Source organism: Helicoverpa armigera, chromosome 21 (genome assembly GCF_030705265.1).
Source record: "Helicoverpa armigera isolate CAAS_96S chromosome 21, ASM3070526v1, whole genome shotgun sequence".
In the NCBI taxonomy this organism is placed as follows: Eukaryota; Metazoa; Arthropoda; class Insecta; order Lepidoptera; family Noctuidae; genus Helicoverpa; species Helicoverpa armigera.
The window spans coordinates 605,918-750,096 of record NC_087140.1 but is presented as its reverse complement, the minus strand read 5'-3'; the positions used below and the strand labels follow the sequence as shown (position 1 = coordinate 750,096).

General features: G+C 35.0%; 1 protein-coding gene across 1 annotated transcript; it reads right to left on the bottom strand.

The window, feature by feature from the left end:
• Positions 1 to 39,276: 39,276 nt before the first annotated feature.
• Positions 39,277 to 127,169, bottom strand: LOC126056442 (uncharacterized). Its single transcript, XM_064040149.1, has 6 exons — positions 126,983 to 127,169; positions 74,697 to 75,208; positions 59,909 to 60,089; positions 47,268 to 48,300; positions 46,865 to 46,866; positions 39,277 to 41,546 (listed from the first exon to the last, which is right to left on the bottom strand). Exons 2-6 carry the CDS (start codon positions 75,145 to 75,147, stop codon positions 40,517 to 40,519), a joined length of 2,697 nt encoding a protein of 898 aa, XP_063896219.1. The 5' UTR covers positions 75,148 to 75,208; positions 126,983 to 127,169; the 3' UTR covers positions 39,277 to 40,516.
• Between the last annotated feature and the right edge of the window lie 17,010 nt (positions 127,170 to 144,179).

Sequence of the window (144,179 nt, the reverse complement as noted above, 5' to 3'; positions counted from 1 at the left end):
GCTTTTTAACACGCTTTTATAAGGCAACTAACTTATTTAACCATCTTCCAACGATCGTAGCGTCATGAAAATTGGCAGCTGCACATAGTTCTGATGACAATACAGTTGTTAAAATATAGTCGAACATAAGATGACGATGGGGCTGGAAGATAACAACTAGAACTTCATGATGGAACCTCGTATCATAATTGTGTTTGGGCTTATTAGAACAGTCTTTTAACAAAAAAAGCATTTTACTTGCATTATAAGCGTCTACAAAGCGTTGTCGAAAATTCTTGTCGAAAAACTACAATTTCCCAGCGTTTTATGCAGCATTGTAGTATGTATGAGTTTGACAAGCTTACCAACTCAAACAGCGAGCCAATAATCTGTTGGTAGCATTAATCTGTTTAATATGGCGGATAGTGACAAAGCCTCGTCGATTATGCGTGCCTACCAGCTTTCGAACTACAACCAGCGAGCAGGCTGTAGTTATGTAGCGATAGCAATGTGAATTTCACAATATTGTGGTAAATCCCTTGTAACTCATACCTATTATCTCAATTTGCATTCCTTTCATTTAAATCGCACCAGTAGTTTTGGTGTGAAAGCGCGGCAGACAAGAGTTACTTTGAGTCCTTCGTGAGGCTTGAATCCAAACGCGTCTATATTTGAATTCGCTTTGGATTGCGTTCGTCAACCCTTGCGTTTGCATTTTTCGTTTTTTCCAGGCAAACCAACTAACAGGCCTCCTCTCACAGAGAAGGATTGAGAGTCAATCATCACGCTTGCTCAATGCTGTTTGTGATGCCAGATTCTAAAGCCCAGATTTCGTCGTGATGTTTTATTTCACTTTTAATCAGTTATTGGTATCCAAGATATATATTTTATGAAGTACATACAAACTTAGAAAAGTTTTGGTACCTTGCTTGACCTGGTATCGATGCGCCACACTCATATTTTAAAGGTTGGTTAACACATACCTATACCTACCTATAGGACGAAATAAAACGCATAGCGGGTCCAAAGTGGATGCAAATAGCGCAATCCAGAGAAAACTGGCTATTTTTGGAGGAGGCCTTTACCTGCAGAGGGGTTCCTACAGAATAATAAAACATAATATTACGTATTAAAAGCGTGCATATAAAACATGGAACTATTAACTTATTTAAATTTTTATTTGTGTTATTAAAACTTTTTGATACTACAACAAACAACTAATTTTGTAAGTGTGTATTTTCTGAAGGAAATAAAGGCTTTTTTATTTTTTTTATTTTATTTTAACACATACCTACGTACACACTTTTTCCTTTCAAAATCGTTTCCAAAGTTCCTCTGGCAATTCTCTCCAATATTCCTCTACAGCTAAATTGTCTGGTTGTCCGTACATATGTACGGCGTACTCGAAGCGTCCAGTAAGCACCTGTGACCCACTACACGTCTCGTTACTGCGAACAAGGATAATCTGAGGGCTGGCCGTATGTGCTAGATTTTGTCTATAATGGATTCTTTGGGACTATTGGGAAGAGTGTTTATTGGTTTTTAGGGAGTTTACATCAGTTTCTTTTTGTGGTTCTAGTTTTTGACGTTTTATTATTTGTTTCACTGCTTTGCCCTGAGGCATCCCTACCTGTCATCATTAGCCTTTTTTATCGTCCCACTGTTAGGCACAGGCTTCCTCTCATATAGAGAAGGATTGAGCGTTATTCACCTAGCTTTACAGTAAATTTTCCTACTTGTACCTGTCTAGGTATATTTTGCCTTGTCAATCATGTTTAAATTTCGAGTCGAGATTTAGCGTACGTTTTGGGCACAAATCCAAAACTAGCTCGTCAGTTAGATAATCGTTATCTGTGAGGCCTTTTCCGAACTAAGTTGGAGTCGACTTCCAGTTTAACCGGACGGATGGACTGTCTATCTGACCTCCTCAACCGAGGAAGCCGATAGTAGGAGAATTGAGAAAAGTCAAATATGATATACTGACTATTCCCCACGGTTTTACCTGCGTCCCAAGCAAATGACTCTCGTCACCCGGACAAAAAAGTATCCTTTGTCTTTGCTCAGGCTTATACCATTTATTACCAGTTTCGGTGTGAAAAAGCACAGATAGAAAATTGCATGCAAACCTGTATCATTCTGCATAAATATAATACTCGTAATAATTTCACCGATATCCAATATAAGATCGCTATATAAGTTTGTATTTCTTTCATTTAATACTCGATTCCGATAGAGAATGTAACGTTAGTTTCAGTATAGCGGTTCATTTCGCCGCCATTTTTCTTTTACAAGCCGCTTACTTATTGACCTCTGTGGCTCAACAAAGGAACTTTCGAATATACGGGAACAAAATGTGCACTTTTTCAATGCATGGATGTTTTTGTCTGTGTACATATTTGGAGCCTGTAATGAGGGTTGGATTGTTCCGAGATTTGTAAGTTTTTTCATCATTTTTACAGAAAGTTAATAAGAGATGTTCTAATTGTTAGCTTTTATGTACCTACAGGAACGACTTGTTTTCACATTTGCGTTCCACTTCAAGCAAAATAATACACAAAAGTGGCAATTTCGCGAACTTTTCAGAAATTTTATAAGAGAATTTAAAAAATTAGGCCTTAAAATAGTTTAAAAAAAACTAAAAAACACGCTTTTTATAGAAAACCGAACTAAAAATTAGAAAATAAATTTAAGTTAAGAAAATAGTGTTAAAAATTTCAATGAATATAAATTAATAATAGAGTGAATAAAAAAAATATTTAAAAAAAAGCGTGGGGTGCTTTTTAAGATATTATCGAAATGAAAATCACTACTCATATCTGTCAATAAAATATTTATAACTATTGACACCACGCACCCCACGCTTTTTTTTTAAATATTTTTTTTTATTTACTCTATTATTAATTTATATTCATTGAAATTTTTAACACTATTTTCTTAATTTAAATTTATTTTCTAATTTTTAGTTCGGTTTTCTATAAAAAGCGTGTTTTTTAGTTTTTTTTAAACTATTATTTATTTTCTACTTTTTAGTTTTTTTATAAAAGCGTGATTTTTTAATTTAATTTAAATGATATAAATTAACAAAAATAATATTTTGCAAATTGAAAAAAGTTTTTTATTTACAGCTTTTCAGTGATACGAATAGTTATCACTATCCATGTAAGTCGAAAGTTCTCAATACAAAGAATATAAGCCCAAATACGAGGTATTTTACATATTCAGTTGTCGAGTTCCCTCGACCTTCTCTGGTCTCCATCATCAGATCAGCTCCAAACCTTCGCTGTTGCAAAGGTCTCGTCAATACAAATAATATAAGCCCAAACACGAGTTAGTTTACATATTCAGTTGTCGAGTTCCCTCGACCTTCTCTGGTCTCCATCATCAGGTCAGCTCCAAACCTTCGCTGTTGCAAAGGTCTCGTCAATACAAATAATATAAGCCCAAACACGAGTTAGTTTACATTTTCAGTTGTCGAGTTCCCTCGACTTTCTCTGGTCTCCATCATCAGGTCAGCTCCAAACCTTCACTGTTGCATAGGTCTTGTCAATATAAATAATTTAAGCCCAAACACGAGGTAGTTTACATATTCAGTTGTCGAGTTCCCTCGACTTTCTCTGGTCTCCATCATCAGGTCAGCTCCAAACCTTCACTGTTGCAAGGTCTTGTCAATACAAATAATTTAAGCCCAAACACGAGGTAGTTTACATATTCAGTTGTCGAGTTCCCTGGACCCTCTCTGGTCTCCATCATCAGGTCAGCTCCAAATCTTCACAGTTGAATATTGCTTTTAGGCGTACACCTGAGTGTCAAGTTTTTACCCTATGTATGCCTACAACTTTCGAAGGTTGCCCTCGATTTCTCAAGGTTTCCATCATCAGATCCTGACCTGATGACTATGGGACCAACTGGCAGCTATTCCGAGTCGAACAAAAAAAGAATCACGTAAATCGGTCTATAAACCTCGGAGTAATCGATGTGTATGTGTAACCTCCTCCTTTTTGGGAAGTCGGTTAAAAATGGAATAATTTTATCAAATTAGTGTATTGTCATCGGTCCTCAATAAATCTACAAAGTTTGAACGAAATCTGGCCGTTTAAAGTGGGTCAAAATCGCGCCCAAAGAAGTCGGTTACAAACCTACAAACATACAAACATACAGGTGAAGCTAATAAAAAGCGTGTAAAAAGGCCCATGTTAATGTGAATGTCAGCATCGCTGAACAGAGATCAATTTTTGTGACTCAACTCTGTTCAACATATTCTTTCAGATCTGACATTGAAATAAAAGTTTCAACAGCTCGTTCAATTCTTCAGCTTCCTTTTTTTTCGTCAAGTATATTTCCCAAAGCCCAAACTCGATTTTTATTTCAACAAGCTTTTATATGGTCGTCTTGTATGTAACAAAAAGAGTTGTAATGAACTTTTACCATGACTGGTTTTTACGTGCATTTATAAAAGTGCGTTTTCACGTGTAAAACCTATTACTTATTTGTTTTATTTATTTACTTAAATCAGACATCTAAGGCCCATAGAGAATACAGTACGTATATTTATTATAACATTAAATTATATTATTAATTCAAGCTTTCTCGTTCAGGTTTTCGTGCCGTATATTTTCTCTAATAACACAATGAACTGTTTTCATAGCGAAATAAGCAGCATTGGCGCGAACGTTATCCAACTGTCGTATTGAAGTATTGAACTTCTATTCTTCTGTGACCTCACATCTATGATTGTTGCAGGAGTCACGAGGAATCAACGACAGTTTGGAAAATACTAGCTATTTTTGAGGGAATTACCGCACCTATAGGATAACTATTAACATTATTGATGTAGGTATGTATTTACATAGGTGTGTATGTATTAATGTTTGTTTTTTCATGTTAAAACTACAAGCTTTTTAAGAAACCTGGCATTCAAATCAATATAATTTGATAGATAGGCTGCTTTTTATCAATTTGTTCCCTCAGTCTTACTACAAAATAAGGTACTAATAGGTACACATAAGAATTAGAAGTAGACCTAAATCTAGCAACAGTAGAAACTACCTGAAACTATTTTAAACAGGCAAGGCTAGAGCATACCTTTTAGCAAAATCTGGCAATCAGACCCAGTATAACAAATGATACCTGAAAACCTTCACAATTAGTTAGATCGGGACTTAAGAGAGTAATTAATGAGTAGGCTTCGACCTAACTTGACCATTAACCCTTTGGAAATGATGTCCGCATAATTAACGGCTAAATTCTTGATTTATAGCCACTTGCATTAAACGGGCAACCCGATACCCCTTGCTAGAGTGGTTGTCAGACTTTCTGGCTTCTGATTACCCGTAACGACTGCCAAAGATGTTCAAATGAAATACATTGTAAGAATCATATATTCTAAGACTAATGTTTATTCATCGGCACGGATATAGAGCCCTGACCTTCACCTGCGCAGAAGCGATTTATTGGTTTATTGCCTTATGTGTACAGTGCGCAAAGCGATCCCCATTCTTCCGCCGAGAGCTCATTATCCGTGCCGATAACTATAATAATTCCATGTGAGAGGAGGCCTGTGCCCAGCAGTGGGACGTTAAAAAGGCTGTAACAGTAACTATAATAATTAGTTATCATTTATTTGTTTGTCCTTTGTTTTGTTGTTTTTTTGCCCCAAAGGTCTGCGAAACTACTGAACCGATTTGAAAAAATCATTCACTGTTAGGTACTTAACTAAGACTATTGCCAAGCAACATACCCTATATGTGGCCGGGTACCTACGAAACGAAGTTCTCCCGGAAAAGTTAGTGAATAATATAAGCAATGTCCTATTGAAGTTTAAAGGGTTAATAGTACCTACGACTAGAAATACATAAAAATAAAATCATTATCCATTCATAAGAACTTTATATCGTCCATGTTGGTTTATTCGTAAATACCTCAATTAGTCAGAATGTCCTGTTGTGACCCAAACGCTTTATTGTTTCCGAATGTGGGGTTATTACTAGGGAGGAGAAGAATTTTTGGCATTTGGCGATTCTGGTAAAGTATGACGAAATACCTTACACTAGCTTCTGAAAGTAGCTCCGCCCGCTTCCCATGGAAACAATTCCGCGCATCGATATAAAGAGTAGGCTAGTTATGCCTTTCTCGATAAATGGGCTTTCTGAAAATGAAAGTTATTTTTAATTGTAGTATTTTTTATAAGCCAATTGAAACTAACCAACTCTTCAGCGTTACAACACCTTGTCCGGGCTGCGGGATTGTTCGAAAGAGTTACCGCGGCCCTGGTACATAAAAGGCCTACGACGGAACACGGCGGTTTTTAGTCGAGTCTGACACTCCCTCACCGCTGCTAACCCACAGCGGGAGGGGTCATTTCATGAAGAAAAAAACGTTAACAGCTATAGGTATGTAGGTAAAAGTACAAATAAAAATTCTCTCTTAGAATCGAACCCAAGTCTCCAAGCTAATTTCCCACCAGCCACAATTTTCGATGCCAAAAGTCGATATCAGGACATCTCTAGCTAATCGAAGGTCACCACACTTGACCTTTCAATACAAAGGAACATTATCGTTTGACCTTCAGACTCGTATTATTTCAGTTTTAGCTTGATATTGTGAAATAGGTTATGAGAAACCAATATTAAGGATTTTCGCCCTTTTTAAATACAATTTCAGTGACAAATCTGTTGAAAGTTTGTGTCCTAGAATCTGAGAAATTGGATTAGGTAACTTTGAAATTCGTGACAAGGGTTCTCTTTGCCAATAATAGTATCTATTGAAATCTGGGCAATTTTTTTTTAAGATTAGGATATGTACCTAAACCCAACCTTTATTTTTATTTACAGAGCTACAAATTTTTACAATAAAAAAAAAAACCTATTTAAGTAAAAACCGAAAATTAAAAAGCGTAAAAAAATTCATCCTCATCTCTGTCGATTGGGAGCGTGCCCAAGAGGCTGGCAGCATTACCTCGTTGGATCGCCATGCTGATCCTTTGTCCGAGGTAATAGCCAGCCTTTTGGTCAGGAGAAGCGTCAACCAGCTGCTTAGATAGCTTGTCAATCTTAATTCAATTGTTCAAATTAAACAATAAGCAATTCAGAATATTAAAGAGAAATGGAATAGATTAAAAGGCCCAACCCAAAACCTTGACTATTAATATTCTAGACTACAAAATTAAGTTTTATACGAATTTTTATTAAATCAATTAGTTGTCAAAACAGACAATTGCTTTTCTTTACCATAAAATTTACTAAACAAATAGATTTAGGGTAGCTCAAAGCGTTTACAGACCTTTCCAAACATTTGGGTCAGTATTTAGACTAAGTAGATGTTATCAAAAGATTTGCTTTCTAAGCAGTATTTAAGAGGACGAATTGGAATTTTTGGCGCCAAGGATGTCAATTTTTCTCAGTAAATACAAAACGGATCAAAATACAACTTGGTTACCTGAAAGTTCATGATATAAACCTTATTTTGTTAGTTGTAGAAACATGATTAGGTAACTTTTATAACAGAGAAAAATATATCAAACATACCTCTTTTTAAAAAGAGATTCACATATTATGGGCAAACGGGACCGATTAAAGCCTCTTAACTTTTTTAGTAGTTGAGTATATACATACTCTTTAAAATGGTAGTAGGATTTTTTATCAAATTATCATTTCTAAATAATAAAATTACAAAACCATTTTGTCGCTTACGACTTTTAGTTATAAGCTAGCGCGCGTATTGTTATCCTCGCCCCGCTCAGACGCTCCGACCCCTTTTGGCGCCTTAGATGCGCGTGCCGGTTATGGAATTATTGTTGACCACTTCCTCGCCTTAAACAGTTTATGTTACTTACAAATATCTCTTATTGCATAATTATCATCTGCCTAGCCTTTTCCCAGCTATGTTTGGGTCTGCTTCCAGTCTGACCGTATGCACCCTAGTACAAAATGTTTTTCATGGAGCGACTGCCTATCTGAACTCCTCAAGTTCTCCATCTATTTACTTGGGCAACCCTTGTTAAGGCTGGTTGTCTGAATTTCTAACTTTTGACTACCCGTGACGGTGGCAAAAGATATTCAATAGACAACCGACAGTCAACTACTTAACGTGCTTTAGAAAACACGAACGAATTCGTAATGACATAGATTTTGTTGCTTTACATCATGATCTATCAAAAAGGCTGGCTGTTATTAAGGTATCCATAAGCTACGTAGGTAAATAATTAGTATTCAAAACTGTTACCCACATAGGAAACCTGTCTTAAATACCTAAATCCCTAAAACCTGTGTCTCGTCCATAATTTCGCCAAGACCTATCGTCAAAAACAGCAATTTCAGACCCCTCTTAAAGAAAAGTACATAAAACGTTATACGGCACGACATTACAAGGAGATCGTCATTGTTGGACAAAAGGATTTGTCATATATTCCCTGAGTGATATGGGTATAAAGAAACATGCCGAAAAAAGGGTTAAGAAAACATATTCTAGGATATCTGTAAATATTTTAGACACACAATGTTGAAATTCATAGAACTTGTTGAAACTTTCGTCGAGAAAAATTCTAACCTTAACATATTTGTGCGGTTCAGAATTCAAAGAAATGTTTTGCTCTTGTAGTCATTCGAAACTGATAGGCAGTCGCTTCATGTAATAAATGGGTACCTACTCATAAGTAGTCATTCTATGTAATTAATAGACTTAAGTGCATACTTAAGTGCACTTGGTTAGACTCGAAGCCTAATCCATTATAGTTGGGAAAAGTCTAGGCAGATGATGAGATTCATTTTGAAACCAAATGACTGTACGAAGGGTATATAAACGTAGCTGAATTTTAATTTTTAATTGCTTACTTACTGCTCTTTCCGCTTGTATAAGTTTGAAGTATTTTCTTAAGAAAATCTCCCGAATAACTTTTCGTCTCTAAGAATTAGGTCCTTAGCCAATTTCAAAGTCTCAGGCCTACATACTCCAAGTAGATTACCTTACCTTTTACCATCGAGCTTATGTCAATGCCTTTTACACTCACTCAACATTTTGTAGCTCATAAAGCTGTTCGCAGTCAATTCAGAAGGACCTCCAACAAAACTAGAATTTCACGTATCGCTGTCCTATAATGTAAACCCCTTGAATTGACCATAAACCTTGCCCTTACTAACACATTGGAAAATCAACTCTGTATCTACGAACTTAAGGTTTAAATTCCTTTATGGTGTTACTCATAGGAAAGTACTGAAACCCCTATAAAGAGAAGATAAGTCTGCATATTTATGATGAGTTTTTTTTGTATATAATCTTTGGGAAAGGATTTATCGTGGACGCTGGAAGTGTGTCGTGAAGTCGCAGATGGTTCTCGTAACGGTAAAGTTTTAATAGTGTCCCGATTTTTACGGGTCATTTTGATATGCGTTGACTGTTTTAATGTAGGTTTCAATACGCTATCAATAAGATGGTGTACTTATGGGTTATTAAACTTGCTGCTTTATTAATAGCTAAGTAGTTAAAAATGTTGTTTTGTTAAGTCTTATCTTGTTTTCAAGGTAATTAGCTGTACTGTATTCTAAGATATTGGATATTAAGGCTATATCTTGTGGACATGGTTCCCATACTTAGTTTTTAGTACCTAAGGATGTACCTCACTGAAACTCTGAGAAATACAGTAGCGCGAAAGGTACATGAAAGTATGAAAAAGTATTTTAAATGCCTACTGAAGATCCGATGTCGTAATTAATAAAATGTAGACGTAACCAAAACAAATAAATGGCGTGAATTTTAACGAATGTTTTGTTTATTTACATACGTTACTTGTGCCTTATTTATAGTCCAATAGTGACAGCTGAGAGTGTAAACAACGGGAATATTCATAGTAGCGACAAAAATACATTTCTCACACAAATATTTACATGTCCGCATCATTCATTATGAGGGTTGCGGTGCAAGTTGAAATTTTAAAATTAAGTTTAAAAAAGTTTTTTTACAAGTATTATTTGACGCTGTTTTTTATGAATAAAACACACATTGAATAAAATAGAACCCATAAAGCAATTCTTAGGAACAAAATATCCCAAAATATGAAATGTAGAAAACATTTCATATTTTTTCTTTTTTTTTATTTGGATTTGACATTTAATTTCTGTATTTCTTTTGCTAAACACAACAAGAACTTGAATTAATTACAATATCAATCCTACTAATATTATAAACGCGAAAGTTTGTATGTATGGATGTATGGATGTTTGTTACTCTTTCACGCAAAAACTACTGAATGGATTTTAATGAAACTTTACAATAATATAGCTTATACGTCAGAATAACACATAGGCTACAATTTGTAAACATATTGTTAATGAATAAGTTATTAATTCTAAACCTAGTTTTTTTTTGTATAAATTAATATTCTGATCAATATCTGATATTCATAAATGTTTAAAAATTCTACCCGCTACCGCTCATCGCTCACACGCATACTTCACAACGTTTATAAATATGACGTCTGTTAGTTTCGTCTCGGACATATCTCAAATTGTCCGCACTCTGTCGTTCAGTCGAGTGCACGTTTACATATTTTAACTGCAACATAAACTTTGTTGTATTTGTGCCGATTTTAAACAGGTTCTTGTGTGTTTTCTTTGTTTATATTATTGTACAAAAAATAAGAAAAAAATAAGCCTGTTTTAAATTGTTGTTTTTCCGGATTGGTGTTTTATCATGACATGTAAACAAAGATGTGTTAAAAGTGAAAAGAAAAATACCCGTAAAGATTACGCAGTATGTGGAAGTTCTCAAAGCGACTCCTTTTTTGGGATGTCGGTTAAAATCAGAGTATATACTGTTGAGATCTTGTACTAATAAATCGTCAGGGGTCTACCTACGTATAATTCCTGAATGATTATGGTGACTTATGATTGAATTCAAATTACTTATGAGTCTATTACAAACAAACTTACGGCCATGAAAAATGCAGTCAACATCCCATTCGCCTACAGTATCATACTACAAATATTATGATAAATTCCTGCAGAAAAATTGGGATAAAATGTGCTACAAACTCTTTGACGTTGGTATCTTTTTTATGAATTTCATATGAACAAAGTTATTCATGAAACTAGTTGGAGCTTCGGCATGTTTATCATTTTATCTGTGGTTGGGGGGAAAAATTTATGCTCTTATCTCTGTGAGTGATGCAGTAGAGATTTTGTATTGAAGTTGTTGTATTAAGTTTTGAGTAGGCTAGAATGTTTGAAAAATTATCAAATTGAGAGTGAGCCTAAAAGTTGGACATATCTGTTTATTCCTTTAGGAAAATAGACCTGATTTTGTATCTGGATATTTTATAAAACGAAAGAAAGAACAAAGAAAATTCATTTATTTTTGCGCAGACGCACACGTATCACACACAATCAGAAAATAAAAAGAAAATTACAAAAACAAGATTTAAAAAAAAACATGTAAAACATAAAATATATGACATGTAATTCTCGATAATTTTGGTGGCAGAATAATCTTGATGGCTATGAAGCATACCTTAAAAGATTTCAAGTCTAATCAACATTAGCTGTAGGTAAGTAAAATGCCTCTGATTGCTAACTGATAAAATAAGATGGAACCACTTACCAAATCACGAGAACCAAAGAATATAAAGTCGCATATTAACAAACAAAGCTTTCAATCTAACCCATTGATAGCAATTTGGTAAAGTGCAATTTAGCAATACGCCTCTTTCAGCTCAAAACGTTAGGTGCATGGAGAACAAAATGACTAGCGGAGGTGCCATAACAGTCTGCGGGATTGTTCGAAAGAGTTACCGCGCCCTGACACATAAAAGGCCTATGACGGAACACGACAGTTTTCAGTCAGTAAGAGTCTGACACTCCCTCACCGCTGCTAACCCACAGCGGGAGGGGTCTTTTGATGATTTTTGACGTCATTAAAAAAAGGTGCCATGATCGCCTAAGAAAGTAGCAGGTGAGCGTGGGACGAGAAACGTTACTGTTTTCGCCATTTTACGCCTTCTTTGGACCCGATCATTTTTGTAATACCAAAATCGTTGACAAATATCGCAAAGAACCCGAACGCCTCGTTAGTTCACTCGTAACTGTTTGTTTTGGTCATGACCACCGTACGAATTTGACCTAGAAGAAGGCGCCTGATCTACCTGCATTATGGCATATCCGCTTATCTTTCCTTATTCCGTGGTTAGGTGCTAATCAAGCATTATACCAGGTGGGGTTGCCAACCTTTTTAAGTTAAAAGGATATTGAATAAAACATCTTTTAAATTAAATTGAGAATACCTATCACTTGGGAGATGGATTGTTTTTTTAAGTTTTCGTTTTAAGATTGATGAAATTGGGTTCTTGTCTGTTTCAAAAAAAGATCACATGGTATACAAGAATTTACATTAGCCTTTGTTTCAGCAACAAGGGATTGTGTGTCTGTGATTCATCTATTCATTTAATTAATTTTTCTTCAACAGCTTTAAATCTAGATGTATTCGAATTCTCATTTACAGCCCATGGGTCAATTCTACAGTTCATGAAACTAATTAGTTAAAAACAAGATATTATGATTGACAAAATGTTGAGCATCTCTGAAACTTAAGCCCCATTTTCTCTTATTACATACTAGGTATTCTTATTAGAACGATTCCCTAAAACGCACACAAAGAAAAGGGTTACATATAGGCTTTATGCAAATCCGAAGGATTATTAGTACACTAGACTTTGGCCCGTGTACCTAAACAGCTTTTCTTTTTATTTAGGCGGTATCAGGCCGACTGTAAACTTTGATTGGAATTGAAATTCTATTAAAAACATGAAACAATAATAGAGTCAACTGTCGGCCGATTGTTCAGTCTTATGGAAGACAGATGAAGATGTAACTTAGGTATGTAACAAAAATATATAGATTTGCATTTGTGCCATATTTCAGGAGGAGGACATAAAATACGTAAATAATCGATTGGAATTACAGTAGAGGGGAAATAGCTAATATGCACTGCTTTTTTGTCATTTTAGGGTCGTAGTATTTCAGAAGTAATCCAATTTTATGAATGAAATTTATGAATGATCGTTGCGTATACTTTGTGTTTGCGTTTGTGTGAGGGCGCAGCACGTTTTTAAGGCCAGTAACACACGCTCCAAGTTTAAATAAGGCTAGATGACATTGACGGAATTCGGAAAAATAAAAATACCGTGTACCAATTTTTTTGTTGATTTGGGTCGAGAATCAAAGCATAATTACGTCCTTGAATATGGCACGGATGCAAATCAACAGCTTGTATTAGTGTGATGCGATAACCACTGACTCACAACTATTAACATTTCAGAATTTCAGAAACATAGCCTGACGTCATAACAAATTGTGTTGGCAAAACTAAAGTTTTTTATTGAACAAGTTTCGGGTACTTATTCTAAGCACGTTTACTCTATCGAAGGGTCCCTTGTCCGAGGTCTAACTTTAACTAGTTATAGTATAAATTTCAATTTTGAAAATAATAAAAATGAAATTGTTGTAGTTTGTTTTTTTTGTGGTCGTAAAATAATACTTAGTTTAGGCTGTTTTGTTTAATTATGATTTTTCGGTTGCTATATTTGTACAATTATATTTGTATAAGATATTTATGATGATGGAACAAGAATTTATGGTTCAGTTTTTCTCAAGATGTTTTCCTTCACCCTTAATTAATCATTGGTGTCCAAGATGTTTTTAAAACATCAAATTACAATATAAGTATGCATCTGTAATAAATATGTGTTTATGTAATATATGGGTATGTACATAAATAACTTTCCGGGATTTCAGATTTAACGCGAAACTGCAATTCCCGCGGGAACTGTAAAACCAGTAAAAGTCAGATTAATACAATTTATGTAGTTCGTAAACGGATAAAATACATGTTGCTTAGTTCAAACCTATATCGTTGATTCATTTTTTTTCTTCAAATATATCCTATGTAGAGAATGACGTTAGAATAATCATTGAATCAAGAGTCATAATATTTACTCAAGTTACAATGAAGTTTGACATGATAAGTCCCTCCATCATCCTCCGAGCCTTTTCTCAACTATGTTGGGGTCGGTTTTCAGTTTAACCGGATGCAGCTGAGTACCAGTGCTTTACAAGAAGCGACTCTATCTGACCTCCGCAACCCAGTTACCCGGGCAACCCAATACCCCTTGGTTTGGCTGGTGTCAGACTTACTGGCTTCTGACTATCGATAAGAACCTAATTACTCGCTTTTATTGTTTCGCTTGGTATAACCATCTCATTGGTCATTCTTCTTCTTCCTTTGTAAGGAAGCTTAGATCTGTACTTCACCTGTAGCTGTAGCTCATGTAAACCAAAACTTTTGTCCCATACATTGTATAACTACAGGTAAATGATTGTCGCTTCCTATATAGGCAATGATATGCTACAGTGAACAACAAAGCTTGAGGCATTTTTTGAGTCAAAGTTGCAATGGATATTTTGTAAGGTAATTGGATTTTCTTATCTACAAAGGAAATGCTTGTGACTGAGTAAAACATCAATTTATTAAGTAATTCCTTTTTTGCCTCTTCTTACCGCGATTACCTAATATGGGTTGAATTTTCTATTAACAGTGTCTTTTAATAGTGAGAAGTCTTCATGTCAATTTCTGACACTTCGGTTATTCGGTTATCCTTAGCTCACTCCACCAGATGGGCAGGACTTACTGTAAGATTTTAACCGACTCTAAAAGGGGAGATTCTGAGCTAGATACCAGCTTCAATTTCAATGAAGGTATAATGTCGATATTAACTGTGCCATCTGGTAAGTTTTCTTCATAGTTTTGGCATGAAAAGATTTTTCCACTGACTCAGGATCACTACTGGTAAGTACCTACCTACAAGTAGAAGTTACGAGTGCGACATTCCTCCAGATATGAGAATTCTTCAATAATTAGCACATGCTGCGGTCCCCGCTTCTATTAAAACTTGCGTGCTTCAAACTTACTTCGATTTACTGGCGTTGGGCTATGAAATGAGCGAGTTCATAACTTCACACAAAGGTCAAACGATATATAAAAGCAAAATATGTGTTTTTGGAAACAGAGTACTGCTTAGATTTTTATTATTACCTATGGAAAAAAAATAATCCGATTTTTTACTAACTTTAACCTACATCCTTTTGTACTTTCTGAAGACCTTTGCGACAGAACCATTTCTTTGTCCATCGATATGCTAACAGGTCATCAAACACAAATGCGAATGCAAAGGTCAATATTTTACTTTATTTTTTGATAATTACAAACAATTGCCAACAGTGTACTGTAAAAACACTTCTATTAACCTAAACTGTCGCTTAAATCAACTACCTCCGAGATTTTATTTTCATAAACATTCTACTCGCAACTTCCCTAGCCCCACATCAGTAGCTGAAGTATTTGCGGGTAGTTGCAATTTGCTTGTTTGCGCAACTTACTCCGCTGCACCAGTTCAATACAACTCTTTGTAATTAACGGCATCGGTCACGATAATATGCGTAACTTAATTAATTAGTTGCTTAAGTTGGTGTTAAGTTAGTGAAGGACCATTTTGTTGTGTGGTGTGTAGTTTATGTAAAGTTATGACCGGCTAATGAATAAGTTGGTGTTAAGTTAGATTGTGCAGGACCTTTTTGTGGTGTTATGCTTTATGCTGCTGGCCGTCCGCGGTTTCACCCGACTTCTGTGCGATTTACTTCTCGCACCCGGATAGGAAATTTCTGTTACATGAAATTTGAATTGATGAATTGAATTTGATGAGACACATGTTCATACTATAGTTAATACACTGTTTTTACTGCCAGTAGTAGTTAGTTCTTAAGTTTAGCGGTACAGGTAAACAATGATACAGGTAAAGCAACGATTCTGTACGTAGTATTCGTCTGAGACGATCCAAAAGTGCAACAGCGTTTTCACACTGGCGTTCCTGCTCGGTTTTTTGTTCTTTTTTCACGTATGAAACTAAAGGAATTACTAAGTAGGGAAAGGTGGGCGATTTGGGAGCTTTTTGATTTTGACAGTCTTGTTTTTATATTTGAACTTGAATGAAAGACTAAAAGGTAATAAGATTTATAAACCGATCGAACTATCTTAACGTAAGACGGCCTGTCTTACGTTAAGATACGTTTTACACATTACTCCCTCTAAAAACAATAACCAAACATCTTTCACACAACAAAGTTGCGTTACAAAAGTGCAGACAAGTGGCAAATTGCGTCGGCGAACATTTAATGACATAATTTATTTGTGGACACTCACAGCCACAATAAGAGATCAAAATTGTGTTCACGTACACAACAGCAAATTGGGTTAACTAACTGTGATGTTCTTGGTAATGTCGGTGCTTTAGATCCAATCCTGATTAATATTTTGAATGTGAAAGTAGCTCTGTTTCACACTGCTGAACTCTGAACTGATTGAGATGCAATTTGGCACATAGATAGATGGTATTCTAGAGATGGATATAACTTATTAAACTTTGTCCGATGACGAACTGAATCCCCTAAAAATAATGTTGAAGGATTTTTATTACACACTTATTTGTGCTACTATTTACTATTTGGATATATTAATTATATAGAATGTAGCCATTTTCCAATACTATTTAGTTTGATGACGAAATTACAGCCATTACTAATTTTTACGGCGAGAATTGCATAGTAACACAGGTGATGTGATGATCCATCTTTAGATTTATGTAGTGTTGAAAGATAGCTTCTTTTTGTTGAGTAGTTAATCATAACACTGAGTGAGTAATTCCTAGTAACATCGAAATATTCGACGTACTTACACTAAAAAATATTGTTATGCAATTTCGTTACATATATTTTTAATATTTTTTCAGTTTTATAGTTATAAAGTGTGTAAATATGAGAAAAAAAAACACTACACTTACATAAAATATTATCATGTAAAAAAAACAATCGTCGTCACAAACAACAAACAACGAAGATAATATTTTCACTAACGATTTTAAATGGAATTATATACAACGTTATAAAAAAAGTAGCAGAATATACCTACTTTTTATTTACAAGAACTTGACTAAACCTAGACTATAATGTAATTACCAATTGACACCCAACAGCATCAAACACACCAACATTACCGCGACATCCACAAAACATCACATTGCTCTTATTTCTCCACAAATACCTTGAAGGCAATGAATCACAGCGGTACGAATGCAAAGCGTTACACATCGCGTTAAATATATCACGCTATATTGCCAGGTGTGAACAGGAGTCGATGATACGGTAGTGAAGAAGCTGAAAATACATACCTATACATATTTGTCCCAACCGATGGTCGGCCACGGCAGCTGTTCGAATGTAAGGAGATCAGCCAGGTGCGTAGGACATACTATTAGTGCATTTGCGCGGGCACAGGTGCACTCTCCATTCCTTCACAGCCATATCGGACGGCAATTTGACATGCCCGAAGAGAGATAAGAAACTCACAGTGTGATAGTTACTTAGTGGCCAAGATAGGCACGTACAGTACCTAACTATTTAATAAATCTGCAACGAAAAGCGCTGTTTCCAGTGTACTTAATAAATGTAAGACCCTTTGCAATTACTCATAAGCTATAACGAATCAAATTGGACATTTTCACTAAAATGTCGTTTAAAAGTACAGTCTACAGTTGACCAATCCAAAATTTGACCGCGATACCCTCAATAACCCTCAAACCAGTCCATCAACGCAGCTATTATCTTTTACAGCCACAGCCTAATAATCTTTAAAACGCGATCATTGACACACCGCTGAAATTCAGCAAATGATTGAAAATAATTTATGATCCCTTTTTATGAACAATAAAAAAATAAAAGAGAATCATAATCTTAGGCGATTTGATAAAGGGCTTATAACAGCAAAATTAAATTGACTGCACTTAAAAATACTTTTAAGACAATTTACAAGTATTTTTACCGACTTCAAAAAAGAATGGTCTTGTTAGATAGGCCAGAAGCGTAAACGTATATGTGCATGAAACAGCAACTTAGAAATGACTTAAAATTACATTATAACTTGTTTTGATTACTTTTCTGACACTACAATATTTCAGGTTTGATTGTATACCAAAACGATCAAAACATTCAGTTTGTTTTCGTTAAAACACTCAAGGTTCTATCAGCCCGTTGTTACTCACTATTTATTTTAAAATCTAATACCTTATAAACACAGTACTGAAACTGAAAGGTAACATTTATATTGGCGCAACAAACTCCCCAGCAACACATCCAAACACCGAACAATTTCTATGACCCATAATGTCATCACAAAAAAAGCTCCCAATATACCCAAATTCCTGTAGACCTCACTTCTCAGTTACGTAGAACATCAACTCGATATCTTTTACCCTCCCGCCACAAAGGAGGCCATTGTCGGCCATATCAGCGCTGATTTTTCCCCCTGGTAACTCCCATCTTGATTGAAAATCTATGAATACTAATGAGAATTGCTATTGTTTGTAAAAGAAAGGGAGAATTGTAGTTCGTGGCTATTGGATGATAGGGTTAGAACAGGTTTTCCTTGCATATCGTTCGCGTTATTAGTTTAGCCTTTAGAGTTTTACAAGTTTTACAAGCAAAACGATGTTCCTCTTCCTTATATTGATATAAACACAAAGCAGAGAAGGTATAGATATACTAAAATGCAAGGGTGATATTGATTTAACATAATTTCATACCAGCTAAAGTTTATGATCACAGTTCTGAAGACCATAATTTTTCCTTTCTTAATTTTCCTATTTCAATAAAAAAATCTTATGGAACAGTAACTAAGTCGTTAAGCTCTTGGCTTTGCGGCATAACTGATAATTGCGTATAAGTGATATACTTGTTAAATATTTGGTATTAGAGTATTTTCGGACCCATAGCAATTATGATGTTTAATTTTCATCTTCAGTCCAGCGCATTCAAACACGCTCTCAATATCATAAGATCTACTTCAGTATACTAGGCCACAGTAGTAATGGCTAGGGTTTAAAGCAAAAAATTGAAAATATTTCTCAAATACAGTAACTTTAAAAATACCTCTCAAAAGCGTACCTTCAATTCTCCCAAAATTCTTCCCTATCTTCGATAAGACACAAACCGGGCGTCATCATCCACAAGAGCCGGACAAAAGCCGGTCATTCTTACTTATGGCACTCGAAGTGTCCGGGTATCCGGAACACGGGTGTCTTGATTGAAAATCATTTGCGATAGATCTAAAGCCTTAGGAAGGATTTTATGTCGGTCAAATGTTCCGTATGTATGTGGGAAGTGGTATATTTTGTGGCCGTTTTGGGGTGAATGAGTGTGGAGATATTTTGGGGTTGATAAAGTGTTAATGACATAGAACTACAGAATCGCTGTACCTTGCAGTTTGTTTGTTTTGTTGCACTTTGAAGCTAAGATTGAACTGAGATTTTTTTACGGACATAGGTAGTTCCCCGGAACCTGAGGTAAGCGACTTTTTGTTCGGGTGATGGACATGATTTCCTCAGGATACTGAAAACGCATATGTTATCTACTGAGTACGTGAAATAAACCGTTTTTTTTCTCCAAAGTAATGGTTTTCTTAACCACTTCACTGTCCACGAAGCAGACACAATATAATAAACAATCGGTGTATGTCATCACTTATGGGACTGGGAAGTTATTATAAACTCTTTCGGTCAACATTTTTAATTAGTTAAGTAAATGGTATTAAAGTTTTTGTAACTATCCCGTATTTTCAGTATCTCCCTGTACTTAACTCAGTTCCTCAATGTAACTACAATTATAGTTATCATTGGGAGCCGTTAAACTTCATCTTACTTAACTGTGGCGGAACTAAGTTCGTGTTAAACTGTTTAACTTAAGCTTTAAGTTTTTGAGTGCAATAATTATGTAAAGCTGTTGTTTTACAACATGGTATTTCAAATACTTACTTGGCTCCGCAGTTCCACCCGCTTGTAACTTGGAAAATATTGAAATTGTTAACTCGTATATTATGATTTTTGAGACCCATTTACACCGACTACATAAATGTCCGTTTTGGTTCTGTCTGTTAACTTTTCGTAAACAGTTGTTTTGAGTAGATTTCTTCTTTCGCTAATAGGCCTAACGAGCGAGGTTTATTTAGACTTTCATAATTACTCAACATTTTTTTCTTTTTGTTGGCCCCTACATCATCATCATCATCTCAGCAATAGGACGTCCACTGCTGAACATAGGCCTCCCCCTTAGATCTGCACAGATACCTGTTGGAGGCGACCTGCATCCAGCGTCGTCCGGCGACCTTTATAAGGTCGTCTGTCCACCTTGTTGGTAGACGTCGGCCCTTACATAGGCCATAGATGTTGTTACTCAAAGTATTTTCAATTTGATAAGTAAACTATAAGAAATCCTATCATAGTCATGTTCTGTGTCATGAATGATGTAAATAAAGATCCAGATTTTCCTATTTTAGTCTCGATCTAACCTTTACTCATACGTGGGCGATATTACCTTTTCTTCTTAATACCAAACACCAGACAAATATGTAAGTACTTCCTTGGAGAAAAATAATCTTGACCTAAAAATGTGATACCAAAAACTTCCTATTTCCATTCACAGAATGTTTTTTTTATAACTACACCAAAAACATTATAATACGTTTATACTTTATTCTCATTGTACAATAATCTTTTTCTACTATTCTAAGGTGTTGTATAAAGCTCAAAATACCTCTTTGTAACTAAAGTAAGCTATATTTCGCACTAACGGGACATTTAGATTTCGAGAAAAAATAAGTGCTCATACAAAATTTTCGGAGTTTTTGGAGCTCACACAGGTCTGATTATATTTGTATTTTGATATACTTACTATATTTTACTGCGAGCTCTACATTTTCTTTCCCTAAAACCACAAAATAAATTGTCAGGTCCGGGAATCGAATCTGAAACCTCACTGAGTACTTACCGTCCCATACCATGCTCAAAGTCATTTTTCCACGAAGATGAAGTCGCGGACAAAAGCTAGTTATTAATAACCCGTATTTGATCTCTTCAAAGGTGTTCATAAACGTCAGCGTTGTTATGACGATAAAGCTTAAAAAAAGAATTCAAACAAAAGAAGGTTTATGAGAAAAGGCACACCGTTTGTAGTTCAAACTATAAATAGGTGCATTTTAATAACATACTGTATGCGAGTTTAGGAAAAAACCCTGTAACAGCTAACTCCTTTAAAAAAAAAATGCTTTCATACTGGTTTATTTTCAGCTCAGTTTTCTCGTGTGTAATTAAACCGAGTTTACACGCTTGACGCATTCGAAAAATCTGTCGCGCTGCGTTTTTAACAAATATTTGCTAATGCATTTATGATGTTGCTCGCAAGAACTGATTGGAAAATTTGCTACAGTGCAAGCTGTAATGTCCGAGAAGACGGTTACATTACATTCACATTTATTAAATCCAGGTACCTGAGGGTGTACATAAGGGAGTTCATATGAGGAATACTCAAGGGAGTACATAGGGATAGTGTTAAAGAGAACAAACAGTGGTGGTATATAAGAGAGTTGGTACATAAGGAAGTATATAAGGGTAAAGGGAAATTGCCATGTTTAATGATACAATAGAATACAGTTCTTCTATCCATTCATATACTTACCTATTTATCGTTTCCACAGATCAAATCGAATTCCCTCGGCTAAGAATTGAGATAATACATCTCGTATGAATATCGGGTGACACGTTACTCGTACGTAGTTTATTCAGAGGTAAAGTTCATTGAACCCTGGTGAATCAAATTTATTTACACTACTTGTGAATACTGATGTAAAAGGGGAACAACCTTGTTTTTATGTAAGACTTCTGATGTACACTTGAGTGCAGGGAATGAGAATCAGTTGTATATAGGCTTTAAAATATCACAAAATTTTTATTTAGCAACAACCAAGCAACGCTTAAACGAAAAAAAAGATTAGATTAATAGAAATTAATCGAATTAAAGTAAAGAAATGAATTTTATTACATAACAATTCTGTAGCATTTTATATTAATATTTATTTATTTCCCATAAAAAAACAACTACCTCAAAAAAGAAAGAAACATGTTGAAAAACCACAATAAACTTAAAAATCAATTGCTGCGCCTATTACGCATTAAAAACCTAACCTAACCTAACCTAACTGAAAAGTTGTAGAAAAGTTACATTGATCGTCCTGAGCATCAAACCCACACCCTCGTACTTAAGAGGCTGAAACTTAAACCAATAAGCCACAACAATTTCTTTAAAAAAAAATTCATTATTTAAACACAAATAATTCTCAAACTTACCACCATACATACCACTTACCCTGCCTACCCCTAAACTGAGAGTAAGATTGTGGAATGCATTACTGTACCCAATAAGTCCCTAATAGGGGAGGTTTTAGCTATTACTGTTCCCCAAAAAGCTTCTGATTCAGAGAAATGACCTCTCACATTGACCTTCGAGTTAGAGCTGGGATGTGGTTTATCGATAAATTGGAAAATTTTCTTTAATGTTTTGTTTTTATGCTGCGAAATAGTTTTACTATTTGTTTTTAAATAAAACTTAGTGGCTTAATGGTTGGCATGGAAATCGAGAGGTTATGAGTTCAATTACACTATTGACGTTAGACGCGTATGTCAAGCATTATGGCTTTTTTGAAGGAATACTCAAAATCTTTTTAATATTTTCCCTAGTCTTGTATTTTTTACTAACTTAGTTATATCTTTGTCAACAACAATTTTTTACTGTAATAATTGTTAGCATCATTCACGCCATTTTAACAAAAATTTCATGGGTCTTTCAATGTTGCTTTTCTTTGCCTCATTCATCATTTTAAGTACTATTTCCTGTTTCATGTTACAAGGCACTCAAGCGATCAAAGAGTTATCGATCATACACTATATTTATATGCTGATTTCCCAAGTAATTTTCTTTACGGGAATTATTCAATAATGTTCACAAAAATATTGTAGGCACGCATATATTGAGTGATATCAATCAAGTCGAAAATTAAGCCATAGTAACAGTAGAAAAAATAAATATTTATCACAATATTGAAGAAAGGTTCATGGCAGGCTATACAAATTGTGATCAAACATGGCAGCAAATATCAAAATAAAATATCGCTTACTTTTTATCCGGAAGACTCTAGGAAGGGAAAACTACAGACGGAAGATAGTATCTTATAAAAGCTTAAGATGTTTTGTGAAATCTTGAAAATACTATAATCAAAATCCTGGTTAGTAGTAACCCAAAAATCGATAGTCGATATGAGACTTTCACATCCCTATCCATTTAAGCATTGTTTTACGCATCTACGGCTAGCTGTGACGTAAGCACTGCGAGAAAAACCGAGCACAAACAAAATGCCCAACGGACATTCTCATTTTATTTCAGCACATTTTCAAAAGTACCAAATGAATGGCTCTTGTTTGTTATTCCAAATAAATCGGTACTTTTAGTGAACCGCACACTTCAGACGAAATAGTCGGCCGACTTTTTTTAAAGAAAATCTTGATTCCAATCAAAGTCTTCAGTCGGTCCGATACCGGCAAAATACCTGATCTTTGTAACGTGCGTAGTATCATTTATCTTCATACTGATTTATGAGCCCAAACAAACTATCGGCCGACTAAAAGTTTTCAGTGTGCGGGTACTATTAGTGTATACTGAGTTTTAGTGCAATATTTTATGCTTCCAAATTGTGTGGAGGGAAAACTGTTTTGTTAACCTTTTTTTGCGGTTCCATGAAATACAGTCATCGTAAAAATTGTAACTTGTTTTACAATGGTGCGTTTGAAAAACAATGCTTTGTTTTCTCATACATTATGTTGTAAAAAATTGGAGTAAACTGAGTGAAAAGAGTTAGATTATTTATTATTATTTTTCCATACCAAATACATAGTTTACAATATGTATATGTTACGGGTAATGCTAGAAGGTGGAGTAAACCTAGGTTTACCCGGGTTGACTTAGTATTACCCAAGCTTCTTGGGTAAAGTCCGAATAATAAGTAAAATCAATATTAATTCGGGATTTACCCATGCTCACCTAGGTCTACCCAACTCTGACTGGGTAATGTTAAAAATTTGTCTAATTAATTAGTGAAATGAAAATCCAAGGTCATTTCACACATATATTATTTAAAAAACATACAAAGGCGATCGTAATTGCTTGAAGAGCATAAACTTAATAGGTAGATTTAATAGAAACAAAACTAATAACGGTCGTTGTTGTTCAAATTGAAATTATTTATTTACACCTTTTAAAACCCTGGCCTCCTGAATGCGACTGTTTATTTGCAACCTCTCGTAAGCGTTTTTTTTTCTGGTGATATATTTTCAATATCAATCAGTTTATCATGTCACACTTGAGAACATTTCCTCAACAGTACCATATTCATCCTAGAATTTACGCCACGGGCTCGAAAATTACGCAACAACTAACATTACCCAGTCAGAGTTGGGTAGACCTAGGTGAGCATGGGTAAACCCCGAATTAAAATTTATTTTACTTATTATTCGGACTTTACCCAAGAAGCTTGGGTAATACTAAGTCAACCCGGGTAAACCTAGGTTTATTCCACCTTCTAGCATTACCCGTAACATATATAATTGAATTTATAGAGTTGAACGATGCTCGTGAATTATTTTTTTCATACTGTATAATGTTTCAGCTTCTTATTTTACAATACCTACACACAAAAATTACCTTTTATATTTTTCCATGACCAATTTATATTAGTAAAGTAAAATCTAGATTACTTATATATTTAAACACCTTATTTTACCGTACACGCAAATCTTACCTAGTTCCTGTTTCCACTATCTATTCTAGTGCCTAGTAGTCGTGGTGGCCTAGTGGGTAAAGAACCAACTTCTCGAGTATGTGGGTGTGGGTTCGATTCCAGGTCAGGCAAGTACCAATGCAACTCTTCTAAGTATATCTTAGACACCAATGGCAGATAAAAAGGTGAAGGAAAACATCTTGAGGAAACCTGGACTATATAGTTTGAAATCATCAACCCGCATTGAGCAAGCGTGGTGATTAATGCTCAATCCTTCTCCCTGTGAGAGGAGGCCTGTGCCCAGCAGTGAGACGATGAAAAGGCTGTAACAGTATTTTACTACCTATGGAAAATCTACATGCCTAGAAATAGGTCTAGAATATGCTTGCCCCATTTCCATAACAGTTTGACATTAGATTGATTGACGCTATCAACTGTTACAATACGTTGGTGCTAAGTTCCATAGCTCATTGTCAAACGTTGTCACTCAAAGATATTGTCTATGTATGCTAATAGTAGGTACTTCAGCCTTTCATTTAGGTAGTGTTGTTCTAGGGCACCTAGGGTGAATCTATAGGTACAGTCAACTTCAGGTCAGTGGTAACAGTTTTATAGGAAAATCGTACTTATTACTATTGAGTTAAGGTGCATGACAGTTACCACTAATGTGCAGTTTACTGTACTAATATTGTAAGGCTAAGGAGTTTATTTGTTTGCTTGAATGCTCCAATTCTCAGGAACCACTGGTCCGATTTGAAAAATTATGACACTGTTAGATTACTCATTGGTTGAAGGATGCTATAGTCTACATTTATCTTTGGGCACAGATTTTCCAATGGGTGGTAGGTGAAACCACTGGCCAAAGCTAGTAGGTTCCAAGGGTAGCAAACCATTACAATATTTGCCGAGCTACATTTGCTGATAGGTTTATATGAACTTTTTCAAATTACTGAGTTATGCGGGCCCCTTAGTTGTCTTAAATCTTGTATATAGAACATCATCAAAACACAAAAAAAATGCTGATTTAAATATTAAACCCGATTTCACTAGAAGGTTGTTTGTAGCAAACGTGGATTTTTCTAAAGTCCACATACTTACCTACATTATTTTTAAATAAGTTCCAGTTCGTAGTACCTAATGAAACGGCTAAAAAAGTTCTGTAGGGACCTTTGGACCAATTTGATATTGGGTTGATCCTATCAAGGTACGTACTATCAAGAATTGGTTTTGAATTTCATGCCTTTATTAGAAGACAGCGTTTTTGTACCAGATTCATTTGATATCCCTTACGAAGCAAAGCGAGGAAGGTGAGATAAATTAACATACGTACCTACATCTGCTTCTATTTTCTGAATATTTTCAAAACCTTATTTTTTGGAAACGTATTAGTAAGCCTTAGGTCACTTTACCCATCTTAGCTAAAGAACTGGAAGACGTTTTTGAGTCATAATTAAAAGTTAAAAGCCCCGTTTCTAGACTGCCAGTCATTTAATTCGGAGTTGTGGAATGTCTACCAGCTCTTGAGTTATATTTTACTAATTTCTGTCAGCAGTTTCACCAGCATTCCTTGGACACTACCTAACTACCATATCAATGTTATTTTATAATTATATGTTTTATATAGTATTGTACTTTTAGTAAAGTAGTTTAAGTTTGTAAATATAGTGTAAATGTTCTTATTTAAATAAATAAGTAATTTACCTGACTACCTATTTCACGCACCCAGCACAGACAAAATTTATACCTGGCGTATCTATTCGACTTGGAAGTTATGTTCACAATAAATAAGACATGAAAATGTCTGACTTATTTAGTGCAATTCTCAGTAGAGTATGGTAATTTATCAAGCTCTAAATGCAGAGCACAATACTACTTAATTTATACGGCACTGTACAGGAATCAAGTTAATTATTTCCATAGTTTCAGCGCAATGCCTTTTAGTCATAATTGTTCTAATAAATGGGAAATTAATATAGAAGCTAACAATTAGGTACTTAAATTATATGTATATTGTGCCTAGTTGGTATGATTTATGAAGTCCAGTTTTTGAAGCCCAGGAAAGACTGGTCTTCTTACTTATTTGTTTATTTTGCACTAATTGTTTTTCATAGTTTTAAACGTGTCCCGGGTATCTTCTTGTATTCGCATTATTATATTGTAGTTACCCAAGAGTGAATGATTTTTTAAAATCTGTTTAATGGTTTCGGAATCTTTAGAAATAATTTTTCCTCTTTATGATTTTAGTTATCAATAATAGGGTCTTCTGTGGGTGGTAGAATTTGTATATTTATCACCGGCCTCCAATCTTCTTTGCATGCCCATCTATCTAAGTTGATGAAGCTTTTCCACCACAAATATGTAACAAAAATACAGTATTAATCTCGTATTTACAATACACCATCCGTCTTACAAGTATCACTATGCAAAGCTAAACTAAGCCAGAAATGCGTAGGTACTTTCCGCTCCGCTAAGCAAAGTGAAGCAGCCCCTTAGCCACGAGCCACATTTGTCATTGTCGCAGGTGACAAACGGTGCTTACCATGCTCCTATCTCGACATCATTGTGTTACTTAATTAATTGCACAAAATTATTTCTCGAGTAAACAAAATTATTATCTCGAGTAGACAAAACAACAAATAAATTAAATATTTCAAACTTCTGTACATATATCGATAGAACCTTTCTTCTAAAAAGATGCAACAAACAAACTGAATTAATCTCGTATTTACAATACAAGTAGAGCTTATACCGCCTGTCTTAACTCAAGTATCACTATGCAGAGCTAAACTAAGCCAGAAATGCGTACTTTCCGCACCGCTAAGCAAAGTAAAGCATCCCCACTTAGCCACGAGCCACATTTGTCATTGTCAGAGGTGACAAACGGTGCTTACCATGCTCCTATCTCGACATCATTGTTTTACTTAATTAATTGCACAAAATTATTTCTCGAGTAAACAAAATTATTATCTCGAGTAAACAAAACAACAGATAAATTAAATATTTCAAACTTCTGTACATATATAGATAGAACCTTTCTTCTAAAAAGATGCAAGAAACAAACTGAATTAATCTCACATATACAATACAAGTAAGCGTTACACCATCCGTCTTACAAGTATCACTATGCAAAGCGAAACTAAGCCAGAAATGCGTACTTTCCGCTCCGCTTAGCAAAGTGAAGCAGCCCCTTAGCCACGAGCCACATTTGTCATTGTCAGAGGTGACAAACGGTGCTTACCATGCTCCTATCTCGACATCATTGTTTTACTTAATTAATTGCACAAATAAAGGTGAGACAATGCTTGGTATTCACTTAGTTGGAACGTTCTATGGGTTGTGATGATTTCATGTAGACATAGCCTACTTTGTGTTTCTAAGATAGGTCTTAAGACTAGACTTATAGAACAATAAGACTAGACTTATAGAACAATAATCTAGTAGGTAAATGATGGTCTGGGTTTTCGGTTGGTTTGGCTTTTTTTCGGCGGTTTGTGCGGTTGTCTTTTGTTTTGGGAACATTTTTTCATTGTCTGTCAACGGGTGGCAGGTCGGCTGAAAAGTAATTGTTTGGCTTCAATGATTAGGTATAGGTACTTACAGTGACTTTTATATACTTACGACGTCGTCTCTATGCTGGCTTGTTCTTTCTACTATTTTTGTCTGCATTTTCAGAGTTCCAGTTTTTTTTTATATCAAATATTTCAGGTTTCACAGAAATATTTAAGAAAACAAATAGGTACGTCTACTTTATTGTTATGTTGTATTAGCAAAGATGATATTTATATATTTACTTTAAAGTTTAAATTCCACCCACCCATGAAGACAATTTAGTTTGCCAAAAATATAACTGCAAACCGGTTTAGTACTTCAAATTCTTGAGCTCTTAAAGTGCATATTAAGATACTATCGCATCAGCTACTTTTTTAAAATTACTTTATTAAAAAGTTTTGATACAGGCTGTTGTATAAATAAAATTTATTTTAAAAAAATATAGAATTTTCTATTGCAAAAAGTACTCTAGTGTCAATGAGGATCCTTTCATACAATTTTCTTATTTTCAAAAATATGAAGGATCAATTTACAATATCACGTATCAGACCTAAGCTCGTAGCAAGACACAAAACTTTTTGTGCTGTCTAAATGTCATTTAGACATAATTATATATGGCGATTTCAGAATATATTCCAAATGGCAGAGCGTAATTTTGTTTTTGCTATTGCATTTGTGATCACTACCTAATACCTATTTATTTTACATAATCCTACACTAACATTTTTCCAGTTCCATTACAAAAAAAAAACATTTTGAAATCCGTCTTTAAAAAACAACAACATGTATAAACTTCTCATTTACAACAAACCATTTAAAAAAAATATTATATTTATATTAATTAACGATTATAAAACCGAAATGGTAAATGAGTTCGCTAAATCAGAGCAAATTAAAGCTGTATTCGGTATCTTCAATCTACATGAGGAATATATTTAATGGATCGCATAAACTTTGTATGAATATCTGTACTTCATTAAGTTAGTTCTTTAATGTTTTTACGTCATCCTGACGTCATCATGACCTTTCAAAATCTGCTGAAATCACTTTTTTGATATATTAAAAAAATCTTTGTAAATATAATGCTTCTAGAGTACCTACCACCATCATACTCCATCCTCCGAGCCTTTTTCCCAACTATGTTGAGGTCGGCTTCCAGTCTAGTGCTTTACTGGCCTTTCACCGCCACCTAGATTCTTATGCATTTTATCTGACAAGAAAAAGTAGCGCTGCAAACTCCTCAACATAGATATTGATAAAACTTGACTGTTGTACTGTAATAGGTTCCCCTGATATAAGTGTTCTCTATAAGGGATCTACGTGTATATCTATATCTATCGTCACTAATTCTTCTTCCCAAAAATCACTATTATATAAACCCATACAGTTTGTTTATTATTATTTTTTAACCCCCGACGCAAAAACGACGGGGTGTTATAAGTTTTAAGTTTGACGTGTCTGTGTGTGTGTGTGTGTGTGTGTGTGTGTGTGTGTGTATGTGGCATCGTAGCTCCCAAACGGATGATCCGATTGTAATGCGGTTTTTTTTGTTTAAAAGGTATGTCAGTCGGGAGTGTTCTTAGCTATATTTGGTGGAAATCGGTTCAGGTCTTCAAGGTCATCAGCTCGTTTGCTAGATGTGATAGGAATGTTACACGCTCAGTTTACTTGCAAGTATATGTGGGATCTGAAATTTGAAACACTAATGTCTTTTGGAACCACTGAGCTGGTCTGCTGTTAGGGCACGAAGGTAGGAGACGTAACCCTGAACTGCCTTTTAGTAAACCCATCGAGTTTGGGCTCGTTGAATTTGTTTTGACGAGTTCTCTTCATGTTCCTGATTGACGAGAACCTGATGCTGGAAATGGGATGTGGCGGATGAAACCCTGGAATTCCGGAATGAAACGGATAAACCAATTTATATTTTTGCTGAAAATCTAGAATGTCCAAAGGTATTCTCTATCTTTATTGTTTCTCAATCTGTGCAATTCTCCCAGAGCCAGTTTGTCATGAGGATTGTTAAACAGCTTCCTTTGGCCGAGACCTAGAGACCCCATCTTAAGATAAAATAAATTAAATGAAAGAAGGAAAAATTAAGGAGCTCCTTTAAAAAGCATGAAATAAAATTAAATTATAAATTTAAAAAAACCCCCGACCCAAAAAAGTACGCAATAATTATGACAAAAGGTTAAAAACGCTAAACCCTATAAAAAGCAAAAAATAACTTTTAACACTACGTAAACTAAATTTTGACGTGTCGGGGGACCGCTTTTTACCTTCATAAATACTTCAACATTACACTAAACACTAAACATTCGTTTAAAAAAAAATACGTATCTAAAGTAATGAATTAGAGCGGTCCCCCGACACGACAAAATTTAGTTTACGTAGTGTTAAAAGTTATTTTTTGCTTTTTATAGGGTTTAGCGTTTTTAACCTTTTGTCATAATTATTGCGTACTTTTTTGGGTCGGGGGTTTTTTTTATAACAATGTATGTGGTTTCTCCACTGCCTTTATAAAAAGATACTTACCAATATTTTTTCTCAGACAAATTGTTTTTAATATCTTTCAACGACAGTATATTCAGTACACAAAAATACCTATATCTCCTTTCACAAAGGGTTGAAATCAACAAAAACACATTTTTGACTGAAATAGTCCGCATTAACCCCAGACGTTATTACCATGAATCTGCCTAAACAACTAGTGAGCGTCTAGCCCATGGAGAACAAAATGACTAGCGGAGATGTCATAACGGAAAATCTCCTAAGAAAGTAGCGTGACAAAATGCGAGTGTGCAGGGGACGAGGAACGTCACTATCTCCACCCTTATACTTACGATGATGATGATTTTATAATACCGAAAATCGATAGATGTCTCATACATAGATCCCGAACGCCTTGTTAGTTCTATGTGGTCCTAACAGGCAGGCCCAAAGCTTGCCGGGGCTGCGGGTTCGTTTGAAATAGTTACCGCGGCCCTGGTACATAAAGGGCTTAAGAAGGAACATGGTGGGTTTTAAGTCAGTAAGACTCTGAAACTCACGCACACAACGGGAGAGATCATTTGATGATTGTCCATAAAAAAAAGTTCACTCCTAACTGATCGTTTTGGTCACGCCTTCCGTCTAGAAAAAGGTACCCGACCTACCTGCCTTATAGCATCTCTGCTCATCTTTCCTTACTCCATGGTGTACCCTTATTGAAGGTGCCACTCATAATACCAAGCGATTTACTTCTAACTGCACTAGAATGCCAGAATAAATGGCTAACATGACATTTTGTTGGTCGTTTTCGTAATATTATGCAAAGGGCTTTTTGTTATACATGTTTATACTTATCTACCTACCATCGTACTGTGTTACTGCAAGGGATTAGCAGTTTCAGCGTGGTTTTTCGAAGCCGTCCATATGTAAGTAATGAAATTAATCTTTATGCTGTAGTCATGTAGTGCATTGCAAGACTGTATAACTTTTTTTAAAATTGTTATGTTAGTGAATATACCCTGTCCTTCAAAGAAAACAACGGTATTTTTAAGTCCTAATCCTTTAGAAATACGCGATAATATTCTTATTTTTTCCTTTTTATTAGAAAAAAATTGTTTGCGACTGAGGTTTGCGACAACAATGCTCATTTATTAAGTACTAAGAGTAGGTAGTACCTTCTACCAATTAAATAATATTCTTTATAACATGTCCTCCTACACTCCCGCATATTATTATAAATTAATAATTAATATCTGCATAAAATCCTTTTTATTGTTTATCTTAATTGCAATATAGGATCGTCCGATAGTCGTTAAATTGTGATTTTAATGCATCCACATTAAAAACGTTCAGTAAAATTATGCAAATTATATTTTAATTAAAAACTGCATTTTTTTATATTTTTGGACCTGATTTTAATGGCGTTATTTATGAGTTCTGGGGTTCAAAATGTAAGTTCATGCTTGGTTTTATTTTTCGTATAGACAGTGAAAGGAACTAGTGTTTGCATAAAAGCGTGATAGACGACAAAGTTACTTTGGCAATCATCATTTAATTGATACAACTCAATTGAAGATTTTTCTTTAAATAAAACAAATGAATTTAAATATAATACATGTATTTTCAACTTCGCACACAATCAAGGCGTTTAGAGAATACAATATTATTACATTCATCTTATTTAGCTCATTTATTTATGTTGTGAATGCGAAAAGACAAAGTTTGTCCTCACAGAGTAGAATAACAATTAGGCATTATATAAACGCCCTGTTTCTGTATATTTGTCTTTTCGCAATCAAAATAATCAGTTTTCTCATACAATTCATCAATTAATTTATACAGTAGCCTTTTTGGCACATTTAATTTAACTAAAAACAAAAAAAATACTTATCAACCCGCAGATGGTAATTAATTTAAAAAAAAAACTTCTGAGGCAAGTCAAATCATACAATCTTGACACTAACAAAAATTATCACTACCAATTTATTGTCTTCCATTAAAAAACAATATAAAACTGCACAAATTAATTTAGAATATATCTTATTAGTTTCACTTGCATTATTGTATTGTAAGGAAACTATTGCAAACAGATAGTTTTAAACGTATAGATTTTTTGCCGGTTCTTCTCCATAAAACACAACTCTAGAACCGTGCCCCATAGAACTTACTTTTCAATAGAGCTTTTATAGACCTATTTGTTTTTTTCTTTAGTTTGAGTTTGCATATAACGAAAATTACATAACCCAAACTTTGATAGACAACAATATTACGATCTAGACACACGGCAGTGTGTCCGCCAAGTTCGAGCAAAAAAAGCGACACACCGGCCGTGGGTTATATTACACGAACCATTTCAGGCCAAATTCGACCCCCCTGTAACTCAAAATCTATTTTATTTACGCATATCAAATTTCTAGTATCTGTTGAGACCCCCTCACTTATCTAAAATACAAAATTTCATTAATATACCTATTGTAGGTCTTGAGATATTGACGTCAGAAAATCGCTATTTTTACTATACACTGATTCACTTATTCACTGACTCACTCATCAAAAACCTAGACCACTTCCAATGGTCGTATTGACTTGAAATTTGGCATGGAGGTAGGTCTTTATGTCAAGGTAAAGGGAAAAATCTGAAAATGGCCAAGTGTGAGTCGGTTTCAAAATAATGAAGGTGTTTTATACCCGGTGTAAATTTATACCCTTAAGGAACTAAAACGAACGAAATTTATCTATATTTATATAATATATCTTCGAATGGTACAAAGGTTTGTATTTAGTCAAAGTAAAGTAAAAATCTGAAAACGGCCAAGTGTGAATCACTTTCGAAAATAACGAATGTGTAACTTTGATCCACGAACATAATATATGATAACATGACATGTCAGTCAGTTGGTAAATCTAGTCCATTTAGTTAATCTAGTTCATTTCTTTGTAAGAAACATAGTGCATATTAAAAATCTAAAAATAGTATAAATGAGACATTTCTTTAACTAACTTCATCATAAGAAAAAATAAAATAAACAACCTTACAAAAATAAATGAAATCCCACCCAAAACAAAATGTGAAAGACTGCCAAGTTCGATAATATGGGAATGCTTCGCCTATAAAAGAAGTGAGATCTGAATAAGTACCAAGTTCCATACACATACCTCAGTTAAAATAGTTACTTTTTAATGATGATTACTTGGCAAGTTTTAATAGAAAATTAAATACTTGATTCATTGCGTTTAGTAGGTTTATAACAAGGTGTATGAAAACTTGCCAAGTAACATCATTAAAAAGTAACTATTTTTAACTGAGGTATGTGTATGGAACTTGGTACTTATTCAGATCTCACTTCTTTTATAGGCGAAGCATTCCCATATTATCGAACTTGGCAGTCTTTCACATTTAGCCGTGTAGCGACGGCTTAAGAATACATATGTCGCTACCCCTTCTTCCAGTGGGTGTCGTAAAAGTCGACTAATGGAGTATAAAATGCACCAAACACCAGTGCAAGAGAAGGAAAACTCGGAAAAAACCCTCTATCAACCCGTCTGGCCAGCGTGATAGCAGTAGGCTAAATACCTCCATGAGCAGCACAAAAAAGCCACGGCCCCTAGTTCCCGGCAGTTCCGCTATTCCCGGTCACGGTGGCGACCGTGGTTACGGCGGGGCAGGGGGTGCGAAGAATCTCCGGGTTACGGGAGGCCACCAAACAAAACTGACTCTGGCGACGTACAACGGCCGCACGCTACGGCTTGACTCGCATCTGGCGCAACTCGAGGTGGAACTTGGGAAGATTAGGTGGCACATATTAGGGTTATGTGAAGTTCGAAGAGAGGGGGAGGACACCATAACCCTCGAATCAGGTCACCTAATGTACTTCCGAGAGGGAGACCAACAATCCCAAGGTGGCGTTGGGTTTCTGGTTAATAAGTCCCTAGCTGATAACGTTGTGGAGGTGTCTAGTGTGTCGAACAGGGTAGCGTACCTTATCTTAAAGCTCACCGACAGGTATAGCCTCAAGGTAGTGCAAGTGTACGCACCGACCTCGACACATTCAGACGATGAAGTGGAGGATATGTTTGATGATATATCAAGGGCCCTCCACTTCACTACAAAGACCCATTACACCGTTGTCATGGGGGACTTTAACGCTAAAGTGGGAGTACAGATTTGCGGCGAATCGGCAGTAGGATCCCATGGATTTGGAAGCAGGAATCATAGGGGGCAAATGCTCGTCAACTTCCTCGAACGTGAGGGGCTCTTTTTGATGAACTCTTTTTCAAAAGCAGCCCCAAAGGAAGTGGACGTGGCAAAGCCCCGACACTATGACTAAAAATGAGATTGACTTCATCATGACGAACAAGAAGCACATATTCAGAGACGTCTCCGTGATCAATAGGTTTAATACCGGTAGCGATCACCGACTTGTCCGAGGCTCTCTGAATATCAACTTCAAGGCTGAACGTTTCCGTCTGATGAAGGCCAGGCTCCGACCAACACTGCTCCAAACCATGACAGGATCTGAAACGTTCCAGTCAAATTTGGAGAACCGATTTGCCGCCGTGGAAACCACAACAGACGTTAACCAGAACCACGAATATGTGGTTCGGATCCTCAGGAGGAAGGTTCGAGATTCTGTAACATGCAGCGTAAGGGCAAGAAATCAAAGCTTTCGGAAGAGACATTAGGGCTTATGAAGAGACGACGTGAAAACCCGCCTGTCACTTCGTCAGCTAAGCGGGCTCTAAACCAAGAGATCAACAAGCACGTACGACGCGACCTCCGGTGCTCCAATACTCTTGACATTGAAAGGGCAATTGAGCTGAATCGGGGGTCAAAGGTGTTCGTACAATCTCTTGGAAGAAGCCACTTGACGAAGCTGACCACAACAAGTGGAGAAGTCGTTTCTTCGGTGCCGGCAGTCCTTTCGGAAGTGGAAAATTTCTATGGCCGGTTATACGCATCGCATGCATCTCGACCTGATCCCGGAAATGAGGATTCTAGAGCCACATTAACACGCCATTTCACCGAAGACCTGCCAGAAGTCAGCAGTGGCGAAATCGAGATCGCTCTGAGACAGCTCAAAAATGGAAAAGCCCCTGGCGAGGATGGCATTACAACAGAGCTATTAAAAGCAGGAGGAAAGCCCGTACTGGGGGAGCTCCAGAAGCTTTTTAATGCCGTCCTGTTTGAAGGGAGAACTCCAGAGGCGTGGAGTAGGAGTGTTGTCGTCCTGTTCTTCAAAAAGGGAGACAAAACCCAGCTGAAGAACTATCGACCCATTTCCCTCCTAAGCCACGTATATAAGCTGTTCTCAAGAGTGATCACGAACCGACTTGCGCGAAGACTCGACGAATTCCAACCACCGGAGCAGGCTGGGTTTCGGAGCGGATACGGCACCATAGACCACATCCACACAGTGCGGCAGATTATACAGAAGACCGAAGAGTATAATCAGCCCCTGTGTCTAGCATTTGTGGACTATGAGAAGGCCTTTGACTCGGTTGAAATCTGGTCTGTTCTGGAGTCCCTGCAGCGTTGTCAAGTAGATTGGCGATACATCCAAGTGATGAGATGTCTCTACGAAGCCGCTACAATGTCCGTCCAAGTACAAAATCAGCAAACAAGGCCCATACCGTTGCATCGAGGAGTGAGACAAGGGGATGTTATTTCCCCGAAACTGTTCACTAATGCAATGGAGGATATGTTCAAGACGCTGAACTGGAAAGGACGTGGCATCAACATCAATGGCGAACACATCTCTCACTTGCGATTTGCTGACGATATCGTCATCATGGCAGAAACGCTGCAGGACCTACAACAAATGCTGAACGACCTGGCTGAATCTTCTCTACGCATCGGCCTACGGATGAACTTGGACAAAACCAATTTCATGTTCAATGAACATGTTCTACCGGAACCGATTGCGATACACGGCGCCGTTCTCGAAGTTGTTCGGAAATATGTATACCTCGGGCAGACATTGCAGTTAGGTAGAAACAACTTTGAGGACGAGGTGAATAGGAGAATTCAGTTGGGTTGGGCTGCATTTGGGAAGCTACGTCGAGTCTTAACATCGTCGATCCCACAGTGCCTAAAGACGAAAGTCTTCAATCAGTGCGTCCTACCTGTCATGACTTACGGAGCCGAAACGTGGACACTGACGGTACGGCTGGTCCACAAGTTTAAAGTCGCTCAGCGGGCTATGGAAAGGGCTATGCTTGGCATTTCTCTGAGGGATCGCATCAGAAATGAGGTAATCCGTCAGAGAACCAAGGTCATCGACATAGCCCACCGAATCAGCAAGCTGAAGTGGCAGTGGGCTGGCCATATTAGCCGAAGAACCGATAACCGTTGGGGTAAACGAGTTCTAGAGTGGAGACCACGCCTCGGCAAGCGTAGTGTAGGACGTCCTCAGGCACGGTGGAGTGATGACTTGCGCAAGACGGCTGGCAGGAGCTGGATGCGAGTAGCCGAAAATCGATCTCAGTGGCGTGCACTTGGAGAGGCCTATGTCCAGCAGTGGACTGCGATAGGCTGATGATGATGGCAGTCTTTCACATTTTTGTTTTGGGTGGGATTCTAGTTTACTACGTAGTGTCTACATAGTTTGCTTACACCTTATGTTTGTGTGTCTAACTCCGCAATTGATATTCATCCCTCGTTATTCCAATCTTGTTATTATCGTATAATAATACCGGTTACTACGTTGTTACAGTCAGCAGTGAGATCAATATGTTGTTAGTTGTAAGGAATAGGTAGGTAACTTTAAATGTTAGCTCTATTGTGTATGTCAATTACGGTCAAATTAATTTGCCTTTTTACTGTATCTACACAAACAAATTATTGCATAAGAAAAGAAGTGTTTTTTGTAACAAAAATGTATGTCGACAAATGAAGAGAATTCGTTGGTTAAAACTAAAAAAAGTGCCTAATACATGACTGGATTTTTTGCAACAATTAAAACATATGTAATCATTTTATCTAAGCGAATCCCACCTAGTGGAAACAACATTGATTTACTTATTATTACATTGTAATAAAATATATTATAACATTCTCTAATACATATAAACATACATGCACACCATACTAAACGTCCCGATTAGCGATTGGCAGCCATTTTGGGCAGTATTCAACCTACTGTCCTTTCTATAATTCGTTCCTTTTAGACATATCGTTTTTAATCTATGGTCTATTTTTATTTTATTTTACACGTTTTTACAGTTAAAATATTGTTATTATTTTTATGTTTAACCTTTTTTAAATAACATTGGAAATAATAAATAGTAGAAACTATGTATTTTGACTTATAAAATACGTACGTATGTTGCTATTTTATCCTAAATTAAAATATTGCATAGAAAATCTTTAATATTGTCCTTTTAAAATTAAATGTGTATACATTTTTAACTATTATTATTATTTTGTAACTTATTTTTTAATGATATTATGTTTTTCAAAATAAATGCAATAATTACAGAGATCAACTATTTCAAGTGACAAAGGTACATTTTCATAAAAAATATTATTCAAAAAAGATTGGAATAATAAATTAAAGTGTAAGAAAAAGGGTTTTAGAAAAAGTGTTAAATGTTATAAAATATTGTTTAACTATAGAAGTTTAGATTAAATAAGTAATTAAGGTTAGAAATAACTTACAATCTTGCATGTTTAACTAAACATAAGTTCTCGTTTATTATTATTTCTTAAGTTATTAAGTTGTGATGAGCTTTGCAGCTTAAGTAAGAGATCATAGAATAAGATAAAAGCTAAGCCAGACAGGTGGGCAATTTTACTTAACTAAATGAAATTGAAATCGTGAGAGAAATAATAAATAAACATGGATTTAGAAGATTAAAAAATACCTCTTATATACCTGTACTTGTTATTTATTTTGATGGTTTATTAAAAAAAAAACATATTTAGTTCAGTCATACAGATGCATATCAAATAATAGGATGACAATTATAGCATCTATTTTTTAAATTACTTATAAAAATTAAGTTAGATATTCAACCAAGATTTTTTGTAAAAAAATACATACAACAATTAATTCATTCTCTTCGCAGTTGGTTACAACAACACACTTTACTTAATAAAATTTTACACTGAAAAGAAAACCAAATAACAAGTAAGTACAACAATTGAATCTAAGTAAGCAAATAAGTAAAAACAAATAATATTCTGGTAGGCCATTTATCACAGAATCGGATGACAAATGGGTCGAACTATTGATCACCTTGTCGGGAATGAATGAACATAAATATGAGTGAACGACTTAAGACTGGCTTTTAGTTCTTTTCTGATTGAATGATTATTGTGATGGAACGAATGTTACGTCACTGATCGATTATAAATAGATATAGCTGTTTATTTGGACAAAATTAGTCTTAAAAGACTGACATTTAGGCTAGTCATTTAAATAATGTCGGGACAAATAATGTCGGGACACCTTTTCACACACGGTTTTTTAGCCCCATGGTAAGTTATTAATTAACTTGTGTTATGGGTGCTAACACAACTGATAAACTACATATAGCTACACATATACATATTTATAAATACATATTGTAACACCCAGACCACGGCCAACAAGCATGCTCATCACACAAATGTCGACCGAACCGGGAATCGAACCCGGGACCTCAGATTCGGCAGTCCGGCTTGGTGACCATTGCGCCACAGAGGTCGTCGTAGTCCGGCTTGGTGACATTTTATCATCATCATCATCAGCATTTTTTGCTGTCCCACTGCAAGGGACAGGGCTCTTCTTAAACTAGTAGAATTATTTTCCCAGTTACAATGTATTAGTAATTAAGAATTTGTGTACTATATTAATCTGAAACTGGATCAGAAACCTTCAAAATTATTTCAATTCACTATCTCTTAGATTTTTAACGTATTAGCTTTTACTTAGGTATATCGTCTCCAACAATATTAGGTCCTCCTTTTACCAATCTCTTACTTCCGAAAACAAATAACTAGCAAGGGTACCTTGAATTTATGGGCTAATTTATCGAAAGGCCTGTACCGAAACCTAATTAATGTGCGCGCAAATTGTGTGTGAAATTGGAACGCACTCTAGAAACAAAGCGATCTGTCAAAGGCCTTTGATTGCTATCGACACCCGTTTAATAGGTCCTCTTTAATAATTACTATGACGAAATTGATCTGGTATTAATAGGAATGTGCGTAAGAATTACTTATATGCATATTTGGCTATTCGGGGTTTCCTGGTATTGTAGCTGAATCTTGACTATACATAGACTATACATATCTTGACTAGACTATATATAGTGTGAAATCACCAACCCGCATTGAGCAAACGTGGTGATTAATGCTCCACCCTTCTCCGTGTGAGAGGAGGCCTGTGCCCAGCAGTGGGACGATAAAAAGGCTGTAACAGTAGCTGAATCTTATACAGACCTCAGTTCTTATTACAATAATGGAAAGTTAATGTTCGATTGATAAAGCTTTGAAGATTTACATTCTTAAAATACCCGAACAATCAAACAGTGCTTGGAATTGAATGGGTTCAACCTAGCTAGATATGAAACATTGTTTAAGTTGGCAATGAAACAATACCAAGCATATTCATTCACATTTGTCATGTCAGAATTAAGAAGGATGGCAGGATTATTACAATATAATCTAAGACCAGTGATGTAACATTCAATCGTCATACAATGTTTGCCTAAGTAAATGCACATAATAGTCTGGCTCCCAGCCAAATACATTATCAAACAAAACATTTCATACAAAGCTCTCCTTAGTTCTGTAATCGTATATAAATATATTATTCTCTCTATCAAGTGTTGGTATACAAACGAACTTATTTCTACCCTCCACAGAATCGCTTACGTCTAAAGTTATTGAATACACATTGTTAGTTTTAACATCTAGGTTCAGTATTTGTATCTGTTTATTGTTCTCATTGGCAGTGTCTATCGCTAGTTCATTAGAATAATGATTATCGTGTACGTCGGCGTATGTCTCGTTATCTGTCTCATTAATAGCTGCTATCATTTTCATACTATTACGTCTTGTATTCTCCACGTTTATAATTTCACCTACTTTCATTTGTTGAACTTCTTCTTTGACTTTTTTACTTTCTCTGTTGACGAAAATTTTTTGGGAAGATGTTCTATTGCTATATCTCCTCCAAAATGAGTCTGAAGTATTCTGACTGCTAGAGAATCCTGTAGAGGTTGTTGTGTTGAACGTATCACGTCTTTGCATCGTTTCTCTCAACGTGCGACTACACCTCATCAACTTATTTATCTTTAACAGCTTGACGAATCCTTCCCTAAACTTGGACGACATCAAATTGTATAATATTGGATTTATCGCCGAATTTAAGTACAGCATTACTCTACAAAAATACAAAAGTATATAGTAACCATCTATACCTAATGACATTATTGTCTCTGGTGGGAATACGATGATCCATAGCGTGAGGGCTTTGAACGGAAGAAGACAGAGGAAGAATGATAAGACAACTGTTCCAAGCATGAGAATGACCTGCTTTCTGTAACGTACAACATTGCCTGTGTTATTAGTATTCTTAGTATTCTGTGCTATAATGACGGGGTTTTCCATGAGGTTCTTGGCAATGACGCTGTAGAGGACTAGAAGCACGCCGAGAGGCACGATGAAGAAGACTGCGATGGTCAGGATGAAGAAGAGAGCTGACCAGAAGGTGTCGGCCTGCGTGAGGCAGACGGGGACCTGAGTGCCGTCCTCGTAATCTTCATACGTGAAGGTAGCCACGGCAAGGATGGGGCTGTGGAGAAAATAATATTGGTTATTAAAGTATAGTATCTCTCTAGGCGGCTGTTTGACGCTTCTCGTGACTAAAAGGCTGGCTATTGCCTCGTACAAAGGATTAGCATGGCGATTCAACGAGGTAATATTGCCAGCCTCTTAGACACGCTCCCAGTCGACAGCGATGGGGCGAACTTTTGTATGCTTTTTAGTTTGAAATGTTTTAGAATTTTTTTACTAGTTAGTAAATACATAGTCATTCAATACTATGAAAATTAAGTACACAAGCAATTGATAATCCACATTAATTGTGTGTCTAAAAGAGAAAATAAGGAAAGTACGTAACACTGACTAATTAACATCTAGTTTTCATTATGTGACCAACATTGCCTTTTCCGATAAGAACCGCAAGTCGCCAATAATTTAGTAGAATGTACATATGTATTATATATGTATGTACTTTAGCTATTATTACGTGTGGTCAATTGCGGTCAGACCGATATTGTGGGGAAAGGGGATTTCTTTGTACTACTACTGAAAAAGGAGAGGCTAAGCGTACTATGAGAGTGGAAAAAAATATACACAATTATACATATCAACTGTTGAAGTTATCAGTTAATAATAATGGCGCCCACGGCGGCTGTTCCCATTTAAGCAGATCAGCCAGGTGCGCAGGACATATTATAGTGCACGAGCATTTGCGCAGACACAGGTGCACTCCCCATTCCTGCACTCTCATAACCCGATGGGACGGCAATCCGACACGACCGGAAAGGGATCAGGCGCAGGACCGACATTTACGTGCTCTCCGATGCACGGGTGAATCAATCACCAACTTCCAGACTACGGGCTGCTTTGTGAAAGTTTAAGAAAACCCACAAAGCGATTTCGGCCCGACCCGGGAATCGAATCAGTTACTGTATTGATGTTCTTGGTTCGTGCTTAAATTTTACAGAAATAATAGAGAGCTGCTTTGCGGCTAACTAGAACTGCCTTAAGGGTGAAATATTTGAAAATTAAAAATAAGAAGTAATGCAACTTTTAAAAAGAAGCATTATCTCACAAAGTCACGTCCAGTATTGTAATAGATCTATGACGACACGAGGTTCGCAATTCTCTTATCAATATACTCGGCACTCAATATAAAATAGGTTCTCCCTGACTGGTGGCACCATTCTAAATCTAAACTATACAACACTTACAAACATCATCATCCTCCGAACTTTTTTTTCCAACTATGTTTGGGTTGGCTTCCAGTCTAACAGGATTCAGCTAAGTACCAGTGCTCTACAAGGAGCGACTGCCCTATTTGACTCCCTTAACCCAGTTACTCGGGCAACCCAATACCCCTTGGTTAGACTGGACTTTCAGTTATCTATATACTTGGCACCCAATATAAAACCATACTAAATCTAAACTATACAGAACTTATAAACCACTTACGAACAACTGATTCAAAAAAAAAAGTTCGCTCTAAAATTAATACTGGCCACGGCGTTTGTGGTTTTCTGATCTTCTCAGTCTTGCCTGCCGGGCTATCCGATACCCAACGATTGTCAGGTTTTCTGGCTTCTGACTACTTGTAACGGATGCCAAGGATGTTCAAATGTTCCTGAGCCTTATCCCATGTAAATAAGGTTGAAAATTCTGTGAAACTTTTGTTCTCGTCTTATTACATAACGCTGTAAAAATATTTCTTCGTAATGGAGCCTATTTATCTGTTTTCCTTGGTAAATTAAATTATTTCATTACAAGTGGTGGCGTCTGTGGGAATAAGGAAAAAAACTTTTAATTATGAAAAGTCCGCTCATATTTTCTTTTTGTGTGAAGTGTCTGACTTAATTAAAACATCATGGTGGTTATTATATAAAGAATGTTATAGATATGAAGGAATGTAAGATAAATATTTGTCAGGTATCCTAGGCGCCTATATATTCTTGAAATATAGGTTTTTTTATTTATCTTTACTAATAATATATAGCTAAAGAGTTTGCTCGCTAGCACGTGCCAATCTTAGGAACTACTGGACTGGTTTTGAAAAATTGCTTCAGCCTGTCCATTTATCGGGGTAGGTGTCATTTATCCGACCGTGGACTGAGCCGTAACTTGAGGAAACTACTTTCCGCACCAGGATAAAAAGTACCCTCCATGTTAATCTAATTGCCTATAACCTATATTACTGCCAAGATTAATCAAAATACCTGCAGCCTTTTGCACCCGAAGATGTAACAAACATACACAAACTTTTACCTCGATAATACACTACATGTAACCAACCCTTTAACCATCTTCAAGAGAGCATGAAGTTGACATTTGAGGTACTCCGCATAAATCTGCAGGAATATGGAGTACCTCAAATGTGGATGAACGTGAGTGTCCTCCCTTGAACCCTATACAAACAGACATACAGTTAACTTGGTAAACAAATTGTATAATTCAGCGGCTGCCTTCATATTTAACGCCCACTTGGTTAGGGTTGTGACGGTATTTTAAACGGGGTCTCTTCTCAATACATTGATGGAACTGCCTCGTTGGTTTAGCTGTCGCAAGCGCGGCTGCTGAGCACGAGGTCTTGGGTTCGATTCCCGGCCGAAATCACTTTGTGGGTTTAAGAAACTTTTACAAAGTAGTCCGAAGCCTGGAAGTTGGTGATTGATGCACCCGTCTATCGGAGAGCACGTTAATGTCGGTCCTGCGCCTGATCTCAGTCCAGTCGCGACGGATTGCCGTCCCATCGGGCTATGAGAGTGAAGAAATAGTGAGTACACCTGTGTCTGCGCAAATGCTTGTGCACTATAACATGTCTTGCGCAGTTGGCTAATCTCCTTATATGAAAACAGCCGCCGTAGCCGATAATCAGCTAGGAGAAAAAAGTTTCATATTAAGATTTTTGCACGTGGCAACCCTAGAGTCCTATTGTTTAGAACACAATGTGCAATAACTTAAAGTTCGCAATAACTTAACAGGCTCCTGATGGCGTCCATTGTCTGCTAAATCTTCCAGATAAGCTATAACTTATAGCTTATATAGCTTAGCTTGTGGTATGCATACTGATCAACATGATGTGTTACCTTTACGAACTTAAAAGCTTTGGTAAAGCTTCTTAACGTATGAACTGAGCTTTTGTCGTATAACTTTGCTGCCCTGAAGTCAGCCGTGCACGCTATTTGTATAGCCACTACACTTTATTTAGCCTTCTGTATTACTTGCTCTAGATAACAGAAAACAATACGGTAGTTTCCAACGAGTCAAATTCATTACTTTTATTTAACTGTCAAAAACTGTCACTTTCTTTGCAATATGTATGTAAGCGCAACATATGACGTCACAGATTTTTCACATCAAACTGGATTCTTATTTAGCTTATATTATCAATAAAAAAAATTAATCAATTATTCCATCAAAACGATAAATGGAAGTGACATTATTTTTAGATGCTTCACTAAATGAATATGACAACGTAATTTATTTTTGACCTAGTCATCCACCCAATTGCGCGCGAACATTTAGGAAATGTCCGCGAAATTGCAAACTTTTTGCGCGAAAACATGCCAACAGTGGACTCGCGCCGATGCGAAGACTTATCCATTTTTTTGTGCAAATTTTGTCTTAGGAGTGATTTTTAGCTTTATTAAGCAGATGAAAATAAATGTTATTTTGTAAGATTATGCTGACCTTATTGTAACTTGGCCATGAATGCCTAAGGCAGTTTCTGTGTTTTAGAAGTTGGTAGTATGAAGGGAAAATTTACCATAACTATTATTCATTTAAAGAGTAATGAAATAAAAAACAGTTCTATACTTTGGCACTTAATATATTAATATCTCCTTTATTAACTAAGGTATTTTAATAAATAGGTACTTTTACAAATAGGGGACAAACAAACATTAAAATACACATTTTTATACAATACATATTTTACTTAGAACTTAGAATTTAGCTAAACTATTTTAAAACTGGCAGGCATGACAAGATTGGTTGGCTTATTATACGCTGTATTACGAATACACACTTGTAAACAGTTGTGAAGCTACGTACTAACATCGTAACAATGTTACTCACAAAAACAAATAATAAATACTTTGACTTTGACTCACACACGCCTATGCTCGATGCACGACACTCAGTACTGACATCACCGGTAGCACCGAAAAAAGCTCATCGATACGCATGCGTGTGTGAGCGACATTTTTACGAACGTTAGTAGGTATAGTCTGATTTTTAATTCGAGTCAGTAAAATGACATTTCCAGTGTTGCACAGTTTTAAAAAAATAGGGTCCCAAATAAATAGTCATGTGGAAAATCGAGATTTTTAAATCGAGAATTAAAAGTTAGTCTAGATTACATTCATTTATTTATTTGTACATACATTAAATTTTTTTATTAATATCAAATTGGCTTTATATTAACATAAATATGTAATTTACGGAAATTAAACTGAAAACATGTAATTAAATATTACATAAAATACTGTTGTTATATTTTTTTTTGTTATTGGCAGGACTAAAATCATGACTAAACTTCTAAGTCGATCGATTGTGGAACATCACTATTGTAGTGGGTCACCCTTTTTTGTGAAAGTGACAGTTGCCCCTGTCATTTTACTGACTCGAATTATTGCCATAAATAAAAATAGAATAGAATAGAAAAATCAGACTTTAGCTTCACAACTGTACCTACATCTTTAAACTGTGGTACCAAGCTGCAATATATTGAGATTTTTATGGCTAAACTCGGGTGCAATAAACCGGGTCAGTCAAATCAGGATAATCTTTCAGTTTACTCTAGTGGTAGTGTATTGTTATTGATAAACTTAAGTTTACATAATAAAACATTAGGGTAGTCAGAAACCAGTAAGTCTGACACCAGTCTAACCAAGGGGTATTGGGTTGCCCGGGTAACTGGGTTGAGGTGGTCAGATAGGGCAGTCGCTCCTTGTAAAGCACTGGTACTCAACTACATCTGGTTAGACTGGCAGCCGACCCCAACATAGTTGGGAAAAAGGCACGGAGGATGATGAGGATGAATAAAACATTAGGTAACACGAAGATTTTTTATAACTAACCCAATTTTTTTGCCTCCCAATGTACCTAAGTATATACGCAGCCTTAGAAAAATACTTATGGCATTCTTATATTGCAAAAATATGTGCATTTATACAGACGAAGATAAAGTATGAAAATAAATAACAATGATAAAATATCTCCAACATGGGCTCAGTAACAGAATTTAGAATTCATCACTTTATTATTCTAAAAGCGCAAAATGTCTTATGTAAGTAATAATTTACAATGGTTCTTAACATATCTTAAAAGCATTGTCATTTTAACACATACACCTGTGTCTTAAGAATGTTTATTAGGTCTCAATATACTTTTTAAGGCTTACAAGGCTTATTTTATTACAAAATATAACCAATTTTTTCATCCCATTTACTTTAGAACCCCTAATTATTTCGATTACTCTGAACGAGTAATATAATTAAATAATTGTTACAATATTTATAGGGGGAAAATTTGGTATTTTTATAAACAGAGAGCTACAAGATACAATACGAGTCTTATCAACATTCAGGCTTTGACAAATCAAATAGGAAGAAAAGTTGCCTAAATCTTATAAATCGTGGTAACATAAGGACCTTTAAAAATATCAGGATAAATCGTGCACATTTAAAGCCTAAAACTACAACGAAAAAAATTCTACTACCTACACAAAACTCTCTGGAAATTCATAATCAACACTTTTGGACTTCTGAAAAGCCACAACGCAATCCACTTTGACTTTTTGATAAGACACCTTCTTCTCGCAATCCATACTTCTTGCTTTGGCACTGTTGATCAAGACACTCCGTCTCAAAGAGTGACTTCTTCCCGAATTGTCAACATCACTGTCTGACCTAATATTTTTACTATTGGAATGACCGATAAACTTGCTACTATCTATTGGATCAATTTTATGTTCTACGTCAACTACTTCAGTTATCTCAATGTTTCCTTCACTCCTCATCCTGTTTATAATCGGCTTTGTATTCGTGTTTGAGCAAACGGGAGCCGATTGCTGTCTGACAAATGTTTTGTTCGTAAATATTCTGTCAAATAGACCTTTCTCTATTTCTTCTTTACTCTCAGATTCTGTGTCAGTACGGTCGATACTGCTGCGCTGACTGAAAAGTTTCTTCAAACTGTTTGTAGTTCGTGTCAAACTGCTACTCGTTGTGGATCCGTTTGTAATAGTCCTCTGAGCCCTTCTTGTCTTATCTTCTAACTTTCTTTTATAACACACGCATACTTTACAAAACCCGATACGAAATTTCGAAGACATCAAATTGTAAAGTATAGGATTGATCGCCGAATTTATGTAAAGCATGACCCTTGCGAAATAAAGTATGTTGTACCACTTTTCTGGGCTAACATCATCGTAGAATTCGGCGGGGGTGATGATGATCCATAGAGTAAGGGCCCTATAAGGCATGAGACATAAAAAGAAACATAACACAACAGTTCCAAGCATTAAAATAACTTGTTTCCTAGCTCTAGTGTTGTACGGATCAACGGTTTTGTTCATGACTACTTTAGAAGCGGCCGTGATGAGATTTTTGGCTATAACGCTGTATAATACTATGAGGATGATAAGAGGTAGAACGTAGAGAAGAATGATGATGGCGATGAAGAATGTGATCTGCCAGTAGGTGACGGCTTGCGTGAGGCACTGGGTGTAAGAGGAGCCGTCACCGCGAGTGATCGTGTGGTGCTCGGCGATGGCCAGGATTGGACTGGAAAGAAGAAAAATTAAGATCATGATATCTACTAAGCTAACAACAACACTACGGGTGGGTTAGCACGAACGACTTGCGAACACATTACGCGAACTACATAGTTTGAATGGGCTTTTATCGATTGGCTTTATGTATAAGAACTATGACTTTTTATTCAATTTAATAGGACCAAATAGAGCAAAAGAATAGGCATTATTTCAGTACATTCGTGCTAAACCCATAAATGATTACGAAACAAAAGACGATCTACTTAGAGAACAGAAAAACAAACAAAATAATAGGTGGAGTTCTAATTAATATGATATGTAGCTACCTCTAATATTTACGTATTATGCAACCAACCTAAATACTAGTTCATAATACTCAGAAAATAATATTAAATCATGCAGACACTAATGACACGTAATTTCCTGTATATCATTCAAATTCTTCATTAAAATTTTACACGTTGAATCAAATGGCACGTTTTATGTTATTATTATTAATTATAATTCTTAGTTGAGGTGTATAAATTTCTTTAACTGCCTTATTTATAGTTTTTTTGTTTAATCAAGCATTTAGATTATCAAATTAATCATTGGTTATCGTCTTGGTGACAACTAAATGTAGGTAAAGGTAGATATTATGCAATTTAATGCGCTATTATAATGTTAATGTCTTTATTTACGAAATTGAGTAGGGATTAAGTCACGGAAAAAACAAATGACAAAAGATAGGTATTTTAGTAGTACAAACTTTGGCTGCGGGATTGTTCGACTGAGTTACCGCAGCCCTGGTACATAAAGGGTTTAAGAAGGAACATGATGGGTTTTAGTCAGTAAGAGTCTGACACTCCCTCACACTACACCCACAGCGGGATGGGTCATTTGATGGTTCCCATCAAAAAAAAGTTGTACAAACTGACTACATTTTTTGCAATGTATTTGATGCTGACTTTACAACCGTAGTATGACTTTTAAAATATATAAAAGAAACGTAACATTTCCAAAGTTAGCAAACGATAGATACGTATCATTTTTTTTGTGACACAACCATTTACGGCTTTTCAAATTGCCAGTACAATAAATCACAAAACAAATTCTTCAAAAGCTCAAGCTCGTTATTCAAAACCATTAAATGGTTGACAGATGTCCTCATAACTGGGGTTTCCATATTATTGTTTTTTTTATGTAACGGATACGGATAATACTAATTCCAAGAGCACACTATAAACTTAACAGTCGGCCGACAGTTGACATAATGCTTGGTATTTTTTTTAAGAAATCTTTTATCAAATAAAAAATTGTGCGACTGATTATGGCACAGTATGGCTAGAACTGAAATGTTACACCATACAACTTATTGGACGGTAGACTGCACATCAGTGGTCACTGTTATTCACCTTAACTCAATAGTAATAAGTACGATTTTCCTATAAAACTGTTACCACTGACCTGAAGTTGACTGTACCCGTATCCACACAGTTAAATAGTTCCTTCTTCTTTTTTTCTTTCCTAACAAAGTTTTCAGGAGGTCTGATACTGGCTAAATACCTATTCTTTGTAATGTGCGCACTACCATTCATCTTCATACTGATTTATGAGCCCAAAACAAACTATCGGCCGACTAAAAGTTTTGCGTGTGCTCTACACGGTTGACAAATGGTCTTCATAACTGGGTTTCCCATTTTATTGTTTTTATGTAACGGAGATATACTGATTCTAAAGGTTTTAATATTTTTGGCGAATAGAAAGTGGGTCGTTCCCAATTTGGACAACGTTCTATTGAGTGGTCACGTATTAGATATTGTTAGTATCTTTTGGTACTATATTCGCCTACTCTTTGTCTTTATTTAGCAGGATTTTTTATATAGGTCTCTTTAATCATTTTTTTTGTTCCTAAATTGAGTTCTGTAGGTATTTGTAAACACTATGATACTCGAAGAACCAGTTTTCAGAAAATATTTAGGCACGAACCATCTGATTGTAGAAAAAAATGCATTTATTACTATTGCATAAACTTTATTTAACTTAGTATAATATAGTAGTATTATATCCCCATTAAGAATACAATTTACATAAGAATATGTTGTGAATATTATTTTTTGTTTATTTAGAAGTCAAAACTACCCATAAATAAGTTTTATTTTGCTATCCATCATAAACACGTTTTCATTATTCATAGTAAAAGATATAAGTAAAGATAAAAATCCACTCACGTGCATAAAAATCTTAATAATATGAAAATAAAATGTTTTAGTGCGAAATAAGCAGTCAGTGGCTACTGGAAAACATATTTAGAATACACTACGTCATGCAGTTTATTTATTCCAAATAAAATAGAAAGCATAATTTGCTTTTTACCTCACTTCACACTGGTACAAGACATTATTTATTAGTAAAATAGTGATGAAGAGAGGACATTTTTGAGGGCTGTCTTTTGTAAAGTTGACCTTCTAAAAGTACAAATTTCTCAGGCTACTTTGAATAAATGACTTTTTGTATTTTTTTATCTTTTAATGATGTTTTTCATTATGACATTAATATTAATGTTTTGTGTAGGAACTGCTTTATGCACTTAAAGTTGCTTAGGCCTTGACAAAATAGACTACTAATAGAACACCGAATTTTCAAACTTTTCAGCTTAAAAATATTAGTATAGATTTGTATTTGTACCTAATGTATAAAGGAAATTAACTTTTGTATCACAGTTCTATTGCTCCCATTTACAGCAGCATTGAATAAAGAATTTAATTTGTTTAGTCATTGTTCAATTTCCATTTCTAATGACAACTTGCAAAAAGCATTGTTAATATTTTAGTTCGTTTTTGCAAAAGGAATTGAGGACAGGTCTCTAAGGTCGCGAACTTATCGCTTTTGAACGAACGCGGCGTGGTACAATAGGTTTGTTGCTTTCAGTTAATTGACTTTTTAATTTATTGTTATTTTCCTATATTCCCAGAGATTGCTATGAGCTGCAGTCGAAAAGTCAGAAAAATAAATGACAACATGTATGTTAGATTACCTATTTTACTGCGGTTTACCAGCGGCCTATGGAAACTACTGCCCATATTCAGATAAAATATAGCCTGTTTCCCGGAGATGGTCTAGCTTGCCAACAGTGGGAGAATTTTCCAAATCGATGCAGTAGTTTCGGAGCCTTTACAAACAAAAAAAATATTCCTCATCGTTTTTCATATTTATATCGTTAGTACAAAAAAGAACGTGCAAGACCTTTAATTATATTTTTTAAATTGTAATGCTACAACTAAATACTATACCTAACTTGCATTATCTTGTAATGTATTCTAAATATGTATTCCATATAAAAACAAACAGACATATAAAGCACATACATACTAGCTGTCACAAACATTAATATTGTAAAGCGAAATAGTACGAACCTTGCTTCTTAAAGGGTTTTTAGTATTTTTATGCTGAAAAATATGTTTATTTTTATCACTGTTTCATGCGTGTAAATTAAACCTGAAATGGCAATAGCTTGGCATACCGTCAGTTGCACAAAGCTCCATTAAAGTAAAGCTTTATTAAATCTATTGCTGACACTTTTTATCATGTTGACAAAGAAAGAGTCAGCAATCGATTTAAAGAAGCTTTAACTTTAATGGAGCTTTGTGGAACTGACGGACAATCATTAAATATGATGTTTGATTAATAATTTGAAAAGTAGGTATGAAAGTATGTATTGGGTTTGAACCTCAGATTATATATATAATATCATTGGGTATGAAGAAGTCTTTTTTTCGTAATCAATACAAGAGCTTAAGAAAGATACCAAAAATTATTGGCCCTCTACATACATGGTATTAAAAAAGTCCATTTTAATATTTTATTTTATTAGAAATAATATGACGACACTGAAGACCTTTGTAACAATGGCAGAAAAAAAATGATAAAATATCTTTTATGGTATTTTTATAGTTGTGTATTTACGTATATGCATCAAACAGTATATAACTGGCCTTATGTAATATACCAGTAATTCAAACAACTTAAGCCGCATCGAGAACTTCCTCGTATTTTGGAAGTCGGTTAAAAAGTTAGCAGAGAGTTGAATTGCAATTAAACTTAACCAATTTAACAAGAATTCCTCGAGGAAAGGTGGTAAATATCTTGTGAGTTTGTTTCCTGTATTTTAAGTTTATAAGGCTTATTTTATGTTATACGACTTTCTCCTTTTTTACCGTTAACTAGAGGGAGTTTTAGTTATAAATAGGGTACAGACAAAGAAAATCATCAAAAATATCACATAAAAGGAATAGATAATATCATCTGTCTAGATTTTTCCCTACTTTGTTGGAGTCGGTTTCCAGTCTGGCTGTATCCACAATCGCTCCATGTAACACCGGTAGATACTACAGTACCGGTTTTACATGGAGCGATTCCATATCTGACTCCCATAAGACAGTTACCCAGACAACATCATACTCCTTGGTGAAGTAAGACTGGTTGTCAAACTTTATGCTTGTTTCTAACTGCCCATGACGACTGTCAAAGGTACCAAAAATTATCTCACATGAATAGTATTATTACTAAAATTAACATCAGTAGGTACCTATAGTAATTCCTACCAACGAATTTGTAACTAAAATTAACTTCAGTGTAATTATTGTAATAATATGTTACCACCGAATGCCAATAAATGTGCAAATGATAAAAGATAGTGGGCTCTGTATTTGCATATTATCGCACGCATTAAAAGGTATGAAACAACTTAAAGTTCCAAAAGTCAAAGACCTGTATGTATAGGTATCTAATCTTAATTAGTATTTGGCAAAAGTTTAACAGTAACTTTGTGATAATCATTGAAAACTGTACTCAGAAATAATGTCCCTTTTAGCATATAGAAGTCACTTGACGGGCTGCGGGATGGTTCGAAAGAGTTACCGCGGCCCTGGTACATAAAAAGCATGGTGGGTTTTAGTCAGTAAGAGTTTGACACTCCCTCATGCTGCAGCCACAGCGAGAGGGGTCATTTGATGATTTTCCAAGCTCTTAAATACACTCGGGTTCTTTTTTATACTTTTATAAAAAGTTCTAATATAAGTTCTTAGAAAGTATTGTAAAATGCCAATACGAACTTCAATATTTGTTCTAAGAAAATATTCTGAGTAACAGTAGCGGAATTTCAAATTAAGAACAGCGCCATTCATTCACCGGGAAGCATGCACAAACAATTGAACTGAACGAACGACAGTCGGCCAATATGGCGGTTGCAAGAAGGATTTATTGCAAAACGCCATCTATTATTTAAACTCGGAACCAATAAAGAGGACAGCATCTCGTGTAGAACTCCAATAAGCTGTGGTATTAAAAATTCTTTAGAATAATGTACTAGAAGACTCCTTGTACGGAATCTTTGTGAAAAGGATATTGTGTGCTCTTAGCAAATGTCACGGTATGCTTAGAAAGTTTTTAGAGTTGGTATTTTGCAATGAGGTCAGTTTATTCTTTAAGCTCTCGTTATACCTACCTACAATATATTAGATTTACACTTATTTAGGAGGAAATAGACTACGCGCGAAGAAAAGATAAATATGTATTTAAATACATCTAACTTTATTATTGTTACATAATTTTCTACTATGAAAATTCTTATATTCTTCTTTTCCGTTTCAAGTAAGTTCGTTTTAGTCCAAACCAACAGTTAATAAAAAAATCTACAACACTGTAAAAAAAATAATCAAAACATTCCACCACATTATGAACAATTTAGTGTTCATAGCACAAAATGGCGGACTACTTTTACGGGTTGCCAGCCAATAAAATGCAAAGCGTAGAAACTTGCAAGTAACGTTATGTCAGTCCAGCTAGTTTATGTCTCCGCGTTATATGTGGCCAGTGTTCTGGCTATGAAACTATAAAGTTAGACAATATGTAAGGACAGAACTCGTTAAAGTGTTTGAAATTAGAAAAATATGGGTTGGCTATGGAATAGGTTTTATTTAGACACACTATTCTATTCTAGTTTATATGCTGAATTTCGTTTTTTTTTAATATTAAAATCTAGATATATATTACGTAGAGAGATGTTATTTTGAACGTTTTTGGCCAGAGAAAAGAATTGATAGAAAAATAGTAGATACAATTAAACTCCACTCTTTCATAGTTGAATAGATTCCCATTTAAGTATCCAGTAATTCCAAAAACGGCCATTTAGGTACTAACTTAAAATCTAAAAATATACCTAGCATATCAAAGATCTATCAAAAGACCTATCAAAGATACACATACCTAGAAAACATTTATTTACAAAACCAAACACAGACCCACTTTTCTTCCAGTTTCAAGGAAATAGAGTAAAAGTAATAAGCCTCTTTTCTAACACGTCAAACCATAAAACGTAGAGTAACACGTTTTAGCGCCAACTCAAAGGGGACCAAATAAGTTTCCTCTCTTTGAGATAGAATTAGTGTCACAAATTGAGTTTGTGGAGTCATAGGCGTTAGTATAGATAAACAACAGTGTTACTGGTGATATTATTTGTTGTTATTATATGTATTTGTTTATGTTGGGTTCCTGGGCGTAAGACCAGATTTAACGTGGAGCGATAGTACGATGGCGCGATGTGTTTTTCATCTAAGGCGTCGTCCTAATTGACAGCGATAGTACATGTCATTTCATCAGAGTGTCCTATTTGAACCTCGCAAGTGAGATCGTGAGATGAAAAACGCATCGCGCCATCGTACGATCGCTCCCAATTAGGACGATGTCTTATTATAATATTAAACTTTCTGCTATTATTTTGGTAAGAATTTCAAGTAGGTAGGTACCTAATATTGTACGCTCCATATGCTAACAGATTTCTCATTACTAACCTATTCCCCAACTCATTTATAAACTGCTCTGGACAGATTTTATGAAACTTGGCAGGCTATTTATCCATGTGCGGGATTCAGTCATTCCCTCGGGCAGAGGGTAAAATCCATAATTACTAAAATTCAACACAAGTAATTCACCAATATTACCACACATAACCTAATCTAAAAAGGCAACGTAACAAAACTCCATTTGGCATTGCAAGTGGAAATAGCAAGTTCACAAGTTGCATTACTGCGCGAATAGGAACGACATTATATTGGACGCTGGCCGTCTACTCGCTAGGAAATAATCTAGCCATATTGGACCTTTTCTTATTCTTTGTAATGTAGTTTTGTGAACAGTATGGGCTTTTGTATGTCTAATACATATACCTAAGTAGTAAGTTTCTAATACTAAATAGTGAGGAATTTATATGTGTCAGTTCCAAATCGGACGACGTTTTTATGTAGCTGTTTTTATGTCAGAGAGCAAACTGTTTATTTGCTTGACACAAAAAATAAAGCGTTTATAAAAATCTGAGGTGTTTTATTCTTAAGCTTTTTTCATTATGGATTATAATATTATTAAACACAACAATCAAATAGAAAACATTTTAACCCATACAAAATCTACAGCAGTTCTTTTTACAATACCCAATATCGATATTTTAAACTGGTAAAGGTTCAGATACAAGGGCACTTTACCCTTCACACCACAGTGAAACAACAATGTTATACCCACAAATATAAAGCAAACATAACAAAGTGACTTGTTTGTGAAACTTCGACAGAACCTCTTCAGAATCATAAAATAATTTAGTCCCTTTGTATTTACTGTTAAAGGCGTAGGTGTCGGTCTCTCGGTCCTAAGTACCCGCACACCGAAAACTTTTGGTCGGCCGATAGTTTGCTTGGGTTCATAAATCAGTATGAGGATTAGTAGTAGTGATGACTGTGTCCTCCTAGCCGATTATCGGCTACGGCAGCTGTTCTCATGTTAGGAGATTAGCCAACTGCGCAAGACATATTATAGTGCACAAACATTTGCGCAGACACAGGTGCACTCACTATTCCTTCACTCCCATAGCGCGATGGGACGGCAATCCGACACGATCGAAGAGAGATCACAAGCCGGACCGATATTAACGTGCTCTCCGATGCACAGGTGTATCAATCACCAAGTTCCGGGCTCCGGGCTACTTTGTGAAAGTTTGTAAAACCCACAAAGTCATATCGGCCCGTCCCGGGAATCGAACCCGAGACCTCCTGCTCAGTAGCCGCGTTTGCGGCAGCTAGACCAACGAGGCAGTTGATCAAGATGAATGGTAGTACGTAGTACACATATTACAAAGATTGGGTATTTGGCCGGTATCAGACCTACTGAAAACGATGATTTGAAATCGTGATTTTCTTTGTAAAAAGTGGCCTACTATCGGGTCAACTGTCGGTCGACTGTTTAGTCTGCAGTGTGCTACTAGTGATACTCCAAGTTCGATGCTCAACTACCATAAAGAATAAATTATCATATAGTAACAAAACTTGTTCTCTTTTGAAAATAATTGTGATATCAATTTCTTAGTTTTGTTAGAAAATGGAGTTGTTTGTTGACACCGCAAATAGTTGTGAATTATATGTATAAAGGGTTTTACTACATCTTTTCATAAATGATATCTTTGAATTAGGTATAAACATTTGAAACTCAACAACATAAGAAAAGTAGTGTATTGTTACTGTACCAGCACACTGCATATTAAACAGTCGATCCGATGGATGGCAAATATTTTTTTTAAGGAAATCTTGATTCCAATCAAAGTTTCTATTCGGTCTGATAAATACTTGACTTACTACCATTCATCTCACTTTATACGTACTACCATACATCGTCATACTGATGTATGAGCCCAAACTAACTATGACCAACAAAAATTTTGCAATGTGCTCTTAAAGTGACAGAAATAATTTTGGGTTCTCAACTACGGGAATACTTGACTTACGGACAGGGAATAAACAAACCAAATCCCGTCTTAAACAGTATCCTTGGCATATTGTAGGGTACGTAATAATTGTCCCTTGGGACGCAGGAAATGAAATCAACTACGAAGTTTTTGGAAGCCCTTTGAAGGAAAAGTGTGTCAAAAGATAAATAACAACTAATCAGAAAAGGTCAGATATCGTAACCTTGAAAGAAATATAATCTTGACTGTTGCTCTTATTACCTACTTATAGTTTTTTTTTTCAAGTATCAACACTGGTGTGTTTTTGCCACTTTTTCCCAAAAAAAAAAACATATAGCAACCGGGTAGGGTCGTCTCTCTTTTGTTTTTGACATTCAAAATGTGCATTCGATCACGTGCAGTCCCTATTCCTTCACTCTCATAACACGACGGGACGGCAATCCGCCACGACCGGAAAGAGATCAGGCGCAGGACCGACATTTACGTGCTCTCCGATCCATGGGTGAATCAATCACCAACTTCCAGACTACGGGCATAAATGTCATAAATCTATCCATAGATAGGTACGTATATTTTACAATTCGCAAGTTAACAATACCGATTGTTAACCATTGAAAGATAGCCTTAAGCTGCAAGTATCAATAGAAATTTTAGATCCCATACGGATTTTATTGAATTCCAATACGAGCAGTGCAAGTAAGAGCATCCGAGGAGTATAAACGAAGAATATGAAATGAACACATCAATAAAACGCCAAGAAAGTGCTGAATACGTGAATTTTTGCATTTCTTGAGAAAGTTTTGGAAGCAAATAGACCAAGACTGATCTTTGGAATTAAATAGCACTAAAATGATAAAAGAGAAATAATTTATATTGCATTTTCTGCATCGACATTTGCCGGCTGGATGTTAGCTGGATCCCTATAGTTATAGTAAGTTCAACTCAGTCGTGCGCGCGGCCCTATGTGTGGGTAACCCTTGTACATATACAGTGACTTTGTGTGCGTGACAAGAGGTACAGTCGGGTACAAATACAGTTATTTAGGGGTTGTACACGGCTGTTTAAAGTACAGTTATTACGTAATTTAGTTTATTTATTTATAATGATTCTGTATCGCTACTTGAAAAATCAAATGATGAATTTTCGGATTCGCTACTTTCACCAATGTTAATTATAAATTCTGACTCCATGTCAAAATGTCTATAGTATTCTTCTTTTTTCTTTTGTACATGTCGACAAGTATTACCCAACATCCCTTCATCAATTTGACTTAAACGTTCATTTATGAGTTTCATTATTTCCGTCTTATTTTGGTCGACATTATGCGAAGCAATATAATTTTTTTAAATTCCCCACACATTTTGTTTCCATTATTATACTAAATTATAGGTCTTTTTACATTCTTAGTCCACACATTTATTTATTGTCCGCGTACCCGGAGCTAGAAAATATGTAAGGAGTATTTAATTCATCTTAGATATTTCACTTCATTTATTTCTTAGATACTGTTAATGTCAATTTGAAAAGCCGTATGAGAAAATAATGTTAAACTGTAAAATGTAATAATAAAAAGCTTTGAATGTTGTTTCATTTTTTTGAAACGCTACCTGACTCCTTAAAACATTTTCTCCGTGAAGAACTAGACATTTTCGTAAACGACTGTACCCATAACAAAAAGCGATAAGAACACGTCATGCTCGGACGACGTCACTGTCACACGAATGAAAGTTGTATATTTACAAGCCGACGCACACATAGGGCCGCGCGCAAATCTGAGTTGAACTATCTATACCAATATCAAAACAAATAAATTATTTTCAAATAGAGAGAAAAGAAGAAACTTTTCAGTATGCATTCATAATAATTAGACTATTTATCATATCAAGTGACATTTCCCTATAGGTCAAGACGCTTCGACGAAGGTTCAACAGGTTAGAAAGAATGTCTTGCTTTTCAAAAAGTAACAAACCTTCATTAATAAATAGGAAACATTAAGCAAAATGTGAAAGAACACGTAATCACCATCAAAGGGCCGACTGATCAAGATTAATGGTAAAACACGGATCTAAACGGATTTAGAAAAAATAGGAAATATTAGCTTTTCATTCACATGCCAATAACTAATCACAATGATTGACACATGAATTATGTTTTTTATCGGAGTACAAAATCCCATTTTCGATGATATATCAGTTCCTAAATCCACAAAAACGGATCTCCGGAACATGATAAATTATAGTACTGGAACCATCGGAACGGTATCCGTTTTCAAACCAATTATAACAATCATTTTTAGGGCTTAGCTTCAAGCAAAACCAACACCCAGAGTCCATTTTGGGCGTTTAGTTAATATAGCATTGTTATAAGCTCACTTTCAGCATTTTCGCGCTGATTTTTAGCACACACGTACACTTAGCACTTTGTTTCGTTAATCACAGAAACACCAGGCTTCACAACAATAACACAGTTTTATGTATTTTGAAATTGGTTTCACGTTTTGCTGGTCACCAATCTGTCTTGATACATGGCTTCACGTAACTTATGAATTATAGATTCTTATAACTAAAAGGTCAGTGGGTAGAGATGGTATAGGTACGACCTAGGAATAATATGGTCTTTACTTTCGTAATCTTACGAAAAAAATAAACAAAAAAAAATTCGCTGACATGACAACCAAAATACGTTTTGCATCTAATGTTAAAATATCATCGTTATGACCCAATCCAAATAAACTAAATATTAGTTTTGCAAATTACCCTGCAAGTACCCAATCCTTTACATAACCAAGCTATTCCATAACTCATCATTATCCTCAAAGTACCATCCCCACCCACGTGCCACCACAAATTACCTGGTAAACAGTGCCGCGAAGAACCAGACCAGCGCGCAAATGAGGGTTGCTCTCGTCTTTGTGCAGACGTACCCAGCTCGCAAGGGTTCGCAGATGGCGTAGTATCGCTCGAAGCTGATGGCTAGGATTGTGAGGACTGATGCGTGAGTCACTGTCAGCTCCACGAAGGGTACTGCCAGACCTGGGAACAAAGGTGGTGTTTAAATTGTGGGGTAATTTTAGGTCCTTTGGTGCGAAGGTGTTGATAATAGGAACAGTTATTTGTGGGATTCTTAGAAGGAAGTAATGTATAAGTGATTGTACATAACAGATAAGTTTTTTTATTCAGATATTCACTTTGACTTTTTTAGAAAACTAAAAATCACATTTAAAAATATCTTCCATGACTATTGTATCTACAAAGCTATTTTCACCATTAAAACATATAGGTAGATAAAATTTATAGGTAATTGAGAATATTTATGATTGAAATTGTATTAGTAGCCTACCTATAAAAAACTATTTTTTGAAGTCTATAATAAACACCGTAATACAATAATAATACAATTATTTATCTACAAACCTGACCTTTAGTTCAAATAATAAATAAACAGGTCATAAATATTCAAAAACGGGTAATGACTACAATTTTAGGCACAGTAATTACAATCCCCTTTAAAAATATATTACTCCAGTAACATCAGTATAAATTCCTTAGGATTTATTTATCCTCTTCCACCACTTACTATCTAGTGCAAATTCGTGTTTTCGGGATCTTTTTTGTCTTAAAAACGGTTATTGAGAACACTTTCGCAAAAAAACTCGTACATTTTTGTATTTGAAAATTTCAAGAGATTTTTCTACCCTAATTTGGCAAAAATGATTACAGGGTATGGCTGTTTAATATAGCTATTTCTATTCTTAACATTTTTGATCAGATTTCGTCCAGATTCCGGCTGTATTTTGTCTCGATATATCAAGTATTTAGCTTGTTATTATTTCAACTAGCTTTTGCCAGTGGTTTCACTCGCGTTCCGTTTGATTTACTACACGAAACCGGATAAAAGCAGATCTGGCTCGATAAATGGGCCAGTTCACACTGAAAGATTTTTTCAGTCCTGTAGTTCCTTAGATTGGCGCGTTCAGACAAATTGACGTATAACCGTTTGAAAACAGTGAGTCATATCAATCATAAAATCTAGAAAGAAATTGTAAGTACATGCTCTACTTAATCTCAATCAAAATGCTGTCACATTTTTACTTTTATGCCATTTTATCAAGAGTACCAAAATAGCTCCCCTAATAACTTTAGCGCCAGACTATCGCAATACGTTGCACAAAATAAGATGAATGAGGTTACTATATAATACAATAAATTATTAATGCAACACAGACCGCAGCTAGATGCAACTTAGCGCCATGTTTCTTGATTAGGTGCTCACCCACGCACTTCTAAAAGTCAGAACCTCTGGGATATGGAACTAAAGAGCAAAAGTTATATTATGAAGGCGAGACTCTACCGTGTGTATTGTGACGCACACAAATGTTTCTTTCGGTCGATTCGATAAATAGTAACAAATTGCATCCAATGGGGACATTGTTTAAATGTCCGCGAAAGTGTAATCTTTGTGCGCAAACATTTACAGGGATAATATTATGGAATCTCACCATACATAATAGTCTACAATAGAATATAACACTACCATCTACTCAAAATACACAAGAACAAGGGTACATAAGAACAAAATTGATAGAAAATTGCTCTTAACAACTGATGGAATTGCCATAATTGGCTCTTAAGCAAATAGTTCTGAACGACCACAATTTTTTTTCATAGTAAGTAACTGCTGTCTGTTATCGTCAAATGCTTAGGTGCAAGTTTCTGTAATGCACCAAATTGAATAACTATGTGCGTGCGTCACATCTACAAAAGAAATTACCGATATAGAAAAACGGCTCGGTTTTCCATAGATACAAATTCAGCAGACCATAAAATCGATTAAGACTTCCTTACAAATCGAAACAAAACTACTATTTCATTATGATATATCATCCATACTGTTAAAAGTTGGCGTTTAACGGCCCCTAGACGCGGCGCCAAAGGACCTCGTAAAAAAGAATTGTTGGTTTTGGTCCAGCCACGGAGTAAGGAAAGATGAGCGGATATGCCATAATGCAGGTAGGGTAAAGAAGTGAACTAACGAAAGGTTTCAGACATCTGACAAATGTCTCAAAAATGGTCGAGTCCAAAGAAGACGTATAAGGGCGAAAACAGTAACGTTCCTCGTCCTTCGCTCACCCGCATTTTATCACGCTGCTTTCTTAGGCTATTATCCGTTATGGCATCTCCGCTAGTTATTTTGTTCTCCATGGGTCCAGCCAAGAGTTTGGCCCAATATTGGCACAAATTAAAATCTGTGGCTTTTAGTTTAGGTGAGAAAGTTTATGGCGATTTATAGGCAGTTTCGAAGCCAATACTGTGATATATTGTACACTTAGGTATTGTTAAATTAAGCTATAAATAGCACCTATGGGTAAGGCGTGGAAAAGAATAAAGAATTATGTTTGCCTGAGGGTATCGTAAAAGGCGACCAGAGTACAAATCTTTCAGCTTTATTTAACAAATACTGCGCTCCTGGTTTATGGCTTCATCAAGCAAGACCTAAATCAAGAATTTGAAAACTAAATATAGGTACTTTATATTCATCATCATCTCAACCATAGGACGACCACTCCAGAATCAATAAAAATTTATAGCAAAGTGAAAGTGGTGAGACTAGAGACACAAATGGCACAATAAGGCACAAATCATCCTGCGAAAATCTAAATTAATTATACTTATCCCTTTTGGTACAGTCTTTTGAATATTGTTTATTTGGTAGATGGTGTAGAATTGTGAACTACCTGAGGCGGAGTAACTACCTCTGCTCGTCCAAGGGCACACATGAAACAGGTACCTAAATAATTTTTAGAGGTCATCACAGTCCGAAAAAACAATTGAATGGCTATATGTACATCTCTTTGTTCCAATATTTGTAATACATTCCAAGAAAGCCTTGTTACTAAGTCACATGATAAAAATACCAGGAAAATAGATTTTAAGTGACCCAAAACGTAGATAGGGCCCAATAAATCGTGCCCGCATTACGGCTAATAGTTTTTACATTATCCACTAAATATAGGCTTTTCGGTTCAACGTGATTTATTGCTTACAGATAAATGTGTGTTTTTTGGCTGTTTGATTTTCCTATTCCTTAAAAGCCATTTTATTTAACAATGGCGTTGAAATTGGTTTAGTATTTTGAAAAGGTTAAACCCTTTTCAAATAATTGGTATACTGGTTTAAATTGTTAATTTAGTTTCAGAAGTTAATAATAAACAACGTAATTATATTTTTTACTTGTGTAGCCAAGGGCCAGGGCCCAGAGGTAAGTTGCTCGGATGACTAGGTTTAGGAGGTCAGGTCAGATAATTTAGAGTCTACACATCTGGGTATACTAAGAATTTGTAATAATTATAATTCAAATCTTCAAGTTTAGCTATTAAGTATCCTATTATTATTCAAGATTTTCCCACGCAATGCGGATCAAAGGAATCAAAATTCACTAGCCTCTTTAGACTAAAATGTCTAACCTGTCTCTGTAACACATTACCTGACTCTGTTTTACACATGCGTGGTTACACCTTCTTACCATTTAACAAGAAGCACCCAAATTCGTGCTGTCAAGAAGTCAACAAACGTATAAAAGGCATACATTTAAGTACTAATTAACATAATTATACACCGCTTACGTCACACGATACTAAAACGTAAGGACGTTAAAGATTAAATATCCAAAACAAGTCGGTAAGATACCGAATACTTTAAAAATACGATATTCTAAACCTTTAAAGGGCTTCGACCCACAGAGTTAGGCTAAAATTAGATAGGGACAGTTGCTACTTGGGTAGAATATAGGCATTATTTACGTAAGTATAAGATTTTAGTCTTCCTACTAAAATCTTATTATAATTCTTTATTCTAAATTTAAATTATTCTAAATTATAATTCTCCAATTGATCGTTTCTTTTGTGTGGATCCTGGGTTCAAATTGAGGTGGGGCAGTATTTTATTTAAATTATTTAATACCATTTCATCATCATCATCATCATCATCTCAGCCATAGGACGTCCACTGCTGAACATAGGCCTCCCCCTGAGATCTCCAATTCCATTTGCTCAGGTCTTTTTCAACCGTTTTACTTAATTCTCACCTACACATAGAAACTTGAAGGATTATTTATTTTTTGACTATCAAAATCCAGCATTAGGTAAGTCTTACATATAGGTACGTAAGTATATGTCGCTTGTCGTCAAATTGTTGCAAGTTGCAATTCAATGCAGTTACTGTCCTGAGTAGAAACCGAATGTACCTAGTTGTAGCAGTCCCGATATTGACAAATACTACGGAAGCTTGGAGTTCTGTTGAATGCGGTACATTGATTTGACTCGAAGGAAACAGGTATTGAGTTACCCGGTGCTCATAGTAAGTTAGTATTACTTATAGCAATACTTAAAACTATAAAGACAGCTGATCCTTTATTTAAATCAGTCAAATAGGTAAGGTTTTTTTATTACTTAATCACATTTACAAATATTTGCAATATAGTAAAAATTAACAACTATCTTAGTAAAAAACTAAAAACGAAAAAGCGTGAGAAAATTAGACAAATATTTTTTAACTTTGTCAGCATACATAGGTATATCCTATGTATTACCAGTTCTATATCGAATGTAAAATTATTTGTTCGATCATTTTACCGTGTGTATGTCAAACATTCATATTAAACACAAATGGAAAACAGTTTTTTTTTCTATGAATATAAATGTATTTTAGTAGGCAAAACTACTACACCAACTTAACGCTATGAAAATAAAATTTCAGCAAGGCTTACAGAACTGTCTTCTTCGCAGAAACTTAAACCTGTAAGTGGGTTAGATTAACAAGATAAAATTTCCATTCCAAATACTTCAGCTGAATTTAAACAGCAGTTATATGAAGCTTTTATCTTAATATCTACTCAGAATTTAAGATATGGGACATAGGTAAAATTATAGTTTGTTTTACAGTACAGGTAGCATATTATCATTCGCGACTTTTTCGTACCTATTTTGTCTAAAAAGTTGCTCATTGATAATTATAATGTGTCTGACTTGGTCTGACTACTGAGTATGAAGTTTCAGGTGCCCAATGTGGCCAATCCTTTTGCAATCATAAAGTTACGCTCAACACCGTCGGCCTGGCGACGCCTACGGACACATGGACAGTGAAGTCTTAGGAATAGTGTTTAATTTTAACCCTTTGGGTACTGAACCCTAAAAAAATGCTCTTAGTCACCCACACTGAAATCTGCATTACTACAACCTGTATACCAGAATACCAGTACATAAAGCTGTTCACACACATTGTCATCTACCAACCGTGTAAATACAGCCTTTTGGCGTCCGCACTGCAGTGTGTCCCACGCTTTATCATAAATTAGCCGCAGATATGCTAATAGGCATAGAAGCCGTTTTTGCGGTTAGATTTGGCAAGCGCAATAGAAATTTTGGCAGAGTGAAAGCTTGTGGCTCATTTTAAAAACATAACCTTTCTTGGCAGTCGGTTAAATGTACTTATGAAGTGATTTTTTCAATTAAATCACTTGAGACTTAAACGCGTATTTTCCAAAAAAAAACTGATAGGTTTCAGGAGTATTTTTGTTAAGTCTTTTACACTGAAGTAGAAAAAATATTTGTAGAATTAAACATTTTATACCCTATTAAAGTAAATGGCAATATAAATTATACTTTTATATTACGTACAGTTAAAATGTTCTGCCAAATCCATAATATTTCCTAAGACAATACAACTTTAAATTCAACGTGGAATGGTATGCTCTTTGTAGATGGTATTAAGTTATAATTTATTAAGGTGTACGAATTGTTGCCAAAATGTAGTCTTGGCTTAAAGGTATGCTGAATAAGGTGAGGCTCACGACTGGTGAAATTTTTGGCTCTGAAAATTGGCCAGTGACTTTTAGTCTAATGCGAAAGACGTTTCACTACGTTCGGGAGAACTATCTACTTAAAACAATCGGGTAAAAAGTAACTATGGCTTTTTCATTTAATTTTTTTCCGTAATTTTGGAGTAAAAGCGACACATACAGTAACCTTCGCATCAATAAGATTAGTAACGGTTTCGTCAAGATTCAACAAATAAGTAACCGTATACCACCTTATAAAAGACGTGGTTTTAAAAAACGACTAGCTTTTGTACCAACTTTAAACCACTGTCCCGAACAAAATCAATGGACTAAAGCTATTACTAAAGCGAGTACTTCTCTAATAAAGTTTTTCGGAAGGCACGTTGGCTCATTTAGAAGTTTTTCTTAACCTTGGTACTAATCACAAAATATGCGAACAACTTGTTCGTCTATCCAAGTCATTGACTTAACGATAATGCTTTTGAAATCGCCCTCATTACTTCCACTTAACACCTGAAGATCTATACTTAGCTACACTAAGCGGTCACTTAATAAAACTCTCGTAAAAGAAAGCACTTCGTTTCAGAGAACATTTGTTTTAATTCGGCCAAGAGTTTAGGGTTTGTGCACACTTTCGTACTAAAAATCGTGCTGTGTTTTACCACGATAAACTCTCTAACGCTATGTGCCTAATGCCTACTGACTGCCCGAGGGTCCTCGGAATTATTTTTTATCAGAGATCATTAAATTCTAGTTAGTGAGATTTTCTGTATTATTACTTCAGACTATTTAAATCTATCACACAGTGGTATTTACGATACATTGATGAGACTTTCGGGGTAATTCGCTTATATACAGGTAGATACGTAAGCAATTGATTGATTGATTGTAAATTGGTGTAATTCACACTATCTACGAATATCATAAATGCTTGTACGTTTGCTTGTATGTCGGTATGTTCGTTCACGCAGATTAAGCCTTTAAATTATTGACTTATTCACTTAAACTATGCGATTTTTACAGCCAGACGTCTAATATTGAATGCACGATACTACACTTCTTGGCGAGTATTTTCTCACGTTTTTAATATAAGTAGGTGTCGAGCCAAACTACAATAAAATATTGCTTCCACGTGATATATTCTTGAACTGTTCAGATATCTGGATAAGACGTTATGTCTTAACATACTCCAATAACTTTGGAAACTTTGTAATATTTTGTTCTTAGAATTGCTTTAGTTTAGAACCGAGTTTTTGTTAAGTTACGTAAAGCTTAGTTCTTGAGGATAATAAAATGATTTTGCTATTATGTATAGGTATTTGCTCAATACCTATAGGTACATATCAAAATGTGAATACTTTTGTGTTTATTCGTTAAATGTCTACAACATCAATGACAAATATACATAGAATACCCAGATTGGGTTAAAATAATTAGGATGATGTCTTCTATTTCACAACAACCCTAAGGTAGACTGGTAAAGAACGTTTAAGGCGTTAAGTCCACCGTCGAACATGTGCAAAAAGTATATAAATAAATAAACGATTTTTATCAAACCGAATAATTATTTACTCACTTGACTACTACAGGTGTACAAATATATTTTTTAAAGTAGTTCAAGTACTTTCGTGCCTACATTACAGTACTTAACCTACGCTCACATAGTTTTGTTTGTTTAATGAAAATGAGCACGAAAACAGTATAAAACCATATCACGAGGTGAAGTTGACTCAATAATTACGTTACTGCGTGTTTGAAACATATTATTGGTATTTTTCACTACATTATGAGTATTATGACTGGGAAATATAATGTAGGTTTCATTTTATGGTCTAATGACATTATTTATTTAGGTATTAAAGCTTAGCAGTGGTGAGGCGTCCTTATAAGCCGATTCCCATCGGCTTCCCTTTCGAATTTCAAGAAAGAAGCATAGGTATAAGTTATAATATAGGTATAGGTATAATTAATATAATCATTTAAACCACACAATTTAAATATGTAGGTATAACAAAACGCCTACCACCGTAAAAAAAAAGTCTATAAATTACTTGAAACATTTTGCTCCTACTAAACAAGCCGCGGCTTCCTCCTCCATACAAATTACAAATTGGCTTATTGACAAATGTTTTTATACAGTTAAAGAATACCTAGAGGAGAAATAGAATTATAATAGAAATTTAGCTATTAGATTATAGGAAAACTTAAATATTTGCATGACTAATTTATAAGTCGAATATAGTGAAACCATTTTTTGTTATTATATTTACCATCATAATGTAGGTACCTATATTCTAGCAAATAAATAAATTTCATTTCATTTCATTTCATTTCAAAACTACGCTTGCGTGACGTCATCCACGCCGCGCCGCGCGATGTTCGCAAAATAAGGGCGAGCGGTAAGCCGGCTCACGGAGCGGGTTCCACCAATCAAAACTCGCGAGTGAACGAGAAAGAACGCGTCAAGAGTAGAGAAGCTATATCTGTCTACGCGCGAGTGACAGCGCTTAGAGCTTTCAAATATGTAAACAAACAAATCAGACAAATTCACTCTCATTGTTCTTATTTTGTTTTAGATAATACCATTAACAATTTGTTCTTTGTATTACTTAATTGAATTTATTAGTGTGTGTATCATTTGGAAATAACATAGTTCGTGTGTGTACAATATTTTATGTTAGTTTAAGTGTTTTAGTTACATTATGTCATCATAGATGGCGTTGTGCATTTTTATGCAAATCCTGAATCGCGGTGTTAAGATTCTCCGCGATTTAATGACCCTAGTTGGGAATTTATAATTTTTCGTATTCACCGTGTATATGAATTTGATTAAGTAGTTGGAAGTATCATTACTCCCTACTAGTCCTGCGATCGCACTGTGACCTGGAACTCAGTACAAGTATAGTGTGTGTAGTGAATATAGAGAGACCTACGTTGAAATGAGTTATTTTGATACGTAGACACTTATAACACTAAACTAGGATAGCATTAATCGCATTAGACTGTTTTCCACAGATTATTTACTTTAGGAAGGAACTTGTTTTTTAAGTTTTGAGTTTTGAGAATAAAAACGTGTTATAAAACTCGGGCACGCCGCTCGGGTGAATTATGAAACATATACCTGACGGATTTATGAAACATATACCTACGATAAATATCTAACAGGCCGTTGTAAATTAAATACTTAAAATGTACCTATTGTTTCTAGTGCCAACTTTTCTCAGATTCTAGTAATTAATATACCTAACTAAAGATAATAAAGTTTTAAAGATATTAATAATCTGCTGAATTCCTCGAGAAAACATGTTCAAACTATCAGTCTCTCAGTCAGTGCTAAAAGGTGGACTGAGAAATTACCTCCATTACCTCTCCCCCCCATCCCTGAGTACTCCCCCCCCCAATTTTTTTTTGCTGCGGCTTCCCTATTTCATTAAACCACCCTTCGCCACTGAAGCTTAGGTATACCTAATATTTTCAGTCAGATAAGTGCCTTGTAGGTACCTATATAACAAGATTAAATGCTTAAGGACCGATTCTTGTATCATCAATCAATTTATTTATTTATACTTGATGCACGTTTCGTACAATGGCGGCCTTAGGCGTTTTCTCCCAGTCTACCATTAGGTGGTGGAGAAATAGAAGTCTTATTATGGCGGTTTGACATCTGTATTTTCTATATACTTAAAAGCTATTTAAACGTCCTTATTCTTCAAATAAAGTTATAAGTACACCTTTAATAATACAATGGATTCCAAATCGAAAACACAACCCGATAAAAAATCGCGCGATTAAAAGTCGCACGTGTAATCTCCGCCGAACATTTACTTTATTGCACTTAATTAGGGCATTTCGCGGTTTCAGCCTCCGAACTTGATCGCAAAGGAATGTCAACCTTGTGGTTTACAAAATAAGGTTGAATTTTGTGGTAATATTGTGTTTGTATTGGTCGTTTGATACAAAGCCAGCATGTGCTGTGAATGGTCACCTATTTAGTGGGTATTGGTACGTTACAAGAGAACAGCGGTTATTGTTTTGTTACGTACAATTTTATTAAAATAAAATAACAGGGAACTGCCTATTTTCAGCAGAAATAGAGGTGAGAAAAGTGGAGAAAATATACTTTTATGTATCGATATTGTAAAAGGGGAAGAGTCAAATATTGAAAAATACAGAAGTCCTGAACCCATCTATGATACTAATTTTATACACCTGACGAGTTTGTTTTTGTTTGTTTCGACCGATTTGGAAAAAAATAAGGTAGCCCATTTATCGATAAAGGCTACTTACCTAGGTTAGGTACCTACTTTTTATCTTCTTGTGTGGAAACTTCTGTCGGACATTGATCCATTTTAATGCACTTCTTCGGAAATTCAAAAGTTATTTGAACTTTGACTTTGACTTAACAATTTACTACTTACAAAATCTTTAACAAAACCTCTAAATCTATCACTTTTAACATGGATATAGAACCTCAAAATGCTACAAATCTCCGTGTGTATCTTATCCATATACTACTATTATCTTCTATTTCTGTTATTCTCAACCTTTCCTTGTAGTAAGTTAAAAATACAATCCGTTACACGTACGAATGACCTTTTGATCCGCAGTCATTGTTCCGTCTGGCTAATTTTAGCAGACAATCGTCGTATAACATGTGCAGCTATTTTTAGATGATTGAGAAATCGGTGTTCGACTAAAAATAGTTTTCAATTGTTTCAGTTGTTTGTTAATTCATTTGTTTCAGTTGTAGGAATCATCTAATACACATTATAGCTGAGTAAACGCATTATAGTATCATAACGCATCACGTTAATTGTAAGTATGTACCTATTCTAATCTATCCTAATATTATATATTTATGTGGAAATCGAAGGGGGAGGCCTATGTTCAGCAGTGGACGTCCTATGGCTGAGATGATGATGATGATGATTATTTTATTAGGCTTGAAGAGTTTGTATGTTGGTTGTTTGAATGCTTTAAACTGTGGCAATACTGGCACACATTACTATAATAGTTACTACGTAAATACTGGTCCGATTTGGGAAATTAAGTATTTTAGTGTTTAGGCCCATTTACCTTCGAAGAACTACTTTTTATCCGAGGTATCCAGAAGCGGAACATACTTTAAAAAATATATTGGAGATATCAGTTCTAATTCTAAGCATCAAAGAGAAAAGATTGCTCTCAAGAACACGCAAAAATCTTTCCTTGCAATCTTCTAACGTTTTTTTTTACGGATCGAATATCCAATATCTTGGCAAATTGATTCGCTCCGCTATTTTATTATGGCTTATTAATTTAAATTAAATTGCGGATCAAAGGACTGGTTTTAAAGCTGGTCTAAAGCTTTTTTATTATCTGCTTTTATAATAATGACAGTACACTTGGGACCAACTAATTTGGGTAAGTTGAAAATACATGATCTGCACAGTCTTTGCTATGTTGGGGTCGGCTTCCAGTCTAACCAGATGCAGCTGAGTCCCAGTGTTTTATAAGGAGCACCTACACTTGTTAGTTGAAATATTATGGCAATATTTGTTCATGATAAAAATATGTAATACAATTGTTACTAAAAAACCTTGAATATAGGGGGGAAAAAAAAGTATTTTTTAAACATTAGTAAACATAATTATTAACAAGTAAAGATTAAGTAACACGTATCTAGAACCTTTTGTTGGCAGCTAACCCCGATTTATTGGTTTCAAGTGTAGTCTATTTAACTCGTACCTATTCTAAACTAGTCAAAACTAGTAAGTATTATAAATTATTACTTTCTTAATAATACCCTGTCGGTTATTATTAGTTTACTAAAATTTTTATGATTAATAATATCGAGCTTCTGATAGCTCTAGAAGATGATTGTACTATTTATTATCTTTATTTACTCGATATCCTTCATAGTCGAGTGCCTTTTCATTTTATCAACTTATTGCTATATGAAATCAATAGCTTTTAGTATTAGCTTTGCATTTTATTGATGACCTTAATCCTCACTAACCTTATTATTATATTAAATGCGAAAGTAACACCGTCTGTCTGTCTGGCTTTCACGCCAAAACTTCTGAACCGATTTTAATTAACCTTGGTACTCAGATAGTCCAGAGCCTGAGAAAACACATAGACCACTTTTCATCCGGGTGCTAGAAGCAGTTCTCACGGGACATTGGACCAATCGAGGAAAACAGCTAGTACCTAAGTATACAGGAATAGGTAACAATTCATCCTCCGAGCCTTTTTCCCAAACTACGTTGGGGTCGGCTTCCAGTCTAACCGGATGTAGCTGAGTACCAGTGCTTTACAAGGAGCGACTGCCCTATCTGCCCCCTCAACCCAGTTACCCGGGCAACCCAATACCCCTTGGTAAGACTGGTGTCAGACTTACTGGCTTCTGACTACCCGTAATGACTGCCGAGGATGTTCAATGACAGCCGGGACCTACAGTTTAACGTGCCATCCGAAACACAGTCATTGGTGTCTAAGATATACTTAGAAAGTACATACAAACTTAGAAAAGTTGCATTGGTACTTGCCTGACTTGGAATCGAACCCGCGCCCTCATACTCGAGTGGTTGGTTCTTTGCCCACTAGGCCTCCACGACTTTTTTAAACAGGTAACAATTATAGGTACATGAATCATTCCCATATTTCATGAGCTGGCCTATCCAGTTTCACTATGTGGCATAAGAAAAAAATGGAGTAGTAATAAATACAGTAATTTTATTGAGAGTTTCAAAACGATTAAACTAAAAATAAGTATCATATTTTAAACACAATATTAAAAATATGCAAAAACATATTATTATACTGGTTGTAGATATACAGTAGTATATCTACAACTGGTTGTACAATAGTTGCAATATAACGATACATAGTAAGCCTAAGATGTTTGCAAGTGCAAAGTATTTCGGTCTCATAATGTTTATTTAATGGCCCATGACTGAGTGGATTGTCAGTGTATACTTACTTATGTTGACGAGATCTGAATACATACGGGTATATGTATGGTTTATATAATATTCTGTATAAGAGGAGTATATAGCGTGTTTTTTAAATGGGTATTTAAAAAGCTTCTGGATATTCAGTTAAAATATGGTAAAGAGTAAAGTCTTTGAATTTGAATGGTATTTTTTTCTAGCACGTGAGATAATCTCTAGGTAAGTACCTCTCTCTCAAAAACAAATTTGAATTACAATATTGCGTGGAAATTAGGTCTTTATAAGCCTGTAATCGCCAATACGTATTGCCCAAACATTATGAATGACGCTACTTCCTTCTCTTTATGAGAGGAGGCCTGTGTCCTGCAGTGGGACGATAAAAAGGCTGATTATGATGATTATAGGCTGTCATAAAAAAAAGATCATCATGGCAACAGAAAATATACTACGACCGCGAAATAGCCAGCACTATTATAAAACACAAACAACATTTTTATTTGAATAGCTGATACCAATACTGAACCATTTGTAAAGACATACATTCAATAAAACGCGACGGACGGACGATCTGTTTGCACTTTAGTGGCAAATGTATCAGTTACAGTCCGCCGGGAACTTTATGTCGGGCCATTTGAAATTGTACCATGAATATTGCTAGAAATAGAGGAGTAGGTAGGTGTCTATGGCGGATTAATGGCTGAAGTTAGTGATATCTATGTAGTTAGTGATTTTAATTTTTTTGTCATAATAGTTATCCCTAGAACCCGAAAAAAAATAGTTGATCAACCTATCTATTGCTATTGTGTGTGTGTATAAATAACTCTCCTTCCTCAGTAGAGGAAAAAGGATTTGTAAATAAACATATTTATTTGCAGTTTCTTTGTATTTGCCTTGAATTATGATATAGATATAAGACATCACACATTTGTTTTAATAATTTGCGAACCCGGATGTAAACTTATATTAACACTAGCTATTAACACTATTAATAGCATTAATAGCTATTAATATAGCTATTAACACCGAAATATTTTTTGAAATCGGACAAGTAGTTCTTAAGATACCACGTCCAAGCTAAACAAACTCTAAAGATTTATCAATAGTAGGTATTTTTAGATGCAAACACAAACCATTCAAATCTAGATTTCCTCTTCAACACTTTTATTTTCCCTGAAGTATTTTTTAAGCATTATGTCTTAATTCAACAGTACAACCAAGCGCTCATTAGTGGCTTAAAAACTGCTTGCACTTCCCTCATTCATGAAAAAAACCACGTTTCATATTCTACAAACTTGTCGTTTTTCTTCGAGGACGAAAGTGCAGTTCATTCATTCATTCATTCAGTATTATCCACCATTCATTCTCGTTCGAACTGCTCATGAATAATATTTTGTATGTCATGCACGAGTTTCATATCTTGTGATGTGATCTGAGACTCAGTATGTGTGCTTTTAATATAGTTTTCAACCCTTTCAAGATTTTTGCAATCAGATTTAGCAGTGTTCAGTTTCGAATATTGATTGTGTAAATAATGACTTAATATTATAACGCTGAAGGAGTTTGTTTGAATGCCCTAATCTTAGGAAGTACCTTCTGGTTCGACTTGGGAAGCCCTTTTATTGAGAAAGGTTATAAGTTACACGGGACGACACAGACACGGGTGAAACCGTTTACGGAACCTTATTGTTCGTTAAAGGTAAGAAAATACAAATATCCGAATTGACAGCCTCCTTGGGAAGTCGGCTAAAAATGAAGAATTGGCCATATTCTAAGAGGGTAAGTACCGATACCGTACCAAAAGACCAGTAGGTAATGTTACCACTTAAGTTTAGTAGTGTTATCTAATAATAATTATTATTTTCCACTTACATAACTCCTTCCCAAGCACCCAAGTCTCCGGCTTCGAGTTGACCTCGACCAGCACAGTCGGCGTACAAACCAACAGGACCATCAAATCCGCAATGCTCAAGTTCACCAGAAAAATATTCGTCGAGTTCCTCATATCCTTAGTCTTTAGTATCACTATTGGGACCATCACATTCCCTATCACACCAAGACACATTATCACTATACAGAAAGTCATAGAAGTCGCTTTTATGTAATACGGAATTTCTGCGTACTCCGTAAAATTGTCGTTCGACATCGCGTATGTCGCATTGGAGAAGTTCGTCTTCCCAAAGCCGTGATGGTCGTATTCTTCACCAGTTTCGAAGGTGCAGTTATGTGTTGCATTTTTGTAGTTATATGTTATGTTTCTACAGTCGTATTGTAGTGTGTTCACATGTGTCACTGTGTGTGTGTAGTTGGTTGTTGAAATCATGTGGTCAATTCATATTTTCACATTGTTTTGTTTTTACGTTGGCGGCATTTCTTGGTGTTATCTGTAACAAGAGAAAGAATAATGTTAGTGATTGTATTTCGTACCTTTATTTACAAAAAAAAAAAAACATCAAATATTGGTATAGGTATATAATAATAGGTCATCTATTACAGAATTAAAAGTGGTTCTCTCAAGAAGTTAAAATGTTTCAAACATTGAAATCTCATGTTTTTGGATTAGGTACTCTTGTTTGACAGTAAATGACGTGGTAGGAAAATTTACACTCCGATGTTCGTTTTATGTTTAAGGAACAATTAGGCTAGAATGGAGACCAAATTTATACAAAAACTTTAGGTATACCAATTAAACATTAAAACAAATAAATGGTTGCCAAAATCAAAACTAACTTTATCAATAAATTATCTTTAAGCCACCAGAATGTAGAAGTTTCAATTAATATTTACAATACTTTTCAACTACAATATTGCTCGAATTTGTGAAAACATCTGGTTTCATTTGTTTTGTAAATAATTTAATAGCAAAAAGCAAGCTGTTACTGGTACATTTAAGAGATTTGTAGAAACTTTCATTTCCTTCTCATTTTTGTTATTCATTTGTAAGGACTGTTTTAAAGAAGATTACACTGGCAAGTTTGGGCTAAGCTACTGTCAAAAAGCGGCTAATAAAGAAGCGGCGTGGATTAATAAAAAAGGCTAAAACTTCTAGTCTCTTGTATAAATGACATGTAGTGTTACATTCTAACTCTTGTACAAGGGCATGTAAAATCGACTTTCCCAAATGCTACTCAGTAGCAGCTATTGTTACAATTCCACGTCAGAGGCTGTCAGGCGGATTTGAAAAAACTCTAGCACTAGGACTTGTTAGGTGATTAAAACCTGCTGCTCACTTGATAAGAAAACATACAAACTTATATAACTACGTATAAAAACTAGTGTAAAAGTATTTCCTGCACTAAAGCACATAATCTTCAGTATATAACTACATTCTTTCTCCTGCCCTGTTCCCAAATATTACTTGGGGTCGGCGCAATATGTCATTTTCTTCCATTTTCCCCTGTCACTCGTCATATAACTACATGCAACCTGAAAATTGCTCCAAAATTCCGCCCAAAACAAAATAACTCAAGTTAAACGTTGAAATAACAAAATTCTACAGTAAATTAGAAAGCAAATTACTTTAGGTAACCCTAAAGCGGAGGGTGTTATCATACAAATTAGTTAGAAAATTTAACACATTACGATGGTGAAATTCATCTTGGTAATCACCAACCTTGACGGTAATCTGGCAAAAGGAAGTATTTACGGTTTTTTATAATTTATATTGCAGTTGGCTAAAATTTTTGGGTAGCTGTTAATGCAAAAATGTTGAGGAAGCTCCAAAATAAAAATGTTTAGCTTCAAGTTTTCTTTCGGAAGACAAAGTAAATAACGGATATGGAGAATGGCAAAGCTCATTTACTTAGGTTTGCATAATCATCATCTCCCAAGCCTTTTCCCAACTATGTTGGGTTCGGCTTCCAGTCTCACCACAGTATGCAGCTGGTATACATACCAGTGTTTTACAAAGAGCGAGTGCATATCTGACCTAACCCATTTACTAATTCATAAAAATCATGAATCTAGCTTGAAACGGTAATAAACAAGAAAGGGCCTTAAGCAATAAAACGATAAATCATAGAACTTAGGGGTCAGAAACTTTATACAGCTGACAACAGTCTAATCACCACGCATTCAAACTTCTTGCTCAACGCAAATCTCGTTGCCCATTCCTCAGTATAATTTGTTAGACTATGTCACACTAGAACGTACCGAATCACTCATGGAATTTCACACAAGCCTTTATTTCTTAGAGCACTTAACCAACCGGACACACCATTGGCGTTCCTTTCCCTCTGTAGGTACTTGATACGAGAACGTAGGTCATACACATATGTATTATGTATGTATACTTACATCAAGTTTATGCTTGTGTTTGTCAATTCTTATGTGTTTGCTTAACAGTACGATCGGAGATGTATTTAGTGATAGCTCTCTCATATACATATTCGTATTTTGTCTGAAAGAAAAAGAAGCCAAATATTTTATTTTGGACTCACTACTTACACTTACATGTTATGCGTAGAGATTTATAGTCATGGCATCTCCGGTTCGTTAAGTGCTCTAAGCTTTACATAGGAACTTACATAATTTGGGGACCCTTGAATTGCGTGGGAACTGAAACTGACATTATGGTAAGTTTAGGTCGCAGAGTTGGGTACAAACGATCTAGTGTATGAGTGTTAGGGTCTTTCAGGAGTTGTATTGAAAACTATGTGATCATCTTCCTAGGAATATTCTAGACTCAAATGGAATCGGTTTTTAGAGCCCCCACACACCAGTTTCCAATATTCTATACTTACAGCTGTTGATTTGTATGTTAGAGAGAGTGTTTTGATATGAGTCACTAGTAATATTAAATTCCTATCTCTGATAATCAAAACTACAGATAGGTAAAATATTGTCAGCCAGCAGTTAGAAATAATGTTATTGAAAATCATCAACATCTTAGAATCTAAGACTTAGATAGTACCTAACTTAGGTTTAAACATGAAAAAGTCACCATGTACAGTTTTAAATAAACATAGGACCTTGTTGAATCTTGCAGGATATAATGCATCAGAGATATCAATTTTCTCTTACGTTTCCGAAATTCAACGACTTGAAAGCCCGATATACCCCTATCTTCATTTACTAATCTAACCAAGCTCATTAGAACCAAATTATCTACAACTAAATCCGAGTACACACTCACTGAGGCATAGTGGCACTTCCTCACATCTTCATAAACTGATCTTACTGATAAGTTCAGTTAGTTACCATTTCTATTTAAGACAGGATGTACAGATGAACGCCTGTTAGTTTCAAAGAGATAATATCGCTATCCTAACACTTCGTAGAAGTATCATACACTAAGTTTTGCCTGCGATTTCACGCGTCTCGGTCAAACAGTACAAGGATAATGTTTTATTTCAAACCAGCTATTTCCCGTGGTTCCTTCTTGCCGTGCTCGGATAAAATATTGCTAATAACCCGGAGCGACTATAGGTTTCTAAAGTATGAAAGAATTTTTCAAATTGGTTCAGTACTTTCGAACTATTTAGGGTGCAAACAATTTATTTTTCTCTCTCCATAATATTACTTTGAATTGGCTTTTGAAGGCTTGTCTACATTGTTTCCTTTCTATAGATATCAAGCATGAATTATAATGCTGTTTTGGGCTTCAATAAAGGTCTCTAGATAGTTTTTTAAGCGAATTAACAAACATGATAATCATATCTGCACTCCTAAACCTAAAAGAATATATCATACATAGTAAAAACATTGTTGACATGAAATATTTTTATACCCCACCAAAAATAACTGTTATGATTTTATAGCCCCTCTTTTACTCTATTACCCAGAAAAAAAGCTATTGAAACTTTCCCAGTAAAACGTTCAGGGAAAGTGTGCGTTTAGACTAATGTAAGAAGATTCTTATCCGTGTGTCTAACGTCCCGGATATCCGGACAATTAGCATCTGACGATATGTAGGTCCGGGATAACAGTTCCCGGGGTGGGGTATATCTTGATGTCCGTGAACATTTTGAGGGATAAATTGAGAGAGAGAGATAAAAGATTTGTCATGATATTGTATGGAGATCCTGTTTTCATTGAATGTTGGTTGAAATTAGAATGTTATTCATTAGTTTTTATTTTTTTATGTATGACTTGCCTGTTTCAGTTTTCCACTCGTTTCCGTGCCTATAAAATATATCGAACATTTTAAAATCGGATATTCTTTGAGGTATTAAAACTACTTTTACGCGATTGAATTGAATAATATTATAAAGAGGAAAACTTTGTTTGTTTGTTTGGTTGTAATGGATAAACTCAAAAACTACTGGGCCGATTTTAAATATTCTTTCACCATTAGCTAAGCTATATTATCTCCGAGAACATAGTCTATATTTTATCCCGGTGCGGGAAGTAGCTCCCACGGGACACGGGTTAAACCGCAGAAAACGGCTAGTCGCAAATTAAATGACACACTTTTTTAAAATTCATGTTGCTTTAATGTTTTGCTACTGAACGATATCTGATTTCCAAAATGCATTGACCCTGACATCGTTTAAGCTTCCAAACAAACATATTAATACAGATAAATTAGCTACTTTTTAACAGCACGAAAAACACCTCAATATCAAGAAAATTCCCACAAAAATAACATACTTATTTACAGTACAAAATTAATATACATATGTACCTTTGTCCACGCCTCTTCCCATACCGTTTCACCGGGTAAGTAAATATACAAGTTCAGAATATACGAACGAAAATATATTCTTCGGGAATCGCTACCGGGGCGGGTAATATTGTGACAGGAATACTATCTGTTACCTGAAGTGCTGTAGGGTTTACGTCAATATTTAGATAAGGAAAATTTACTTTGTGAGGAAAAGATCGGTATCTACGCAAATAAATAAAAAAGGTGAAGGAAAACATCTTGAGGAAACCTGGACTATACAGTCTGAAATCACCAACCCGCATTGAGCAAGCGTGGTGATTAATGCTCAATCCTTCTCCGTGTGAGAGGAGGCCGCAGCCCAGCAATGGGACGATAAAAAGGCTGTAACAGTATATAAAAAAATCCTTTTTAAGCCGACTTCAAAAAAAGTTTGACCTACAATGTATCTTAGGTTTTAAGGTATATTATTGAAGTCAGTTTTAATTTTTGCAAATTGTTTTTATAATTATTTATGGGACAATGTAGGTAATCGAGGTAATGTTTTTGTTACTCTTTTGCTATAATTGTGAAGATAAAAAATAGACATAGCCATGATCATACGTTTTTCGATAATGATAAAATCAATCATCGGAAAATAATTTCCATGAAGTCCCTAATTCAATATGTGACGTCAGACAATTTAAACTATCTATTAATATCCATAACATAACCCAATGTTAAATGCCAATTCTAATTTTAACATTCCAATCCAAATTCACGGATGTCTTCATTTAGATTGTATTTAAAAAGTAAATACCACAGACACATAGTCGAAAACGGGATTGAATTTCCAAAAATAAGTATACATAATAATTGTTCGTATAGAAACAAAAGTAATAAAGTAATTTCAGTTTAAATTGAGCTTGTTATTAACTATTCTGTCAGACGCGTTTGTAAAACCTCAAGGAATTTATTTATAAGGCTTGTGTTGTAGTGAGAGCGAATAGCGAGTGCATTTTGTTTTGAAACTAATAGTGAAGTTTAGCGGCTAGTATCTATGCTAATACTAGCTTCTACCAGCGGTTTTACTCGCAATCTTTGTGAACTATGCTTTATGCGTATAAAAGCAATTAAGTAGCCTTCGATAAATGGGCTGACTAAAACTGAAAAATACCTTCAAAGCGGTCTAATAGTTCCTAAAAAAATCTTTTCAGTTTTAAGTACCTAGTCTATTTACCGAAGAAGGAAATAGGTTGCCTTTTAACCAGTCGCGTGATGTAGTTTTTCAGAGAGCTGTGTTAAAACGCTGGCTGAAGCTAGTAAAATATAATTTAGTCAGAAGACTACTTAATTTTACAGACATTATTTTTATTCACAATCGCCAAAATATCGTGCCAGTAGCGGAACTTATGAGCGTTTAAAATATGAGTATGACGTAGTTCCCTAAACTCTCTCAAAGCACCCAAAGGCCAATCCAAAATAAAACAAATGAAAACTAAAATGGTTTTCACCCCACGCAGAACCGATCGCTTCTCATTACCCGCGAGCAGTCTGACAGGTCCCTAAGTTAAAGTCTCTCTCAGACGTCTGAATGCGTAGGCGAAGTCTAGACGAGGTTCAGCCTTACCCAATTGAAATTGTCTAGTCTGAATTTAAGAAGCTGCGGTTTAAATTGGTTAATTGAAAGCAGTAAGGGTTAAGAGTTTATTGAGTTAGGTCGTAAAGTGGGATATTTTTAGTTTTTTTTTTTTGATTATGAAAGAAATGAAAGTTCGTGAATGAGAGACAGACATTAATTAAAATGTATAGGTAGGTATATGACATAACACAAGCACACAGTAGGTAACATAACACAAGCACACAATACGACTCTTGCTCAGGATAATTCTGCGAGCCCGTGCAAAACAGAAGTCCAGAATACTAACGTGATGACGTCAATAATGAAATGGAGTACTAATAACTTTTAACAAGCTATAACTTTTTTGTTGGAATAAAATCGCAGCAGAAAAAAATGCTTTGAGACTGAAACTGTTGGTAGTACATACCTACATGGCCGAAAAAAATATTCACAAATTATTTATGTACGTTTTGCCTTAATTTTCAGAACGCAGACTTTTGGCGGAATCAACACGATTTTTTTTGTTCTATGATTCTTTTATATTAAAACAGGCATTAAAAATACTTATCAGTCCACTTCAGGCTACAGAAACTTATTCTTGTTTGTCAAACATCAACAAAGAAACTATAGCTATACATACACAACATACCCCGGTTTTCTCAACCCTCGTGCCTCAATGACCGGTCGGCCATATTAGCCGGTTGATCGAGTGATCCACTGCCCAAGGGAGACTGGTTAGTTGCATCATTTACTTATATTTATTAGTTTGCCACGCCATTCACGAGGGATTGGATTTTCTTACCCTCTATGTACCTACTTATGTATATAAGTATGTATGTATGTATATGTTTAGTTGGGGAGAATTGGGTGACCTACTTGTTTTTGGTGATTAAAAGTTGGGGGTATGTTAAATGCAATAGTTGCTCCTCCCAAATGCTGAAACATTTCTTAGGTAAGCTGAAAGTCTTCTGCTGGGGGAAACGGTGTGACAGTGATAAAATGATGTTTGACCAAATCTTGTAATTTAGTGATGTTACAGTAATCTAGCGGGCGAGATTTAATAAAAGAGTATGTGCCAGATTCTATATGGATATAATACTGAGCGATAGTTGCAACGATAAAGTAAGTTAGTTTAATATTATTACAATTCAGATGTTGTGAGAAAGTCTGTCCTGAAATTTTGAGTCCATACATAATGTTAGTTAGTTAGTTACAGCCTATTTATCGTCCCACTGCTGGGCACAGGCCTCCTCTCACACGGAGAAGGATTGAGCATTAATCACCACGCTTGCTCAATGCGGGTTGGTGATACATACATAATATAACTTGTAAATAATAATCTATATTGATTGACATACTTTTCAATTTCGATAGTAAAAAGCTAATAGGTACTAAAAGTGTCGAAAAGTCTGTAATTTTTTCAAACACAATTAATTACTTTAGACACTCTACGCAAAAATAATAAGACACTTCAAAAGTTTCCAGAAACTAATTCAAAAGCTTGTCTTAACACCGATAAAGATACGCTCTTAGTTAAAAACTTCGCAAAGCCTAAACTTCATCTATATCAATTCTTTCATAAGGAAAGTAACAATTTAATCTTGCTCAGAACTTTGTGAAAGAACTCTCTTTCTAAAAGAATTTCTTTCTTCATTATCAGTAAGTCAATTAATATGAAGTTCAAAAAAGAGTTGGTGATAATCTGCTTTTGTGGAGGAGAAGTGAAAAATATTCCAACTCTGTGACAATGTTTTCTAACGATTATGCAACGTTGGTAAAATGAATGGTTAACTTAAAGGAACTGGGCTAGTATATCAGACCCATAAACGGTGCTCTATTTTAACCCTTTAAATATATACCTCTGTATTATAGGTACATACTACACTCCCAATTGAACGTTTCTGAAACCTAAAAAATGGGATAAAAACACAAAACCCAGTTCGCACTGCGGATAGGCAAATATATAATGAGGAGACTATTTAAAACTCATAATTTATTCAAGTCACGAAACCCAAAAAATGTCTTGCTCTTAGTTTTCTTAGGTCTCAGGTGAACGACCCTTTCTTAGCAATTGAGTAAAAAGTGGCATGAATATAATTTAAAATGAACCTATTCTATGAAATCAATCATAATCATCATCATCATCTCAGCCATAGGACGTCCACTGCTGAACATAGGCCTCTCCCTTAGATCTCCACAGATACCTGTTGGAGGCGACCTGCATCCAGCGTCTTCCGGCGACCTTTTAAGGTCGTCTGTCCACCTTGTTGGTAGACAATTATGAAATCAATGCTTCAATAATACTCATTAATATTATATAGATCCACAAGCAGCCTAGAATGTCAAATGGCATGCCCATTATAAATCAAGCTATGCTAATATTGACCTGTACACAAAGCTTACTAGGCTAACTCTGTTTTCTTGTAAACAGGAATAAATTAGCCTTAAATATATCTTACTGTTGACTCCCAGGAATGGAGCGATTGAGTAAAATTTATGGCCGAAATCAAATAAAAAACAAAATGCTTTCTTTGAGACATTTTTGGTGCTAAACAAGCTTGATAAATTGGTAAATATCTTATGACCTTTTGAGCTTCTATTAGGAATGAAAAAGTAAAGACCTTCAGATAAAATTTTATGTAAGTTCTAGAATGTTTATCCAAACTGCTTTTTTTTAGGTGTTAGCTACTATCATGATGATTAATTACACAAAAAAAACATCTGTAAACGTTAGGAAAAAAAGATAAAATAGAAAAAACAATGTTGAAATGAAAATTACTTACAAAAAAAAATTCTAGCTCCTAAAGTACAAAAAATCGCTGAACATACATGGGGGTGATTCGGATACCCCATAGCCTAGAGCTTCTAAATTTTTCTTTTGGACGCCTATGGATGGGCCACCCTGTATATACCTGTTCACAATATGTATACATACATAGGTAAGCAATTTCCTGCAACATTGCAATCATTTGAAATACGCCGACAAAAGAAACCCATTACACAAACACAGTAACTTAAACTTTAGACTCAAGTTAAAACGCAATTATTTAACAGTTGAACTAACAAGATAAACTCTAACTTAAACTTGAACCAACTTGAAACACTAGATTGGAACAGGAAGAAGTTTAAAAGTGCAAAGCCTAATTCAATTCTAGTGAACTATTTTCATTCATTTTGAATCTTATACGAATTAAGATCGTAGTAGTTAGGATATCTTATACAGGTCTCAAATACTTATTTATCATCATTCCTTCTAATCTATAAGTAGGTACTTATAATATAAAATAAAGAAGATGTGTTTTTTTGTTTGTTTGTGTGTACCTACCCTAAAGACTCCGTAACTAGACAACCGATTTAAAAAATTATGTCATTTTTGGAAAGCTACATTCTTCCTGAGTAACGTAGGCTGTATTTTATCCCGGTTCCCTAGGAACGTGAGTGAAACCGCCGGAAAATGGTTATAGACAAATAATAATTTGATTATAATATAATTTGACTTTAATTAATAATATGATTATACATAAATAACTTTTAATAATATTCTAAGTTATAGATAAAAAAAGATGTAAAAATCTGCACTGCAAAACCATTTAAATCCTAATTCGATTCAACTTCATTCTTAATTCAAAAATTTAATTTCTCTCTTCTATAAAGGAGGTCACATAAATCCTCTTTTTCCCGACTTTTGTCTCACAATGCTTCGGATTCCGTTTTTTAAATATTCTAGTTTTATGCAATTATGGCGTGAAATGTGGTTGAATGAATTCATTACCATACTTTTTAGAATTTATTTTAATGTTTACAAATTGAATTTGAGCATGACGATATGTAATTATTATGCCTTTGAATATACCAAAACGTTTACTTTCTTATGTGATGACCTGAGAGATTTAAGTATCATGTTTATCCCAGCAGGCCCAAGCAGGGCCAAGGCCTGCCGGGGCTGCGAGATTGTTCGAAAGTGATACCGCGGCCCTAGTACATAAAAGATCTGCGACGGAACACGACGGTTTTTAGTCAGTAGGAGTCTGACACTCCCTCACCGCTGCTAACCCACAGCAGGAGGGGGTCATTTGATGATTTTTGACGTCGTAAAAAAAAGTATCATGTTTATTTTTTTTTTTCTTTTTATGATATTTACCTACATTCCTTATTAAATCATTCTTAATTGAATCTAAGAATTTAAAGTGAAGGATTATAATTAAACACTGAAGGGAATTTCCGTAGAGGCTGTAAACTTTTTACGACCTAACAAAATATTAATTTGTCGGGAGGTGTTAAGGAAACGTAATTTGCAACATGGCTGCCTATTATGTTAGATGAGTTAAAATCCTTGTGTTTATGTGTTATACATATGTTGTCAGGTCGACAACCTTAGCAGTTCCTAGATCCAGTTACAAGTAAAAATACAACATAAGAGTGTGTGTTATCCATGTGGATATTGTAAAGTATATGTATAACACCCCATGATTTTATATTTAATTTAAATACGTACAAAAGATAATATTTTCCTCGAAAGGTAGGACGGCAGTTTCTTCTTGTTAAACTTTACTAAGAGTTTTCATGGAAAAATAGATCCTTACTCTTTAATGAGTATCTATCTTCTAACGATGCGTTTTCGTGAAACTTACAAAAGACCAAATAGGATAGGAAGACGATAATCATATAAAAGAGGTTGCCTGCACTTCACCAGACCTCTGCACCAACTATGTATCTAATTTGTTGCAGTATCGGATAATCCTGATGAGATTCCCTTCTAACGGGGTTCCGAGGAATTTTAGCTTCGAAAACGTTAATAGGTTTAGTAAAATACTATTTTCCGTGCATAGATGAAGATGGGTATGCTTATAGCCTTCTTCTGGTATGTCCATAACATACATTACTGTCAATATCCATGGAAATCTGTTTAGTAGTTTTAAAGAGTGGGTAACGAACATCCTAACATCCATCGTTCCTAATTTTTCTAGAGTTTGACTTTAAATTTTTCTAGACATTGGAGTAGGTACTTATTTAACGACAAAGCATAATATACTTGAGTTACCGACTATTTTCAATATATTGAAATTAAAAACAGTTATTAAAAATGCTAGAGAAATCATGCCCACACCGTTATATATAACCTACATATTCATGGAAATTACATTTCCTCTTGCGGGAAAAGTTAAGCGATCTCAGTTTTGCATCATACGCCACCGCAACACTTCAATAATTAATTTATCTCATTTGACATTTAAGACATCACTAATTACGTTTGACACTTAGGTAAATGTCACCTGTCAATATCCGGGTTTGACTAATATCAAAATAGAATTGATATTAGTCGAAATACTGCAAATAAACCAATAGGTACCTACTAACCTTTACTGCCCCCGCAAAATAGTAATTCGACAAATACCAAAGATAATTTTGACAAAGACAAATATTATTGAAATCTAATTTGAACTGGTATTAACTTCGGTTTTCGGTAATATTTGGTTTTTGGTATTCGGTAGTAGGTTTATAATTTTCCTGTCAATTTTGCTGATATTATAAAGCTGAAGAGTTTGTTTATTTAAACGCGCTTCTCTTAGGAACTAGTAGTCCGATTTGAAAAAATATTTTGTTTTTAGATAACCTACTTATCGAGGAAGATTATAGGCTACTTTTTATCCCGGTATGTGACGTAATTCCCACGTTACGCAGATAGACGGTTTTTTTAATGACAGTTTTTTGCAAAATTTTCTTTTTAATTTCTAAGTTAATCCTTGTTGGTCTTCATAATTTACAGTAAACAGCAGTCTGCTAAACTTAATAACTTAACAGTGTAAATTATTTCATACCAGAGAGTGAAGTGTAATATTTCTTACACAACTGCTCGGTGCGACTGCAAATGTAGTTTAATTATTATGAAGTATGGTTGTGACGCGTCGAGTAGTAAGCAAGTCAGTTTGTTACATGTCACTATTTTAATTTAGTTTTGGGAAATCTGGTAAAGAAGTTGCTTTCGTAATTTTGTGTGTGAATTCTTCTATATAATCCTGATATTTTTTTCGGGGTTTCAGGTCAATTTGCATGAATTTAACTGTCACGAATTCGCACGAGTGTAATTATAAAGCGAGCGAATCGACCCCTTTAAAAATGTGTAGCAGGCAATTCGCAAACACATTGTTTTCTAATATTTTTTTTGTTTTCGTATAGCATTGGGAACAGAAAAACACAAAATACAAGAAAAATAAGAAAAAAAAAATATTTTTCATATCATAAAAGAGTGTTATAATCAAGTAAAATAACGAGATCTGTTATTTACACTTACGAATATAGCCAATTGTATTGATGAAAACCACATGCCACATCCAAAACTATAAGTTTTTCTTCATGGCTTCTGTTCGTTCCATCGAGTTGACGGTTACTCACTCGTTAATTAATTTAAATGATTATGCCTTCGTTGCAATCCACATAGTTTCACGACACCTAAGTAACAACACGAATAACTTACATACCATACACAGTATATTAATACTATACATACATAGGTACAATTAACACCTATTTATATGAGAGCAGTACAGTATATTTGATTAAAAAATCTCTCTTTCAAACTATTGGTTCGAATAGCATGATTTATTTTTGTATAAAAAAAAAACTAATTTTTGGGGAAGGTTATCACCAGACCTTTTCAACTGTTTTGTTACGCGCGACCAAAATACCCTAATGTGAAAGTGCGAGATATAAAATTCCTGATTTAGCTTTTTCTTATTGGACCACATTTGAGTAAAACTCGCATCCTCTTACAAACACCTACTAACCACAGACAACACACACACATTTGCGAACTTAAACTTACAAAAATCTTCAATCTATTTTAGGACTCTTTACCATAGGGATAGGAACACTATCCCTTAGGGATAGTAAACAAAACGATTGATACTCCCCCTTAAAACCAGATCCTTTTAAGTCTATGGCGCAGAACGAACGGGGGGTTTCCCAAACTGCTGTTTGTGCGTGCCTTTATCAAAATGTACGAGGAACCAACTAACTAGGAAATACTACTAGTTACTTACATTTTATTTTGAGAAAAATACATCAGTGCTCGTTAGTTTAGACAAGATCTTTAGAGTAGGATTGTGTAGTATGATACGTCTAGGCGAAATTGTTCGCGCACAAAAGTTGCAATTTCGCGGACATATTTAAAATGTTCGTAAGCAATTTAGTGTTTGCTAGAGTGAGTAGACCAGAAGAAACATTTCTTTGGTTGGTGACAGTAAAAAAGATTAAATTATGTCCTCTTAGTGAGTTTTTTTGGAAGCTTTGCTAGGTATTAATTTGTTATTAAAATAAGTTTAGGACAGCTAAGTTATAAATGATCCAAAACTATAACTCTCCAGTTTACTACGTTATATCATCTAAAACGTTTACCACACACAACAGACTATCTAAACTTAAATAGCATCATTATAACACCAATTTATCAAACAGTAGACGATCACGTTAATATATTTACTTGAGAGTTGCTAGCCCATTCTTGTCCTAACTACACTCTAGGGAGGACCCCGGTTGTGTCTATTTGTAGGGAAAACAAGGCTTTTAAATTAAGTTTAAGTTTTGGAAGATGTTAAAATAAGCATACTGAATAGTCATACCTAATCATTATTTTGTAGGAAAATCGTTAATCGTTCTTTTTTTTTTGTTTCATTGAACATGCCAATCTCATGAACTACTAGACCAATTTAAAAATATATTTCAGTGTTAGATAGCCCATTTGTCGAGGAAGGCTACTTTATATCCGGGTTCGTGCAAAAAATCTTACGGGATGCGAGAACTTAAAAAGCATTAGGTATTGATGTCCTCCTAGCCGATTATCGGCTATGGCGGCTGTTCTCATGTAAGGAGATCAGCCAACTGCTCAGGACATATTATAGTGCACGAGCATTTGCGCAGACACAAGTGCACTCACTATTCCTTCACTCTCATAGCCCGATGGGACGACAATCCCGATTTGGTATTATAAGAGCAATGGATTAAACAGTAGAAGATCACGTTAATATATTTACTTGAGAGTTGCTAGCCCATTCTTGTCCTAACTACACTCTAGGGAGGACCCCGGTTGTGTCTATTTGTAGGGAAAAGAAGGCTTTTGCATTTAGTTGCTCCTGTTTTTAGTTTGTGTAGGAATTTTTGGAAGATGTTACAACGAGCACATTAATTATTTATCATAAGTAGATATTTTGTGAGAGAGTCGTTAATCATTCTAATTTTATCTAAAGGTACTTTGTTTAGCTTAAGAGTTTGTTTGCTTGAACGCACTTATCTAACGAATTACGGAATTGATTTGAAAAATTGTTTCAGTGTTATATTGCCCATTATTTATCGCGGAACGTTATGGACATTCTTTAATCTGTGCCTCGGTTAAAAGCTACAAGCTGCTCTTTATCCGGGTGCTGGGACTTTTCCCATGTGACACGGGTGAAACCGCTGACAGAAGCTAATTATTCATTACACAATCACAAGTAAACCAAACTAGATAACAGTTGATCTAGCTTCCTCCTCCCCCCTCTTACACGTACTCCCTCCAGTAGGCAGACGATCGTCATGTAACACTCTGCAAATGTTGTCCGTCTCACTGAGAAACTACCTTCCTTTACAACTTACGGAGTACACTTGAGGACGTGAAAATTGACACCTGTTTTTGTTTTAAATATATTTTGTGTGAGATGTATGAATTGTATAATTGGAGTTTCCAAATGAAGACATGTATTGCTGAGGACATAGTTGCGCCACTTCTTCCCAGCAAAAACAAATAGGAAGTGGTGGTGCTGTTTTGCAACCTAGTATTGATATTTTTTTTGGGTTTGAAGATGCATATTATGTTATTTATTTATAACTATGTAAGTAAGTATTTGAAATATTGCTACGTAGGATAGGAGTATGAAAAAATAATAAAACAAATAAACGGCAATTCGTCTCAATTTGTCACAAATTAATTCAAAGGGAAGCTATTTTAGGTAGACTGCTTACAATAAACTTGTAAATTAACAGAAAGAGCAGATTATTATTGCTATATTTAGCACAATTTCCTACTTATTATCTCTTCAAAGAAACAATGACTGACAAAATGCCTTTCTTATTAATCTGAGCTTTATATTTATATAATATGCTTAATTCTTATTAAGCATTTCTTGGTAAATTAATTATAATCAGGTATTCTAGTTATACTTACCATTAATTATTATATAGCCTCTCTCAATAAATGGGCTATCTAACACTGAAATATTTTTTTAAGTCGAACCAGTACTTCTTGAGATTAGCACGTTCAAGCAAGCAAATAAATAAAAAATACTTCAGCTTTATAATACTGGTATAAAAAATATCACTTATAGAAAACTTAATAAGAAAGAAAAAACAAGAAACACGATACACTTATTCAGAGAATAATCTCAATAAAAATAGGCGTCAACACATTGAATTTAGTAGATTTTTCAAAATGGCCGCTTGTGGGCGTCTGATAAGTTTACCCCGGGGAAAGAATTCATTTATTGTACAAACTTGGAGCCGGCAAAATATACTGATACAGATCTTGTTATTAGAAACATAATTGAATTTGGAGTTTATAATCCTGTATTATGATATTGAAACGTTTATTTTTGGATGTTTTTTGGAAATTGTTAGAAGGCGAGGGATTTAAATAATTCGAGTATTATAATAAAAATGTCTAAGCTGTCATTTGAACATCTTTGGCAGTTGTTACGGGTAGTCAGAAGCCACAAAGTCTGATAACCAGTCTTACCTAGGAGTATTGGGTTGTTCGGGTAACTGGGTTGAGGAGGTCGGGTAGGCAGGCGCTCCTTGTAAAACACTGGTACTCAGCTACATCCGGTTAGACTGGAAGCCGACCCCAACAAGTTGCGAAAAGACTTGGAAGGTGTAATGAAAATTATATTTTTGACTGTGTGACGATAATACAATCTATTAAATAACTATCACAAAGACACAATGATCTTATTCCCCCATAACATAAGAAATTGTATCGTGGATATGTCCCAAATATATAGATATGTTCCACATAAATATAAAAAACGACGTCTTTAAAGAACGGAAGAAAACATTTTTTCTAACATGAAAAACCTTTCATAAATATAAAAATAGCTAAATGTACGCCTTATATTCACCTGTCATCACACCACGCGTCCGTGAAACAGAAAACAAATGTACGAACTCTGGTATGTGAATAAATGATTACAATAACCGGCCAAGTACGAATCGGACTCGTGTACGAAAGGCTCCGTACATAAAATCATTTTTGTTGTAACGAGAGAACCCTGGAATACTAACCTATTTTCTTATAGTTTTTAGTACATGATGTTATAGCGGCAAGAATATATATAAATACATAAATTTTGAAAATTTTAGCTGTCTAGCTATCATAGTTCATGAGATACAGCTTGGTATCAGACGGACGAACGTGGGACAGCAAGGCTCAGTACCTACTTTTTACTATTTTACTTGAGTCTTTCGGTAAGGAACCCTAATAAATGAGTACGCGTAAATAACAGTAAAAAGTCAAAGAAAGCAATAAATAACTCAGAACAAAGATAATTTGCTCACGAGACATTCAATTTAACGTTCTCATATCTAATAGGGTGCTAAATATTGAAATGTTGTAGAGTTTCATACATTATTTACGACTATGTTCCAGCCGTGATGTCGCGGCAAAAATATTGCCTTGATTTTTGTAGATTTTTTTTTATTTTTTATTTTTTATTTGGGATTGTAGGGATGAATGTATTTTATTCAAGTGAAAGCCAGTTACTTAGGTTATAGATAAGATGAATGTTTTTTTTTTTTACCTACTATTGTAACTTGCAGTATTGTGAACTGAATTCTTATTTTAAAGGCTCATAGCTCCAAAGAGACAATTTCTAAAGAATTGATTATATGTTTCAAACGGGCAATATAAGCCACCTTGAGAAGTCAAAGCTTGTTATTTAATTAATATATATTTTTTAAGAAAGGATTCACCAAACAAAACTCCAAAAATACACTCCAATCCAAATAAAAGGAGCATCTCAATTTATTAACGTTCGCAATAAAACAATGACAACTAAATTAATTTACGGCAAACGATTAAGCTGGATATTTTTACGATGTACAAGCACTTTATCACATACTGTCAGACTTTGTTTAGCTTTTATATTTTTCCTAGAAGTATTTTATATAGCCTCGTTAAGTACCGCTCATTAAATTGGTGTAGTTCAGATGATTCAACTATAAAGACAAATTACTACTTTGTTGCTATCAAATGATTTATCTAGAAGTGTGTCATAAAATTCTACAGTGAACCAGAACAGAATAAAAACAGATAATGTAAATAATTGACTTTTGGAAATAAATCACTAATTATGTCAAAGTTTTTAACGGCTGTCCTTTGAACATACTTGGCAGTCGTTACGGTAGTCAGAAGACAGCAAGTCTGACAACCAGTCTTACCTAGAGGTATAGGGTTGTCCTGGTAACTCGGTTGAGGAGGTCAAATAGGCAGTCGCTCCATGTTAAACGCTAGTACTAAGCTGCATCTGGTGAGACTGGCAGCCAACCTATACATAGTTGGAAACAGACAAAGCAGATGATGATCCTATTTTTATCCACAAACTGACCCTCATTCATTCTTAACAATTAAAAAAAATATTTCTTGGCCCACAAATACTAGACATTACACAACCCGATCACCACACAATAAACAACACCCAAAAATACACAAATATAATCAAAATACAAGCTGTCCATTTTTCGTGGGCTTTCCGTGTAACAGAGCGGACACAGTAACGCACTTAGCTAGAACGTAACAAGCCAATGTGTACAGTGTACCAACTGCGCCAATATTCTGTACGCTTACTTAATGATTTATTTACTTGCTTGCTGGGTCAGATTTTTTGCACTCATGTGTTTTATAGTTTTATGGATGAAATTGGTATGTGAAAATATTTTTTGGAAATTATAATGTAGATACCTAATTTGTAAATATGTACGTAGATTCAATTTGTAATATATATGTAGGTATGAATGTAAATATCATTGTAAAATATGTAAATAAATTGCAGATGTAACAAAAAAGAAAAAAAGTACCTAATAGCGGGTTAGAATGGTTTTATACGCATTCTGAGAGGACTTCTTCGAAGAACTGGATAAGTGGAACCCTATATACTAATTCAGGGTCCCTATGAGGTTTAGCATACCAAAATTTATTAAAATTGGTCCTGCCATAGAACCCGAGGAGGCAACAACAGTCCTCACAATATACAAAGTCAGTCTAAAGTCAAAGGTAACTAATGTTAGTCCTGTACTTAGTACCTATTTAGTATATGCCTAGTATATGTGGCAGTGTTTATATTAAAATTTAAAGCGTGCCTAATTAAATCCAAAGAATTACATAACAAACATTATCTAACAAAACATAATTCAAAATCACCAATAACATTTATCTCTTCTCCAACAATTTACAATGAAGTTGCAAGATTTATGTGCAAGCCAGTTTCCATGCGAAATTATTTCAGCTAATTCTAGGAAGACACCGTATAAATTCTGCTGAAACTAGTGCGTGAATGATTAGCACTAAATCTAGATGAAACGGTTATTTCAGGGATCTTTGCTTTGCTTTGATTTTCTTTATTTAAGTTTCAGTTTGTAAACTATGTGCTAGAACGTAAAATATATTATGGTCAGTAACATCGACTGCTGCAGATTCGATTTCTGTTAAGGACAACGAAAATTCATGTGAACGCACCCAGAATATAGAAAAAAGGAAACTTAAAACTTGTAGCTAAAATCCATATAAATATCATAAAGAAGTAAACGGGAAAAAAAAAATCTAAAATGACCTTCTCGCATACAATATATGTTTGTTACGTAATTGATAGAAAATTGTTGTAGGACTGTTTCGTCGATTTGTATCTGAAGTTTAATGAAGTTTACTAATTCAACAACTAGAACTTAATCTTGTTGAAACTTTGATCAATAATTAATCTATGGCCTACAGCGTCCAAGATAACCGCAATTACATAAGCAAATGTATCTGCGGTTGCTAAGGAAATAATTAAGTTTCGGTCACACACACACACACACACCCAGCTTCTGAAATATCGGAAATATATCAACTCGTACATATTTCAAAAGTATCTTATCTAAATGAAATATCTATATCAGACATCGCCTCACACATTGCAAAAAGTTTTCAACACACATTTATAAAAAAAAACAACTTTTCAGAGGAGTACTCATACTTCTAAAAATAAAAAATACCAATAACATTGACAGCATTCTATTCTAAAAACAAATGCCGCCAATTCATAACAAAAGAATGTCGATAAATTCCAAAACTCCATAGACACGGAACGACACCAAACCCAACTTTATGGACCGTGGACATTCTGATTGATGTTTTGGCAAAAAAATGGCGGACACACAAATTGATCTTTTAAACGAGTTCAAAACTTGGCTGACATTTGTAAAAGTGACACGGTGATTAGAAAAAATGACAGGTGACAAAACAGAAATCATCGATATATATGTACTACGTACTAGATAGAACGTTCCGAACAAAAAGCTTACCACACTGAACTGCAGTGCAGACTATGCAGTGCCCAAAATGGCAAATCAGAGCGATTTTGACGCCTGCGTCAGATGGATGTCTATGAAACGACAATTATAAAATAGAAAATACATATCAAGGTATAAACTTACACATATAAACTATTCGAGAGTCAAGTTAGTAAAATTACACGCTGTTCATGCTATTACAACGCTTGTATATCATACTTTTCATTTATAATTCAATTTTACAAATATGCATTAATTTGTTCCCGCCCGCCATCTTAAATTATGGATTAAGAAAATCGTGCAGAAACAGATGTGCCATAAAACTGGCAGTAGGTAAAATATCAATGAAAACAGACTTCACTTTGTCATGGTATGTTCTTACTTTCAAGAAAAAATAATTAAATTCGCGAAAATTTGTGATAGCCCTCTTAAGAAAAAAAACATCGTAATTAATATTAAAAACTCTAAAAATAAGTTCCTGGTTTTAATATATTACATGATTTTGCATTCAATTAGATATAAATAAACTTTTTGATATATTACATGATTTTGAATTCACTTAGATATAAACTTTTTGAGTAATGAAAAATGTAGGCAAAATACGAGCGACACTTCAGCAATTAACATCAATGAGGATGACTACATGTCACAATACGTCAACGAGATGTCAACAGACGACATAAGCGGGTAAATTATTTGTATGGATGTTCTTGTCTATCGCTAGAATATATGTCAATGACAGAAATAATCTTGAGTTTGACAGTAAAGGGAATCTTTTTGGAAGTTTGGCTTTTGCCAAATGTCTCGATTATAAAGTGAGGGTTGACAGTACGGAAATAAAGTGGGTTTTGACACTTATAATTATGATAAAGCTTATTTTTCGTCGAACATTTTTCAGACACGTACAATCTTATAAGAGTAACCTCGATTACAAGAGACAGAAAATAAGATATACATACGTAAATATATAAAAAATACGCAACGGCAATATGGAAATTATTTATTACGTACGAGAATGACAATAGAAAAGAGATCAATACATACAACAAATCAACGAACATTTAACAATAAACAACAATAAACAACTGTACTTAATATTGAAAAAAGAACTTACCAAAAACTTCACATAAAAATGAACTATGTAAATTCATTGGACATGTAAATATCATCAAAAAGGTTGGACATCACAAAACCGGTTTAGAAAATGAGAAGGAATATGGAAATATAATTTACTCTGAAGCTTAAACCAAGACGTTACCGAGAGGATAAAATGATTATGTAAGTAGGTAGTATTTCGAGAAATTCTCCCTCGTTTTGCGTAAGAACTTGGAATCTAATTAAAACCTTTATGGTGTTTGCGTGAAACATAATTTTAAATGTGGAATTCTGGCGCTAACGGACGGTTATTGCTGATTAATTTTATTATGGTGGTTTGCTTGCGTTTGCTATTAAATACAACATTTGCCTGACTGAAATGCAGTAATGCTGCAATGAAAGTAATTTAAAGATATATGTTAAAAAGGAGTAATTTTTTGTTTGTTTGTACGTACCCTAAAGGCTCCGAAACTGCTGAACCGATTTAAAAAATACTTTCACGGTTGCAAAGCTTCACTCTCCCCGAGTAAAACAGGCTGTATTTTATTCCAGTAATCCCCACGGGACGCGGGTGAAATTGGGGAAAAATAGCTAGTTAAGTATATAAAAACTTAGAAAAAAAACAGAAACTTTCAGTGATTTCTATTACGTTTGCAAATAACGCAATGGTTGAATTACACCAAACTTGTAACTGTTTAGAAAAATACAGAATACTTTTATTCGAATACGGTTTTTGACAGGGATATACATTTTCAATTTACTTACAGTGGACGTCAAAAAGACTACACTTCATTTCAGACATTGTAATATTCATCATTTTACGCGAACCTAGTGCGAAATGTAACAACTCTATTTCATGTATGTGACAGACAGACAGACATGTAGTTGACAAGCGGAAACGAACTGAAAACTAGTATGTAGATGTAGGTAAAATGTAGTTCGTAAATTTTGGCATACATAATAATGTTTTCATCATTTGCCTAGCCTTTTTCTCGACTATGTCGGGATCGGCTTCCAATCCAACAGGATGGAGCTGTACCAGTGTTTTACAAGGAGTGACTGCCTATGTGGCAACCTCAACCCAGTTACCCGGGCAACCAGATACTTCTTGGTAAGACTGCTTCTGAGGCTTTGTACTTTCTGAATGCAAAGATATACCAATGGCCTCATCACTTATTCTATACTATACCATTTGTAACCAAATTCAACACAGGAGGTTTTCAGTTTTACCTTTAAGTATGTATGTTAAAAGTTTATGGAGCAATCAATCGTATGCTCCACATATTTCTCAGCCTAGCTTTGGGAGAATTTCTCTATGAACAAGACAAGTAAACATGAAATACCACAAGCTCGTGTAACCTAGGATATCTCTGATTACAATGACAACAGCAAACAACCCAGCTGCTGTACCAACAAGAACGTCTAACGGAAACTTATACAGCCTTATTAAGATCTAGGTACAGTCGGATTCAGCTGTCTTAGATCATTCTTGTCGAATGTTTTAATTGCATAAGACATTGGCAAAATGGCTGCATTATTAAAGTATTATTTTTTTGCAGTTCTTACTCAGAACGTCTACCAACGGGAAATGGTAAATCATATTATAACTCTATACTAATATAATCCGGAAAAGTTTTTTGCATTTTTCTTTGAACGAGATAAACTCTTGATCGATTTGAAAAATCTTTATAATGCCCATTTATTCAGGAACGCTATGGGTTGTTTTTTAAACGAATGCGCGAAACGGAACGCAAATGAAAACTGCAGGCAAAAGCTAGTGTGGAGATAACTATAATATACGCTTTCCTTTCCATATTCTTATAGTTTTTCAAGATAAATGCACCAATATTTCAGATTTTCAGATTACAGACCAGCTATCTTATATCTACTGAAAATACTAAACACAGAAATAGATTTACTGTCACATTTGCTATTGCAACTACCATCAAACTGAGTTGGTATAATCATGAACAGAAATGTCACTGCTATGGTGGGTACTATCGCGAACAATCGTCTAGAGTCTAGACAAAACATAGTATAATATTTATAGTATTTGTGGTGTTTTTAATGGATTGTGACGTATAGGTAGTTGCGAAAGTGTTAAGTCAGTAACGAAGGAATTTCTTTTCGATATTTTCATACTATGTTTGAAAGAGTTTAATATCCATCACCATTTAGCAGAAACTTAAAAAAGGTGCTCTAAGTATTATACCGTACTATAGGGGTCCGTATTCCAAGACTATTGTCTAAAAAATCTTATTAAATCAGATTTAAATTATTCAATGACTGAAATGTATAAGTGATATGTACAATCCAATGCGTACGTATTTCTTAAAAAAAAAATAAGGTTTGAAAATTATTACATTAGGTACATGAGAAGCTCACAAACTTCATCTACTTAAAAGTGAACTAAAACCAAAATTCAACCCCAAAATTATGCAAAAACTCACTAGCGTACAAATTAATGAATATAATCTCATCAAGTATCGCGCGGCTTAGATAATGATCACTAACTTTGTTGAAGGAGACGCTTACAAACTGAGCTGAGAGCAATTTTTCTTAACAATCTTAAAAAACTTGCGAAGGATCAACAAGATAAGCTTTTTGCTTTCGTCTTGTTTTTCTCGCTAAGTTATTACGCTAAGTTTCTGTTCCTATAAAAATATTATTTTTTACAAACAACTAGCTGTTTCTCACTATTTTACCCAAGATGCTATTTCCTGTATCATCTTCATTTACCTAGCCTTTTCCCAACTATGTTAGGATCGGCTTCCAGTCTAACCAGATGCAGCTGAGTACCAGTGTTCAACAAGGAGCAACTGCCCATCTGACCTTCTCAACAGAGTAAGGGGGTTCTATTTTTACTATTTTGCAAGGTACTAATTCCTATAGCTGGATACAAAGTTGCCTAGAAGTACCATAATCAGTTTCCGATATGTAACTGAAAAGTTCTTACCTAAGACCTTCCTACCTTCTAAGACTCGAGTCTTAATAATTGTGCTTCTTCCTGCACCAGGATAAAAGTAGCCTATTTTATGTTCAGGTTTCCCTACTTACCTGAAGTGTTCGTACCATGAAGAGTATTCTTAAAATTGTTTAAGTCGTTTTGCTATACAAACGAAATAAAAGTACGATTATTCAGTTTCTTAATAAGAGAGAGAGAGATTCCTGAAAAATGAAAATTCTTTGCTTCTAAAAACAATGATTTATCACAGTAACAACTGTCATAACAAACATAAGAAAAGCCATTTACGTCAAAAAACGCTCACAACGTACTTATCGAAAACCATAAAATACTTTTCTTTATAACCTACATGCTGTCAGCATTATTGTTTCTTTAAAAAATAAACGACTAAGAATTTTCTCTTGATCTTACAGAAAAGTTTCTCAATTATATTTGGGTGCTAATGAATATAAAACGAAAGGAAATAAGCCTGTCAATAGATGTAAATGAGGGTAGATAACATATTTATGATATCACGTGCTGAATAAATTATATTTTTAAACATACTTTTATGAGATTCTAGCCGTTTTAAAATGGTTGCACACACGTCGGAAGAGTGTAGCTTTCCGAGCAGTAAAATAATTAAGTAGTTTCGGAGCTGGATAAGGAGCTGGAAAATAATTAAGGAGTTTCGGATGCTTTTCCCATAAACCATTTATTATGGCAATATTTATTTTATACCACGGCATCGTCAAAATAAACTGACTACATAAAAAGGGAAAAAATGTGCTAACAAAATAATTTCCACCCAGTAACACCGAGGAATTTCATTACAAAATTTAAACGTTCCATTCTAATTTTGAACAGCGAAAAAAAATCACACAAAAGAAAAAAAAAAACAACAATAAAAAAAACCTCATTTCGCGAGATCTAAAAGATCATTATCAAGTATCTTCGGAAGAAACTTCTGAACGTTTATTTCGCGTTAAAAGTCACATAACAATTACCAAGGAGTATTTTATTCGGTCGTATTGTTTTTCGCGATAACCATCGGCCGCGACTGTACTTGAGTCAGACTGGCAATCGGCCAATGCTTTGATGTCGCCGAATCGCTAATCTAGCCAAAAATGAGGCCTACCGTGTGAATTGTTTTTCTATGTGACAGTGGATTGAAATCGGTTTAGTCAAGAAATTAATGGTATTTGTAAAATATGTTTTTAAAGATAGAAAACTATTGTAATTAATTTTATTTTATTTTAAAAAAGAGTGTCCATCGAGTTTCTTGCCGGTTCTTCTCCATGAGACCAACTCTTTGGAACCGTGCAACCAACTTTGACGTTTCGAAAGTGCTTTTATAGGCCTATTTGAAATAAAAAAAAAAATGAGTTTGAGTTTGAACACGCTTTTATTCATACGTATTTAAATATGTAATGGAATCTAAGGTGACTTTAACCATCTTCTAAGTATCGTGAAAATTCGCAGCTTTATCTAGTTCTGATGACAATACAATAATATGGAACTGTCGAACTTCTCTGATGATTGAGACAGAAAATATGAACTGGAACTTCATGATGGAACATCGTATCGTATCTGAGTTTGGACTTGTCACAAAAGTCTTGTAATGATTTTTACGTGTCTTCATAAAGCGTGTTTTTTTTAGTTTTTCTAACTCTTACTTTATTTATTTAGCAGTAGATTAAAATAGGTTTAAGCAAAGTATTAATGGAAAATACCGATCAGAAAAATATATTTTTAATATTTTTAGTACGTAATGTTGCCAAAACGTCTTGAAAACTTTCCTGTACTGTTGTGAAATTTCTAATTAATGGTGGGCTGGGAAATCATTAATATGAATTTTAAACATTTATACATAGGTTGTGTTGGCACGTAGTTTTCTAACATTTTATAAACATATGTGAAGTGGTGAAGGGCGATCGTTTTGGAAACTGTCAGGCTGTCAGTCCTGTAAGCGGAGATTTTCAGCGACATTTATGTAAATTAGTTTAGATTTTTTGCGTTTTTTGCGAACAACGTCTTCCTACATATTTACGTAGGTATGATCTAAAATTAATCATCAACTCTTAGAAATTGATCTTCAGAAAAATTTATCCATAACCAATATTAACAGGTTCTAAATAAATATTTCTAATAATCTATCAACAGCAAACTAAGCTAACCAAACAGCTACAAAAAAAAATACTTTTTCTTCTCAACTATTCAGTATTCTGCACTAACGCGAATAAAGTCTAGATCTGAATAAAATTCCTTTAATATCAGTCTATCGAGACACATCAAAGCCCCATTGAGCGTAACTTCAACATTTTATTTTACAAAGTATTGGAACTCTTTTTATATAAACTCATTTTGCAATACAAAGACAAGAAAAGTTTTTTTTTTTATTTAGAACCAACCTCGATTTAAAGGCTATTGAGTCGCTTTTAAAAATAGAATACTGGAAAAGTTTACACGCATCTTGTTTTTTAGCTGCAGCTGTCACAAAACTGTTTTTATTTCACGAAATGGCTAAACAACACAAAATAAATAAGAAATACAAAAAATCTTAACTTTTCTCGGTAGACAAAAAATTGCTGAAAAATATAGCGTAATAAAATCGACTTCTGAACACAAACGTAACACGTTTTTCAAGTCTTCCTAAACTTTTAGATACCAGCCGAACTTATAAAAAATAATCCCTTTAAAATCATCACACAATCAAAAAAAGTAAAAATAATAAGACGTAACAAAAATCCGTACAGCCAAAGTACTATAGATCGTAAAACTACCTCGTTTGTCACATCGCTGTAGTAGTCAATACCTCGTAACATTACATCCGAATAGGCTATACCACTTAGCGTAATGTTGAGGGCATGATAAATGCCTAGCGCATTTTTACTTTAAAATAGTTTTTATTAGCGAAATAAGATTAAATCAACAATTTTTTTTTAAATTAAAATACTATTTCTAAGAAACACAAATTTAACGTTTTTCAAGTCCTCCGAACCTTTTAGATGCTAGCCAAATTGATTTGGATACCAGTATAATTGGTCTATTAACTATACCTTTTTTGTGGCTGAAATAATCACTTAAAAAGAATTAAATACAACACAGCAAAAAACAGTTACATATATCAAGGAAAAAATTCGTACAGCCGAAGTACTACAGATCGTAAAACTATCTCGTTTGTCACATCCAGTAAACGTTTTAGTAGTCAATACCACATTTCACCGAATAGGCTATACCACTTAGCGTAATGTTGAGGGCATGATAAATGGCCCAAGTTGGGGATCTTCCACAATATCTGTGTGTATGTGAAACACGATTTTATCAGTACTAGATCTATTGCTTTTCGAGGGTTAGTTTGGTATGGGTGTATGGTGATGAGCGAAGCGAGAGCGAGTAGCGAGCAATGTTTTCTGTGCGGATTATTCCTTTAAAAATTAATCAACTCTAACAGGTTGAACAAAAATATGTCTTCATAGGAATTGCTCTCTCTATAAAATGTCTCTCTCTATATCTGTAAAATGGCACACGTCAGTATGCTTTTCTTTAACAAAGGTACTGTGAGGAAGGAATTCATTAGTACCTATTTCATTATTAAATAAACACACAAATAAAACAAAATTTCATTACAGACACACCCAAATAGGTGAAGGTACATAAAGCTTGTAATATATCTTACAACATACCTCAACAAGTCAAAAAACACTAATCGCTGCCGCTTCGCCTATCCACAAAACGACCACCCTTATTAAGTCCTCGAACCATTCAGCAATAGTTACAAGTTGGTACAGAATACCGACCACAGAGGAAGAAAAATAACGAAGATGCCATGAAGAAGGTCGAGCGCCTTCTTGTAGGTCAAAGTAACGTACAGCAGGCATGAGTTACTAGAACTCACGAGGCGTTCGGGTTCCTTGTCAAATTAAAACGAATCTGCCAAAGATTTAAGATTGGTCTTGATTGATTGGTGATTTTAGAATAGCTATAGAAGGCGCATAAGGGCTGAGCTGGTAACGTTCCTCGTTCCCCGAACACTCGCACATTGGCGCTTTACTTTCAAAACTCAAAACTTTTGCAAATGTGGGTACATGTAGATCTTATATTATTTAACAAAAGGAGCATTGACCATGTCCTACCAGATATTGTGTTATGCCATCTCCGCTAGTCATTTTGTTCTCCATGGTACCGACCATTGAACCTACACACCTGCTTATCCTCATTTGCATCAGTTTCGTGAACAAACGCTAGTAAATCGCGAAATACTTTATGTGCAAACTTTCTAACTTTCTGACGTTTGCATTTTTTGCATTTTTCAACTTAAACCTCTGTTTTAGATTTAGGTTACTTGATTATTTTGGAGTTATTTTTAGTTGTTGTGTAAGAGTTGAAAAGTGAAATGAATATTAAAATTATGCATTAAAATATTTAACTGATGAGTAACTTTATGGATAATGGAAGTAGAAAAGGAAGGTTTTTAAATTAGAATGTTTCAAGAAAACATCTCCCATCAGTCGCTCCTTGTAAAACTGGAACTGGTGGTACTCAGCTGCGTCCGGTTGGTCTGGAAGCCGACCCCAACATAGTTAGGAAAAGGCTCGGGAGATGATGGTGACGACGTTGTAACATTATATAATAGCTACTAAGCCCCATCAATTTTTCGGCCGGGACACAGGTAAAATTATCTAAAAAGGATCATTATTTTATTATACTCGTAAATAGCTGCTCATTAAAAATATCTTTCTTATTTTAAGGCGAATTAAAAAAATCTCATAAATACACGAATTCAACCTTTATTCTTCAAACATAAAAGTCTGTCAGACGATCATCATTGCTTATCAGACGTACAAGTTTACGAGGCTTTCAAAAGCAGTCACCAGTGACATCTTACACAGAATCTGAACTGCCCATAGCACTTTAGTGTCTTATTTAACGATAGATATAAACAATGCGAGTTAAAAATGAAATGTACCTACTTTATCTTTTTCTAATGCCTTTTTGTTAAGCCTCCTTACTTTCTTGGATTATTTTAAAATCAAAATGTGGGTCCGTTTGTTGCTTAAGTTTTTTTTAAAACTGAATATAATATTTATTAATGAAATTGTCGGCTAAAACACCCAGTTAAATTATTACATACATGCATATAAAAACGTTCCTTCACTTTTTTAACTTACATAACTCAAAAAATATTAAGTTTAGTCTGACCCTCAATCATTCAAAAAACTTAGAATATATGTAGCCCTATATACTTTGACGCATATCCTTTTGTATATCGCTAATTATAAAACAATAGATAATCAATTGTGTCTTGCGTATATTTGGGAAGTAAATAGACACAAAAGAATTCATAATAGAACGACATGTGCTAAGTTGGATCATTTTACTATCTATGGTTGAAACTAAAGACAGGTGAAGGCATAGGACAAGACTAGTCTCTGTAATAAAATTGTGAGATTCCTATCTCCTGCAAACTGAGTTTAATCCGATTCTCTTCAATCTGGATTGTCTTATCCAGGGAAAAGGTCAGTCGGTTGTGAGAAATGATGCCAATAAAATGGTTTTAAAGAAAGAGAGATGTTTCGTTATTCTATTTACTAAATAAATATCATTATGTGTATAGTTAAGATTATACCGTCACAAGTTTGTATCAATCAAAAGCAATAATAATTAATGGCTTATTTTTCAGTTTGTAATATTTTGTTCTATCAAATAAATGAGCAGATACACATAACGAAGACTGAAAGCTATACCTAATAGCATAACTGTGCCAAACTTCCTACATATTAAAAAAAAAAAAAACGATTAACTACATTTTATATTTTATAGCTCATAAATCCTTGATTGATAAAATATATTTTGTGCTATAATAATCTAATGTTAAGCTTTTTAACCAAAAATTAAAAATATCTTGAACGCAATCAGGGACAACCTCACAAGAAACCATAAGACCACCCAAATTAGTTTTATGGCTTTATGGCATCTAATTAAATACCAAAACAGTATTCGAACCGGATTGCCAAATCTTGATTACTTAATCTATACCAAAACAACCTTCGCTTGGACCAAATAAAGCACATCCAAATACGTCAAGCATTTCGCTAAAGATGACACAAATGTACAGTAGACTGCACATCAGTGGTACCTGTCATGCACCTTAACTCAATAGTAATAAGCACGATTTTCCTATAAAACTGTTACCAATGACCTGAAGTTGACTGTACGTCATGCGAAACCATGACCCTTTTCTGAACAGTTGGGCAAAACATTTGAATCCTGTTGACCTAGTGATGGTAATAGAAATAAAGATAAAACCATAGATTATGGATCTGTTTACGTCACTACATTTGAGAATGGTGTAAAGGCTTGGACACAGTGGCACTCATATAACTCGTATTGTTTAATAAGCTATAACTTGCCAATTGTGATAATAGGTACTTACTAATAAAACAGAAAAAAAATGTCCTAAAAATAACCTAGCTCATGATATTTTCCTTCGCAATATATATTGTTTTCCAATTTTGTGATATCAATGGCTGCTAAACGGTGTTTCTTTTTTTATAAATACATCCTCCGAGCCAATCCAATAGTTTTCTCTTAAGTCTGACAAATACTATGCTAGGTTGTTAAAACCGCATCAGAAAAGTAAGTCGGTTAAGAATATGGAACCATCAACATCCTCCGAGCCTTTTTCCCAACTATGTTGGGGTCGGCTTCCAGTCTAACCGGATTCAGCTGAGTACCAGTGCTTTACAAGAAGCGACTGCCCTGCCTGACCTCCTCAACCCAGTTGCCCGGGCAACCCGATACCCCTTGGTTAGACTGGTGTCAAAAATATGGAACCATGTTACAATTTAATTGAGCAAACGTGATGTTCAATAGTTTATGGTTTGTTAAATAACGTTTTGCATTTAGTTGCATTTGGTTAAAATAACTTCAAAAGCAGTTAACGCCAATCTCATATCCCGCCTGCAAGTGTTCACACCCTAACTCACAGTAATGGAATGACACTAAAGTAGATAATGCACTGTTGGTGGATCACTTTACAAGCTCGCTTGTTGAGTGGCCTCTGAACTGATACTGTTTATCTGCCTGAGTGCTTGTATTGGCTGGAGGTTGTTTTAGATTTTTTTGTAAATAATAATGACGTGATAAAGGCCATGGCGGTTCTTTTTGAGTTATAGGCTGTCCACAAGCATTTGGACAAGCACAGGTGCACTCCCTATTCCTTTACTCCGACGGTCCGAGTCGACCGTGTTAGAAAAGAATGTCTAATGTGATGATTGAACCCGCTTCCCCCTAAACAGCAGTCGTACTGTTTAAGCTGCTTACTTCTGGCAAGAGAGTTATTTTGCATATGTAAATTTAGTATTGATAGACGTCAAATAGAGTTTATGAAGACATGCTGTATCAACCAAAACAAGTTTGACATAAGGGCAGAAGCTATAGTCAATCTTAATTAAATTAAGATAAACAAAACACGACAATTAGAACCTAAAAGTCAATGACCAACAAAAAGCAACAATTAACATTAAAATAAAACTATAACAAAACTAACAACTAGATAAAACAGTACTTCAGGCAGTCAAACCACTGTGTAAAAGCATTTTCCTACATTATACCAGTAGACATTTTATGAGCCATAACGATAGACCAATCTTTGTGGAGTAAAATTTTCAGCCTACTAACGTTTTACAGTCCGTAAAGAAAGTAGGCGGATCACACAATACCACGCACATTAGTTCGCGAACATATGTATGTCAGCTCCAGCCCACTGCTCTCTTCTGATCTTGTACAAGTACTGTTTGCGTACAAGAGTTGCAGTTTCGCCAAGATTTTCGTAGGTAATAGGTACTCGTAATTTGTTAGGTACTATTTGCTAAAGCGAGTAGGCACGTAGATTCTCTTCTATATACTACGTATGGAGTTCCCAAGATGGTCAATTAAATTGTGTTAAAACTTTTATGGCCAATTACAAAAACTTAAACACCTGATTTACACTTGTCTAAAAAAAATGTGGTTGCAAAATGAACCATATGTCAACGTCATAATTTGAAATTTTTTTAGACAAGTCTTAAACTGACGTTTAAAAGTTTTTGTGGTAAGACGGTTAGGGTTAATAATTGCGCATTGGTTTCTAGAGAACAAAAACTTTAATCGGAGGTCTGGTAGCCGTCTGACAAGACAGCACACAGCATGAACTCTCATTTTGTACCGCGCTTGTGTGAGATACTCGCAGGCTCACAGGCTGTATTTAGGAACACATTAAGTAAATGTTGTGTAAAGACAACACATAAACATGTTCTAACATTAGGAGAGAACGCGTAAATATGTCGTCGTATCTCAGCGAGCTATTAAGTTCAATCGACGGACAAATTTTACCGGATTAATATGTTTTTTGGTGGAAGGAGAATAAAAAAAACAGTGGGGGAAGTTGACGGAGAACAAAATAACTATGGAAGTATTTTTGTTTGGTGTTAGCATAACAAATTAATCGTTGGGGGTTGCGGCTTCGATTCCAGCATAGATGTGATTTAGCCTTGGCATTCCTACGTATAATGTCTACAAAACATAGTTGGGAAAAAGGCTTGGGAGATGATGAATATCTACAAAACATAGGTCCATTTATCAATTGTCCAGTTCTCATAGTACAAGCTCTGCTTTAGCCTAACTTCACAGACAAAATTCACGTCTGTTTTCTAAAAACGACGGATCAATTTCAAATTAAGCATTAGTTTTAAGAAAAACTATCATTTATGTAGTCGGAAAACTTTGTCCTTAGTTTGAGCGATGTCGTGTATTTTCTAACCCTTAGCTAAATATGCATAACAAACTGTAAGAATAGACATCTTAGCCGTTTTTCACTCAAAGAAGACGACTAATGGATGATCCATTAGTATATCAGCCGGCATCCGCTGTTACGCGATAATATCGCAAAGATTAGTTACAAGGACTTTCTTACTACATTAAAGTGCTGTAATCTATTTAAAGAGGTCGGTTAATAGAGATAAATAAAAGCATTTATTATATGGTTTAGTTTTCTCATAGAATTGACAGGGAAATTATTCATGTAGATATCCTTATAAAATTGAAGTTAAATGTTTCTATAAATTGCTCTTTGCGATTTGACCATTAAAATGAGTTCAAAATCTTGAAAGGAATGACGTAGTAAACCCAATAAAAATAAGATTGAAAACAGAATCTTTTTAGAGTTCTGCTTGACAGAAAACCTAGCCTTATCCCAACTATGTTGGAGTCGTCTTAAAATCTTACCAGATGCAGCTGAATACCAGTGCTTTACAAGAAGTGACTGCCTATCTGACCTCCTCAACCCAGTTACCCGGGCAACCCAATACCCCCTGGTAAGAATGGTTGACAGACAACATAAAAAAAAACTTTAAATTAGGAACCTTCTTTCTTTTTTTTTTTCTTCAAAAAGTTCGCATATGCGTCACAACGGAAGACCATCATAATGTCGAACATATCCTTTATTTAAATATCAAGAGCTAATGCGTTGTTATCAGCTGCAATTCTTATCGTTTGTCTTGTAACAACAAGTTTAACGTGTTTTTAACTACCGTACATTTGCTTCAGAACTGATAAAGGGAAGGAAGTTCAGATACTCAGGTATGTTTGTTTATTTTTTGTTGTACGTACATATCGTATTTGATAATTTCGGTGAAAAAATATCGAAAAGTTTTGAAATCATTTGATGCAATACGAAATGTGAATTTCTGTAGCGTTCATAAGAATATGAAAATATTTAAAATTAATCAATCAAAAATCTGCATCATCTATTCAAAACTCACAATTATTTATTCAAATATGACTGCAAAACAGCACTTTTTGAACGTCAAAATTCACAAAAACGAGCCCCTAAAACGCCCACCCTTCACCACTTCCTAAGTATTTCTGCTGGGAAGAAGAAGTGGCGCAACAAACTCCCCAGCAACACATCTGTCTGCAGGTTAGAAGAATCTTATTCATAAACTCACCGCAAAGAACGCATCGTTCTAAAATCAAGTATCAAAAACCCGCCAAAATATTCTAAATACATTGTCTATGTAGGTCAGATTTAATAAAAGGCAAAGGCGTTTGACCATACTGCTTAGATCTTTTTCCAGTGCATCGGAACGAGGTTATAATAAAATTGTCCGATGTCCGGGGAAATCTGCAACTTAATTGCTAGCCCGGGGCAGTCTGTGCTCTCCGGGATTCATATTACGGGATTATTAAAAACCGGAGATATTAGTAGAATGTTTTATGAGTTTTATGGCTTGAAGTGATAGATTTTCTAGTGCTAATGACTTTTAGTTAAGAGTTGTGGCAATAAATGGAAGAGATTGTTATTGGATCTATTGAATAAAACAGTCGAAAGGATTTTAGAAAATAGTTCGTTCCCACTACACCTCAAAAACACAAGTGACATAAAAAAGTTTGCAAACCTTCTTGGAACGATAAAAAACTCTTTTGAATTTAGAAAACGTCTTCGCTTCCATAAACAACAGAGCTTGGAACTTCACCACTTAAAGCCATTCCCGTAAAAAAACATCGGCTTAAATCAAAGCCATCCTTAACTTAATTAAGTAATTAAAACTTACACAATAAAAATATATTTCCATAAATACTGGGAAAGCCATTATTTCAAGCAAATACTTATTGGAAGTTCTTAATTTACAGTCAATAAAAAACAGAAGTTTGTTTAACTTGGACAATTAAAGGAAGCCGGACGGTGACAGAAAATGAATGATTAGTTTATTTTGACCCATTTTTACTGCGATCATTTTTACACTCAATTATTTTCTTCATTCATTTTATAGGCTTTGGTAGTTTATAAGCGGTAATTCAGGCCTTATCTATCGTATTAGAAGGACTAATCCTTTTGCACTTATCTAAAATAATATATACACAAGGAATTTTTGGTTATTTGTCTCCGAAACTGAAGAAACGATTTGAAAAATGATTTTACCTTTGGAAAACTACAGTACTCTCAAGTAACATAGGCTATATTTTATCCGAATACTGGAAGAAGTTCCCCCGGACGTATGATACAATAGAAAAACTGATATTTGATTTAAATCCATATTTCGATGGATCCCTTAAAAATCCCTTCTACATCCGATCAAGAGTAAACATAACCAAAAATATACGACGAACATTCTCCCAGAAAACATTGCCGAACAATTCTCTACATATTTACTACTAGCCGTTTTCCCGCGATTTCACCCGCGTCCCGTGGGAGTTACTGCCTGCACCGGGATAAAATATAGCCTATGTTACTCGCAGATAATATAGCTTTCTAATGGTGAAAGAATATTTAAAATCGGTCCAGTAGTTTTTGCTTTTATCCATTACAACCAAACAAACAAAGTTTTCCTCTTTATAATATTAGTATAGATATAGACTACTAGAGTATCGTTTGTCCGTACATATGTACATTTCACAAATCCTTCAGTTACAGCCAGGGACACGATCACAGTAGTTTGCGCTGAATTTTACTAGCTACACATATTCTGCATGTTAAAGTGATATTACATTTGTTAGAATTTCGTTCCCTTGAGGAGAGGAATTACGAACTGTGTTTAATAGAGGGAGTTATGATGTCCTGGTTGTAAATGTACTAAGGAGTTAGTTTAAATGTTTGGTGCAAAAGTGTGTAAAAACTGCGAGATGGATGTGGACCAGATAGGACGTAATTTTTGTTTCACAAGGGATGACCTGTTTTTGTAAAAACGACTCTTGATTAAATCAGACGAAATATATATTTTTTCTACCAGCGGTTTCAATAGCACTCCGTAAGTACTACTACGCACATCCGGATAAAAAGTAGGCTGTCGACTACTATTACTCAATAAATGGCTATCTAACAAAGAAATAATTTCCAAAATCTAATCAAGCCAATAAGTATAATAATTAAACAAAACTTGACAGGTTTATAATATTAATTAAATTAAAAATACGCTAACCATGAGGAAAATTTTTGCCTATGAACCTCATATGCTAATATTGGTCGGAATTTTAACTACAACGAACATAAGGTCAAAGTTTGGATACGAATAAAGTTTTAACTTTAATTTATTACGCAACAAACTGTTGCTTACAAAACTTATGACATTAATAAATTGGATTATTTATTGCCAATATTAATATCCTAATATGTAATTTGATACACACATTCCATATTTTAGACGCTCTTTTAAAATATGCAAGATTCTGTTAGAAGAAACCAGACAATATCGGTTCAAATAACATAGAATTTTACGATGTGATATAGTTTTACTAAAACTACGTTTTTCGGTCTAGATAAATCGGTAACTAAATATCCTTAACCCCTTGTAAACTGCTTTGACAAAGGAAGGATACAAGATACCGCAAAGTAGTCTAAGAGTAAAAAAAAGTTTGTAATAAAATAAAGTACAAGGGTTTATAGTTTTAGCACAAATTATATTCAAAGACGACAATCTTTTATTAAATATTTTTTTTAAATAGCTTTTGTCCGTAGTTTTAGCTGGGCTAACTAAGTAATACTGAAAGATTTGATTTAATCAAATCGAACTAGTGGTGCCCGAGCTTAGCTCTTTCAAGCATACCTACTAACAATCAAACAACTCTTCAGCTTTTTAATATTACGTAGTAGGTAGGTACAGATACGACAAGAAATCGCCATATTTCAACGTTATACGACCTTGAAAGTCAGACCTCTATTTTGTAAAAATACCTCAAGCCTCAAGTAGCGTGAATACACCCTTTTAATCCTAAATAATGATAGGAATACTTTTACAAAGAGATAATTTATAGGTGAAGCCATTTAGAAAAATGGCCGGCCCACCCTAACAAAGTGCCGTCGAAGTTTTAATCAATTCCGTCAAAGTTTTTGGACCAAATAAATACGTAACGGCTTTTTTTCTTTTTTTGCAATTTGGGGCACTTAATCTTGTAGGGTATGCGAGGTTGTTTCCTATAGCAATAGATCTTGTAAGCGTATATTGAAACGCCACTGCGTGACTGCTCAAATATCATTCTAGACTTACGTTTGCTGTGACAGAAATATTTTTAATAAAACTTAAAATTAAATAGCTTTTGAGTATTTATTATTATTAGGTTCTTTATAAAATTAATAGAGGCTTTCCCCACGCTTTCATCCGCATCCTGTAGGAACTACTTCAAGCATAATTTCAAACCAAATTTCCACTCAATCAATTGAGTCCTTTTAGTTTGAAAACCTAAAAGTCATCTAGCAATCGGAATGAAATACTAAGATTACGTAAATCTGGAAGAACTTTCTTGAAGAATTTTATTCCCATTTCACTAGAAACTAATGACTGAGCCAGGAATCTGATAAAGTAAATCAATGGACTAAGAATACCCTTTTCATCTAGACTGAGAAATGACAGATATTAAGTGACCTTCTGCAAGTTTAAATTACTTTCTTAATTCGTAAAGTTGGTTCAGTTTGACAGTTAAAAGGCTTAAACATTTAAATAATATGAAATTTCTTTAATAACTTTGTTCTGATGAATTTTACTTTTTGAGTTACCTAGCTGTTAGCTGAGGTTACATTTGCGTTCCGTGGGAACGACTTCATGCACCTAGATAAAAACCCATTAGATTCCTTCGTAAAAAGGCTATGTTACACTGAAATTATTTCTAGAATCGGTGCAGTGGTTTTCGAGATAAGCGCGTTCAAACAGACAAACTCTTCAGCTTTATCACATTAGAATATATGTTACCGCTCAGCCGTAATCAGCCTAATTTTTTTTTGGAAGCCCGATAGTTAATAAGGGCCATAAACAGATAAATTTACAGCTTCATCTTACATGTAAATGTCAAAGCCAAAAACCTGATTTGAAGTATAAAATTATTCACAACGTATCCAGACACCATTGCTCCATTTCCAGTGTCAACACATTTTCCGATTCACGTCAGAAATATCGTCTGACATCGCAGAAATCTGATCTAGTTTCCGAGTCTGACAAAAAATGGAAATCCTGACATGGCTCGGAGTGCAAATCTGATACAAATTCTATGTTTGTCGGGTAAACTGTGGATAAGGTATCGGAGTTATCTCTCCTATGTTCGTAAAGTTACAAAAGTTATTTTTAGAAGAAATAACATAGACGTTGTGTTAGTATAGGCGAACATTGTGGATTTAGGAATGTATGTAGGCTATACGTATTCTTTGGTAGTAGGTAAAATGTCTACAGGCAAAATAGAAATGTCATAAACTGTAAGTACCTACTTACTTTAAAAAAAATAGGTAATCAGGTCTTTATAAAAAGAGTATTTTGATGCTTACCAAATATTTAAATACAGCTTAAACTTATACGATCTTTTGGTTAAAAATATGAACTCACTAAATGATTTATTCACAAATAAGTACAAGTAATGATGTTATATATATGTCGCAGGGATATGATAAAAACGGGGATTTGATCAATTCCCTAAGGGATTTGATCAAATCACGGGGGATGTTAAAATAACAACACGATTTTATCTTTTCCCTAAACAAATCTAGTGAATTGAACAAATCCCTAAACTGGTTCAGTGAAATGACAAAATAATTTTGCTTTGATATTTTAAAGGTTTATTGGGTAAGATATACCTACATAATTATGATAATCAGGTGTGTGCAATACAAGGAAATATTGATATAAAAATCACCATTACTCAGAACAATTATTTTTTTTTAATGAACAAATTTTCTTTAAAAAATATTTTAGTTGCGTATGATGTGCCTATTTGTAATAATCACTTAAGTACATGTAGCTGATTTGTGGCATCGTGAATTACATAAAACATTATTTTTCTTACAGGCACGTCTCTTCGTTTTGCATCGTGCGTGACAGACACCTACGGCTTGCCTAGTGTTTGCAAGCGCGACACAAATAAGAACTGACATGTTTTTTGTCATTTCACTGAACCAGTTTAGGGATTTGTTCAATTCACTAGATTTGTTTAGGGAAAAGATAAAATCGTGTTGTTATTTTAACATCCACCGTGATTTGATCAAATCCCCGTTTTTATCATATCCCTGCGACATATATATATTTCAATCCGTCAAGCGTCATAATACATTTTGCATTTAATGAAACAGTAAATATTATTGCATATTAACTTCAAAAATATTTTTTCTCAAAAAACAACGTTGTCAGAATAAACGAGACATGTTTTGACAATGTTAATATCTCGTACGTTTTGCGTGTCTGTTTATTTTACGCCTGGACGTGCGTATTCAGTACTTTTTCACATATACTGCTTACTTAATGAGTAATGACTAATAACGCTTTCACATTACAGATTTTTTTACGCATAAACTTCGCTCGGCACATTCGCAGAAAAAACGTGTCGCGCGGTTTCTTTAATCTGGTAGTTGTCAATTATTTGATCAGATCTATTTCAAACTAATGTTGATCAAATCTACCATATGATCATATCACACCCAGAAATAAACAGTTATGGCCCACACTAACATAGTGCTCCTACAGCATAAACTTTAGCCTAAACTTCAGCCTAAACATACAGGCAAACAGGAATTTGGCATATAAACACCTACAAAATCAAAAATCAAAAGTCATTTATTCAAACTTGGCTGCAAAACAGCACTTTTCGAACGTCAAAAAATAAATTTACAAAAGACAGCCCCCAAAACGCCCACCCTTCACCACTTCCTATGTGTTTTTGCTGGGAAGAAGAAGTGGCGGAACAAACTCCCCAGCAACACGTCTGTCTGTTAGGTTAGAAGAACCTTAAACATTGTTTGATATGTACATTTGTATACAATTTAATTTGTATATTACATTAGAGGACAATACAGTAAAATAATTTATACACCACATGCTAGCTAGCACTCACCCTACATACCTTTACTAACTCAAGCATTGAATATGTTTGATGAACAGAAAATTATAGCCTCCAATTATTTACACTTAATAGTATATCAGGGAGTACCCACCTACATGTGCTATTCTTTTGTAAACTAGTAAATTAGTAAATTAGACCGCTCAGCCAGAACATATGTAAAATAAAAAGAGTTTACAAAAAAACAAAAAAAAAACTTATATATAGTCAGTAAGACGACCTGGCACCACAAGCAGCACCCGTTCACGAGCATAACGCGAGGATCAGCCATCGCCCCCCTCGCGCATTTTTGAGGGAGGGAGGCAACCCGACCGCCGACGCTACCGCAAGCAGTGCCGTCTAAGGGAGCATGACGTACTCACTGCTACACAACTCAATATCAAGATTTAATTATCAGTTCCCGCTAAGTAGTATTTCTTACTAAAATCCAAAACAGAAAATTAATACAAAGAATGTATCTTGTCAATAATGTAAAAACATTAAAAAATAATAATTAAATAATAAATAAAAATAAAATAAATGTCATTGAGTCAACACATAATTATATTACCACAAAAATAGTAAAGAATTTCATTACCAAAAAAATTTCATCAGATGTAATAATCGTATCATTCGAAAGAATGAAACATAACCGTATTTTTGTCCAAAAAGACTCCATTTATTTCCGTCCTATTTTCCCGAGCTGGGCTTAATCTATTGTTCTGTATGCTAATCATTTTCGCTCAAGTCTGTCCTGTAATGGAACTTTTACTTTGGAGCACCCGCAGACACCCGACTAAAAAGTCGGCCGACAGTTGCACCGTTGGAAGCAACTTGGTAGGTAACGGCTTGTTTTTAAAGAAAATCTTTAGTCCAATCAAAGTTTCAGCCTTTTCCCAACTATGTTGGGGTCGGCTTCCAGTCTCACCCAATGCAGCTAAGTACCAGTGTTTTACAAGGAGCGATTGCCTATAGATCTGACCTCCTCTTTGGTTAAATAGATATATAAAATTTGGTTAAATTACCCAGGAAACCCTTGGTAAGACTAGTGTCAGACTTACCGGTAAAGCTTTCAGTCGGTATGATACCAGCTAAATACCTGATATTTGTAATGTGCTTACTACCATTCATCTTCATACTGATTTGTAAGCCCAAAAAAACTATCGGCCGACTAAAAGTTTGCAGTGTACGGATACACTTACTTTAATGTTTTGCGCCTAACTTGGTCTGGTCTGGAATTATAAGTTGTTCCTTATTGTTTCTTTTTAATTGACCAACTTTAGGTTTATTGTTTTCGTACTTAATTTAAGTGATTTATATCCTTTTAGTTATTGTTTTATTCCTGTTAATATTGGGAAAAGGAACCCTATTAGTATGTTTCTTCTAAGAATTAATTTTAATGGAGTCCGGTTTTAACATCGGGTTGTGAAGATAGGTAGGCTGACGCAGCATGTGGAACACTGATAGATACTAATTACATCTGGTTGGAAAGGTCGCTGACTCCAACACAGTTGAAAAGTCATCAAATATGAAAAGTTGTGGTCGGAGGAGCATGTCTTCTTCTTCATCTCAGCAAAGCAGCTTGATTTAACCACTGAACAAATACCGCAACCACAATCGGAACGTAAATCTAGACTGCAAACGATACTTGCTGCATATGACAGTAACCGCGTCAGCTGGTTAAGACACTGACTGATACAACAACATTTATTTGTACGATTGGTAACGCGAGTCACTATGATCAAACCACAACCAGCCGTAAACTGCTAACTTATTAGTCAAATCGGCAATTTGATGATGGTTTAATTTACCTACATAGAGCAACACAGCCTTAGAAACAATTTTTCAATACAAATTAATAGTATCTGCGATTGATTTAGCCCTTTTGAACCAACCAACCAAATCAACTTAATATTCGCGTAGAAATATAGATTAGGTATCTCAGTATTCTACAAAACCAGCAGTAAATACGTGTTCAATCACAGTAGCTACCTACCACTAGTTCTACAGCGCCTCGGCCACATAAAACGATCCGTTCAACCGATTAGTATCAATTTTGTGTTCAATTGGCGCGATTTATAGACGCCATTGCACTGCGCGTTGCTTCACCATCCGTTTGTAGGAACTCCATGATTTTGGTGGGACTGTCCTGGTTCATTTTATTTTTACGTAAGTAATGTATATTTTGGCGAGATCGGTTTTGGTTTTATAAATATGAAGTCGATTTAACCTGCATAGTATTTTAGAGTTTTATATAATATTTTGTGTGGCAAATATAATATTTTGTGAGGTTGTTGGCAAAAAAAAAGATATATAAAGTGTTTGCTTTATTGCATACTAAATAAAGGATCAAATTATAAACTGTAGGTAAATAAGTCAACAATAGTTTTCAAACTAAACATGGAAACACAGATAAAATCACAAAGAAACAGCCAATTATTAATTAATATCTGATATTTAGTGCCTCAAAATAGGTCACGTATAAGGCTTTACCTATAAACTTTTAATGTCTTGTTTGTGCCAATGTATGTAGGTATTTACGATGTAGATAATATTAATAACATCTTGTTTTGGTATTGTCAAATGATATTATAGCATTGCTAAATAAACGCTTCTTCGATACATAGATTTTTTAAGTTGCAAAGTAAGAAAAGTCGATTTATTTTATATCTTTTTCAAAAATAGCATCATGTTTCTGGCGTTTAGAAATCTAAAAAAAATCTGAATCTGTATTTTGTTCTCTGACAGTTATTACTATGAAAAAAATAATAAATCTACCTTCAACATGAAAACTTTTAGTTTCACGTAAGTTCAACAATAATGTTAACAAAAATAGGTTTGTGTGTATTTGCTTGATGTCGGTCGAATTATTTTGGTTGTCAGAATTTTTTCTGTCTTTTTGGTCAAAACTACCTTAGCCGTAAAGAAAACGCCATTTCTTTTGTACAACTCAATATTACCTAGCTTAGCTTTGCCCTAGTTATCCCTATATAATTAAATATTAGTTCCCATTGATTTCAACAAAAATACCTACTCCTTTGAATAGTTGTCCTAGATTCAGCACTCTCACATTTATTTTGCGTGCAATTCTTATAAACAAAAGAACATCTCCAATATTTCAACAAACCTGCTTTGATATCAAATAAATAATAAAGCGTAAATACCATCATAACACATCAGAGATAATATGTTTATTACCAATAAATACACTCACGGCCAATTTCATAAACTTCAGTTTCCGCCAGTGTACCCAAATTCTCGGTCAACTCATAATGAAACCGAAATGACGTGTAAATCAGTCAAATTGGAAGAAAGTACATGAAAAATTGTACTTTGGCGAACTTCCAAATCACTAAATAACATTTCCGTGGGCCGTCTAAGTGTAATGCACTGAAATCTTTTATTTTCTTAACCAATGTCCGTCATAATGGTAAAAAGTGTAATAATTCTTGCACCGCTCATGATTTTAGATGGCCAGTTAATAGTAATATGTAGATAGAAATAAATTAATCTTAAAAGGGGTTTTGACGTCATCGGAAGTTGTAAAGATCCAGCAACATCAAATAGTAAATGGTTACTGAGAAATAAGTGACAAACAAGATTTTTTTATGCTCATAAACTAGAAAATTTAGGTGGTCTACACTAATTCTATCAATTGAAGTCATTAATTTATTCGCCACATCACAGAAAACCATATTTTTAAGCCTAGTTATTTTGGCCTGTAGATAATTTGTTACTCATTAATTTTCGTTTTATACAACTAAAAGCTACATACCTTATTTCTACATAAAGATCTATTTATTCATGTTATTTTCTGATATCGATGTATGTAATGAAAGCAAAAAAATCGAAAAATATATTTTCTGCTTTAAGCATTTCTGAACCCAACCCTTTAAAAGCCTGAATTTCTTTAAGGTCTACCGAACCTTGAACACGTTAAAAGACTATAAAGGACAATGCCTAAAAACGTCCCCACCCACCAACAGACTTGAAAGTAGTGTCATTGGATGCGCCTCATTTAATAGATCATTTCTTATTATGGAGACATATTCCAAAAGTATGGGGTTTAGGAACTATAAGACAATTTAGTATCCTTAATAATCAGTTAACTTCAAGTTTGTTAACCAATTACTCGGAGTTGGGTGGACCGATTTTGATGTTTTTATTTTTATTTTACAGAATCTATCTCAAAGTTAGTCTAATTTAATTTTCATCAAGATCTTTTAAGCAGTTTTTGAGTTATCATCGGTTAAAATAATCAGTATGAAGAGGCAATGTAGGATGTCTTAAGGACATCTTCACCACCACCAACAGACTTGAAACTAGTGTCATCGGAAGCGCTTCCTTTGATAGATCATAATTATCATAACAATTTAATGCAAATGTATGGGGTTTTGGAAATATCCGACATTCTATTATCTTTGCATTAAAAAAAAGTCATCAAAATCGGTCCACGCATCTCCGAGTAATTGGTTAACAAACTTGAAGTTAATTGATTATTAAGGATACTAAATTGTCGTGTATTTCCAAAACCCCATACATTTAGAGTAAATCGTTTTGATAATAATGATCCATCGAAGGTTGCGCTTCCGATGACACTAGTTTCAAGTCTGTTGGTGGGTGGGGACAGGGTCCATACAAAAAACGCATAGAAGATCCAAAGATGATTGGTTCAATAGTTAGCAACAAAAAGATATGTCACAAAACGCGCTTGACGTTTCTAAACATGAATTAACCTTGTAATCCAACCTCAAATGTAAAGAATTTTTTCCGAGCAAAAAGGTTACATGTTGACAAATACATATTACGAAGAACAACTTCTAAGAATCTAAGAGCACACTTCAAACTTTTAGTCGGCCGATAGTTTGTTTGGACGCATCAATCAGTATGAAGATGAATGGTAGTACGGACATTACAAAGATCAGGTATTTAGCCGGTATCAGAATGATTGAAAACTTTGATTGGAATCAAGATTTTCTTTAAAAAAGTTTGTCAACTGTCGGAAGCCAGTGTCTTACCAAGGGGTATTAGGTTGCCCAGGTAACTGGGTTGAGGAGTTCAGATATACAGTCGCTCCTTGTAAAACACTAGTACTCAGTTTCATCCGGTGAGAGGAAGCCCAAAACAACATGGTTGGGAAAAGGCTTGGGAGATGATCGGGTCAACTGTGGGCCGACTGTTAAGTCTTTAGTATGCGGGGATCCTAAGGGATAAGGGATAAGCGTTCCTTTTTTTGGGATCCCCCAATCCTTTTAGCATCCGCCTCATTTTGCTGTGAAGATTTTTGCGTGCTATAATTTACGATCAGATTCTAAGCTATTCATGGCACGTAAAGTGGTTTTAAATCTTTATTCATAACGGATATCGTTTACATATTCTATCTAGCTTCTTTTATTTTTCCGCTCCAAAAATTTTCTAAGTACCTAGATTTTTTTTTGTAAAAAATATTTTCTGTGGACTCCAAAGTGCGTTTGTATTTATTCATTGCTTTTAAAAATCCCTCAAATTATTTATGATCTTCTTTTGATACAGTTTTTAGCTAGCTAAAAAAACTTTTTTTTTTTCAAGAATAGTTAATGTATAATCAATTTTTTTTTTCTTGGGACTGTCCTCGAACTTCTAGCAACATGGTCATGGAAGTGGTCACCGTACAGCAACACATTATAGAACATTTGTTTCGGGATATCTTAATGAAGACATATGAAGGGGGCTGAGGTTTTGTGTCCCAACCCAGTGACCTGCCGACAGATTCGTCCACGTATGTATCATAAATTATTGTTATGATTCTATTTGGGAGAGAACAGAACATTTTTCCTTAAATTTCTTTAAGCATTTACTATGGTATTTATTTAGTGTATACTAATATAACAGATGAAGAATTGTTTTGCTGGTTTCCTTCCTGAAGTATCCAAAAGTACTGATCCGATTTGAAAATTATTTCACCTAGTTCCCATGGTGTGCGAGAAAACAGCTAGTAAAAATATCTTAGACTAGCCGTTTTCCCGCGGTTTCACCCGCGTCCCGTGGGAGCTACTGAACGCACCAAGATAAAATATAGCCTATGTTACTCGCAGATAATATAGCTTTCTAATGGTGAAAGAATATTGAAAATCGGTCCAGTTGTTTTTGTGTTTATCCATTACAACCGAACAAACAAACAAAGTTTTCCTCTTTATAATATTAGTATAGACTAATATAACAAGGGGAAAAATTGTTTTGCTTGTTTCTACCCTGAAGTATCCCGAAACTACTGAACGAATTGAAAAATTATTTCACTGTTGGAAAGCTACACTCTTCCCGAGTAACTTTATCCCGACTACGTGCTGCTTTGTGAAAGTTTAAGAAAAACCACAAAGCGATTTCGGCCCGACCCGGGAATCGAACCCGAGACCTCGAGCACAGCAGCCGCGCTTGCGACCAGTAGACCAACGATACAATACTGAAAGTACTGCCTACTTTCAGTATTTTTATACACATGTAACTATCCGATATTGTGAGCTATTTTCACACAGATATTGGTCACTCGACTGAATATGAGGCTCGCAAGTTCAATTTCCGGGTCAGGTACATTGTAATTGGGTTTCCCAAGTGACATTTAATGGAACCAGGAATCTCAATTCTGCCCGAATAATGGCAAGTCGTGTCCTCAATTACTTCTTAGACATAGCTAGAAATATGGGGTGTCATTAAGTACAGAAAAGTTAAACATACGAAACATAATCTGTCGTCGTAGCCTAGTGGGTAAAGAACTAACCTCTCGAGTATGAAGGTGTGGGTTCGATTCCAGGTCAGGCAAGTACCAATGCAACTTTTCTAAGTTTGTATGTACTTTGTAAGTTATAACTTGGACACCAATGGCTGATAAAAAGGTGAAGGAAAACATCTTGAGGAAACCTGGACTATTATATTTGAAATCACCAACCCGCATTGAGCAAGCGTGATGATTAAGGCTTGATCCTTCTCTGTGCGAGAAGAGGCCTGTGCCCAGCAGTGGGACGATAAAAAGGCTGTAACAATTTGCTTAACTTTTTGTAAAAGCTATGTGTGCAAAAGTATTTAGCAACTACTTATTTCACTTTCTATATCCCATTTCCCTAGTCTATACACCTCTGTTGGTTCCTCTAAGGACTTCGAAGACTAGCGTTTTATGTAAAAGAAAGATAATCTCTGAGACCCTTTGAGGAAACCAGCGTCATGTTTTATGAAAAAGAAAGCTAATCCAAAAATTATACGCATAAAATGTTCCACACGTACCCAAAGGCTTCTAACAAAATCTTTGTCACACGTGTTCTCCTTATAAAACTAATCCAAACATTAGGTCGTTAACCTTTTTTGAGGGAAGTCATCAAATGACCCCTCTCGCTGTGGGTGCAACGTGAGGGAGTGTCAGACTCTTACTGACTAAAACCCACCATGTTCCTTTTTGAGTCCTTCATGTATCAGGGTTGCGGTAACTCTTTCGCACAATCCCGCAGCCCCAGCAGGCTTTGGCCCGAAAGAACCCCTTGGGGGTTTGCTGACTCTCTATGAGGAGCGCATGGAACAACGCGCACCGCGTCCTTTCTTCTTTTACTGCCGTTCTCGATATTTTGTCTAACTGTTGTTTAGATTACTTAAGATAGGAATTTGAAGGTACTTGTAAGAGGCTAATGTCCAAATTAGCCAAATTAACAAATGGAATATTAGGAAAAGCTGTTAGTGGAAGAACGGTGAGACATCCAAAACTCAATGCGCACAAACCGGTCATTGACCTCAGATTACATAAGCATCATATACCAGTAATCCAGTACTTTATCATAATCGTTAGTTGGAGCATCTATCATAAAAGATTATGATATTATCCTTAGGTATACTTATTGCTAATTTTAGTATAAGTATGGGATTCTCTCATGTTATGCGTGTTTTGTTAGCCTGTTAGGTTTTAGGGAGTGAATATAATACTTTCATGGGGATATGGGCTCCTAGACCTAAAGACGTTGGTAGATCTAAGTAATGAGGGTTCAGTTTTAACGTTCATTTGAACCAATTTTCCAAAAGTTTCCTGCAATTTTACACTGCAATATTTTCATTCATTAGTAAAAATATTTTTTTTCATGTAAGTAAACTAATAAACCCTTTAAAATGGAGCCCATTTAAACATCGTAACAGATAGGTATAACATTGCACCTTTTTTATACGGGAAGATCATTAGATAACACCTCCCGCCTTGGGTGCAGTGGGAGGAAGTGCCAGACATTTACTGACTAAAAAAATATTTTTATTCTTCTTGAAGCACCTTCTAGAGCCACAGTAACTCTTTCGAACGATCCTACCTTAATTCATCGCAACTAGGTTTATATAAAAGTTCACCGCCAAAGCAGTGATTTTATCTCCAAGCCCGTCATTAAATAAACCTTTCTATGGTGCAGTAATAACATTATTGGCAGTCAGAACTTGACAACTGCGCTGATTACCACATAGCTATATACAACATTCCTAGTGCACTTTATTAATTGCTACTAAATTGCCGCTCAAATTATGTATATTTACTTATTTAATGACTCAGTACTTTACTATGTAGTTAGTTTTAGGCGTCTTGTACAGTAGCGGTTTCCATAGAGATTAGGAATGACAGAATTAGTTCTGTATCAAAGTATCAATAATACGTGGGATACAGGTCTTCTTCTTCTTTCGTGTCGATGACCTGTCTTATAGTGAGACTACACTTTGTCAGCCCAATATGCCGCCACAGCGAGAGCAAGGCCGGATGCGCTCATAAGCTCCTCCCAACAAAACATCAAGGGGGATACAGGTAAGGAATAACATCTCATCTAACCCCCTCTTTAATAAAAAAAATCGGAGGGCAGAGAACTGTTAAATATGTATGGTTACCTACTCGTTTCTAATTCCTAAGTGTAACTATAAGCCGTAATTATTAATAAGAAGGAGTTTTCAATTTATTTTTCATAGACAGTCGTGTCTATTACATTTTTCTTCTAGTTAAATTAACTATGTATATTATCAAAAAAAATCAGAGACGAGATCTTAATTTTTATAGATATAGGTACAGATTTTTTTACCGATTTTAAAAAAACGCAGATGCGAATCAAGCCTTATCTTACACTAAGTACTCTTTCATTGCAACGCTGGCATAAAAACCGATGTCTTTACTGAAAGATAAGACGAGGGAATGTGATAAACGCACCCTACGTGACTCTGGATGCTAGAGCTAAGCTATACATGGGATATGCACCTTGCGACCCATGCTCGATTATTTTACTGGCTACTATGAAGTGGGACGCTGATATACAGCCATTCGAATTATTCTAAGAATTAGTTAATTTTCTCACTTGAGATAGAATTTTGGCATTAGAAGTAATGTAAAAGTAATTTTTAGTAAACAAATTCACAGATACGTACAATAGGCCGTTAGAGAGCAAGGTAAGTAAAACTTTAAAGAACGTTAACAATAAAAATTTAAAGTCTAGACTAGATTATTTAAATGGGAGATTGTAAGCGGAAATTTGAACCTGAATCTGATCTGAATCTGATAACTTTATTGTTATGGTATTTTATAAAAAAGATTAAAAAATCAAAGGAAGAGAGAAATTATTTGGTCTTGGAATAGCTGAAAATAATGGAATTACAGGTCTCTTAAAATGGTGAACAAAATGTATTTCAACTTAAATGAAGATGGAAGTAGTAATCTATGGTGGAAACCATTACATATCCAATAGATTAAACATACAGGGCCTTACTACAAAAACTTTAAACCCTGTTTTACACTTGTCTAATAAAATTTTGGCTGCAAAATGAACCATATGTCAACGTCATAATTTGACATTTTTTTAGACAAGGCATAAACTGACGTTTAAAAGTTTTTGTGGTAAGACGGACATTATGTAAAGTTACGGTTAAATCTTCTGTCATCGAATAAGTGTTACAAAAACCTATGACAACTCATTCCATATCATAAATATCACTAATATACTTTATCCATCATCTTTAACATAACCAACGACAGTCCCTCCATAATAAAGAACATTATAGTCAATTTATAACTATTTATACTTAGGTATGCAACAATAATTAATTTTATGTTAACACATTATTAAGATATATAAAGTGTGTGGGTGAGAAAGATTCATTTACTCAAGTGATTAACGTAGTGCGTTCTCTTAATGTGCTTTTCAAATGGGAATAGGGATGAGTTAATTTTTTTAATTTACTTTATGGGACTTTGTATGTGTGGAACTTTTTTGTATTTTGCTCGAAAAAAGCAGTACATTATTTAGTGAAAGTATAAAAAGGCAATCGAGTTATTATTTATGAAAATGTAGAAGTAAGTACGTACATTATTATCTACTTTAAAGTGAACGTAATTGATCTATATATTGTTCAACGTAAAAATAGAATGTCAACATTAATTACCTGCTTATTACCTATATATAATAAGGCATACAATTCCAAATGTTATGAGGCAAACATTTCTTAACTATTAAAGTATGCATAATTATGTCCTTTAAATAGATTTTTATTTTCCCTCAGAAATTAAAAAAAAAATTAAATACTGCATCTCAGCACTATTTAGAAGAAAAAACAATCACAGACTATATTAATCGTGTCTAAGGGTTCATAACCTATTAAGGTCATTCGTATGTAAGAAAAGGGACTCTTTTAATTAACCTCCTTGCTCAGTTACGTATGTTACTAATCTGTGGTTGCCAGCGCGGGAAATAAGTGCCAAGCGTTTTCTTACATACTTATATATGTACATATAGGTAGTTAGTTACTTGTGATGTTTTATTACGAAAAGACATGGTAACGTAATTAATATTTTATGTCGTAGGTATTAAGTTACTACTTACTGAAATAGTTATTATATCTTTACGATTGACGATGACGATTTAGCTTTTTTTACATAAAACAACTTATTTTTATTTCCTTTTATTTATTTTTATTAAATGTAAAATATTAATATTATTTTTAAACATATATTTTACATTTAAAAATGTAAAAATAAGTCATTTTATGTAAAAAAAGCAAAATCGTCATTTTGTTGGTTACGATAATATACGTAGGTGTCGAAATATTCGAAATAATATTTAATATTCCTTAATACACTCAGTGGCGGATTAACCCTATAAGCACAACAAGCACGTGCTTGGGGCCCCTGTTCTCCAGGGGCCTCCATCCTCTGCTGGCGTTTCATTTTATACCTACATTTTATCGAGATTCATCCACAATATATCCGAAATCACAAGGCGCGAGCAGTTCGGGAGTGACCCTTCATACACCCCCGCCTCTAAACTTGATTGGTCGCAGTGCTGTTGATTGTTGTACGATCGCAGTGATTTTTTTTTCAATTGTGTTATACAATTTTTTTTCGGCTTCTACTCATCGTTGGGCAAAGAATTAATAGGCAACGATAGCGTTCCGAAGTCGCTATCGTACAGTCGTTGGGAAGCTCACGCTGTAACTACGAGTGCAATATAACAAACATATCCGAAAATTTTGGATGCTTTAGATCAGTGGTCCTGGTGGTGGTGGGCAGGTGGTGCCTGGAGGCATTCCAAGTGGTCCGCGGACCACCGGTTAAGTCCGCGGACGTTGTTATCGATCTTACGTTATCCATCTTACTTGTCCAACAGAAAGAAATGAAGGTTTGAAATGTAGCCCTTTTACGAAATTTTAGTTCTGAGTCTTAAAACATAATCAAGATTTCCCGCTCGCTTCGCTCGCGTTTTCAAAAACTATATGTCCTCGTTTTTACATTTGTCAACAAATTAAAAGTTAAGTACGTTTGGGCTACATTGTACGTAATTTTGGTTCTGAGTCTATAATAAAAATAATTAAAATTTCGCGCTCGCTTCGCTCGCGTATTCAGAAACTATGTGCCTTCGTTTTTGCATTTGTCAACAAACAAATAATTAAGTACGTTTGGGATAAATTTTACCTCCGTACGAGTCCGAAAAAAATTTCGCGCTCGCTTCGCTCGCGCATTTGAAACAACATGTGCATCACGCTCGCTTCGCTCGGTCAATTTCTTCAACCTTCTATTTCCATTTAAGTAATAGGGGGTCTACACAGGCTCTGTGCTTAGGGCCTCGGATACTCTTAATCCGCCACTGAATACACTAGGTAAAGTTATTACTTAATAAAGTTCCGTTCCTTATTAAAAAGTATGTCAAAAAAATAAACAATATGAAATGCATTTTTAATTACGTAATTTTTGTCTCCTTTATCATTTATTTTTTGTTGGTTTGAGAATAACAGTATCTAAAGAAATCTTCATTAATTCGTTTGATATCCCAACGGATATAAAACGACACTAACTAAAATAATTTTTAATTACAAAAAAATATGTCACATCACACTCTTTGAAGATTTCCCATCGTGTCAATCGAAATGAATAAAACTGTCGAGAGAACCACTCATTACGAATCTATTCCAATAACCTATTTAGACGGCATCAATTATTATTCGAAGCGAAAATAAAATTAAAAACGAACATATACTAATATATAAATACTTACACAAATCGAAATGTCGGTCATAAGTCGGAAGGCCCACTTTTACACAAATCTTAATAATACAAACACTGTTTTGACACTATTGTAAAATTATCTTGTCACTTTTATTTACGTGAAAACTTTCGCGCGGAAACTTTGGTGAGAGCGACGTGGAGACAACCGCACTTGACGCTCGCAGCGCGAGAACTGGCCTACTGAATTTCCACTCCCACGGAGTTTTCATTTGGATCACGCGTCGAGGGCGGGAAAGCCGCGTTCGAGATTCGAATACAACATTGTCTATGACGCATACGTAGGGCGAGAGCTAATTATTGGCTCAGACAAATAATTTATGGTCCGAAATAAAAACATGTTGGCTCTGATATTTTGTTAATGTCTGACAATTATTTACACGCAGTGGTGATATATAAATGGTGATTCAAATGAAATGTTGTTATATGTAAGCAATTAAAATCAATCATCAAAACAATGAGTGTCCTTCAAATTCATTCGCCATTTTCTAATTCTAATTTTAAAACCGTAAGCAACGGTATTTTGAACTGCCATCTTGGATTAAAACCTTTGTTGTGCGAAATAAAGATAAATAAGCATTGTATAAGTACCGTTAAAATGTATAGAAGTATTCTAATTCCTTTTACTTTCGGATTTAGTGCGTTAGGTACACTTTTACTTTCTCTCGCGAACAAAACGATTCACTATCTTTGTGTTTACGCATGACATGTTTTACAATGTCACTTGAATTCAGTAGTAGACGTTGCAAACAATGATTTAGAATAACTATTTATAGATAAAATAATAGATCTTGTGTTGAGCCTAGATTTGCAGCAGTTTGATTAATTGAATATTATTGTTATTAAGCAAGTTTTAGCCGAATAAATAATTAAAATCAATTTAGAACCTCAACTTTGCCGTTCAGGGCATAGACATTCATATTATTCGTACAGACGAGACGTACCTACCGATGAACTTCGAATTTGTGATACAAACTCGTGACCAGTTATAATTATAATTTAATTTTGACTGTGCTAATTAAATTACCTAGAGTAAGATCATCATCCGCATAATAAGTAGGCTATGCCCGTCTCTACATACCATCCATATCGGTTCACTAATTTTAGCATTAAAGCATGAAAAACAGAATCCTTCTTTCGCATTTATTTTGTGAAATTAAACTTAAGGTAGAATTTCGTGCATCGCGACTGTCGCGGCCGCGCGCGTCTGTCGCGGGCCTCGTCAGCGGTGCCATACATTTTCATAGTTTGACTATTGTCGCGAGCGATAGGCGACTTTCGTAAGCAGTGCGTGGAAGCGACAGTCGCGATGCACGGAATTCTACCTTCAAAGTACAAATATTCCAGGAAGTAGATGAGGAAAAGTCTCCGTTCCTCTGTCATTACATTCCTGACTAATATTACAATATTGGTACATGTCATATTGTAAAGTTTCTCTGTAGGCGATCTTGACCCAATTCCTGTTAAAATGAATGAATGAGGAATATTGCAGTGATGATGTCCATTTCTATGTAATTCGTTATGTATTTTTGTATGAGTATTTTTGTCATCATGTGTCTTATTTTTGTTACAGGAAAATGTTGTTGTGGATTAATTTATACGGGACTTTAATTACACACCTAATAGACACACTCAGAGACATTTAATGGTTACTTAAGCCGTTCTTTCCTGCAGAATTTCTATGAGAATCTGTCACTAAGGAGTGACTTAAGTAATCATTAAATGTCTCTGAGTGTGACTTTACTAATATTATAAATACAAAAGTAACCGTTTCTGTTGGTCCGTTTCTTTTGCACGAATAAATTCTAGATAGGGTTAGTTTCTGAATGTGGGGAAACCCACATCGAATGAGTAGGTAGGTATTCTGTATTTTTTTATATTTTTAGGTAGAACAATTGGAAAAATTTAGATGATTTTGGAAAAAAGTGGTAGGTGGAAAAAGACTGAAAAGGACTTGAAGATGAGAACAAATTAAGTGCAGTGACTTACAAAAAATTCCTATAACGGGCCTGCTGGAAGAAATTTCATTAGAGATAAGCTGTGCCCTTATACAAATTTTCCTATTATTTATTGTTGTTTGTGTTTTATGTGTACAAAAATGTTAAATAAATGAAGAAAACGATTTACTTAAGTATTCTATCTCGCAATACAGACGTTTCTTGTTTCCACTAACCTTAAAAAAACTAGCTCTAAATAGATCGACATATAAATAGTGAGTATCTGTAAAGTTTAAACAAATTGACAAGATAAATTGGCAACAAGATATTTTAGTACCGTTATTTATGCGAATGAACTTTATCGGGTATATTTCCAAAACATTTCTAAAACCAAACAAAACATACTTAATTAAACTACATAGTTTTTAAAAGAAAAGTGAAGAACAATAAAAAACATGACAGTCTAAATTCAAGAGCAACGATTGTTGGAATTCGTTCACAAAAATAACTTCAGAACGAAAATATCTCGTTCATTCATTCACAGATCATTGCTCCAAATAACACTGGCCACAGCCACAATACATAAAACTGTATCAGAAGAGTAAAATATCATCTACAAGTATCCTTTTATGAAAAAAGTATTTTTACAGAATTAAAAAAGCCAAAAGTTGAAAATCAATATCAATACCGACCTGTTTACAAAAAAAGGCGGTAAAGAAAAGAAACTGGACGAAACTGGTTCAAACTGGAAGCTGCCAAAATTAAATGTTTTATTTTTACTCTTCAATTCTGGCTTGTTATTTCCTTGTTCGTATCAGATAACAGTTTTACGTCAAATTGCAGATATCATAATTCGAAGGGTCTATTACGTAAGAGCACCTCCCGTCGTCAAATAAGGTTGCCTGGCCGAAGTTGGTCATTTTACGTCTCAATCCACAAAATTCTTTGAAACTCCTCTACGAAGGAAACGGCAAGAATTCCAGCAGAGTAGGTACTTCTTCTATCTATATTAATCTCTAATCTATCGTCTATGAATCCAACAATACCTACATACTTACCTATGTATACTTTTTTACAGTTTCGCAACCCTACGAATCAGCGATCGATCCCCAGAGCATCAAAGCCGGTTTCCATATAGCTTCTAAGTTCAGAATAAAAGGTTAAAATCCTAGAACAACCTCGGTGTGTCATCGGCTCACAATTGAACAAAGTTGACGCCTGTTTACGTTTTCATCGGACCATGATTGATGCGTAGATTAGCACAGTTTGTGTACAAACAAGTGTGATCGATTGCCGACGCTAACTTAGCTTAATTAACTTAATAAACATTCGTAACTTAGATGGCATCCTTTTTTCTGCAAAGGTTGGTTCAGGTCAGCAAGCTGAAGTGGCAGTTGGCTGGCCATATTAGCCGAAGAACCGATGACCATTGGGGTAAACGAGTTCTAGAGTGGAGACCACGCCTCGACAACCGTAGTATAGGACGTCCTCAGGCACGGTGGAGTGATGACTTGCGCAAGACGGCTGGCAGGAGCTGGATGCGAGAAGCCGAAAATCTATCTCAGTGGCGTGCACTTGGTGAGGCCTATATCCAGAAGTGGACTGCGATAGCCTGATGATGATGATGGTTCAGGTCATAAGAGAGAAAACACAAAAAAAGCTTCGACGCATCAAAGAGATGTCGCGCGGGCATGGTCCATAAAGGGCTTTAAACAAAACATGAGTGCGTTCTAGTCAGTCAGGTCTGACACTGATACTGTATCCAGCAATATCATTTGATAATGTACTTAACCTAACCTAGGAAAATAAAAGGGATTTTTTTTCTTTGTTCAGCTATTCGGCCACAAAGCTCCCCGGGTTTACGTGTATAAAAACAATATGCATGTACACAAAATATGTATGCGTGTCGTATGCATCCATTTTTTTTAACATCTATAGGTTCTTATTTAGAGGTCAAGGTTTGTTCATTGACCAGCTGTACAGAATTCGAAACTAATTTGAAGAGCAGTAGACAATGATTCGTTTAACTGTGACTGGGATAGCTTGTCTCGTGCGGTTTATATTTAAAGCAGTGCTTTCAATCAAAGTCCTTATTTGATTATTAACTGGTTGACCCAGTAAACAAAACTTGACAATAAAAAATATTTTCGATATTAGGAATCCAAAATTTGTACTTTCTTAGAGGAAAATGCAGTTCAAATTATTTAAACCACAAATATATACTTAAGTCAGGTTAAACTAAATCGCTAAACAGATTGTTGGTTGTAGAACAGTGAAAGAAAAAACTTTACATTATTTATTTAGATAGGAAGGTATAAAAAATCGAATTACTTACACATTATCCTCATAACATTTACCAACATACTTCAAAGCATAAATTTCTCAAAAACCACGTTACTTTCCAGCCGCAACTATAAAAACTCTTGATAATGTAACTGAACGCATAAAACTAAACGTACATGAACGGAAGCCGAATGTATGTCAATAACTAGGATAGACTCATACACAAGTAAATCATTTTTACAGCATAAGGCGTTCCTTAGACGGTCAAAATTATTTTGCAATTAAATTCGCTAAAAAACATTGCGCAATCTTCAATATTCACCCTAAACGTCAATTGCACAATATCGGAATATTGCGCAATTATATTGAACGTCAAGAGGACGCCTAACAGTGCTTTCATACTGGCCTCTGTCGCGCATAGCAAAACCGAGAGAACAATTTCTGTCATTCGATTTTAAGCGTCATATTTTGCAACAGTAGTTGTCAATTGTTTGCAAAAACCGCCAGTAAGAACTGAGCAGAAAATCCGCTAGTGTAAAAGCGCTGTCACTGTTTCTGTTGAGAAAATGACATACTTCTGTTCTAATGTTATAAAGCTGGAGAGTTTTTATTTTTTCTAATCTGTTTTTTAAAGTTCAAGAAGAAAGTCTGTATTCCTAAACATTTTATTGTTAGCTCATACATTCCCGTGCCCAGTCTGCTTATTATTCAATGCGTAAATATTTCGTCTATCAATCATTATATTTTAAGACGGCGATAAATCTTAGCGCACATTAAAGCAAGCTCTACAAACTGCAAAACGTCAATCAAATTGTTTAAAATTTAAAATATTATACTAACTTTTTCCTTTGGGTTCACTTGCATTATTTTCATCATTTTATCGTCCTTCTGCTAGGCACAGGCCTCGTCTCACACGGAGAAAGATTGAGCGTTAATCACCACGCTTGCTCAATGCGGGCCAGGATTCCTCGAGATGTGTTCCTGGTGGATTTCTATAATCTATCTACCTATCCATAGCAAAACATCGAATAGATCAATTATAGGAATCCACAGTAAAAACATTTAGGGTTTAATTTTTGACTATTCTGCTTACGTTTTCTTAAGATAAAACTTAATACAAAATTTGACAGATTACAATTGTCGTTGACAGATTTTGTAAATAAAATAGATATGTTTCCCTTTCATAAAATAAAAGTTATCTAAAAACGTAAAACAGCTTTTTATCCAATAAATAAATCTGTTGATCAAACTTTTGAATTCGGAACACTGAAACAGTAAATACAGTTTGACAGTTGTTTTGCCGCCCTTTTTTATGTAGCTTTCTTTATCGGCCAGTAATGTTTTATTTACTTCACATTTACGATGTTGCCATCCTAAATCAATTCGATATAAACCTTCTTTTACTTTTTTCTATAAAACAGTGAGAAATAAAGTTTATCTTCCAAGTTTTATCATTTATCGGATATTTTATTTGTTTGGAATAAGATTGAAAGATTGCTTTGCGATCTAAATGATATTTTTAGAGGTTACTTACGACTAGAAAAAATATGGCTACCAAAAGTTATCATGTCAAATCCACGAAATCATAGAGGGGTCCTAATGTAACTAATGTTATGATTTCGTGTTAACACTGTTTATCCCATTAACCATTGCTTAGATTTTATAATTAAGTCTAGTCAAAACAGTTCCTCTAAAACTTGAAAAAGTGACAGCTTACCACAAAATACACCTTAACACCTACAACTTAAGACACAAAATCCATTACAAAGCTTAATTTCGATGACAATTAACAATACATTAATTAAAGGGCTCCTGACAGGCGTCACGTAGTTGTTAACAAATTGAATTACATGACACATGACGTGTGATATTATTGTTTAATTGTAAACAATTATAATGTCATGTTGACCTACATAGTTGACCTACAAACATATGATCTACCAATGTTGTCATACCGTTCTCAGGAAATAAGTCTGACTGTCAAGAAGTAAGCCCCTCAAAATCAAAGTAATTTTTATGCTGGTCTCATGGAGAATGACCGGCAAGAAACTCCATAGACACTCTTTAAAACAAAAAAAAATATTTAGAAATAGTTTTCAAGCTATTAATGAGAAAGTTATACAATGCGAATGAAACTAATAATATGTACATGGCTCTTGTAAGTGCAGTGGATACTTTTTGTTTTTTTACCCCGATGCAAAAAGAGAGTAGTGTTATAAGTTTGATCCCTATGTCGTGTCTGTATGTTTGCTTGTATGACTGTCTGTGTCACGGTACTTAGCGCGTAAACTGATTAATCATTTTGTATGCGGTTTGTTTTAGATGAGACTGATGCTAGTTTTGTTCCCACGATTTGGCTATCGTCACTAGTAGTTAAATACAGATAACACTTTCCACCACTTTCTTAATTTCAATTTTTATTACATTTAAGCTGTTAAAAGCACAAAAACAAACCTAAATAAAGGATGGCTGTTGATCAACAGACGTTAACTCAATAAACGGTTTTTACAAAGAGTTTAATATCATTTTCTCAATAAAACGCAACGATTAAAAGCGTATCTTTCAACCTACCGCAATACAATTTGCTGCCAAGAATTTTCATGTTACACTTAGATCATTTAACTGACCGGAGACGTCATTGAGTCACGAGAGCAAGTGTGGTGATTAACGCTCAATACTTTTCTGTGTGGGAGGACGCCGCAACCCAGCAGTGGGACGATAGAAAGACTGATGATGTTAACTAGCCACCTCTGTCATAACTCGTAGCTTATATTCTCTCTCAACCAAAGGAGACTCCTGAACATACTTGCTCCTACAGATAAGGTGTGCATAAAGTTTATGCTTGTGTCTGCCTTATACCATATAAGTACACGTGTAACGATGTGGACGAAAATCCATAAGTTAGCTGTCACTTTTTATAAGGTTGCCTGCGAGCCTATGTTTTCGCATAGATACAGAGTTGTGCTCATTTCAGATCCATTTGGTTAGATGCTCTAAGAGGTTACGATGTACGACCCAATTGAGACTTTTTGTTCATGTGTGTAAGCTAAATATAAACTGCAGAAGCTGTGTTCTGCGGTTTTGTCTGTTCTTAAGTGAATGCACCTGAATGCATATTGTTAACATAATTATCTCATAACCTGCTCAAAAGTGGTAGCTATATTTATAACGACGTGATTTCTTTAGGTGATTTTCGAAGAATCTAATCGATGTAATAGTTTACTTTCCTATTCTTATAATAAATTGGCAATTCGCTGATTTTCTATTGGGAAATTATTCAGTAGTTTATGAGTTTACATAAGATACAAACACAGCTATATTTGACGAGAAGCATTGCTTACAAATGCATTTATGCGTAGTCATGAACTCTAAGCTCTGGCTTCCCCGCTAACTGTATAACGTTAATATCAATAACAACACCATTTATCCAGTTACTGTTTGATTATAATGCCAAAATCATCTGTACTTAATGTTATAAAGCTCAGTTTATTTCTGTCTTCACTTAACGTTCTATGAAAAATTAAAAAAAAAAACTACTTTAAAAACTTAATTGTTCATTCAACTAACATAACAAATGAACCCAGATAAAAAAATGCCCTAAAATAAACAATTTGAAACTCTAAATGGAGTTAGAAAACTGAAATTTATTGCACTTAGATATCATAAGATTGTGGTATAAAAAATGGTCATAAGTTAACAATTTCTAAAGTACGACTCAAGCATTAAAATATAAGGATGAGACACTTTAAACTCTGTATACAAATTTTTCAGTCCAGGTACAAATATTTTTCTAGATAAATAATTAGGTAACTATAAAAACATAATAAACTGCATCCCGTAGAAACTACTTCGCGAACGTTTCCTATACTTACTTGGTAAACAGACCACTAAACAGTGAAATAATTTTTAAGACCGTCCAGTAGTTCATAGGATTAGCGCTTTCTTTTAAACAATCTTTCCACCTCTTCAGCTTAAAAATATTAGTATACTAAAGTGTTTTTGGTGAACCCTAAACTATACCTGAAATTACTGCTTCACAAAAAGCATTAAGAGGACGAATTGGAATTTTTGGCGCCAAGGATGTCAATTTTTCTCAGTAAATACAAAACGGATCAAAATACAACTTGGTTACCTGAAAGTTCATGATATAAACCTTATTTTTTTAGACGTAGAAACATGATGAGGTAACTTTTATAACAGAGAAAAATATATCAAACATACCTCTTTTTAAAAAGAGATTCACATATTATGGGCAAACGGGACCGATTTAAGCCTCTTAACTTTTTTAGTAGTTGAGTATATACATACTCTTTAAAATTGTAGAAGGAATTTTTATCAAATTATCATTTCTAAATAATAAAATTACAAAACCATTTTGTCGCTTACGACTTTTAGTTATAAGCTAACGCGCGTATTGTTATCCTCGCCCCGCTCAGACGCTCCGACCCCTTTTGGCGCCTTAGATGCGCGTGCCGGTTATGGAATTATTGTTGACCAATTCCTCGCCTTAATCAGGAAAAAATACGATAATATAAAATGAATGGTCGATTCTAACTGAAACACTGACATCATATCTATGGTTACAGAATTATTCCAAGTTTATCTATGCTGTACAATCATTTAGAGTAACCGCACACTTCAAACTTTTAGTTGGCCGACAGTTTGTCACAAATCAGTATGAAGATGAATGGTAGTACGCCCATTACAAAGATCTGGGACCCGATTCTGCTAAGTTAATAATGTCAAAATTGAATAGAAATCGAATCGCAAGATGATCGCAATAGCAGTTTTAACCATATCGGGCATTCTGCTACTAATGTAAGACCAATCGTATTCCAACGACATTCGATTGGTTTGCGATTGTTCTGCTATTTTGGTGATTTTGGTCTATACGGTAGTTTGCTCTACAATCATATTGCAATCGTAGATCATTTTCAGACAAAATGATTCATACTAAATGACAGAAAAGGATAAAAACGTTTATTTCAAAGAAAAAATAGCGGAATGCCACATACGCTTCAATTGCAATTGAGTCGTGATTGGATCGCAGTTGAATGTGAATCGTATGTCGCTAAAGTAAAATTAGGAGAATCGGGCCCCTGGTATACAGCCGGTATGAGACTGACTGAAAACTTTGATTGAAATCAAAATTTTCTTAAAAAATAATGTTTGTAACGATCGGGTCAACTGTCAGCCGACTGTTTAGTTTTCATTGTGCGTGTACTCTTTGAATTAATTCTTTATGAATCGACTCAAATAATAAATGACTATAAAGGTCAAATATGAATGAAAAACAAAGAAATTACAATTTTTATCATCCTACGCAAATTGGTTTATTGTCAAACGTCCAAACGTTTGTTTTATGCATTGTCTATGAGTGCATTGGTTATGCATAGAATATGCAATATTGCATTGACATTTTGACTACGGAATATGAAAACTAGGTGAATGATGGGCGGGTGTGAAAATAAATAGAGAGATAATTAAGTAGCTATATTATGGAGAAAATACTCTTAATAATTCATCTCATAATTGTCTATTACTATGTATATTTAATTCCAAGTTCAACGACAACATATTTAAAAGTCGGTTTTCTTCCAACAAGATTTTACTATTTATTAATTTTCACGTTCAATTTTCGTTGTTTCCAGAAAAGTGACGTTTATGTTGTCGGTGAGTTTTGGCCTTTATAAGTATCTAAAATATTACACAATACCTTATTATACAGGTATATTGATTTGCCTACTTTTATATTAAAAAATATATAATTTTTAAGCGCCCTTTACCTACCCATAGACTTCCAAAACATTTATGTACCTACCTCGTAATCTATCAATACGTAAAAAACATATTTCAATGCTTACCCGGGGTCAATGAACTCCCTATCATATTTCCCGCCTAAATCTTGACAGCCATATTTAGGGATAGCGAATCTAAAATACGACATTAAACGAACCGTCGTAAACTATGACAAAAATAATGTCTTTAGGAAAATAACAAATAAAGAACTGTCGGCACAACCTTCCTTTTGTATTGTATTTTCTTTTTTATACAAAATTGTATCTTTGTGTTAAGAATTTTATCATTTGAGTAGAGGTTTGCTTAATGAACCTTCATTGGTTATTTTTTTGCTGTATATTATGAAGGAATGAGGATCACGTCATGAATATGGATGGATATGGATATAAGGAAGACGACCAATAAACGATAGACGGATTGTGTGAAAAACGATATGGCTGGAAAGAGTGTTACTAAGATGAAGTCAAATAGGAAGGCATGGAAGAAGACATGCTGCGTCGAACACAAATTTTAATTGGGATATGGGCTGGATATTGAAGATATGATTTACCTACCAACTCGCTTATCACTTGCTTCATTCGTTTGAAAAATATCAAGGAGCCCATCTGTTGCCTGTAAACTCCTGTTTAAAACAAAACTGGGTGTAACATTCTCCTATGGATTTCATTTATTATGGACATAGGGTTTTATTTTTGTATGTCTATCTATGTCATCATCATCATGATCCTCCTGCCCATATCCCAATTTTATTTGGGGTCGGCGCAACATGATTTCCCTTTGAAACTCTTCTATCTGCCGTCATCTCACAAGTAACATACTTTCGTACCATATCTTGCTATGTACTTTGTAGTCTTGCTCAGGTAATCTTCGAACGAACAGCAGATCATACTCATAAAATCCATAAATCTAAATACCAATAACAATAAATCAAAAAGGCACTATAAAATATTACTTTATTTATAAGTGTTGCAATAAGTTAACATTTGCCACCTGACTTATCAATTACAAAGATTAAAAGGCGTGTAACAGATTATAAATATACTAAGACCATGGAGAACAAATGACTAGCGGAGATGTCAGAACGGAAAATCTCCTAAGAAAGTAGCGCGTCAAAATGCGAGTTTTCAGGGGACGAGGAACGTTATTGTCTTCGCCCTTATACGCCTTCTTTGCACCCAAGCACTTTTTGTAATACCAGAAACCGTTGACAGATGTCTTAAAGAACCTGAACGCCTCGTTAGTTCACTGATAACTGATCGTTTTGGTCATACCCACCGTGTCCATTTGACCTAGAAGCAGGTGCCTGACTTATCTGAACTATGGCATCTCCGCTCATCTTTCTTTAATCCGTAACTAAGACCCACCTTAGTGATTTTGTCGGTGTCATAAATTATCTCATTGAATTATAACCCTCTGTGCCAAAGTGTTGGCTTGGACACCGTTCTCGCTTTGACAAGTACTATAAACACATCAATTTCACTAACGAATTCATTTGTTTCGAATCCATTGCTGCGTTCAAACTTGCGTCTAGTAAAAGTTCTGGTAGAAAAACAGCAATGGATACTTATATTTTGGTATTGTCGTTGGAAATCAGTAGTCTATAGCACCTGTTCATGAGATTTTAGGGCATAGAAGACAGTAGGCCACCTGCCGCCGGGATGTCTGGTCGTCTAGTTAGGATAATATGTAAAGGTATGAAAGAAGGACCAATTTATTTTATTAATCATACTAGTGTTACAAAAATGATTTATTTTTCTATTGATATTGATGTTTATTTTGGAGTATTTAGTGAATCGCCGGATAAGGCCAACTTTAAAAACCTTCAATCTATATAAAAGTAGTTATAGCTACGTAGCTTTACGTATCCGGATAAAAAGTAGCATATAAACCTCGCCGATAAATGGGCTATTTAACACTGAAAGATATATTCAGATCCAGTAGTTCCTAAAGAACCAAACAAACTACTGCTTTATCATATTAGTACAGATCAATGACTACTATCAATTTTAGCCTAAAACACTAAGAGAAGTATCAACCCATAGACAGAAAGAACACTGAAAATATTCTCTACTCGCCGTCAAAAACCCTCAAATATTTATACCTTCTAAGAAATGCAGTCTCCAACTGCACAATGCACATTTGTCATCCACGCCGTCAGACCACTAGACTACAACTGCAACTATTTCCACGTATTCTGCGCAAACGCATCCTTCTCGGAAGCCATCTTGAAATTATAACGACACTAATTTGGTAGTTTCTAAGAAAAGAGTATTTATGTTCGTCTTTATGTCATTACGGTGAACTTATTTGAATATCCTTTCTCAACTATGTTGTGGTCGGGTTCCAGGCCCGCTGTTTACAACTGAGCGGGTACCAGCATTCGGACCTCCTCAACCCAGCTATCAGGACAATCCGATATCCCTTGGTAAGACTGGTCTGGCTACCAGTAACGACTGCCAAAGATGTTCAAATCACATCAATTTAACGTGCCTTTCGAAAAACAGAGGAACCTGTCACTACACAGATGGTCACCCATTTATAGAGTAATAGCGGCCAGCGTTGCTTAACTTTATGTTAATTTTAAACGTGCGGCTGTTACTTAATCAGGAGCTGCTCTAAACTTAGTCCTATCTAATACTGGCCTTACATATTTGTCACCCTCTATTTTCCGTAGATAGTTACTCCATTACACGCGTCAAGTCATGAAAGATTCAATTTTCAGTTTGACGCAAGTAGTGACGTGAACACTATCTTGCACGGATTGTAACTGATTTATGAAACTGTTATAACGTGATACTGATAGAAACAAGGCTAAATTGTAGTAACTACTTAGAAGTTTATGTTCTTCTTTGGTTATTTAAATCTGTTGTGTGGTGTGAATTTTAAGGATGAATATATACTCTTACGAACTTTGAATTCTTCATAAAATGTTAGTTAGTTTCTGGTAGGTAACAAATTCTGACTCCTTAAAAATGCCAAAAGTTATCCCGACTCATTTAATTTCATCCAACTATGTATGTAGGTATATCAACACCAAAAAACTAATTCGGTGCCTAAAATAACAACACAACGTCAGTACTTCAGCAAAAAAACACACATCTTTAAACATACATTTTTCACCATAAAAATCTCATCCAAAGTGCCACTCAAAGCGAAATTAATCCATCTTCGTCATACTCGTCACCATACACCCTCTCCCCATACATTGCGTTCTTACTACGTTTAATATCGGCACATTTACGTACAAAACCGGCAATGTATGACGTACATTAGTTTTTGTGGGACCAGCTGTGTTCGGTCAGGCTAGATGACAGGCATTTTAATATATCTAGTCGGTTTCTCGATTCCATTATAGGAGAGCCATATTCTTGTTGGCTTCAAACGACGTTTTGAGGAGTTGAAATTAATATGCTTGATGGTAAGTGACTTCCAAAATTGAGAATACGGATTGAACTGGAAATGTTTTGCACGTATCTTTAGTATTCATAGGTTCATTTTAAACAAGTGAAAGAAATATTAATGAAGCTGTTATATTATATTTTTTACTATTTATATGGAACATCCAAAAAGCTACCTACATTCAATGAAATTACCCAGGTATACCTACAGACCTTATACTCATAGGTGCCCGTTTTCCGGTGTTAGTTTACATTAGCAACAACTACCTATTTATTGTCCCTTGTGGTCAGTTTTGTGACATTTAGGAAATAAACAAAGACCTATTGTTATTACTTCATACATCTCCATTTAGGCTCACATTAGGTTTTCAGGATAAAGTTCCTTCAGCAGTATTGAAGTAGCTGATTTACTATCCTATAGATACCTAGTATACCTACATATGTATTTATGTAACAAATAAGTATGGGCTTAAATGTATGCTTTTTTTAGAGTCAATATATATTTGACGGCGCTTCGACAAATCGTGGTGGTTCTCCAAAGAGTGTTAGGTGCAATGGGAATCATCCAAGGAGTTTTATTGTAGGCTCATTGTACCTCTCGCTCTTGACACAACACTGAGCACTGGCAGCCTAGAAAAGTAATGACAACCGTTCCTTTTGTTTCTAATGACAGTCAGTCAGTCAGATTGGTTCGGGCTTTGCGAATGGAGGTCACGTGATCTGTGGCGTGTCGATGGAGTTCTGTATTTCCTATTTTACATGATTATTGAGAATTATTGGATGTTAAGCTTCGAAGTGTGATTAAAGCGCTGATTGTATTGTAACAGTGAATTTTATTCTCCTCGCCCGATATACTCACGCCTACCATGATGATTCTATGACAAAACTGTAACACATTCCTAGCTCCTAACTCCTGATGTGGGGCCACTCCCTACATCAGAAGTGGGATACGCAGGGCTTAAACCTGAGGGGAGTAAGATTCATTTGTTCCGCGGCTCCGCGCATTGCTACATCATGGAGTTGTTGCCATGCCGAACGGTGATGACGTCACAAAAGACGATCGCGATTTTCATGCGGCTGATCCGCGTTGATGCTGATGCGATGGAAGCTATAGAAGTGGCTAATATCAAAGATCGATGCAAGGAATATGCGATACCATGAAGATTAACTTCCGAAGCGAGTTAAAGTGAAAAAGTACAGCAGCCGTCCGCGGATGTTCCATTGTACTACGTGTGAAGAAATGTCCTGGTCATATTTCCTCTCAACTCATTTGAAGCTGCTGTTGTAGATGTCTGTGAACGAGCTTCGTGACGCCTGTTCTATGCTGCAATTCAGAGGTTTTATGTAGCGCGTAGAGTTACCAACCCGGGTGAGAATATTCCAGTTTTAATTCAGGCTTTTGGCTGGTGTTTGACGAAAGTAGCACATCTGATATTTTGTGACAATTTGCAATCCACATCTACATAGTCTAAATATCGCGCTTGTAACTATAGCAGTGAAACGAGTGTCGGGTTCGATTCCCAAGACAGGCCTGGTTGAAATTGTCGCATGGCTTATCTTACTCTGGCTAGTAGTAGAGACACACACAGTGATGGTCGTTTCGAAATTACCTACCGTGTTCTTTAGCTGTCGTGTTAGATAACTGCCTGAATAAAGTTAGCCAAGAGCTTCTTCATTATCTTCTTTACGAGTCAATGACAAACGACTCTAATTTTGTATGCCCAGCATTTTACCAATTAGACAGCGCAGTCAGTAGCGTCTCATAGATTTTGTATTGTAGGTATTGGAGCACGTTAGACAACATTGAAGAGGCCGATGCCGTGTTGTCCGCGGTCTGATGCCGCACACTCATCTATCATCATCGGTGAAGCTCTACTTGATGCTCTACTTGAAATGGTTGCCTTCGCGTCCACCAATCTGCGTGCCCAATCGGTTAAGAGACGTCAAGGAACTCTACAGGTTGAAAGAATGGCTTCTGCTGTGAAGATGTGCTCTGTCGCTAGGCACTTCTATGCCTTTCTGTCTACTGGAGCTAAGTATTGTGTGTGATTGCTTATTCTGTAATCCGCCTATGTGAAATCAGTTTAGTGGCTATTAAAGTGTGGTTTGCTGATTTTCAGATTAAGAGTGCACTAAAGTTTGTGGCAGGGGGTGCGAGCAATCATTCTAATTTGATTTTAAAACATGTGTCAGATTGTAGATCTCGTGGTACAGTTACAGATTACTTAATAGTTTCTACAGTAAAGGTATTGCTCACCTGTTTGAGAAAGCCTGTAAGATTATTGAGTTCAGTTGTACATATGATGGTTGTTGGGACTTGGAACAAGATGCGTGTACTTGTGACTTGTGAGATTGCACCGAGGGGAACGAAAAGAATACTGTGTGTTTGTGTGTGTGTGTGTGTGTGTGTGTGTGTGTGAGCACGAGGTCTCGAGTTCGATTCCTGAGTCGGGCCGAAATCGCTTTGTGGGTTTTAGAAAACTTTCACAAAGCAGCCCGGAGCCTGGAAGTTGGTGATTGATACACCCATGCATCGGAGAGCACGTAAATGTCGGTCCTGCGCCTGATCTCTTTCCGGTCGTGTCGGATTGCCGTCCCATCGGGTTGTGAGAGTGAATGAATAGGGAGTGTACCTGTGTCTGCGCGAATGCTTGTGCAATATAATATGTCCTGCGCAGTTGGCTAATCTCCTTACATGAGAACAGCTGCCGTAGCAGATAATCGGCTAGGAGGACATCATCATCATCATCATTCAGTTACGGCACTTGTTTAATGGTAATGATCCTAATGCTCTAATCCTTGACAAGTATTTCAGCAAAAGTACAAGTATGGTAGCCACGGTTACGGTAATGGTATCGGTTTCCATTGTTACATGTCAAGCTAGTTATTGAAGGTATGTTAGAAAATTAACCGAATTTGTCTTTCATGTTTCAACATGGCGGTGACTATTGTCCAATAATATGGCGACAAAATTACTGCGGAGCATCCCAGCTGCCTGCCAGGAGCCCAACGTGTCATCGTGAGGTCGGGGTGTTTGTGCTCGTGCATCTCTGAGGTGTCTGCGAACGTGAAGCCTTGCTGTACTGCGCGCCATAGCGATGTGCGCATCGTCACGCACGTTGAGTGGAAACCCGGTGAGACCGATCCAGTTTTGCTTTGTGTTGAGGTTATTTGTCTTACGACATTTATAAACTTGAGGGGCAGTTTCGGTCTCGTTGATTAGTGGGAACGCTTATTAATTAGTGGAATCGTAGATAATCAGAATCAAAAACCGTGAACCTAGGTTTGATCCCAGAGTTGAAAATTATTAGTTACCTGATCTCATCAATATCCTAAAGTTAGAATAATTTAGTTTCTGCGTCATTGTTTGATTAAGTTTAGTAGCATTTGATGGAGGTGTTACTGTTTACTGGTGCAATGCTTGATGGAGGCATTGTTCAATTTAGTGTTTGACGGAGGCACTGTAACCATTACGCTTGAGGGAGGCGTTATGTGTGTTGATTTGCGTGCTTGATGGAGGCACTGTGTAGAATCGCGATATGTGTTAGAATGTTGATGTGTGGTTAATGATGGTAGTAGTTTTTAATTAATGAGATTGTAGATGATGAAAGCTAGGTTTACAGGGTTGACATCTGTGTATGCTTGTGTGTTGTGCTTCAATCACAGGGTTGATTGACTGTTAAGTTGGAAGTCACATAGATGACTGCCGTTGAACACTTGTCGCAGGGATGACTGAAGTGTGTATCTTATGTTTGGCCAGAGGGATGACCTG

Excerpts from the sequence above, each read along its gene's own strand:
- LOC126056442 (XM_064040149.1), bottom strand. The coding sequence starts at position 75,147 with ATGATTTCAACAACCAACTACACACACACAGTGACACATGTGAACACA. Across the intron at positions 60,090-74,696 it reads GGTGCTTGGGAAGGAGTTAT|GTCTGGCAGTACCCTTCGTG; the intron begins GTAAGTGGAAAA and ends CTTTGTTCCCAG. Across the intron at positions 48,301-59,908 it reads TTCGCGGCACTGTTTACCAG|TCCAATCCTGGCCATCGCCG; the intron begins GTAATTTGTGGT and ends TCTTCTTTCCAG.